Raw genomic sequence first — 144179 nt, 5'->3', positions numbered from 1 at the left:
CCCGTCGATTCGGAGAAGTTTGGATCCAGCTGAAGATCAGTGAGATCCTGTAGACCCGTCGATTCGGAGAAGTTTGGATCCAGCTGAAGATCAGTGAGATCCTGTAGAGCCATCGATTCGGAGAAGTTTGGATCCAGCTGAAGATCAGTGAGATCCTGTAGAGCCATCGTTTCTGAGAAGCTTGGTTCCAGCAGAAGATCAGTGAGATCCTGTAGACCCGTCTATTCAGGGACGTTTGGATCCAGCTGAAGATCAGTGAGATCCTGTAGACCCGTCTATTCAGGGACGTTTGGATCCAGCTGAAGATCAGTGAGATCCTGTAGAGCCGTCGATTCGGGGACGTTTGTATTCAGCTGAAGATCAGTGAGATCCTGTAGAGCCGTCGATTCGGGGACGTTTGTATTCAGCTGAAGATCAGTAAGATCCTGTAGACCCGTCTATTCAGGGACGTTTGGATCCAGCTGAAGATCAGTAAGATCCTGTAGACCCGTCTATTCAGGGACGTTTGGATCCAGCTGAAGATCAGTGAGATCCTGAAGAGCCGTCGACTCAATGACGTTTGGATCCAGCTGAAGATCAGTGAGATCCTGTAGAGCCGTCAACTCGGGGACGTTTGGATCCAGCTGAAGATCAGTGAGATCCTGTAGACCCGTCGATTCGGAGAAGTTTGGATCCAGCTGAAGATCAGTGAGATCCTGTAGAGCCATCGATTCGGAGAAGTTTGGATCCAGCTGAAGATCAGTGAGATCCTGTAGAGCCGTCGACTCAGGGACGTTTGGATCCAGCTGAAGATCAGTGAGATCCTGTAGAGCCGTCAACTCGGGGACGTTTGGATCCAGCTGAAGATCAGTGAGATCCTGTAGACCCGTCGATTCGGAGAAGTTTGGATCCAGCTGAAGATCAGTGAGATCCTGTAGAGCCATCGATTCGGAGAAGTTTGGATCCAGCTGAAGATCAGTGAGATCCTGTAGACCTGTCGATTCGTAGAAGTTTGGATCCAGCTGAAGATCAGTGAGATCCTGTAGAGCCGTCGATTCGGGGATGTATGGATCCAGCTGAAGATCAGTGAGATCCTGTAGAGCCGTCAACTCGGGGACGTTTGGATCCAGCTGAAGATCAGTGAGATCCTGCAGAGCCGTCGGCTCGGGGACGTTTGGATTCAGCTGAAGATCAGTGAGATCCTGCAGAGCATACATTACATCAGGAATGTACGGATCAGGCTGAGGTTCAGCTGAATCTGTATCGGACAAAGGCTGATGAGGTGTCACTTTGTTGCCTCTAGATGGCACTTTCAAAATCTGAAGTTTGTTGTTGGGTTATTCTCCATAGCTGTTATTGCTGCAGAAGAAGACTCTGGGTTTGCTCCTGAAGGGTCGGTGTTTCCTCTAGCTGTCAGTGTATCATCTACTAACACTGAACACAAGAGCTGAGCTCCACTGACTCCTGCGCTTATAATGATGTGCTGGAAAATCAGCAATCGACTTTGAGTGATTAGGTGATAGTTTTTGCTTCTGCTCGGATACTGGCCTAACGCTGGCTGAACTCCCAGTTGTAGAACATAGCATTGTAACATCATGGACCGCTTACACTGGGCGCGCGAAGAACGTAGTAGCCCTCACATCATGCTTCATGTTAAGTTGCCCAATTCCCACTTCTGAAGTCGTAGTTAAAAGCTGTGCTTTGTGCTTTGTGCGAGAAAAAAAGAACACAAGTAGTAGATTAATTTATTATTTCCTGGAGCTCTTTTTAAAGCTAAAATGTATATAAAATATTTAGTCAATATCTGAATAATAAAAAATATTGCTTCTCCATTCTTTGAGAATCTAAGCATTCCTCAAACTAAAGAAAAATACAAAACTTAAGCCTTTTTTCCAGAAACATTTTTAAACAATGGTTTGAAGTTTCTTGACATGCTGATAGCAACCAATGACTAAATATAATAAATATAAAAAATATATATTTTCTGTGTAAGTCCTCTGTGCGGCCAAAATAGCACGAGTTTGGGGCGTGGCTTCAGTAGCAGGCTGAGCCAAATTATATCGTTAAGCTGGTGTGGAAAAGGAACTCAGATTCCTTTACAGAAGTACATGTAAAATTTAAAAACTTGGCAAAATATAGACACAGACAAAGGGGTAAAACAAGTGTAAAGAGTATTTTACGAGATGAAGGAACTGAATGCAATGTTTGTGTTTTAATCAATAAAAAAATTATTTTTGTTTGGATTTAACTTTGATTTAGATTATATTTAGTCTTTTGCCCTTCAAAATTGTTGTACTTTTTGGCAAGAAACATGATTCGCTGTCAAGGCAACCAGTATTGAGAACGCCTACTAGCAACCTCATCATCATCCACTTCTTCGTCTGAAGCCTGCATTCAAAGCATGGCAAGGAGCTAGAGGACGCAGTGTCTCATTTCCTACTCAGGGAACCATGGTTACATAAGTAACCAGAGATGTTCCTTTCGAGGGAACTTTGAACTGCATCCTGCAGTTGTCGCTATCAGGAATGGTATACCTACGCCACCATGCTGAGAGGAGTGCAGGCCAAAACCATTGTGTGAAGTACCAACTCTGTCCGTGACATTATCCCTAACGTCCAAAGTCCTAGGCTACATACCCAAACTTACCTGTTAGGGCCAAACACCTGACCCCTTGATAGAGCTAAAGGCTTGGAATCTTGGAATAGATTCCTTTAAAGGGATACGACCAAGAGCTTAGAATCATACTAAGTCTTGGCCTGTCACACAGGAGCTACTGCTTGCTCTTGCATAAGCTTGCTGAAGGAACTGTCTCAACAGATCCCTAGTAGCAGCACCCTGTTTAAATGGGTATCCTGAGGATACATAGGTGGAGCGGCATATATATCAGCATGCACACTAACCACTTATGTGGATTTCAGAAAGTACACAGAGCTTAGCGTGTTTACTTAAATCTTTACTGTTCACAGATGCCCAGAGGTACTGAACCAAACAGGAGAGGCAAGCTCAAATACAACCCTCTTAGGTGAGGGGAGCACTACGTGAGACAGCATTACACAAGAAGGTTCTTCAAAATGCCACTTATACTTCCCGCTCAATGTCTCAGCAAGAGGGGATATCCTAGTGACCAGGAAGCCCCTTAGGGCGACCTAGCCGGACATCCAGGAAATTTTGCAGTGCCATGTTGGGGGCCTGATGATCAAGAAGGCTCCCACAGAAGCCTATGACCTGGCTGCATGATCCAGGAAGCATGAAGCCAGATCCAGGGCTATCATACTGGCTGGACACAATATCGATGAGTGAAGTAACACTACAAGTCAGGCACCCAGTTTCAGAATCCAGCCAAAGGGGGCGCTCACAGAAGACAGAAACCCACAGGTCCCATAAAAACACTGCAAAGAAATATCATATATATATATATATATATATCTCAGTGATGCATGGGTTGATCCAAAATGAGTTTACGAGTCATCGGTTATGAGTCATCCAAAAATATTTTTAATGATATTCGGGTTGCGGTCGGTCGGGTCCTTTGAAATAAAGATGCCAATTAAACCTTTGTAATTTATATAGTACACGATTTTGAAATATATAGGCCTACACTTTATTGGCTGAATAACTGGCACGAATAGAGTGACAACCTGTCCTGCTTTACGTTTTACAGCAATTTTACCCTTTGTCCCGCCTCAAGCAAATTGAGCATCTGTCCCGCTTTTTCATTTGACCCTGCCTAATAAATACATGGATACGTCCATAGGCATAGTGTTAACTTATGTCCAATAGTTCAGAGGAGAGAAATAAAAGCTTTAGTTGATAGGCTCAGTCGTACATCAATCAAACTGTTGACGCGTGTGCTGTTCGGTCAAGTTAATGCCCTCGAAAAAGAGAAGATGCACTTTTAATAATGAATGGACCGCAGCATACCTTTTATTAAGACCTGTAGATGGCAAAGCATTTCTGTGGGACATGGAGGAGAATACGACGTGAAGCGACATGGTGCATGTGAGTACCACAGAAAAAAAGCACATCATCAAGAAACGTGCAAACCAGTGCAATCGTTTTTCAATAAACCAAATGACCCACAGGCTGACAAAGTTTGGGCAGCAGAAGTGACGAGCATTTATCATGCCGTACATGTCTGCAGTAACAAGTTTGCCCCAGTCATTTTTCCAGATTCTGAAATAGCTAAGAAAATAGCTATAGAAACTTTGGGTGATATTTTGGGTCAGGTAGTGTCTTAATCTTTTAGTCGTTGGGTTTAAAATAAAATATAGGCAATATATTACAGAAAACTTGAAATGTCTACTTAAAATATTCAAACCAAAATAAATAGGCTACTCTCTGATTATGTAATCCATATGAAATGTGCATTTTTCTCTGGCGTTCATGGGGAGTCCGCATCATCAACTTCATCTTAGCAGCGACACAGAAAACACCAGTTTATTACTAAACAATTAAATGTCTCCTTGCTAATTTAGACACATGCATAATCATTACTTTAACCGGTTCTTTGTTGCTAGCCTTATGTGTGGTCATAACGCTTATTATCCTGTAGGCTAAAGCCTAAAGGGGCGACGCATTTACTACTTTTGAAAAATGCGGGTCAGGAAGAAGGTCGGGTAAAATATTTGATTTTCATTTTTTTGCGGCCCGAGTTGCGGGCTGGTTAGTTGAAAACATCTGTCGGGTCCGGGTTGCTTATACATTGACCCGCGCATCACTGGTATATATTTATATATATAGAATGGATCATACTCACCCACCTTGGTTCCCGCGCTGCATCCCTGCTCACGAGGCGACCCAAAGAAGCCTTTAGCATAGGAGACTGTAATGCAGAAAGTTCTGAGAGCTAGTTGTTATAGGGCAATTAGGAAGGGGAAGATAAGGGCAGATGTAAAACCCCTCAAATGGAATGAGTAGATACTAAAGATCCAGTTGATCCAGTTGAAAGTGCTGACACCTTGTCTGGATCACATCCCTTAGGCCTTGCCTACCTTCATTTGACCTGCGATTCCTCCTACCCCTACCCGCAGGTGGGGGAGGAGCACGAGCTGTAACACTAGCCTTTTGTGCCCGTCTCTGATCCTCAGACAGTGATGGACCAGTACCCCTATGTTGTTCGGGCTCAGACCTGGACCTTCATGGAATGAAGGATTTGAAGCCCGCTGAGGGCTTTCACCTCACTGAAGTTCTTGACCAACATCTCAACAAAGGTACCGAAAAGTTCGGAAGATGAAACCGGACCATCGAGAAGAATGCCCCTGTCTAAGATAACATTAATTGAGACGATCTCGCGGCGCCACTTGCTTAGCCCGCTTTCATGATCCAAAACCTCCAAAAGCTTGTCATATCAGGGCAGGAGGATTGGGAAGGCTCAGCCTCAGCTTGTTCGCCGTCTTCAGATATCTCCTACTCTTCCTGGGCTGAACCCAGCAGAGCACTGGCCCTCAGATCAGATGATGTTAGAGAAATATCCTCATCATCCTCAGGGTTTTTCCTGGGTCTAAAGTTGTCTTCGGTGGTGGCTGACCGACATGGTCATCCACACACAGCAAAGAGTACCCTACCCACATGATCCTCAAGCCCAATATTGACAATAAATGTAAAACGATCACTGACATCCTTTCTTGCCCTAGCAAAAAAAGCTGTTTTTTCCACAACTGGTTTTCATAGTTTAGAAAGATAAAATCCTTTTTTGATAGACCTGATAATTATTTTAGTTTAATCATATCAATTAAAAAGTAGCATTAAAAATGTAGCGTTAAAAGGTGTAATGGTGTATTTGGTGTATTGTGGTGTATTATTTTAGTATAATCATATCAATTAAAAAGTAGAATTAAAAACGTATGTAATTGTGTATTTGGTGTATTGTGGTGTATTATTTTAGTATAATCATATCAATTAAAAAGTAGCTTTAAAAACGTAGCGTTAAAAGGTGTAATGGTGTGTTTGGTGTATTGTGGTGTATTATTTTAGTATAATCATATCAATTAAAAAGTAGCTTTAAAAACGTAGCGTTAAAAGGTGTAATGGTGTGTTTGGTGTATTGTGGTGTATTATTTTAGTATAATCATATCAATTAAAAGTAGCATTAAAAACTGTAGCATTAAAAGGTGTAATGGTGTATTTGATGTATTGTGGTGTATTATTTTAGTATAATCATATCAGTTAAAAAGTAGCATTAAAAACGTAGCGTTAAAAGGTGTAATGGTGTATGGTGTATTTTTTACCATATAAAATTAGCAGCTAGCTAGCTACAGCTTGTTTTGTGCTTTGATATACTGTAGTTTCATCTCACTTCAGTATAACTTTAAACTAAATGATTTTATAGGTAATTTACTACACATTGTCATAGGCCTATACATACTGTGGATCATAGGCCTATGCACACTTACTTTCTCATTTCAGATGTGTATGTTCTAAGAAGTAATGATTTGTTATACACCAATTCAGACACTAACGGGCAGACCAATTGCTTTAACCATTCATTATAACGAATCGGCTCAAAGGAGTCATTAGGTCGCGAATCGGACTTTAGCGGACGTGTTGTGTGGGAATCCTGGCTGTTTGGACATCGCTAAAGATTTGTCAACACACACACACATACAAAACACTTCATAACTGGATAGATTTTTTTTTGCGTTTATTTAACGTTATGTCAGCTGCATGTGCAGAATGCTTGTCGCAAGTTGAAAGAGAAGATAAGCCAACTTTTTTTTTTTTTTACTGCAATTCACACCCAGTGGTAATTCAGCAAAAATATTTTCCAAATGCACCACATGAAACATGGATTCGGTCTTCCGACATTTAGGATCAGTTGAATTTGATGCGAGGGAGAGAGCAAAGACCGAACTGAAGACGGAGTGAGAGTGCCCGCGTGGGTGTGGGGCGCTGTGCTCGTTCTCTCCGTCACTCCCGTCAGTAGCCTACTTCACTCACAAAACCCAATTACAGATCAAATAAGGCTTTGGCGGGACAGAAAAAAATTCAATTTAGGAAAAACCTTGATCCTCGAGCGGCGCTCTCTCCTCTACATCCAACGAGCACGAGAGGGAATGCCCCTCTCTAAATTAATCAACCAGATCCACCTGCGATCCCCATGAGTTCATTCGTTAAATTCGAATGAATACAGTTCTAAATACAGAATGATTTATACCGTTTTTAATTAATGTATACACTATTACCTACAGTATATTAGAACTATTGCCAGTGTGTTGCTTTTCGCTTATCTGTCCTGGATTTCCGATAGCCGAAAGATATCTCGTTCCTGTACACTGATGGGGTACTGAAAAGTCACAAAATTTAATAACAAATTCACCAAGATGGCGGCGGCTGATGTGCTACCGAGTGGACAGAGCGAGCTTTGTGTTTACATCAATGACGCGTGGTGCCGCGATACTGTTGTGATCTGCAAACACTGCTCACCCCTGGTGGAGTTTATGATTATTAAGTGCCGGCCGTTCTATCTGCCGAAGGAATATACTGCTATACTACTCATTTCGGTGTACATTCCCCCGTTCAACATCATCAGCAACAGGAACGACGCACTAAATGAACTGTACCAGCACATCAGTGAGCAGCAGACAGCACACCTCGATGCTTTTCTCATCATAGCTGGGGATTTCAACCTTTCCTAAAGAGTGTGTTTCCAAAAATACACCAACACATTAACTTTCCAACACGAGGTAGTAACATCTTTGGACTTTGACAGACCACTCATTAAAGTCGCCAAACCAGTTTACAAACTTCTTCTTAGCTTCTTATCTTATCTTATCTTTTAAGCAGGCTGCCACATGCAATAACAATAAGTCACTGCCTACATCAACAAGTGTATTGATGATGTAACGGTCACAAAAACCATCACTGTCCAGGCCAACCTGTCCCGTGGTATCAAAGAGGCTAAGAGACAGCACTCCAGGAGGATAGCTCATCAATTCAGCAACAGCAGAGACACTAGGAACCTGTGGCAGGGGATACAGAACATTACAGACTACAAGCCCCCATCACGGACCTGTGACAACAACATCTCTCTGCTGAACGAGCTGAACACCTTCTTCACTCACTTTAAGCAACAAAACAGCACCACTGCACAGAAGACTCCACCTCCTCCCGGCAACCAGGTGATGACGCTGACCTCAGACAGCTTGAGGAGATCCTTCAGCAGGATCAATGCATGCAAAGCTCCGGGTCCTGACAACATCTCTGGGCGTGTACTGAAAGACTGTGCAGAACTCACTGATGTCTTCACTGACATTTTCAACATATCACTGAGTCAGGCTGTTGTTCCCACATGTTTCAAAACTACCACCATCATTCCAGTTCCGAAGAAGCCATCTCCATCCTGCTTCAATGACCACCATCCTGTTGCACTTACCCCCATCCTCATGAAGTGCTTTGAACGGCTAGTCATGCACTACATCAAGTCTGCCCCACCCCTCTGGACCCCTTCCAGTTTGCATATCGGTCCAACCGCTCGACCGATGATGCCATCTCCACTACTCAGTACTCACACATCTGGACAAAAAGGACTCTTATGTCAGAATGCTGTTCATAGACTTCAGTTCAGCATTCAACACAATCATCCCTCAACAGCTCATTTACAAACTGATTCAGCTGGGGCTCAACACTTCGCTGTGCAACTGGCTGTTGGACTTTTTGACTGGAAGACCTCAGGCAGTACGGGTTGGCAGCAACACATCCAGCACCATCACACTAAACACTGGGACCCCCCAAGGATGTGTGCTGAGCCCCCTCCTCTTCACTCTGCTGACCCATGACTGCACATATATATATATAAACTGATTTATTCAGTAACACTACTAATGTGTGTTGTTCCGAAACATAAAAGTTGATTCTGCTGTATTTTAAAACTAGTTACCAGAGCAAAAGTAGGCAACACAACCCGCAATATTGTTTCTGAAATGTAAGTTTCTCACTATTAACTTATCAATTGTTAAACTATATATGTACAAACTACAAAAATACCATTTCACTCTCAATCTGTGATTTGGACAGTAAACCAACATTTAAATCAAAACTGTACTGTCAAAAATAATGTAATTATATGTAAAAGATAACATTTTGACCACCTCCGTTACAATGAGTGGATTATTTGTCTTGGAAAGACCTGGGTCAGTCATCTCTAGAGCAGTGGTTTTCAATCTTGTCCCCGGGCACCCACTCCATTTAACACACCTGATGTACATAATCAGTTCATTAGTAGATATTCCGTCAACTGAACTGAGTGAGTCAGATAAAAGAGACATACAAAATGTGCAGAGCAGTGGGACCCCAGGAACAAGATTGAAAACCATTGCTCTAAAGGCCCTGATAAGGACAATTATGAAGTACCAATTAACTAAGATCTATGATCTTTGTATTGACCAGTATGTTTTAAGATTTGATGATACGGTAGAAGAAACCTCAGTCTTGGCTCTAGCACTGCTCACAACATTAGGCAATATGTCTGTGATTCATTGCCATTGACAAATCTGTGCACGCTTTTGCAGGGTTGCAGATACTCCAGGATGAGGATGTAATCCTTTTCCTCTTCAAAGCAATCCACATTGTAGGGGCTCAACGGTGATTGTTTCATCAACAGATTTATAGCCACTGCAGTAAATGCAACCACTGCAAACACTGGCTTTGTGTGTCATCTGTGGATTGTACTTTGGCCAGTACAAAAATAATAATAATAATAATATTTTAACCCTTTTATCTGCTTATGTAGGCTCTACACCAAAATAATTGCTGATGTCTAGTGATGTCTGATTTTTGTAATAGATAATTTGCTGGTAAAGGGTGAGAGATCTGGCCACAACAAATCTACTACAGCAATAACCACAGCAGCAGCCGCACCGTAGAAGATCTGTTCCGCCAAGTCCAAATAGTACATTATCCATTACCATGCTAAAATCTTCAGAGAGTTGTTATGATAGAAATGATGAAAATAGTGATGTGTACTGTATGTTCCTGGAGGAAAACTCAGGACAGCAATTGACACATTTAAGGGAGTTCAGAAGCAGTGCTTAGTACTGATATGGAGAATAGCTCCCATTGGAGTGGTCTTTGCACAATTTAACTTTATAGATCTTTTTCATGCACAAACAACTACATTACGCACTAAAGGAAGTTGAAAATGTAAAAATGCATAATAGGACTGCTTAAATATGTCCTCTATGGAGGTAGCTCACTGGGTTTACAAACGGAAACGATAATGTGTTTATTGAAACAACCTGGTATTTCATTCTGTGATGTATACAGGTGTTTTGTGCATGTATTGTTTACACAGTAGGTTCAGACAGTCACCCTTTCCTCTGCAGAGTGCCGCACCATCAGTCAACATGGCGCTGAAGCCTCGAGCGCCTGCATGATTACATGTTAATTTGACTCTCCGAACCTCCTCCCCGCTCTCTAGTCCACCCTCTATCTCTCTGTCTCACTATCCCTCGTCACGCTAACAAGGACATCTCTCATTTATCTTCATGTCTTGCTGATCTCCATTAAATTCCCCTCATCACCTCTTTGATCTGTCCATCTTCACGTTTTCATCTGTTTTGTTTTAACACAGTGGCTTGATATTGATCAATTACAGGAGATGAAAAAGAGTTTGTAGCTTTGATGAGAATGTGTGCAGTTGAGTGGAGGCTTGTAAGATGGTGTAAAAGTGCTGATGTAAGCAGGAAAAAACAGGGACTGCAGAAAGAGGACTGAGCTAATGATGTATTGATCTGACACAGCCGCAAGGGACACACTTCTCTGACTGGCTGCAATGTGTATTTATATGCAAGGTGTGTTACTTCCACATCAGAATGGAGATAGCAGTATGTCTGAGCATGTGCTCAGTGGAGAGGATGTTAGATTATTTTCCTATTAAGATTGATCTCATTTGTGATTGCGACTGTAATGTTTCCCTCTAGGACCAACACAAACACTTCCTCTGAACTGAGAGGAACTGAGCCCCTGTGGTGGCTGACTACCTGCCTGAATGAAAACTTAATTATACAATCTGTTATTGCAGGAGGCTGGTTGCTCTGCATGGTTGTAAAGTCCTTTCATTTACTACAAATAGTGATCTCTAGACTGCTCCAAATTCCTCCCATTTACACTGACATTCAGATCACTTGCATATCCTGAAGATCCACTGATTCAAATTATGCTTAGTTTGATCCTTAAAGGGTTCATAGAAATAAACACTTTATAATGTTGCCCATTCTTTTAAAACTAAAATGCTGATCTGTAATCTGCTCCAGATTAGTCAAGTCAAGTTACCTTTATTTATATAGCGCTTTAAACAAAATACATTGTGTCAAAGCAACTGAACAACATTCATTAGGAAAACAGTTTATCAATAATGCAAAATGACAGTTAAAGGCAGTTCATCATTGAATTCAGTGACGTCATCTCTGTTCAGTTTAAATAGTGTCTGTGCATTTATTTGCAATCAAGTCAACGCTATCGCTGTAGATGAAGTGACCCCAACTAAGCAAGTCAGAGGCGACAGCGGCAAGGAACCGAAACTCCATCGGTGACAGAATGGAGAAAAAAACCGGCTCAGTTGGGGGGCCAGTTCTCCTCTGACCAGACGAAACCAGTAACAGGCTGCAGCAAAGTCAGATTGTGCAGAAGAATCATCTGTTTCCTGTGGTCTTGTCCTGGTGGTCCTCTGAGACAAGGTATTAACAGGGGATCTGTATCTGTGGCTCTAGTTGTCCTGGTCTCCGCTGTCTTTCAGGGCAGTAGAGGTCCTTTCTAGGTGCTGATCCACCATCTGGTCTGGATACGTACTGGATCCGGGTGACTGCAGTGACCCTCTGATCAGATGACAAACTGGATCTGGTGGATAGATTCTCTCGGAACAAGAGAGAAACAGACAAATATTAGCGTAGATGCCATTCTTCTAATGATGTAGCAAGTACATAGGGTGTTATGTGTAGTGTTTCCGGTTCCGGTTTACCTAATTAATGCAGCCTAAAAATCCTTTAACGGATTTGGATATTAAAAGCATATTAGTATGTTATGTGTAAGCCAGGTTAAAGAGATGGGTCTTTAATCTAGATTTAAACTTCAAGAGTGTGTCTGCCTCCCTAACAATGTTAGGTAGGTTATTCCAGAGTTTAGGCATGAAATAGGAAAAGGATCTGCCGCCCGCAGTTGATTGTGATATTCTAGGTATTATCAAATTGCCTGAGTTTTGAGAATGCAGCAGACTTGGAGGATTATAATGTAAAAGGAGCTCATTCAAATACTGAGGTGCTAAACCATTCAGGGCTTTATAAGTTATAAGCAATATTTAGTTGCCTTTATGAGTCACTGAAAGCAATATTTTAAAATCTATACGATGTTTGATAGGGAGCCAGTGCAGCGATGACAGGACCAGGCTAATATGGTCATACTTCCTGGTTCTAGTAAGAACTCTTCCTGCTGCATTTTGGACTAGCTGTAGTTTGTTTACTAAGCGTGCAGAACAACCACCCAATAAAGCATTACAATAATCTAACCTTGAAGTCATAAATGCATGGATTAACATTGCTGCATTTGACACTGAAAGCATAGGCCGTAATTTTAGATTTATTTTTGAGATGGAAAAATGCAGTTTTACAAATGCTAGAAACATGACTTTCTAAAGAAAGATTGCTATCAAATAGCACACCTAGGTTCCTAACAGATGACGAAGAATTGACAGAGCAACCATCATTGGATTACTGCCATTTACTGTACATTCACTCCAGATTCTAATTACTTGCAAATTCTCTGAATCCACCAGGTTGATCCTTAAAAGGGTTAATAAATAAAACCTTATGTAACTTTGCTCCCTTTAATAAAAACAAAAACAAACAAAAACACTAATCTGTTATCTACTCCAGTTTACTCCTATTCACTCTGGATTTACATCACTTGCATGTCCTGTAGATCCACTGGTTACAATCTGTTGTTGCAGGAGGCTGGTTTAGATCACTTTGCAACTCCTCTAAACCCACTAGTTTGATCCTTAAATGATCCTTCAAAGAGTACAACCACCAGTCTCTTCTCAAAAAGGATGTGTTCATTTTTAACACAATGATTTGTGTTGACTATTAAAAAAAAAAAAAATCATTTTGTGTACATAATGGACACGAATTGTGTAACTCAGTAGTGTGTAGAAATGAGCAGGAATACATGGATGCAAACTCCTCACCTTTCAGTGACAACTCACCTTTTTTTAGATCAAAATAGGTCACCAATAAGATTTGCTTAGATACAAAGAGAAGGTGTTTTCATGAGGGGGAAGGGGTCTTGCAAGGGGGTCTTACTAGAGTAATTGTGATCTAACGAGGGTAAGAGTAAGAGCTGAGATGTATAATTGTATAATCTTAAAAAGTTATTCATCTAGTTTTTTTTTTTTTTTTCTTCAAGACTGGGCATAACTTTTTTAATTCAGTTATGAAACGGTAGATTGGTCTTATTTGTATTGGAAAAGTAAGATTGGATTACCCCTTGGCAACTGATAGTAGGTTAAACTAATTCTTAAGACACAGTCTTAACAAGGTGGCTAAGTTTATCCTGGTTGTTTCAAGTATTGTATAGTATTTTCTTCACTCTTTACTTCTAAAAATATGTCTAAAAGGTGTAATCTTTTATGTATTTGTGGTCTTAGATGTGGGAACAGTGAAGAGACAGAGGGCAAACATTTTGTGTTTTAGGTCTTTATTGCTATCTAATGAGCCAATATTGTCTTAAATAGCCTGCATAGCACTTCATCTTTTATAACATTGGATTTTGACCAAATATATTCAATCTTGATTTTTGTTAAATGTTACGACAATATGTTAATAAATTCCGTCGTGACTGCATCACCACCATGGGTGTGCATTATTTTTCTACTTTTCTACACTTATTTTAGTCTACTTCAGATTTCACATATTCACATTCTCTCTGGATTCATTCTTGATTCAGATCACTTTGTTTAGCTTAAAATCTAACGTGTAAAAAGGGTTATGAATGCTAAATTCAGTAAATCTAACTAGAGTGAAGAAGCTCTGCAGCTCAACTCATTTCTATTCAGATCTTGTCTCATCTGATTTAATTTCATCAACAATACAAGGGCATTAAGGGGACTGAAAATCACTCGCAGAGATTTTTATGAGCAAAGGACTACATTTAATTTGAGAGTGGGATAGTTTTATGTCATCAGTCATATCCAACCAAAATCAAATATTTAAAAAGTGAAAAATTACAACAAGAAAAGTTCTGCTTTACTCCATACTCTTTGAACTGGGTACAGAACATGTGCTACTTATCGGGAATGATCAAGAGTATCCACTGCTCCCATATTGATTTGGATTGAAACAACACGCAGATGTGTAAACGCTAGCCCTAATCTCCATGAAACTGCTTATCAAGAGAGGAGAGGAGGGGCGTTAAGAGGAAAATAAGAGAGAGAGACTTCGGTACCCCTAAGAGTGGTTTGTGCTGTTTGTGTAGAAAAATTACTTGAGGCAGATTTGTCATTAGAATATTGATTGAGTCTGGGTTCTTGAGAGTCGAGAGCAAAACTAGATTACAACAGGGGGAGAAAAACTGCAGCATTTGTGAGAAGTGCTCTGCGTATCTAATAAAAAGCTGTTGACCAGACTATATTGTATACATTTTTCTGGCACATTCATATTTATTTGAAAGCACAAGATAGATTTAATGCTGAGTCTGAGGTGAAATGAAATGGCAGCATCCAAAACATTTGCATGGAAGAAAGAATAAAACTCTGTAAAGACCGCTGTCAGGATTCTGAATTGTCTGTGTCATGTTTTGCCCACGTTTCAGTTTTCCTGTTTGGCCTTATTTGGTCATCTTCCTGTCCTCGTTTAGTTTAATTAGTCATCCCATACACCTGTGTGTTTCCAATTATCCTGTGTTTAGCCCTAGTCTGTGCAGGCTGTTTCTGTTGGGTCTATTAAATTGTGTTTGTGTGTCATTCTTCGTTCCTTGTTCTTGAACTGGATTTAATAAAGATTATATTGTGTATTCCACGGCTCCGTGTTCCTTCCGGCAGTGATCATGACAACAGCATGTTTGCATGTTTCTTAATACCCGTGATTCATTTCTTTATTTTCCTTTAACATTCATTATCTTTCTTATTTTTGTCATTCAGTTCATTCAGCTTTGGCATCTTTAATGCACACAAACACACACACACATACACACACACACACAAACATTTGTTTTTCTCTATATTCTAATTCCAAAGTAAATAGAAAAAGTTGCTTGTAAAATTTAATTAAACAAGGCACGAACATTAAGAATGTTTTGTTCCACAGGTTTTTATTTAAAAAAAATTTGCCACACAATATTGCAAATGTAAAAAACAAAAACAATAAACAATAACACCAAAATATTTAATAGAAATCAATGCATTTATGAAAATATGAGTTTTGCGTCAACTCATAGCCAAACATCCCCAGAAGCACTTGATTTTATATCTGTACCTGAATGTGTCATGTACCTTTCTATGAAATCCCATGCTTCCTCTAGGCTACTTGCCATTATCTATGTAGCATTGCAAGAAATGGCAGTTTTCTGCTCAAGGCAACATACAGTCACAACCTAAACAGATCATACTTCTCACCTAAAGCAGCTTGTCATGTGCTGGACTGTCCTTTGTGAAAAAGAAACACACTTTACCATATACTTTTTAAAATAAACTGTACTACTGACAAACATTTATGATAAACTAAATTATATTTTAATGTCATTTCTATTGAACATTGTTTGTGTATTTAAATATGTGTAATTACACATTAATAATGATGACATTGCACTTTATTACATTTAAAAACTTTAAATGTTATATTCAATAACCCTACAGGGTAACACTTTCTATGAAGCCCCTATTTATAATACATTATAAGGGTATTCTTAAGGCATTATAAGGAATGCATAATGCATTATAAAAAAAACTTTATAATATGTTATATCATAAATAATAATAACAATAATTATAGTACATCATAATGCTTACGTATTTGTGGTTGTATACTTATACTCAAATGACAGCTAGTTGACATGTAGTTGCAGAGTTACTTATCAACAGCTGTCTAATGAGTATGCTCAAGAATGGTCGAATCTAGTATGGTAGAATAAGCTGACGTACTTCCAAAGACACTGCTAGTATGTCAGTTTAACTGTTGGTTGACCATCAAAATAAAGTGTGAGCACATATTTACAGTAGCAGACATACTAATACTCTGATGACCGCTAGTTGACATGTAGTTGCAGAGTTACTTATCAACAGCTGTCTAAAAGGTACCATCAAAATAATCAAACTGATATTCCAATAAAAATACTTCCAAGCAAATGTGTCATATTACACATTCATCTGACCTGTTATCTAATCTTATGGCTGATTGAGTTAAAAAAAATATTATTATTACTTATAAGTGATCTTTGACTGCTTTAAGTGGCATTAGAAAAATGGCAACATATGAGACTTATAACACATTATAAATATGAGAAATATAATATAATAATATATAATAATATAATAATATAATCCATTGAAAAAGTTAATAGTAACAAGGAGGTGTTCGGATCCATGTGCAGAATTTTATTAAGAGAAGGATCATACAGGCAGAAATCAGGAACGGCGTCAGGTGTGTTAGGGATATCCAGAATCATTAATGGTAACAAGCAGAGATCAGGGCAGGCAGCAGAGAATCAGAGTCGGTTTAAATAATCCAAGATAATACAAGGGAAGAACAAACACAAGGGAATACGCTCGGAAATGCTAGACAGGCTAAACAAGAATTCACAGTGAGTGAGAGTGATTGTGCTGTTTTTATGTTTGTTTAAATAAGGTGCAGGTGTGGCAAGGAAATTGGCTGATGAATGAGGTGCAGGTGTGGGAAGGTGATTGTGATGCAGTGACTCATGGGAATGTAGTACGGGTGTGGTGCAACAGTATGAGAGGTGCTAGTGTCCAAGTGACATCTGGTGGTTGATGGGTGGAATGAGTGGAGTGCCCTCTACTGAAGTTCATGGGCACTCCATCTAATGATCGTGACATATTCATTGTGTTATAAATCATCATACTCTTAAAAGCTATAACCACAAAAAGTTAATATAATAATATATTAAAACTGTTCTTATGAATATTCATGAGATGATACAACATATTATAATGTTTTTTTTATAATGCATTATGCATTCATTATAATGCTTTAAGAATACCCTTATAATGTATTATAAATACAGGCTTCATAGAAAGTGTTACCCACTTCGGTTGATAATAAATGATAATCAATAATTTCACATGTGCTTTATGTTTGTAACACATCAAAATAAGTGTTTACACATCATAAGATTATAAAAAATAAAGTTTTAAAATATAAAATAAAATGTTTTACATGACATTTTTATGTCAAAGTGCACTTTTTAAAAGTGTACCTAAGTTTGTTAAGACAGTGATGAAAGCGAATACTCTTTATTGGCCTTTTATTTCATTCATCATGATTTAATTATTGTTTGCAAGTAGAGTTTTAAGATTTGAAGTACAAGTGGACATTCAATACAATTTAGTACACTTCTCTGTTCTCAAGGGGCCTATTTAGGACAGTCAGTGTTGTAGTACAGTACGAAAAATCAAAAACAGATTTTTTTTAAACTACACATAGAGTAATTATTGATTCTTTGTCCCAAAAGATCAAAAATCCATCATGGTAGCTGTCCATCCATCATTTCAATTTTACTAGCTCAAGGTTATCAAGCTGTTTGTTGAAACATGGTAGCTGGCTGACCAGTTAATGACCAGCTGGAAACCAGCTGGAAACCCCCCATCCCTTGGCAAATCATCCAATCATTTATAACCACCTCGCATCTCAGTCCTTCCTTTTATCTATTGGTTGTCGATATTGTTTCCCAGCCCCCACTGGATGTGACTAGTCTCCACCTTCAGCTAGTTATGCAGCATTTCCACCATTAGCCATCAAAGCCTAATCTCACAGCCAATTAACCTCTGCTGACATTGGGCCATCTCTCTTTCTCATTTAACATCATGCCATCCATTCGTTCCCAGTTTGACAAACATACACGTTTGCCCAGTGCATCCTTAGCTCTCTTTGCACCTGGTATTAAAATGCATTTTGATCAATTGGATAACTAGTAGACGAGGGAGACACATTCCCATTCACACCTGGTGTTTTAAACAACCTGGTTTCATAAAAATACTACCTCTGTGTACTTGGTGCAACTCCGTTTTTAAGTAGTATACTGCACGTTTTGCTGCATTCAAAGAGAAATGTCCACTGAGTGGCGTTAAAACATGGGTTAAATTCGTGAACCCTTGCACATTTTAATTACGTTGATGTAGGTACGTATTGCTGTGTTTTTATTATGTTGCTTCTTGTACATATTGCAGCGGTTCAGAATTCAAATACCTATGGACTGTCGCTAAAAGTTAATGCTATATCGTGTTGGAAATATGCCCTACACCAAACCTAACCCTAAACCTAACCGATAGTGTGAAAAAAAAGATGTTGTTGATGCAACCATTGCATTTCAACCTCCTTATATGCAGATTTAAATTGTTTTGTCAAACCATGGTTACACAGGATTCAAACCAGAGTTCCTTGCGTCTCAAGTACATTTTTTCACGTAATTGTGCGAAAATCATGCGTTATTAATTGAAACTCTTTAAATTAAAAAGGATTGTGAAAAGGAATGAAAGGTGTCAGTTTTACTGCCTCTAGTGATAATTTCTTTTGGAAACTGCAGTGATGTGTACTTATTGGAACATATTATGCGTCTTGCTAAAAAAGTGCCCCCAGGTACGTTTATGCCATGAGGACAGGTAGGTTTTAATCTGTGTCTTCTGTCCACTTTCGACCCCTTCTGTCCAGATTTCTTTTGAGGTATGGGTCTATGGGCCAATGGGCTTTTTCTGATCTTGCTATATAAAATAAGCTAGCGCACTTTACATATGTGCCGAATGCTTTGTTTTGTTTGTTTATTTGTTTGTTCCAAAGCTTTTTTTAAAAATGTTTACTGCATGACAAAAAAAATTGTAAATTCAAAAATCTGTCAAAACTGCACTGCGAGAGTCACCTCTAAATTGTCAAAAATCAGTAAATATAAGTATAAATTGTAGTGCCATCAAGCGATTTATACATAAGGTATGTAAACAAAAACTTTTATTTTGGATGCCATTAATCGCGATTAATCATTTGATAGCACTAATAAAATTCTAGAACAATACAAGGCCTTTGTAAAATAAAGGGGGAAAAAATGAATCAATAAGATATTTTTTATTCTAATAACATTCTAATTTTGTTGGTTAATGGATAGGAAATGAGCATAATAATTTTAATGAGCTCAGCTAGCGGAGAGTACGCGGTCTTTAGCTGTTTGAACGCGTTCGACTATATGAGCGTCTACACTACCAGAGCAACATGACTGAATTGTTTTCGACTACCTCCGGAAGTGGTCAAAAGTGAACAAGCTCAAAACGTTTTAGACCCCATTCACACCTGTGTAAACAGGGGCCTTGAGTCGAAGAGAAAGCAGAACATTCTAGAATGATGGAATTATTAATAATACAGTGAAATAAAGTACAAAGCTGTTCCTTGGGGTTGTAACCTTAGGTCCAAAAGGAATACATGTTTGTACCTTATTTACCCCCCAAATGGTTAATATTACAACTTTTCAAGTACATATTAGTCAGCAGCATGTTGACTTTGCCCCCGTAGTAACCATGTTGTGGTGGTGGGAACTAAACTCATAAACTGAATCTTTTTGACATGACTTGAATGCAAATTTGATATAGGAAGCTTGGGCGTATCAAAGTACTTACACTAGAAAGCATTTGATTGGACAAAATCAGTATAGTGCAGGATGAATCATCAATACTTTAGTTGGCTTTTGCAGTTCAAATACATATATATTTGTTAAAATTTCATTTTAGACTTACGGCTAACTCACATGGACTATAAGCAAAAAATACCTGTGATATAAAAATAGGTTCCATGTTTTATTGACATGATCACAGATTTGATATATTCATACTTGAAACAGCACTATATCTAAAATCCAATGGCAACTGAATTGCAAGGTTTGCTAACTTCAAAGTCAAAGTGCTAATTTATCAGTGTTATAGTAGTTATGATAGCATTCTGCTTTCCGTGAGCTCCATCACTGTAAGAAAAATGTCAGAGTTTTCATTTACAGTGTTTGCACACAGTTGCTCCAAACATTCTGTTGTTGTCGACTTCAGTAATGAGGCTCATTAAAGAGATATTCCTCTGAGGAAAGACAGCGAGAGAGACAGAGATGAGGGATGGAAACAGAGGGAGATGTTTGCACATGGCTTGACAAAACCCAAGAGAAATCAATCATTTACTGTTGACCCAACAGATCTGGAGTCATGATAATCTCTCAGCCTGAGGAAAGCTAGGAAACAGATATTATATTACACTCAATAGTCACTCTGTCAGCTGTCTTTCTCTCTCTTAACATGAAAGATAATATACTGAAAACAATTAGGCTAGGCTAATATCATGAAGTTAATATCATTAGCTAAAATAATTGATTATTCTAAATAATATTAATAATACACCACCAGTGAAAAGTTTGAAATAATTAGGATTTTTTTGTGTTTTTGAGAGAAGTCTCTTATGCTGACCAAAGCAGCAATGTTTATTTGATCAAGTTATTTATGTGATAAAGAAATTTGTATGCCCACCTTCAATGATCATAATATGCAGAACAGTGCGATTTAATATTTAATATACATGCACTGGGATTTTGGGCCAATTATATCTTCTGGCTAGCCATTCAGGGTTGGACCAACAGATGCTGAGAGATCAACAAAAACACTCACTGGACAAATCAGTCAGTAATTGGATTGTTTATTCACCATCATGTCATTCCTAATGCAGTTTGATTGTTGGTGACATGCAGATTGAATATTCAGCATGAATATTCAGAATATGATCTGAATATGTATTTCCATGTAAATGTTCTCAGAGAGAAGCAAAGAGACATACTGATGTCCACATGCACACATCTCTGCAGCAGTGTCAGGTGGGTTATTTAATGATTGCCTCATCCCCTCAAGCACTAAATAAATGATGAGAACATTGTTAAAAATTCTGCTCATATTCCTTCTAGCTTTCTCTCGGTCTGTCTGATCTGTTGCACAGACAGGTGCTGCAACTTCACAATCTCGCCACAGAATTTTAACCTTACAAAAGACACTGGGCACTGCCTCATGTTGATGATGTTTTTTTTTTCCTTTTTTCGTTGTAAACACGTTTTTTTTCACTTTTTCAAAACGTTGAGAAATGAAACTCAATGGTTCCCAACCCTGGTCCTGGAGGCACCCCGACACTGCATGTTTTGCATGTCTCCTTAATCAAACACACCTGATTCAGATCATCAGCTTATTAGTAGAGACTCCAAGACCTGAAATGCGAGTGTCAGAGAAAGGAGACATGCAACATGTGCAGTGTTGGGGTGCCTCAAGGACCAAGGTTGGGAACCACTGCTTTAACTGATAGACTGGACTGGTGTGGATTACTCGTGGATTATTGTGATGTTTTTTTAGCTGTTTGGATTCTCATTCTGACGGCACCCATTCACTGCAGAACATCCACTGGTGAACAAGTGATGTAATGTTACATTTCCCAAAAAGAGAAACAAACTCATCTACCTGTGCATCTTGGATGGCCTGAGGGTGACTAAAGGTTTCATTTTTATATTAAGTATTTTTATTAAAAGCTGGTGGAAATAGTCATAAATAAAACAAATGCAATGTCTTAATACCCAATTTCTTTTGGGATTTACAGCCAAAAACATTTATCATCAAACTACAAACTGCATTAATGTCTGGCTGTGAGAAATATGTGCACTTGATATCTCAGTCAGTTCACATTTCCCACAGTGTGTTGATAAATATCACAGTGATGAATCATCCAGCTGTGGGATATGATTATTCCACTGACTGTTCATTGGCTGCCGAATTCAAATTCAAATTCGCCCATTTCCAAAGCACTGAATAAACCAACAACGTTGACCATGGTACTGTACAAACAGTAACACAATGAGCAGGAGACAACATTTAATGGGATCATATCCATGTATCTAAATGAAAGGTATAACAAAGACCTTAAAAAGTAATCTAGATACATCTTAAGTAAGATCAGAAAAAAGCAGAAAGGAGTGGGTGTGGCCTACTTAAGAGATACTCAGTTAAGCACTGGATTACATTACTGCTCATTAGCAGCTCACTCAGGAGCGTACATTTCATCTAACAGCTGGAGGGACAATAAACATAAAATATAGTGTGTTCAGTTCAGACATTATGTGATATTAAGTTACTTTATCACTGATGCCGCGGGGTGTTTTTCATGTCCGCGCTGCAGTTTGAAGCAACCCCAATAATGTGTAATTAGCCCCGGAACATGATTTTTACAGAGGGACCTCCTCGAAACGTGGTTAGTTTGGGCTAGTGTTAAGTAGCAGTTGGGCAGGTTTTGTTGTGAAAACCTGGCAACCTTTTCCGTCAAGCAGGTAATGTTATTATTATTAACATAGTGATTCATCGAAAAATACATTGGCATCATCTGTATTAAAAAGAAAAGAATCACTTTTTCCGAAGTTTAAGTGAATCAAATAGCCTTGACAGCTTTACTTACCGGAGTTCAACAACTATTGACTTTATTCTCTCTCACCAGATTTGAGTGTGTGTGTGTGTGTGTGTGTGTTGTTGTACTACTTACACAAATATTTAAACTGTAAAACATTGTTATTTACAATAAACAGCATGGTTTTTATTAATATTTTTAGGGGGGGCAACCCTCAGATTGGGGGTCCTGTCCACCCCGACCCCCTGGGATTACCACCTATGACCTGACTGACAGCTCACAAAGACTAAATGGACAAGACTTCTCATCCCTCATGAATTATGGATCACCTAAACCTACATACAGAATCAGTACTAACCCTGCTGAAAGAGTTTCATCCTAATATATAACATGTAGTTTACCCTTCCTGGACATGTTTCACTTTAGCAGAGTCATAACTGACTGTTGCTGCTTCTTATCAGTGGAGAGATTTTATATTAGGGTGTCCTGTAGCTGGAGGAAGGGCTATGAATTCAGAATGGAGACTGTTTTGCTTCTGTTTAGGGCATGACATTATATCCTACCTGTTTGAACACAGGGCAGAGCTGCATATTCAAAGTCCATTGTCAAAACAATCCCTCTTCAAATGGTTCCATGAAAATGATTATGTATAAACCATTGTTTGTTTCCCCAAAGAACCATTTTAAATGAACAATTTTTAATTCTTTTTTTTTTCTTTTTTATAATCTGAATCTTTTACAATCAATGGTTCCATGGATATTACAGGTTCTTTAGGGTACCATCAGTGCCAGTAAACAACCTTTATTTTTAACTCACAGCAGAATGGCCATTATATATTGATAAACGTGTACTTCCATAATATCTCCCAAAAAGAGGTTAAATTCATCAATTTCATGTGCTGTTCAATTTCATCTGTGTCTAGCTTTGGTTCCCCCAGGACAGATTGAAGAGTATGAGCGCTCACACACAATCTGCCCAGCTCTAATCCTGTTACAACCCAACACCAAACCACATTACAGTGTGTGTGTGTGTGTGATCTATCATATTTCTCAGAACTTTCTCCAAATTGTGTGTTTCCTCTATATACTGTAAACTGCATTATAAATTTTTATCTCTATGAAGTATTGTAGTCTGAGGACAGGTTGGTGACAATGTCATGTTATTATTTGATAATAAAAGGGAAATAAATGTACAATATTTGCTGCATTTTTGTGGTCCTCTCTAATTAATTTGAGAGGAAATGTTGCTATTTATCTATTTTAAGTAATAGCATGTCAATTTGTGATGTTTTGTGTGTCTCTGGAATCAGTGTTATGTCCATAAATAAGCAGTTCAAGTTTCCCTGCCTTGCCAAAACCCTCTGAGATGCCCTTCACACACACACACACACACACACACACACACACACACACTAATTACATTACAGCTCTTGGCTGTTTCTCAGCTTTCATCACGGTCTCACACCTGTTACCTAGTTTCTCATCTGTGTCTCATGCTTGTCCACTCATTCTCTCATCTTCCTTCTGCTTTCTTTCAGCTGCTCTTTGTTTCCTTCGGCATTAAATAAATAGTCCTTGTGAACTGCATGATGACACCAGCACATCTGAACACAGCCCCAGACATTAAGCGCGGCTCTTTGATGCTTTGATCCACGCAGAAGATAAATGATTCATTTTTCAAAAGATCTCGAACCTGAATCATTCACAATAGAAATGGATCCATGACCTTATGAATATCACATCCATCCATTAGTACACAGGCATTTTAAAAATGCATTATGCAGCAGAAAGGATGAGAAGGAGGTGTGTGTGTGTGGGGGGGGGGTGCATTAAGGGAAGAATGTGAAGGAAAGTAGCCTTATTTAAATTTAAAATAAAATTGGATAGTGTCTGTTTCCTGATTCTTTAAAATGATATGTATTTATTTTAATGATGTTGTTATTTGTATTGCCATTACTAGGAACCGTTTATTATTATTTTTTTATTTTATTTGCATATTGAGGCTTTGCGAACATAGTTTAATGAGGAAATGTAAGTCATTTTACTATGCAGAATTGGTTGTGAATTTAATTGAAATTACACAATTTGAGTCATGCAATTCGTAAATCTTTTAACGTTTTTGCGAACTGGTTACTTATTCTTACAATTTATACAATTTCATTAGCACGCTTTTTGTACGACTGATGGTGAGGTTTAGGAGTGCACTTCCATGCTTAGCTTTATTTTATTACAAAAAAATATCTATGGTAATTGAAAATTCATATAAATATATAATTATTGTTCATTTTTCCCTTTTTAAATACAAACAGACAAACAGAAAAAGCAGAGGGGGGGGGGGGGGATGTGTGTGTGTGTGTGTGTGTGTGTGTGCAAGAGGCTGGAGGATGTAGATTTTTTCTTGCATCCTAAACTATTCCTCCAGTACTAGTGTGTGTGTGTGTGTGTGTGTGTGGCTTCACAGGGCGTTAATGTCTTTGTGTGCCCCTCTCTCTCCCTCCCTCCCTCTCTCTCTCTCCTTCTCTCTCTCTCTCTCTCTCTGTGCTGCAGTGGGGGAGTTTATTCAGCCGCTCACACGAGGGGACGAGACAGCAGCAACCTCCCCTCACCTGCCTGCTCGCCCCTCTCCCATCCTCCTCTCCTCCATCACAGCGATGCTGCTCTGAACAGGACCAGAAATTCATCCCAAAGCTGGAGGAGCTGATCAAGTTTGGTGGCTTTTTTCCATAAACGCTGCTTAAGGATTTTTCAGGAAACGAAACATGCCAGTATGGATTACTCTAATCCTGGCCAAACAAAAGGACGCAGCACTCTTGGGAGGAAGAAGAGAGAGAAAGAGGGATGACACGCCTCTCCCTCATACCTGACTTTCTTTCCTTGAGAGTCTGATGCTCGGTTTTTTCCCCACGTCCCACGGCTTCGACACACTTGTGGCAACTGAAGCGTGTATTTATGTATGATGTTGTCTAGTTGAGGAATACTTTTGAGACTGTTGCATTAATTTTTTTTTCTTGAATCTTCAAGTCTTGCACAAACTCTCTGAGGTTGTTTCAGGTGAAATACGCCAATCTTCTGTGTTTGCATGAGTGTGTGTGGTAACATTTGACCCGTCTGTGTATGTGGGCGTACGAGGGCGACGCCTGGTAGTGTCTCAGAGCGCGCTCAGGCTTTCTTGCACATTACTGCAGCATGAACGGCTAGCCTGCAATCTCAAACAGTGGGGTGCATGCCACGAAACAACACCAGCCCTTTGACATTTTAATGAGGTTAAAGCTGTCAGCTGCCTTAAAGCATGTTCATGTCAGGACATGGTTGGTTTGAGAGCCAACATTAGGACATATAGTTCTGTTAAACAAATAGTAACGTAATAATAAGCAGTGCTTAAGTCAAAGTTTTTTTGGTGATAAAATTTTGGACTTTTTCCTCAGAAACTAAGCAAGAAGTGATGAGACAGTGTGACGTAGACAGAAAGAGGAAAGAAAAAGCTAAGTACAACTAGCCACACACTGTTTCTTTCTTAAAGACTGCTGTCTCAGATCTGAGCCTGCAATTGGACGCAGATTTATACGCACCTTCGGACACCTCAGCTTTCCAACAAAGTGTGCTCGCAGAGCCACAAAGCATTTGTTAAACCGAATGTCTGATAATTACATTTCACAACCCACTGAGGTCCAAAGGCATCCAACTGGTATCTTATTAAGATATTGATTTCTATGTGACAAGCTAGAATTATCACTATTAAGGGCTTGTGTTATTTAATTGAATTTCCTTCATTGATCAGAATTGTAGCTGTTGAGGAATTGGGTTAATAACTGTGATGCACAGAGCTTTATTACTAAATAAATATAAATACATAATAGTTGTTCATTTTCGGAACAAAAGTTCAGTGTAAATGAAGTGTCACAGATGGCGGCCGGTCGAGTGAAGGATGTTTGCTGTTGTCCGCACCTAAGCAGAAGCGTTTAACATGTGTATGTAGGAGTGCGTGGGATTGCATTTTCCTCAAGCGTACTGACTCTCTCACCTCACGCTTTCATGTGCTACCAGTTTTTACCAATTCATCCAGCGTCAAACACGCATGTTTATCTGACTGAATGCGATGCACTCCACACAGTTCGGAGTCTTTGAGAGAGATGAGAAACTGACAAGAAACACCTACATGAATATAGAAACTCAAGCAGAAGTTCAAAGTGAAAAGCTACCAGTGAAGGCGGAACAGGTGGGAAAGCACAAAGCCAAATCGGGGCACTTGAAGTCGTTCTGTATGGATATGTGAAGACGTTAAGCAGTCAAACTCTTTTTCGGTATCCACAGCAGTTGATCGAATCTGGGAGAGAATCATGGATCTCACTGTGAGGAGAATTTCAGTTTCAGGAGTCAAGAATTTAATCTAGAGTCCAGTTCGAAAAGAAAGCACCTGACGTTTACAAAGACTTCTGCAGGAAATAGTTGTGTTTTGATAAAATACACTGTTTTGACCAGTTGTTGGCACATAAGAATTTGGAATTGAACTGACACTTCTTGGAAGCAAAAACCTTTAACAAAGCCACAGATTTTGCCAAATACTGTGAGGCAAAAGTCATTTTTGTTCTTGGAACGCTCCTCCTTGTCGGTGTCTCTTGACCAAACATTCAATCCCTCCAATTATCCTTCCATCGCTTTGGAATAAAACATTGAATGTCGCACAGCCACGTACATGCAGCATTTACTGATTTAGAAGTAATTTGGATGTAGTCCCAGAAAAGCGCTGGTGGAAGTGGCCAAGCACAGAAGCGTCATTTCATGCTGTAGTCCCTGAATTAAGCACATCAATGGGGACAGTGCTTTACTACAAAGTGCTTTACTACAACATTTCACTTCAAGCACAAATTGACTTTTTTTTTACATACTGGAATTCATTTGTTTTTAATGCCCCACAATAGACTTGAGATATGACTGTTTGGACATCTTGAGTTGAGGAAGGACGAAATGGACTGTTTGAAAAGCAGAAAAACTGACAGTTTTTAGAGACATGAGAAAGACTTGTGCATGTGTCTCTGACCCAGAAATGCTTTGAACTCAGCAATTCTCCTGCTGTGAACCTGAGTACGTTCGTAAACTCGCTGGACTGCGAAAGCTAACCGAACTGTCTGTGGGGGTCTGGGATATGCTGCTTGGCTGAAGAAGCACAGCTGTTGCTCTGAGTGGGTGATCTGAGGTGTGTGGGTTCAGACGTCAGGATGGGGTGTAACATGTGTGTGGTGCAGAAGCCCGAGGAGCAGTACAGGGTCATGTTCCAGGTAAGAATCAAACCCAAACCTGTTTCCTATCTGTCCATAATCCTACTGATTGAGGGGCTGAAACTTGCTCTTAATGGTCTGATGCACACATCAACACTTTTTTTGATCGTAGCTTATTACTAATACATGGGGATCTAAGGCTATATTCACACTGCAGGCAACTGTGGCCCAATTTTGTAATTTTTTTGAAACCAACCACACACAATGCATATTTATCGCATTTTCTAGACGGACATCTATCAGCGTTGCACTCATGTTTTGCACATGAGAGCCACATGTTTAGAAAGCCATGTAAAATTAATGTAAGTCCAACATTTAAAAAACATGTCTCAAGACTTTATGATGGTTTTCCCCATCCCACAGCATTTTATGTTTTTAAATGGAAAAGTACACTTTGTGATCAGTTTTAAGTCCTTTGTATTAAACCATAAATACACACTGTACATTATGCTGTTTTGTTTCTATTTGTTCAAGCAAATTAATTAACTATATGGTTTATAAACATAATTTTCAATATTATGCACTTTCTTCAAAGATAGTCGTGTATTTTATTGCTTTGAAGAAACGTGCATTAGTAATACTTTGCTGGATTAGATCTGCTACACTGCTGCTGAATTGCTGTTTTGCGGGAAGTCGTGGCCTAATGGTTAGAGAGTCAGACTCCTAATCGAAAGGTTGTGAGTTCGAGTCTTGGGCCGGCAGGAATTGTGGGTGCGGGAAGTGCATGTACAGTTCTCTCTCCACCTTCAATACCACGACTTAGGTGTCCTTGAGCAAGGCACTGAACCCCCAACTGCTCTCCGGGCGCCGCAGCATAAATGGCTGCCCACTGCTCCGGGTGTGTGCTCACAGTGTGTGTGTGTGTGTTCACTGCTCTGTGTGTGTGCACTTCGGATGGGTTAAATGCAGAGCACGAATTCTGAGTATGGGTCACCATACTTGGCTGAATGTCACGTCACTGTTGGTTATTGCTGCTTGCTGCTGCTGAAAGCAATTATATGAACTGGCTACTGCCAATGCATACAGTGATACAGGGCTGTGAGTATTTACGAAATACTGCAGCTGCACAAATAGCATATGATAATCCATGGCAGATCTATACAGGTGGAGCTGGGGAAGGTTGAGGGTTTCAGAGGAAGTCTGAAAGTGAGCTGCAAAGTTTTGGCTAGTTTTGAGAAGCTTTGGGGAAGATTTTGTTGTAAAAACCTGGCAACCCTGTTCATATCATTCTTTTGCGTTGCACTGATGAGGGTCAGTTCAGAACCATGATCTGTTCACACTGGAAATCTGATATTCTCCACATTTAAAACAAAAATGTGAACAACTAGGGCCCTATTTTATTGATCTAAGCACAAAGTGTAAAGCGTACAGTGCAGGTGCACTCAGGGCGTGTCCAAATCCACTTTTGCTATATATATATATATATATATATATATATATGTATATATAATTAGCGTACAAAAATTCTTATGCATTGTAATCCTTTAATTTGTAATATTTGGCATGTTTGTGTGCTGCAGTGCATCTCTGTGTTTAATAAGCAGCATGTACGCTCTTTAAATAACAAAGAAAAAACATTGCGCCAGACTTTAGACCAGGTTTGAGTTGGTCTATGGTGCAGTCTATTTTCAGCTCCTTTAAATAGCAATGCACCAGCAATGACCAGCACGCCCATGGGCGCACAAATGGGCGCAAATGCATTTGCTAATTAAACAACATGGCACTGAACGGGAAAATGTGATGGCGCCGGATTGAAACTAGCGAACACACTTGCGTTGTGCCTTGCGTCACATTGCACCGGGTGTATGATAGGGCCCCTAAGACTCAGAATAACAGAAATAACTTAGCAACTATATAACAATGACCTGGCAACACAATCAAGTACACTTGATTGTGAAGAAAAAAAAAACATTTTGTGATAATGTCAAACTAAAAGTTACATTTTGAGTTTTTTTTTTTTTTTTTTTTTTTTTTTTTACATAGCACCCAATGTGAACGGGCTTTATTGTGATATTTGCAGTCTCTCGTAATCATGTCCCCACAGGTTTTTTATTCTCTTTCTGTGTCTGTGTTTGTCTCCTGTTTGTTTGTTTGTCTTATTTTAATGTGATTTAATTAGCTTTATTAGCCCAGCTTCCTTCAAGTATCAAAACATCCAAGCCAATCAAAACATTTCATTTTCAGGCAACTTCTTCGAAGAAGCTAAAATTTCTCTGTGGCTTTGACTTACAACTCTTTGGGGCTGTTAAATATTTTATTTGGGTAATAAAAAATACACAACAAGACTAGCAATGAACTACTGAATCATAGCCGGTGCCAGAAACTAGTGTGAAACCATCTAGTTACCAACATCATAACTAATTAAGCATACAGATTATTGATTGATACCAGAGGACAACAAATATCTAGTGTGATATTTACAGAGAGCTAAGTGCTGTTTTCATATAACATGGTTATATACTGTATAAAAAGAAAGAGCTCGTCTAAATCTCCACATGGAAAACTACTTTTTCAAATGCACAAAATACAAAAAAAATTATTAAAATTATTATGTGTGTGATTTATCTGATGAAAACCTTTTATACCAGCAAATGAAACTATTAAAAAGCTATGTGTGTATAAATAGGGAAATAAATCATCATATCTGATGCTGCTATTATTGTGGCTGTTCAGAGCAATATATTGTCTGCAGTACTCGAACCTGCAGCTATTTTTCCTAGGAAAAATTGGCAAAAAGGTCTAAATCCATAATGGACCTGCATCTTAGTTATGCCAGGAGGATGAGTGTTGTGAAAAATACAACAGAATAACACGCATTATTCTCCGAGGTCGGCTGAGTTAAGAAAAGCAGTAGGTCATTTGCTCTGAATGTTTTCCAGCGGTTCTGTGAGAAAAACACAGCCATGTTCAATTCAGATGAGATTGAAATCACAAATTGCATTTGCGAGAGACAAATTTACCTGACCTTCACTGGGGAAACTGGCCCCGTCTGAATAGAGTTTTTCTCCCTAATCACATTCAATACACAGACAAAAAAAAAAAAAAAAAAAAAAATACATTTTGCTGGTGGCAAGTGACCAATTTTAATATCCACATAAAATCTAAATTGACCCTACTGCATAGTTGTGCTCATTTGTCTTGTGGTACAAAAAAAAGAAAAAAGAAAAACCCTCATACCTACAAATGAATCCACAGAAGAAAAAACAAACTTTTACTACTATGTTCTTGCATTAACTAAATTAATAAATAAATGTTAGGTACACTGTACGTAGTGTGTTCATGTTATATTGCAAACTCTTTTGCTGCTGTTGAGGTGGGATACGGGTAAGGTTAGGGCCAGGTTAGTGGATGGGTTAAGGGGTAGTGGTAGGGTAAACAATGAAGTTATAGATAAAATTACGTAAATGTATTACAAAATTAAATACATACAAGTACAAAGTAAAACATGCAATGTACGCAATAAGTAGAGATGTTCCGATACCCTTTTTCTCTTCCCGATACCGATTCCGATACCTGGGCTCAGGGTATCGGCCGATACCGAGTACTGATCCGATACCTGGGTGTATATCTGTATATACAGCTGTATATACTACTAGCCCTGTGTAAATTGCTAGAATTTTTTTATGGTGTGCTTCAGACAGATCCCTCAATAAAACATGAACAAATACATGGTGAACTACTGTATTTATTACAGTATTTTTATTATCTAACATGAATTTGACAGTATTATTTATTTTCTTATGCAAAAAAGAACTTCAAATGCAGCCAAAAATCTAACACCGCAAACTAAAAAAGGTATTTAAGTTTTACAATATAACTGTATAAAAAAACTGCAACAAATAAGTCTAGGAATATAAAAAAAGATCTATTAATCAGATAATCTCTAACAAGTAAAAAACAAGTAAAAAACAAGCAACCATCTAGGCATAATTATTATTATTATAGAGATGTATTATTATTACTGTAGGCTACAACAGTAGCTTTATATATTGTCAATTTACTCATGTAAACCAAACATTTATTTTAATGGGCTGCCATGAAGATCTTTGAGTGTCTGTGTTTATGATATGACAGTATTCTCAAATGAAACGGTAAATTCTCATGAAGTGATGGTTTATGCGTTCCTGTCCTCATGACACACAGCAGAGACTACAAAACAGCGAGCTCTCGCGCATCTGTGCCAGTCACCCACAGAGATGTAGATTTTGCGGGAGTAATATTTAAATAGTATTTTGCAGTTTAATATTCACAGACACTAGTATATATTCGGCTACTGTCTGGAGCCCTGCGTTTTGACTTACACGGAAGCGACTGAACGCAGTTGCCGGTACTGAATATACTCGAGAGTCTGTAACTACCGGTACTACAGAGACATACTGCTAACCACTGATCTATAATATAGTAGCGGCTTCACTGTCTTTTGGCAGTTTAGAATGTGATGAGTGATCCAGTCATATATAGATAAGGGCTGCTAACGCGTTTTCATTTCTTCTTCGCTGCTCTAAACAGGGGTTGCTTGTGGCAACACAGCACAACTTCCTGTGTTTTCAATGCATTTTGAGCAGCGAAGAAGAACCGTGCAGCGGTTAGGCAAAGCTTGCGGTCATAACTAGGTCTTTTTTAAGAAAATGGTATCGGATCGGTATATGGGTTCATGTACTCGCCGATGCCGATGCCAGAATTTGTTGTGGTATCGGAGATATTTCCGATACTAGTATCGGAATCGGAACAACTCTAGCAATAAGTATATTGTATCAAATAATTTGAAGTGGAATAAATAAATCTAAAAAATTATTATTAATATAAATCTGAAAATTTACTTCCTATCTGCAAATACGTTACTAGTGGGATTTCATCAGTCCTTAAAATGACTCTAAATCACTCTTAAATACATGTTTTTAATACATTGGGTCAGATTTACTAAACAGGGCAAATTAGCGTAAGAGCGCAATTCCAAAACAGAACCGACGCGACACCGCATTTCCATAATGACCAACGCAATCTACTGAGCACAGAACGAATAAGCGTAAGGATATGTTCAGATTCAGATAATCTATTCTTCTGACACTCTAAATAAATTAATACATATAGAAAATAAATCCTCTCTGTGGTGCCTCCTCCTAGCTACAACAAATACAGCCATTCAAGCGCAAAATAGTTTAATCAATGCTTTTTATGCCGTTAAATAATTGCGCAAATAACAGTCATTTGACTAGCGCAAATATTAATAACCTGTGTTGTGTGATTTATTTAAATACTCTCCTACCATACATTTTGCGTTTGAAAGGGATACTCCTATAAAAGCAAATTCATTAAAGTCAGATGCAAAAATGACTGTGTCCACGCTTTTTCAGCGTCAATTCTTCACATCTTTGGTGCAGTTAGTTGTGCTGTGTATTCAAGTGAAATGTATTATGGTAAATAATAATAAAATTGTTGATTGGATGGTGATTGGATGGTGTTAAATCTAATCGTGAGCTTGCTGCCAGTTGTGAGAAGTGGGTGTTTGGTTTAAGTGGATTAATTGATTGGAGATGTCATGTATACTTTACCAGAGAGAAGCTCACATATCGATTTACAAAAGAAAAAGACAAAGAAACTTATAGATGGATGAACTGCTCACAATAAGATAATAACCAGCCCAATCTCATGGCAATTCATACATATTTTATGAGGTGGCTAATTTGTACGACCTCACTCATACAAATTCGTAAAATTTTATTTTACGAGTTGCACAATAGTATGAAATTGCACGGATGACCTATGCCTAACCCCACCACTAAACCTCCCCTTCACTGGGGTATAGACAAATCTAGAGGAGAGTGAGGCTGTACGAATTCATACGTACGAATTGGTTGTGAGATAACATGTTTTTAGAAAATAGATAGTGAACTTTAAAAAGTGCAGCAAATGACACATATTCAACGTCACTTACTATTCAGGCTTCTGCTTAAACCAGTGACCCCTAAAAACAGAATGAGTGTGTGAGGCGTGAGGATGATGACAGGATAGGAAGAATGAGAGGAATGCATTACAGCAAAGAGCTGTTTGGACTCCATTACTGCTGGAATCGGATGGAGAGGGGAGCGATAAAAAGGTGAGCTGTAGGATAGAGAGGTGAAGGATGGATAGATAGCTTTTTTTCTTCAGCTGTTTGCCCTTATATGACGACAGTAATTGATTTCTACGCATCACAGAGCAGGGATGAATTGGTGGACCTTAGTGGTTCCTCAGGACCCGGTGGGGCCGTCCAGAGCAGTGCCTGACTGTAACTCTCACAGTCTCTGTCGAGTTCAATCTCAGTTTCATCTAACTACAATTTCCAGATCTATCATTTGTTAGACTTATTACTTGTCATAGAAATGAGACATGATCAAATGTCACACTGTCAACTCTCAGTGTCTCCACAACTCCCAAAATTCAGAAGAGATGTACAGTAACTGCATGGCAGGCGAGATTAATTCAGTTAATGAATGAAATACCAGTGCTTGCAAGACAGCAAAAAATAGTTGTGACACTATTTAGGGCAGCAGTATGCATAAAAAAAGTATTACATACAATGGCATTTCTGATTTTAGTTAAATTATGAATAGTGTTAATGTTAAGTTTTAGTGTGCAAAAGCTAAATTAAATGCAATTTGTAGCAGAGGAAAAAAAAAAGATCATTTTTAATTTAGTGCATCTGTTTATGAACTATAAAAATTATTTAACATGCACACACTCACACACACACACAGAGAGAGAGAGAGAGAGAGAGAGAGAGAGAGATGATTCATATTCTCAGAAATAAAACCATCCAAGCAGTTCACAACAAATCATTCCATCCAAGTCTATTGCTGTGTTCAGTGTCTTTGACGTTCCTGGGGTCCACATTGCTGAAAGATCTTGCTAATTAAGCTTAATTAGGAGATTTTATTCTCTTTAATCCATCCAATTACAGAAACTGAGTTGTGCTGTACATGTGGAGTGGAACAGGAACCATAATGATTTGATCCATTATGCCCTGTGATCTTTTACCTCAACCAAGCTAATGTTAGTTAAGTCACTTACCTTTATTTATTTTGTTTGGCCGTTTTTTTTGCTTTTGTGGTCTGTTGTGTGCAGTATTAAACAAGCTTACCTTGATGAAAGCGTTTGGCCTGGGGTTGGTCATTTCCCTCATATAATTACACTACCGATAAATGAGGACAGTGAGATTTAATATATGAGATACTTTAATTCAGCAAGGATTCATTAAATTGCACAAAATTCAGTTAAGATTGTATTCATATTTTAGAATGATATTAATGTGATTCTTTTGGACTTTTTTTTTTTAAATATATCCGATTCCACAAAAATATGTTGTTAACACTGATACAATAATACATGTTTCTTGAGCTGCAAATCAGCATATCAGAATGATTTCTGAAGGATCATGTGACACTGAAGACTGGAGGAGTGATGCTGAAAATGATTTACATTATAATAAACTAGAAATCAGTTATGTTAAATTGTATTCATTTAGTTTTTTGTTGTTGTTTTTTTACTGGATTTTTAAACAAATATATGCACAGCCTTGGTGTGACTAAAATCCTACAAATCTCTAACTTTTGAAAAGTAATCCAATCACTTTTTAGGGGAAGTTAATTAGTGTCAGAGAAGATGAAACATTGCTATTAATTTTACAAAATTTGTAAAGAAATGCGCTGACGCTGGTTGGTGAAGCTCTCTAATGTGCATATGTCTCGGTTTACACACCAATATTACCCTGTGGTTAACTGAAGCTCATTGAACCAGTTTCTGCTGTCACTGATGATCATTTCATCTGAGGAATACGACAGCTCTTTGAGAAGGTGATAGCACGAGACTAAAAACTGTACGCCCAGCCACCCTTTCCCATTTGTGTATTCTTGTTTGAGTGTGATTTATTCTATTCTCAAAGATGACAATTTATTTATTCTTGATATTACACAGGAGTTGAAGAAATATGAAAAGTGTCATCATTTGCTCACCCTCATGTCATCCTAAACCCATGCCACTTCTTTACTGGAACACAATAGAAGTTTTTAAGAATGTTCACAGTGCCTTTTAAAGACATTAAGACTCCAAGGACTGTCAAGTCCCCGAAAAACAAAAACAAATGCACAAGTATATAAATTAATAAAGACGTACAGGCTGCCTCAAATGGCTTGGATTCTGTACACTTTAGTTAAATAATACTGTAGTTTTGACTGAGAAAAAGAGTACACTTTAATTTACTTTTGGTTTTATGCCAATGTGCACCAATATGATTTAAGATCTATGACCATTTTCATCTCTTTCTCTGTTAGATCTGTCACATGGGGCTTCAGAAGACCAGGGCCCTCATTTATGCACAGATGTGTGCGTAATAAGTGCTTACGAACAGTTTCATGCAAAGTGTGTGATCTCCCAACTTCTACTTATATGTAGGAATGTGTGTAAATATAAGGACAAAATATTGAACCTTTTCTATGCACTTTTGATGACTAACACACATCATATGGAGCACACTTTTATGATGCATTTATGGGTTCTATGTAATTTTTGGATCCTAATAATCACTGATCTCCATTATGCTTTAACTGTTTGGGAAGGAGCAGCATGGACATTCTTAAAAACCTCTTACTAAAAAAAATAAAACAGGTTTGAATTAAATTATTAAATGATGACAGAATATTCAATTCTGGTTGAATTATTTTTTTTAAGAGACCAAATAATTATGGACTATTTAATTTATTTATTTTTTTTACTCTAAATACAAATTATATCTTGGGGCCATCTTGCAAAATCCATTTCGATTCTCTAAACGTGACCTTGCTGTATTTCCAATATGTTCCACAAAGGCATTTCCACATTGCAGACATGATAACATGGAAATGAGCACCAGAGACATCAGAGAAAAGATCCAGGCACAAATCCTCTCAAAGCAGGAGAGTGTGTTTATCTGATGTGGGTGTTCAGTGCTTCAATACACTGAGGCACATGTGTAGCTTCCTTTCCACTGGCAAAACCAACCGCAGAATAAACACCATCAATCTGCCCAGCACACTAGCGCTATCCAGCACCCCATCAATCATTCTGAGCGCCCCTTCCTCTCTCTCTCTCTCTCTCTCTCTCTCTCTCTCTCTCTCTCTCTCTCTCTGTGCTGCATTGCAATGGGATGCTGTAACTATGGCAACCAGACTCATTAAGCAAGCAGAATGAGTCGTCTTACACTGGTTTTTGAATAGTTGCATTAGTATTAATGAACATATGACACAAATAAGTGATCAAAGAATCACTCTGTCTCTATTTACTGTAACACACACACAGCACCACACCTCGACTCGGCCACACCCTTTCTGTCTGTCTGTCTCGTCATGCCAGACGTATCCTCTCATCTTCTGTCTTACTAGGCCTATCAGGCAGGGGTTCTTTAAAGTTACATGAATATTTTATTAGCAAGATGTTCACCTCTAGTTAGAGGTGCTCGATGAAGTGTAGAACAGCAGCAGAAAGCTACCCATTAGCATTCCCATTCTTCTCAGGGGCAGCTGCTGACCCGTTGCAGGACCTAAATCTGCTGTATTTACCCATCACTGGACAAAAACTACCTAATCTGTAAATGCCGTGTGAATAATGATTCTAGAGCCAGAGAAAATCCATACTATGATGAAACATTATATTGTTAAAAAAAAAAAAAAATAATGCTTTTTGCTTGATGCTTTTCAAAACTAGAGTGGTCATGGTATCTACCAGCAGGTGTTAATTGGGTCGTGCTAATTTAATGCTGTTTGCTTAATCAAGCAACAAACTTAATATTGCTCATGCTGAGAGTTAGTAGTTTGAACAAACACCTTTAAAGGCTCTGATATTCTCAAGGTGAATTCGATTTTTGTTCTTTGCTCAGAGGTAAAAGAAAGTTTGAAATACCAGAGGAAAGGTTTCTGTTAGCAAACATCCTGATGATTCCCACAATGCTGAGAGTGGTATTTCGATGAGTAAATAAATATTTTAATAATGAAATAAACATTACAAAAATGACAGTGGTGAGAAAGCAGCAGTTAAGAAAGCAGCAGATCATAGAAATGCGGACAAGTTTGCACCAGATCTGCAATTCGGCACTCTATTAAGGTCCAGTTTGTATTACACTTGAAAAAAAAAAAAACTGTTACTTTCAATTAACTGGAAAAGAGCTGCTCATCGAAGGCAGAGCCCCAGAGCCACACCTGTCTACTGCATAATCGACACGGACCTATGGTAGTACAAATGTGTTTTTCAGCCAGGGAGAACTTTTCCAGGAAGTTTGCTTTGGAAAGCTGTTTTAAAAACTAAAACAAAATCCAAACAAACTTCACTATTTTCTCACTATTTAATTCTTTGACTTTGCTTCTGGGAGGTTTGTGCAGGCGAGCTTGTCTTTCTTCAAATAGCTTGAAGTATATCAGACCTTTAACCTAAGTATTACACTTTCAATAAAACCTCCAATCACACAGCTTCTATGGAGAGATGTAACATTATTTGTCTAAGCGATCATTAAGACTTAATCAAACTTAAGTACAGGTCCATTCTGACATGTGTATGGGCGTATGGGTGCAGTCAAATGGAGTATACTTTAAAACGCCTTTTAAAGTACATTCCATCTGATAGTGTGTGCAAACACAGCCGCTCGACAAATGTCCACTAGAAAATGTCATCCTTGTCGAGTGTCTGCACTATTTCTCTCCAGAAGTTATAAGCAATTAAAATGTCTATGTACTTGTTTAAACTAAGTTTGCGTGTATCTCTGAACTCCTTAAACAAGCGCTCATCAACTTTTGCATCAATTGTGCAGTTGTGGTCTTGAGCAGATCAATGCTTTTATTTTTTACTTATAAATTTATTTTTTGACTGAAATATCAAGATGCATGCACAAGTTAGGCATCCACAAAAAATCTGAGTCCACTTGAACATTATATGGCTACTGTTAAGGGAAATTTACTTTGCACACTATGTGCATACTATAGTGTGCAAGTAAAAAACTACATTTACCATAGTGTTTCAGCCCGGCAACTGATAAAACAACAAAATGACATAGAAAGGCATTTCAGAATATTGGCTCTTTTGATTAGGCCACTAAGCTCCAAGCAAAAGCAGAGAAACATGCTAAAACCATCAGTAGTTCTTAACACTGTATAGCAATCATCCACAACACCCTATAAATGTGGTGTGATTTCTGTTCCACTCATATCTTCCTCAGAAAATGTAAAAGTCAACTTGAAGCTGTTTCATCCTTTTGCATAATTTAGGTGTAAGGGATCTCCCAGACCTCTGAACACACACAGACCCATGTGCAGACGGCACATTTGTAGCAGATTATATCACAGGAGCATGTTAATGAGGGTTCAGCACTATGTGTGTCTAATTAATCCCAGTGGAATTAATCGTCAGGGGAGGGATCAAGATCTACTCAATATGGAAATGAGTGTCAACAGTGAGTTCATCCTTCACCTCATCAGTATGCGCACCAACAGGTATATCAGACATAAGGGTATGTGCAGGATAAATGAAAGGGTCAGAGGTCAAGTCAAAGGACTGCAATACAGATTATCTATGTGTGATAAATTATGAACCTGCTCATGATAATAGCCCTTCTCCAAAACAGAGAGAAAATAATTCAATAAGGTGGGTGCGCATGAATATCACTGTAAATATATTAATTCAATAAGAGTTTATTCGTACAACAGAATCACATTGTTAGTTAAAGAAAAAATAACTTAAGGCAAAAACAAACCCAGACCTATTGAAAACTGTTGCAAAATTTGTGCAAATTGATTGTGCATTGCATTTTTTAACAGCATTTTCCAAATGAAATGTCAAGTGTTTGGTGCTAATAGGACATTCAGTTTTAAATATTTGACATTGGCCGTTGTACGTATTGCACGAGTTAGGAAATAAAATGTCTGATGAGTGGCACTATTCTTTATTATGCTTAAAAACAATGTACAACCCACACTAAACTCTACCCAAAACCTAAACAATAATGTTAACAAAAGCAATCTGGAGATTAAGGAAAAGCATTTCCGGCAGCAACCATGCTATTTAAGTCTTTGAGCTGTTTATTGAGTGTCGTTCCTTCTATTTTAATGAATTGGTACCCCAGTGCTCTACATCCACCTGAACCAGGTGCGCTGCCAAGCAATTTTACTACGTCAGAAAAGCCATACATACGGAGGTCATTATACAATGAAATGTCAAAATGTATTAGTTTACAATTAATGCTGTATGTTTAAAGTGTTTTGAGGTCATATCAATGTGTTGTGCAAGGAACTATGTGAATATGAGTCTTTAAAGGGGTCATATGATGTGTATTTGGTGTAACAGGATATTGTGACATGTTTCAATGTTAAAAAAACACATTATTTTTCAAATACTTTACATTATTGTAGGTCCTCTATGCCCCGTCTCTCTCAAACGCGTCGTTTTCTACAAAGTCCCTCCTTCTGTTAAGCGCAGTCTGCTCTGATTGGCCAACTCATCCAGTGCATTGTGATTGGACAAACACTGCAAACACTCATTGGAAATGTCACGCCCCTTTCCATAATCATGACCTTCATCTTTCAAAATTAATGTAACAACAGTTAATAATGTCTTTATTTTTGCCATCATAAGCTGAAAGAGGAACAGAGTCACGTGACAGACGCAGTGATGAAGCTCATGTGTGTTTGAAGTACACAAGACACCGACGGTTAAGACAGCTGACTCCACTGTGTGACCATCTCTCTCTCTCTCACACACACACACACACACACACACACACAATGCTTAAAACTCTGCATTTGAACAGTCAATAGCAAATTCTTAAACTAATGACAAAACATACTTCCAGTAGCTGATTCAGAAACACCAGATTGTCGTAGCAAAGTCAGAATGACCTCCTCTCCTAGATTCACAAACGGTCGTCCATTAAATGCATTGCAGTTCTGTTGTGAGTAATCTTAAAGATTCCTAAATGCATCTACTTTCTGAAGGCCAAATAACGTGCTTTTTCTTTTTCCTAGATACACACAGCATCTCCCTGACATCAACACTGACTGTCTTTATTTGTGAACATGAACATTTGGGAGCATTACACAGATATTTCCACACAGTGATGTAGACATGAGGGGCATGTTTAAACAAGGCGTTTTAGGGGGGCTTAACTTTGATAAAGAATATCTCTTTGGATTTAAGACTTTAGTCTTTGCAACTTTACAGGTCTACTTCATCCACAAAGAGCTTGTAACACTCCAAAGATAAAGGAAAAACTGAATTTGCCTCATATGACCCCTATAGTAATCAATTATGTGCTCCTGTAATCATAATCATTTTAGAGAACAACAATGAAAGTCTGTACTGGTTCCAGTAGACTCATGGGAAGCATGCCGACATGTAATGTCATTGCACATTGGGCCTCCAGAGTTTGAATCCTGGCTTGCGGACCTTTACTTATCCAAAAAAAAAAAAAAACAATAAAAGTTGTTGGTGTTTTCCTGCCACTATGGAAATATTATTTGCCACTATTTCTTGAATTTAGCAAAAATGCATTGCTTCCGATAAGCCACCAGTAGATTGCCAAACACTATTGGAATCAACTATTTAGTTTAAATCTCCCGGGAGCGCAGTTATCAAGATCATATTTGCTATTGCTAAATTATACAACTCATATTTGCTGCCAACAAAGTTAGGGTTAGGTTTCTGCAACACTCCAAATAAACAGTCACATGAGAATCTCAAGAGACGTCCCACAATGAAGGTTACCATTTAGTCAGGCCCCTATATTTGTCTGATACTCATCAGTGACCGTTAAGATGGTTTCTACATACAGCGTGTATAGAGTACCAAAGCTCATTTGGTTTTCAAACAAAGTAATGTTTTAGATATCAAAGAGAAAGTAATACTGAGAATGTTTAGACTCCCTCATGTGCCGAGAGACCGTGAATCTCTGTTCGTTCAAACAAAAGCTGATTGGACAAACAATGCCTGCTGTAAAATCATCCAATTGGTTTGTTTTTCAAGAGGCTTTCGAACATAACTTTGTATTTCATTTGAATAAATCCATAGCAGCAGGCCCACAGTAGGAAAGGATTGCTCCGCTTCATGGCACTTCAGCAGATATCTATTCCCTTGACAAACTGTCTGCAGGGTATGATATGAGTTCTGCATAGTTAATTCTTACATACAAAACAGCCACAGCTTTCAAGTACATGCTGCACGGGTATTCAAAAAATGAGAGCATTAAATCATTAATCTCAAATAGTTTACCAGCTGCTTTCTCCATTAGAATGGAAGTAAATAAAAGGACTGAAAGCATGCATGTATTTTTAATGTCCTGCTATCTGTAAACTGTCAGGATATGCAGATGATTTGGGACGAATTCTACAGAATGGAAACTAACAAGTGCTCTAGTACTTTCTCTGACTGCAGTCGCAGGTTTAATAATTCAACAGAAGTCTTTAAAGGTGCATGTGAGAATGTACTGTTGTGCCCAGCTCTGAGCGCTTGTATCTAGAGAGCGTTTACTCTGAGCCGCTGTCAGACGGGAGTCCCATGAGAGCGAGCAGTGCATTAGTATGCTTCTCACCGCCTGCACACTCTCAGATGCTGGGTGTGCTGTGCTCCACAAAACAGGTGTCAGTATGCCATAGTAACACACACGAGGTACCATTAGATGCTAAATAAACCCTCTTAGAAACCCTCTGTTGCACACAACACAAGTTTAATCCAAAATGTTGCTCGATATGGCAGCTGTAAGAAAGGAAGTTACGCCTTTCAACTTTAAAAAAACAAAAGTATATTTCAAATATCTCACATCCGGAGCATTTGAGCGATGCACATTAATGTTGTTGCCTACATTAACTAATTATTTTAGTTTGAAGATACTTTAAAGATGTACTATATGGCATTTGTTTTGAAATATGGTCCTCTGGAGCATTATAGAATGGAGTAACACAAACGATGCATTTTCAGGGATTCGCTTTCTGTTCAGTGTAGATGAATTACTGTTTGAATGTAAACTCGATTTCAATTTAAAAACTCGTGATAAGAATTGAAACATTTATAGCTATTACTGAAAGGATACTTTTCTTGAACAATTAGCATATGCATTATAACTGAATTAAGTTAAAGAAACTATGAAAATATTCAGATTGCATTGAACAGCGTAAACCTGGCAAACCATCTTAAATATAGTTTCCGCTGGGCATTACCAAGAAGGCCGCTGTCTGTTTGACACAACAACAGTAAACTTTTTTTTTTTTTTTTGACAAATGAGAATCAAAATGAGAGATTGTAACACTATTTCAGTAAAAACATACTCTTGATTAAAATATCATAAACACTGCAAAACAGCACACTAATGATGCATCTTGACTATTCTTAATGCAATGTAATCTTACTGTAATATTGCAACTTGCGTCTACACAAAATGACAACACAAGTGAACTAATTTTGCACTGGAAAAAAGGCATAAAATCACAATAGTGTATTACAGTAGTCTACACATATAAATGTTAAGATATCTCTTCTTTTTCTTTTTTACAATCAATCAATCAGTCGATAAATAGTAGTATTTGTTTGAGTTTTTCTGTGTTATTTGGTGTAGAGTAGGGATGTACTGTATGTGTCTGGCAAAGGGAGAAGGTTCATTTGATTGTGTTTTGCAGGTAACGGTGTAGATCGCTCTGAAGGGTGCAGCCAATATCTGCATGAAAATGACAAATCTGTCTCCTTGTACCGCTGTGCTCCTGGAGACACACACCAGGGGCAATCTGCACCCAAGACTATTGCTAAAACCCATCCGAATGCAGGATGGAACAAGATAAGAGGCAACTCAGCCATCTCACTGTTATTACTCATCACATGATCTACTTCAGCCTCCGTCTCCCCATTATTTCACTCTGTTACTGAGCACAGTGAGCTGCCTCAATGAGTAGCATTGGCTTCTGATGCAAAGGCAGCATAATTACACCTTGTTTTGGCAAAACAATAAGCACTGTATATATTCATTGTGGAGAAGTTAATCCCAGAATACACAATTTGGCACTACTTATTTCATCTGATATTTGGGTGTTCTGTATATTTTCCCATTTGAAAAAATATGTGCACTTAAATGTATTGGATATGCAATGGTACTTGTAATCATAAAAGTATATTTAAAGAAAAACCTGTATACAGATCAGGGGCGCAACTGCATATTTGCCAAGGGGTATGCAAGATCAGTGTGGGACAATTTGCCATGCTAAATTAAAGATTTCTGCCAAGATATCATCTGGTAGAAAATCAAATGATGACTGCAGAGGATTATTTATTGAATTCACTGTGTAATATAGCTCTTTTCATGTTTTGCTAATGGATTTATATTTAGACAATATAAAATTTAAATTTAAATGTAAAAATTTAAAAATCTCCTTTTTGTCAAAACTCAGCATTATTTTGTATTTAAGTATGAAATAGCAAGAGTTTTCAACTCATCGGGTCTATTTATTCTGAGCTAAAACCACAATTTTCAGTAAAAGGTGGCTATTTGTACCCTTGTTTATAATCTTGTAAATTTCTCTCAAATGTAAATCAAATGCCCATTGACAAACATACTCAGAAATGAACTGATGTTTGCCCTCTTTAGTCAGTGGTGGAGCCAGCGACCAGTCTGTGGTGGCACAGGAATCATCAGTATTTCTACATAGAAATGTATTTGACTACTGGACTGTTTTAGTGCCCAAAACACAACTCAATACAGTTAATTTGTACATATGTTGTGAATTAGACCAGTTAATAGTGAGTGGATATGATCATTTTTGTATTACCTCCAGTTATTTTAATAACAATTATTATTTTAATTTATTGCTCAGTCAGCTGGTTCTGGGTCTTAACACCCCAAAAGCTTGTTCTCCATCATTACACAGGCCTACTCATGAATGAGACATGCAGATAGTTCAAAGTTTGTCAAAATTCACTGTATTTTATATAATCAGTGAAAAAAAAAAAAAAAAAAACGGTCAAAGTTTCACATATTAGTTGTCAAAATGAATTGATTCATTGCAACAATTTTGTCAAACCTAAATCGAGCTCTGTACAAAGCAAAATAATAAAAAATCATTTAAAAAAAGTTATCTTTTGAATCCCCATATAATGTGAAAAAGGACGGAAGTCAACAGCACATAAATGCCAGAATGTAAAATTATTTTAATTTAAGCATTAAATATTGTTTCATTTTCGTACATTACAAATTAACTAAAATTTAGCGCATATTTTCTAGTACAACTGCACTGTGCATTAGATTACAAATAAAAATTACATATCTTGCACCCTATTGTGATTACGATTTGCAGAATATTTCTGTAAGGAAAGCTGAAATGCACGTCTGAAAAAGTCTCCCGTTTGTTGTGGTCGTAAAGGGATGGTGGTTCTGCGTTTTTATTAGTTTATTGTAAATTCATTTTTTAAATCATTAAAAAAGCTAAAAATGTTAAATAAAAATGTTTCATTACATTATTTAAACAACTAAGATTTTGATTCTCTATAACGTTTTATTAAAAGAGATTTTCACATGATGATTTCGGCAAAATGGCGCCCCCTATCCACTGCATTTACCGTACTGAATACCCCGTTTTTTGCGACACTGATACAGATAATATATTACTGAAATGTTAATGAAACAAGATCACTTAAGTGTAATTAAAAGAGTATTCTTTCATGACAAAAAATAAACTTCACTTTGTAGTAATGTCAAATTAAAAGTTTTAATTTAAATCATCATGTTTTAATAATCCGTGTCATGCTCTGTCACACTCATTTTAATGTTAACTAACATACGAGAGTAATTTTTTAATTATATTAAATTAAAGTTCATATATTTTAAACATACTCAATTACATCATCATTACAAATGTGTAATTACATATATATCTATATACATAGATATACATAGTTTCAACATTGAAGTATATTTTAGTTTCCAAATGTTTTTCAGCAATTTCTGCACAAGCATCTTTCAAAGACAATATAAATAATTATAAAATCTTATATAAAGATGCACTTAAGTCCTACTTAAGTGGGTCATAATTACATAAACCATAATACCATAAACAAACATTGCTCGAAGAAACATTGGCCAAATTTTGACAGATGACAAAATTGATTTAGACACACCATAAGAGAGCTATGATGAATATTAATTTTATAGTAAGTCCCTGTTTGGCATGGCATATAATTCCAACCTCTTTAATAAAATAACATCATTAAAATAACATCAACAATAAAGTAACAGTTGCCCCTCATTAAAGCTGCAGGGAAACAAATAAAAGAGGAATTAATATTACAACAAAGTAATTTAATGTAAAATACTAATGCTTTGATATATGAGATATAAATGATGATAGTCAATAATAATAAGAAGACAAATGAATGACAGTTTAATTATCCCCATAGGCTGTATGTAATAACCAGTTTGACCCCTGAGACCCCCTGTGTGGTTAAAATGCTGCTGGTGCATGCAGTAGACGCTGAGACAGTCTCTGTGTATCTCCCTCTTCGCGCTCGCCCTGTTTTGTCTCTCTCTGTCTGTCACCTTCTTTGAACTTCCCCTTGCGTCCCCCTTCTGTTCTGTACACCAGCTTCATGAGGAACACTGAAGAGTGTTGAACCCAGCTCTGTTCCTCTGCACTCATTTATCTGTCTCTGGACGTGTAACCCTGCAGCTACAGGAGCGGACGTGCGGCTGGAGATGTAGTCTGCATTACACCCGTCTGAATTAGTGTCTGGGGACGCGGTTATGCCTCCGTGCTGGAGATGAGGACATCTCCTATGTAATAAATCATCGCTTACTGTTAATTAAACCGTCCGTCCTTGCTACGCTCCAAGTGTGTGTGTGTGTGTGTGTTTATAGCTCTGACTAGGGAAGATGTGTTAAACTGTGTGCATGATTGCGTTTATGAAAGCCAGTGCCCCTGACGGTCGTATCCTTGGAAATGATATGACAACGGAGAAAAGTGGCCTTTACAGCAAGACTATTAAAACTGAGGGACGATGAATCCTCAAACCCAGTGTGGCAAATTTGGGCACAACAGAGCAGCAGGAATATGGTGTTGAAATGGATTTTGGAGGGACAGACTGGTTTGGAAAGAAATCTCCAGACGGCAGACAAGGTCATTTTCAGCGAATGCCCCGCTTTGAGTCTGTGCTAATACAATACTGTAGAAAGAGCCGCAGATTTACACAGTAACGTCAACATGAAGTTACCTTTTAGGACTAGGTGGTACTATCCCAATCCTAAAAAAAACACCTTGTCCTTAAATGTAACTTTATGTTGACTGTAATGTCTGAAAAATCACTAACTTGTGTAATCTAAAGAACATTTAAAGTCTTCAACAAGAAAAAAATGTGTGTAGAACAAGACCAGTGACGATTATTGAAAAGATAGTTCACCCAAAAATGAAAAATGTACATTATTTACATACATTACTTATTCAAGTTATTTCAAACAAAATTTTTTTTTTTTTTTTTTTTTAATCTTTTGTTGAACATATTTTTAGAATATTTTTAGCTGGTAACTAAAATTGATGGTAGCCATTGACTTACTTTATATGTTTTTTCTGCATACTATGGAAGTCAATGGCTACCATTAACCGTTTGGTCACCAACATTCCTCAAAATATGTGTTAAAGGGATAATTCACCCTAAAATTAAAATTTTGTCATTAAAGGGGTAGTTCACCCAAAAAGAAAAATTAGACTTGGTTTTACTTACCCTCTAGGCATCCTAAGTGTATATGACCTTCTTCTTTCAGAAGAATCCAATTGGAGTTATGTTGAAAATTGTCCTGGTGAAAGGGAAAACTGTGCATATTTATAATGCAATTATTTATATATATATTCATTTAACTTTTCCTTTCATCCATAATATACTGTGCCTCCGATTGGATTCGTTTGAAAGAAAAAAGTCATATACACCCAGGATGACTTGAGGGTGAGTGAAACATGGTCTAATTTTCTTTTTTTGGTGAACTACCCCTTCAAGTGTTTAAGGGTTTGAATAGGCATCATGCCAACTTAATGTTAAGGTTAGAAAAACGTAATATTAAACAGCACTTGAGAATCACACGCTACCAGACTTTCAGGTTAGTCAGATTACGATAAATTCACACAGAAACATATGCTTTGTTGCTCGTAGATGCATAACAAATGACTGGACGGACTCGAAGTCTGAAGCGGTGAATCAGGGCAAAAATCCGGACAGAAGTGTATTCCAGCCTCTATTTTGTGATTTTACTTTGTTAAATATCTCTCAGTTACCATATATTTGAAAGGGTAACAGATTTGTAACAGTAAGCTTGGGGTTGTTTGGTTATGCAAAGCCTGCAAGGCACAAATGGAAACTGGCAACTTCCTTTAAAAAAGAGCACTGATTCTGTCCGGCCTATTAATGAATATCCATTACAATTTCAGAAACATGCAGTGTGTGCGTCTGTGAGGAATAACTTCATCCATACTAATTCTTCTACTTGACGCAGTATTTAGAGCAGCAGAATTTAAATGGGAGTCACTGGAGGAGGAAAGCGAGGGAGGAAAAGTGTTTTTGCTCTGGGTTTTCTGGCTGTTGTAGCAACTCGGTGTTCTTTGATGAAGCTGCCCACTCTGACCTGAGCCAGAAACTCAAGCTGTTTCCATCAGAATCCTGCTGAATATTATCACACTAATCCCTAATTACCAATCGCTCTCACTGCAGGGATTACCAGGCTCATCTATACCTCCACACAAACACACAGGAATAACTTAGGGATCAGGTTCATCCAAACACTAGGGCTTGGTAAGCCTGTGGGAAGGGTCAGAGAGGCACAGAGGTCAAAGATGATCTGAAATATGCTCGCTGTAATCTCTTCACAAACTCACAACAGTATAATGCTGAAAGTTAAGATAGGAAGCATTTAAGTGTTTCCCGCTTTTCTCATCCAGGTATTCGTGTGAAAAAGTAGTGCTCTTAAAAATACTTATAACAGCAATTATATACATTTAAATAATATGCTTACATGTTAACTGAATGCAATGTTTTCAGGTTTCAGGTAACTGTAATGAAATTAAAATGTCAAAATAGTTTACATTTTTATTTAATGCAAGCAGTTCAAATTGAGCATGCTTTTTTTTTAACTTAATGGGTTAGTTCACCCGAGAATGAAAACTGGTCCATCTTCTACTCGCCCTCGAAGCATCCTAGATGTATGTGACTTTCTTCTTTCAGAATAATCAAATCAAAGTTGTATAAAAAAATATAGCAGATCAATGCATTTTTGTAAGATAAATACTTAAAATAAACACTTTTTTCTCACTTTTGTTGACTGGAAGCGGAAGACGTATGCGTCGCTCGTGTGCGAGCCTCTGGGAAAACAAAGTTTCCTTATTTAAGCAGAGAAAAATCAGTCTCGGCTTATTTCGAAATGTTTTTCTTGACAAATCCTCGTTTTGTGCTTCTAATTTGTGACCAGCGTTTTTTGTTGTCTCTTCACACTCGTCACTAACCACACAGCTCTGATGAACTACAACTACATCCGTCTGCACGTCTTCCAGTTCCCAACAGTCAGCAGAAGTGAGAAAAAAGTGTTTATTATGTTTGATATCTGATATCTTACAAAAAACGCATTGATTTGCTACAGGGGCCTTTATTCACCCCCCCAGAGCCATGTGAGGGATGTTTTATTACAGATGAGGGCACTTTATTTCACGTCTTCTGAACAGTTGACAACAAACACCCAAGAGCAAGAACAATATTTAATATAACTTCGATTAGATTATTCTGAAAGAAGAAACACCTAGGATGCTTTGAGGGTGAGTAGAAATGGACGAATCTTAATTCTCAGGCGAACTAACCCTTTAAGACTTGAATACATCTTTATTTGTCATTTTGTTTGTTAAAGGGGTGGTTTACTGTTTTTTTTTAGGCTTGATTGTGTTTATGCGATGCAGTCTAACGTGTTAATGCTTAATTTTTTTAAAAACACATTATTTTTCACATAATTTACCTTTATTCCACACCAATCTGTCCCTTCTCTGACAAACGCCCTGATTAATTTCCTGTTATTATGAAGCCCCTCCCTCAGAAACAAGCGATGGGCTGGGATTGGTCAGCTGGCTCAGAGTGTTGTGATTGGCTAAACCGCCTGGAGCGCGTCTGAACATCCTGCCCCCCTCAAGCTCAGCATGCGCTCCGGTTGTATTGTAAACAATGACATCCTCTATATTGCTTATCAATTTGAGCACGATTGAGAAGCAGAGAATATTAATGAAGAGGATCACGCAGAACCTGTGCAAACATGGCTCCTAATGTAATGTTGTTGTCTCATACTTTTAGATAAATGGTTGTTTGTAAATACTACTGCTTCTGTTAGCTTTTAATATACGGTTTATTCTGATTAAAGCTTTAACACTGCTATAGAACATCAATTTTGAAACTTGTGAATCCTTTAGAATCGTTAGAAGACAGAATCGTGATTCTTATATGCACAGATTTTTACATGCACCCCTAGTTTTCACTTCCTCTTCTCTAAAGCAGCACAACATGGCCTCGCCCTCTTGTGTGTTCCCGGGGGCGGGGTTTATCTGGGTCTGTGATGCAACAGACCCGAGAAGAAGCTTGTTGTAGTCCCTTACCAGCCGTTTTTCTAGGCCTTAAACTGTCAGAATTTTATAAGACGATATCTCTATTTGCATTGAACTTTCAGCGCTGCAACTTTGCAGATATTGTTTGTTCAAACAGCATCATTACACACTAACTAATGTTTAAAAAAAGTGAAATCGCAATCAGCCACCTCTTTAATTTATGTGTATTTATATCCATAAAAAATAAACACACTACACTAGCATATTATGTAAGCAAAAACTTTTATTTTGGATGCGATTAGTCGTGATCAGTCGATTGACAGCACAAATATCTGCAAATAGAGGTTTTTAGAAATGTTCTTTTAAGATCTGAAGGACAAGTGCACATTTAACACAATTAAATGTACTTCATCACAAAGGTAAACAAGAATCGTACTGCATTAAAATAGCTGCAATGACATGTGTTAATTAAATATAAATACATCTTAGATGCAGATTCTGTATAAATTAAACAGTGTTTAATACTTTCATACCATAGGGATTCTCTACAACACTACATCTCTTATATTAAACCCTTTTCTCTGCAGATATTTAGTATTGTGGTCATTTATCACCATGAGACTTTATTCTGCTGAGTTGTTTGTAGTTTCCCTTATTGCAGATTCTCGACTGTCTCCTCAGCACTAAATGAGCCAGATTTCTCCTTGGATATGCTTTTTTCCCCTCGTCTTAATTCTTCCTTCTCTTTCTCCCACAGAGGGGGCAGATAAATGGCATGCTGTGCTCTTTTAATGGGGAGGTTGGAACAAAGGTTTAGTGTTTTTTGAGTGTTGTGTAAATGTTGTGTGTTCATTGCGCCTATAGTGACTGTTTTAGATGCGTTTAAATGTTCTTTTGTGTTAAGTGCTCATGTGAAAGGGATAGTTCCCTCAAAAAAACGCTGAAGAACTTCTTTCTTCAGTGGAACAGAAATGAGGATTTATTTTATATAATTATTTTTGTATATAATAACAAAATCAGTGAGGTCCAATGTTTTGGACATCGCTGTATTTCATTACATGGATATTCTTCGTAATATCTTCTTTTGTGTGCCATAGAAGAAAGAAAAACATTGGGGTTTGGAAAATTGCGGATGCAAAATGCAAGTTTTTAGGTGAACTATCCTTTTAACTAACCACATTTGTTACATTGGTGTGTTTATCATATTTTGTTATGTACATTGATGAGCATCCAGCAGCTGTTCCCTGTTAGTCAGACAAATGTCTCTCATACTAACATACATTCAGTCAATGCATATTTATGCTGAATTTATGGAGAATCTCTTTAAGTATTGGTGCAAGATATCATTGTCACTTGATGTAAACTTCATATGTAACAGTATTATTGTCTGGACAACTTATTGTTTTATTAAGTTTATTTAATCAGTGTTACATGCTTGTTAAATTAAGGAAAATAGTAGATATTAAAAGCGCCTGTGTGTGTTTGTTCAGGTGAACGGAGACCTGACTGGGCTCTCTCCGGAGCAGAGCCTGCATGCGCTGCGCTGCCGGAGGAGCGTGAGGTGGGGTCCGAGGAGGAAAGCGGCTGTGTCTGGAGCTGCTGGAGGGACGGCGGTAATGACTGACTGTGTGGACAGCGGGACGCAGACAGATATCAGCTTCCAGCACATGGTGACATTAGGCAGACCCGTCCATCACAACAGACCAGCGTCACCTCCATCCCCTCCGCTGCCGCCCATCCCAGAGCCATACCTCTTCAGCCAGCTGTGAGTACGGCTTTGAGAACAGATTTCGGTCGTCACTGTTAGGAAACATCACTTTTAAAAACAGTGCTATTTAGTTTGTATTTTGTACATGATGCATATAATACAGAAATACCTAATAAGACTCCTGTTCAGCTGTCTGGAGTCGGTAAAAATTTAATTTTTTTTTAAAGGGGTCATATGATGCTTTTTTAAAGATCATTATTTAGTGTATTTGGTGTAGCAGAATATGCTGACATGCTTAAGTGTTCAAAAAACACATTATTTTTCAAATACTGTACATTATTGTAGGTCCTCTATGCCCCGTCTCTCTCAAACCTGTTGTTTTCTACAAAGTCCCTCCTTCTGTTAAGCGCAGTCTGCTCTGATTGGCCAACTGACCCACTGCATTGTGATTGGACGAACACCGCAAGCATTCGTCAGAAATGTCACGCCCCTTTCCATAATCATGACCTTCATCTTTCAAAAAAATGTAAAGACAGTTAATAATGTCCTTAGTTTTAGCCAATAGCAAATACTTAAACTAATAACAAAACATACTTCCAGTATCTGATTCAGAAGCACCAGATTGTCGTAGCAAAGTCAGAATTACCTCCTCTGGTTCACGAAACGGTCCTCTGTAAAATGAGTTGCTGTTCTGTTGTCAGTAATCTTAAAGATTCCTAAATGCATCTACCTTCTGAAGGCCAAATAACGTGCTTTTGTTTTCGTCTAGATACACGCAGCATCTCACAGACATGACTGCTTCAACACTAACTGTGTTACTGAAACCACTCCTCCTTTATTTGTGCGAACATTTGGGAGGCGTTACACAAATATTTCCACATAGTGATGTAGACGTGGGGGGCGTGTTTGAATGAGGCGTTTTAGGGGGTGTGGCTTAACTTTGATAAAGAATATCTTTAATCTTTGCAACTTTACAGATCTTCTTCATGCACCAAGAGCTTGTAACACTCCAAACAGAAAGGAACATTTTTAATTGCATCATATGACCCCTTTAAAAGACGTCTCTTATGCTCATCAAGTTTTCTTTAAAAAAAAAATATATAATAATAATAATAATAATAATAATAATGTGAAATATTATTGCAATTTAAAATAACTGTTTTCTATTTGAATATTCTATAAAATGTAGTTTATTCCTGTGATCACAGCTGTATTTTCAGCATAATTCCTCCAGTCTTCAGTGTCACATGATCTTCAGAAATCACTCTGATATACTGATTTGCTGCTCAAGAAAAAGAAAGAAAAGGGAAATTATGCAAAATGTTAATTATTTATTAATTATTCATTAGAGCCTAGGGTAAAAACCTTTGAACAGAATGGAGATGTGTACATTTTTTTCTTATTTTGCCTAAATATAATTTTTTTTTTATATTTAGTACTACTTTCAGAGGCTACAGAAGATAAGTTACATTCACCCTGATCTTCAAACTCAAAAGTTTTCACCCCCAGCTCTTAATGCATGTTTTTTTCTTCTGGAGAATCAGTGAGCGATTGTAATAGTTGTGTTTGAGTCCCTCAGTTGTCCTCAGTGAAGATTGATCTTAAAATCATACGCTCATTCTTGGAAAGGGTTCAAATACACAAAAATGCTGAAAACAGAAGAATTAGTGGGACCTGAAGGGTTTTTCTGGAGAACAGCAGGCAGTTTAACTGTTCAGGATAAACAAGGGACTCATGAACAACTACAACTAAACAAAAAACACAACTGTATTCAAGTTTCAATTCAATTCAAGTTTATTTGTATAGCGCTTTTTATGATACAAATCAGTGCAAAGCGACTTTACAATAAATTCAGTTTCTACAATATTTAGTAGTATCTTATCAGTGGTGACTGTCAGTTAATGTGCATATGACAGAAATGTACAGAAAAATCAATTAAAGACAATCAAACAGAAGATGAACACTATTAACAGCAATTATTATATGATGCAATCAAACTTAGCAATTCAGGTAACAACACAGTATTAAGGAACAAGGGGATGTAAACTTTTAAACGGGGTCATAAAAAAAAATCCAACTATTATTTTCTCTTATGAAATATATGCAAACAACTTTTATGGGAAACATCTTATTCAGGTCAGTACTAAATAATCAATAACATGATTTATATGGCCCCCCTTATTTTGGTAAAATAATTAACATTTTGCAGACTCTGAAAGGGGTATGTAAACTTTTGACCTCAGTGAATCACAAATGTTTAAATCCTTGTAGATTATTTGTCTATAGATTATATGGAAGTGCTTTATTTCATTATAGGAGTAAAAAGTGTCTTACTACACTCTCCTTTACAGCAAAAACACACAAACGTATTTACACAATAATCTCAATGCTACATTTTTTAGGAAAAATGTAAAAGTTTAAATGCATTGTAAAAATAGTATGCATTATCTTTAAAAACACTACACTTACAATTACAAACACAGATTTTCTGAGACTTTTCATTTCTGTATGTCACTCCAGTGGTTAATTATATAGTCTGATCTTCCACAGTCCTGCTGTTGACCATGTGTACTACGACCCGACGGACTACTTTGACATCAGTCAACACGAGGTGGACAGACAGGACGACCTGGAGTACGAGGTCAGCACTGTCTCCTTAAACCTCCTCTACTTGAAGTTCGTTTCAGAAGCGTCTTATCTCCCTTTAATTCTCTCATTATCTGTTTTTCTTCAGGAGGTGGAGCTGTATAAATCATGTCAGCAAGATAAACTGGGTTTAACGGTGTGTTATCGCACTGATGATGAAGAGGATCTGGGTATCTACGTGGGTGAGGTGAGAAATGGGGAATAATGGGAATCTGCTGACCGATGAATTATGAATGAAGTCTGAGGGAGGACTGTGAGCCTACGCCCTTATGTTTCAGCGTTAGATTAACTATTCATTTAAATAAATCCAAAACGCTGTTTTATCTCTCAAGAATCAGTGCAAACACAAGATAATTCGACTTACAGCATGTTATTTACTACATAGGCGAACAACAAAAGTACACTTTTTTTTATTATTAATGCATTTACAGTGAAAATGTACATGGATATTTAATATGCAATAGAATAAATGTTACAAATGTTACAAAATATGTTACAAATATATAATTTTGACTGTTTGGAAGCAATTGCACAGCAAACCTGAGGGATAAATCTAAATTATATAGAAATACAATACGCTTCAAAAAAAGATATTTACTGTATTTTTTACTATATTAGTGCAAGGAGTATGGCGGATTTCGTCTGTGTTTTTGCCTTATTTCATTTCTGTACACATAATGTTTACGTCATGTCCACGAATAAAGACAAAATAAGATGGAAAGTGCTTAAGGCTACAACGAATGATGATACTCTGCTCCCTGATAATGGATCGTCCACAAGGCAACCATCTAATCACATCACAAAACTATTTCCCAACTGAAGAGTTTCCAAGTAATAAGGAAAGTGGAAGAGCCAGTAATAAATCATGCTTCAGCATCCTGCACAGAGACAGAAACATGTCTGTGTCTATTAATATTGAACTCAATAATGAATCTGGTCTGCTAGTCCTAGCATCACAAAACAATGTTCATCAGAAGACAGAAAGATTTGTTTTTTTTATATACCGAGTATGTTTACACACGCACACGCAATCTTTTTAGTTTAAAGCGCTATATAAATAAAGATGACTTGACTTGACTTAGTTTGTTTGAGACAGTCAGATAATCTGTGTCTTGTCGTCGCAGGTCAACCCTAATAGCATTGCTGCTAAAGATGGCCGAATCCGTGAGGGAGACCGAATACTGCAGGTAACTCATCGACTGCCTTAACTAACACAGATTAAACTGAGTTTAAGGTTAGCGGCTTGAACAGCTTTCTTTTTAATAGTGCGCTGGTAAAGTAGATGTTGATCGTTTGGGGAAAAGCTGGACTTGAAATCTCTGCTATAAATACTCCTTCCAAAATCCGTAAGACGTTTATCAATGTCTTTAAAATAAGAGGGATCATAACCTTCAATTTAATCATTATATAGTACTGCCCTGAGGAACATATTTGACATAACATATATTTAAAAATGAAAATAACATTATCCCGTTCATGAATTTGCATATGATTCTAAATAACATGTTTTACGTCTTCAGGCATCAACTGATGGCAGCTTTTTGTGATTATGAGTAGATTACATTCTGCAGCTTCTTTATGAAACTACAAACTATTTTATGATCTCTTGGGACATTGAAAACATTGGGGTTAGCTTTATAAAGTTTAAATGTGACCCTGAACCACAAAAACATGTCATACGGGTCTTTTTTTTTATATTTATTGTGATTTATACATTATAAATAAGCTTTCCATTGATGTATGGTTTATGATAGGACAATATTTTGCAGAGAAACAACTATTCATAACTAAATCAGGAATCTGAGGGTGCAAACAATTCAAAATATTGAGAAAATTGCCTTTAAAGTTGTCCAAGTGAAGTCTTTAGCAATGCATATTACTAATCAAAAATGAAGTTTTGATATATTTACGGTAGGAAATTTACAAAATATCTTCATGGAGCATGATCTTGTCTTAATACCCTAATGATTTTTGGCATAAAAGAAAAATGGATCATTTTGACCCAAGACAATGTATTGTTGGCTATTGCTACAAACATACCCCAGCGACTTAAGACTGGTTTTGTGCTCCAGGGTCACAAATGTGATGTGAACTGATGCTAATGTGTGTCTGTGCTCAGATCAATGGGATGGATGTGCAGGACAGAGAGGAAGCGGTGGCCATCCTGACCAGAGAGGACAGCACCAACATCTCTCTGCTACTGGCACGACCAGATATTGAGGTGAGAGATCGGAATAAACCACAATAAATACTGCAGCCCTATATTAGCACAGTCCGATATGATCACTTTATTCAATTCTATGAATCGCTACAGAATTGTATGGTTGCCGCAGGGGGGGTGTAATTGAAAGACATGTTGTCGATGTATTGCCTTTGAATAGTTTTGAGGCCCCCAGCCTTTATCTGCATTCAATCCAAAGTGCAAACTCAAAACTGGAGTGAATATAGTTTATTTCACTGTGGATTTGGAAGTGGCCACTGCCAGAAACCCTGCGCTTTCCTGAATGGCAAAGTATTACTGAAGACATTAACAGCACCAGATTTGAGATCCAGACATTACATGAAGTGTTTTACGCTCTGCTTATTCAAGCAGTCACAGACAAATGTGTTTTAGTGTCCAGGTGGACACATGGCTTCATTCTGTTCTCGGTTTACAAATGAAAGCAGACAGGAGAGGTCAGAGTAGGACAGAAACCCCGACGAGGAAATAACCGGAGAGGAGGAAAAAAAACAAAACAAGGAGAGACAAGGACACACAAGGTCGGTTCGGCACGCTTTTGTTCTACTCAAGGTCACGCTTGAGAGAGAAACACACTTAGGACATCCCATAATACACCAGCTCCAACAGCGGGTCACCATGTCCATGTCCTTTCCTTCGACAGATTTCCATGTCAGTCTGAGACTTCGGCTGTGTGCAGAATGGAATAGTAGCTACTACTGATATTACACCATATATATAAAAAATCAATCAATCAATCAATCAAAGTAGCCTTAATTATGCTATAAACAATTCTGACTGTAGTCTGCTAGATTATCACATGACCACATTGCATTGCAGGTTAACTATGTGGAAATTTTCTATTTTAATTTCAATTTTATATAAAATACCTTTAAATTAGCATATTCATTACTGCAAGTACAGTTTAATCCATCACGCTGGAATTGAAGGTCAACTTGAGTGCAGTGCATTGTGGGATATCTAGTATTCCACACAGTGTTCATGAGCGAAAAAAGGCTCATTTTGACCAGGTAGATCAAATCAGATGACAAAACTACAACAGCGCTAACGGAGAGAGAATCAAAATCAACAAATGATGAACAATGTCTTTCTTTGTGACTCTCTTCATTGATTGGTCCCGAACCTCATTTGTCCGTCAGCTTGCTTTAACAGCCAGATTTATCATCTTTAGCTCATGTGGAAGCCATAGCAACAGTGCGTATCCCACTGGTAAATATTTAAATAAAACATAAAGCAAACCCCGGAGGAATGACCCGGTTCATGAATACAAATAGACCAACTCTACATCTGAAGTCTGAGGCATGTTTCTGAAGTTCATTTAGCTTGATGCTATTTGACACAAAGCTGTGCAAGGGAAACAAAGTCATCAAGAAATACATCTTATTTGCATATAATAATCCTGATATGTTAAGTATAGAAAGATGCTGATCGGGAACCAACAAAGACAGATATTTACCTTTATTAAAATGTACAAGTCTAGGTTGTGTCAGTGAAAAGGCTTCATATCGATTCATCGATTGGTCGGAATAAACCTCACACAATCTGTAATCGCATCCAATATCTAAAATACTGTCGTGTTTTTTATGAATATGGTATAAAGTAAAAATCCGATTGATTTTATGAAGAGTTAGTGGAAGACGATTAAAACCAGAGATGAGAATATTTTACAGATTCCACAGTTTTTAGGATTTGGGGTCAGTAGCACACAAGTGTGTGTGTGTCGTGTGTGTGTGTGTTTCCTGGACGCTCCAGATGGTGTGTGAGCCCTAAGGCCAGTATAATCCCCAGCACAGGTGGCTCATTTGAGAAACCTCTCACGTCTAGATGTCTCTACAACAGATGGGAAAAGACCATACAATCATTTACAGTCTCCAGACTTGGGCTTCCTCAGACATACACTGCCCTCTGCAGCGCAAACAAGGACGTGTTGATGTGGTCGCTGCTTTAGTCTAGTAGTGCATGTCTCAACTCTGGTCCTGTCCTGCAGAGTTTAGCTTTTATTATTATTTTTTTAAGCTGGATCAGGTGTTTAATTAGAGTTGGTGCTGAATTCCACAGGACAGTCCTCCAGGAACTGAATCTGACATCCTTGGATCCCAGCCACGTACATGAGAGCAAAGACCAGTCACTCGTCTGGTGGCTACACACCATTTAATCACTGGATTACCAAATAATTTCAGCTTTCAGAAGTGTTTCAACATTACATCAACTGACGAAATTAATTTTATTTGAACTCAGTGGGTTAGATAACCATGTATTACTAAGTCTTTAGAAAGTGTTTTGTCTTTCAGACACATTCAGATCAACAAATTCACGTTATTTCATATTTACATCTAATGTTGGGATTCCCAAACTTTTTTTTGTCATCTGAACCTCTTTCACCTAATAATTGTTATTTTATTAAATAACTATTACGTGAAGTACCACTGAAATGTTAAAATAAATATTTGAATAATGAAGTATCACTTTGTTCATGGTTCTCTGACACTGGTTAATGGTCACATGACATGCAGGTAAACAAATAAATGTGACCTTGGACCAGATAACCAGTCTTTAGTGTCAATTTTCCAAAATTGAGATTTATACATCATCTGAAAGCTGAATAAATATTTCCATTGATGAATGGTGTGTTAGGATCGGATATTTGCCAGAGATACAACTATTTGAAAATCTGGAATTTGAGGGTGCAAAAAGAAATAAAATAAAATAAAATAAAATATTGAGAAAATCTTCTTTAAAGTTGTCCAAATGAATTCTTGGCAATGCTTATTACTAAACAAAAAATAAGTTTTGATATATTTATGGTAGGAAATGTACAAAATATCTTCATGGAACATGATCTTTACTTAATATCCTTATGATTTTTGGCATAAAAGAAGAAACAATAATTTTGACCCATACAGTGCATTTTTGGCTATTGCTACAAATATAACTCAGGGTCACAAATTATATATATATTAAAAAAAAAATATATATTTTTAAACAATTTAATTTAAATTTTACGTTTATGATTTAATTAATTATTAGCTTTTCATTAAACTCACAAACCTCCTGCAGTTCTATGAACCTCAGTTTAGGAAATCTTATAATATAATGTTTAATGCACTTAATGTTGTTAATAGCAATGAATGGAATATTTTCTTACTTTTTGTATTTTTATATCAGTATGGTACAAGTTTATCCTATTTAAATCATTGTGATAAATGAGTTGGCTCAAAAGTTTAAAAGTAGACATATTATATTACCAAAAATGTGTAATCTACCCAGCTCCGAGACTGAGACCTGAAATGCGTGTCAGACAAAAGAGTTATGCAATATTTGCGTTGTTGTGAATCACTGCTTTACACCAATCAGAATGTTGTTGTTTTTCTCAATACACATTTGTCTGCACACAATTCTTAGTATGATTTTAATATTTTACTAATTAGTTATTTTTTTTTTCTTTACAGAATGAGGCTGATGATCTGGATCTGGAGTTGGGCGAGGGACTGGATCTAGAGGACTTGGAAAATGTCTCGAACTCACCCAGTCCTCAGCCCCAAATGAAGACTAGCTCTGTGCTGAGTGACATCAATGGGATCCGAGCTGCTCGGCCCAACTTATGGCACACTGCGCTCAATAACAGCCAGGAGCTGGACAGCGGGGTGGGTCGTACAGATGAAAGTACACGCTGTGAAGAGTCGTCAGAGCTGGCTGATGATGCCACCAGCGCATGCACGACCAATGCCACCAATACACCTGGCAGTTTGCGCAAGTTTCGCGCTGCTCAGCACGGATGGGAATTTAACTACAGCAACGACTCGCTGCTGGGGCCAGATGGGGTGGGAGCGGTGGATCACGGGGCTCCTGAATCACTGGGCTCGGTGACTAGCAGAACTCTGATGCCAGGGCTAACTGAAGAAGAATATGAACGCTACCGAGATCTACTGGAGATCCGCTGCCTTTACGAGAAGAACGGAAATGCACTTTTCCTTTTGGATGGAAGGAACCATGGTGGAGGAGGAGGGGGTGATTTTGCAGGAGCAGGTGTTCCTGTAGACATGAATTGTAACGAGAGCCTGATGCAGCACGAGATTGCTCTTCTCGATGAGGAAATACGTCACCTGGAGTTTAAGTGGCGCAATGTTTTACGGGCTCAAAAGATGCAACAGTTGCGCCAACGCTGCCTGAAGGTCTGGCCAGCGGATGAAGATGATGATGAAGAAAAAGGAGCAAAGGCAAGAGGTGCAGAGGCGATCCACCACGATCTGTCGGATATCAATGAGATCCCAGAAAGGGAACGCTCTGATAAAGAGAGCACAAGTGCTTATAATACCGGCGGGGAAAGTTGCAAAAGCACACCTTTGGCAAGTGAACGACACCCTGGAGACTCCAGCGCCTCTGCAACCATGCGACCTCGGACGCCCCGTCACAGAACAAGTAGGGATAAGAATCTAAACGTACCATCAGATGCCAAGAAAAAGAGTGAAGAAACAGCGGAAAACAAAAACTCTACTCCAGGAAGGCTTCGGTCGTTATCCCGGAATGGCGGGAGTAGTAGAAAGGGCTTGGATGGAGCACGAAGAGGGTCTCATTCAAATGGGACTCTCCCTACAGGGATCGCGAAAGGTGGAAAGAGTGCAGAAAACAGTCCGTACTTGTCCCGTCGCCACTGCAGTACCACGCTGCCTCAACGCTACCAGAGTTGCATGCAGTTGAAGGATATTTCTACAAATGACAGTCCAGAAGTTAGGGACGCCAATGAAGAGGCTCCTTCTCACTCAAATACCTTAACGAGTGCTCCTCCCATGACTTCTTTGATTATACCTCCTCCACTGGCTCCATCTTCACCTCGAATGGAGTGGAAGGTAAAGATCCGCAGCGACGGCTCACGTTATGTCGCTAAACGTCCAGTAAGAGACCGTTTGCTAAAGGCTCGTGCCATGAAGATTCGTGAGGAGCGCAGTGGGATGACCACGGACGATGACGCGGTCAGTGAAATGAAGATGGGGCGCTATTGGAGCAAGGAGGAGCGTAAGCAGCAGCTGCTGAGAGCTCGCGAGCAACGGCGACGCCGTGAGTTCATGATGCAGAGCCGACTGGACTTCATGCGGGAGAAAGAGAAGGATCAAGACTCTGGACCACAAGGACAGGCTTCTATACTTGAGCTGAGCCAGAAAAAGAGTATGAAGAAACGCAGCCGACGCATCCTGGACAACTGGATCACCATTCAGGAGCTGCTGGCACATGGGACCCGCTCTTTAGATGGGAAGAAAGTGTACAACCCTTTGCTATCCGTGACCACGGTTTAATAATTGGTGTGAAATGAGACCTTTTAACAAGGAAATAGTAAAGATATTTGGTTTACAGAGTTTACCGATTATTTGCAACTGTCTGACAAAGATGTCGATGAATATACACGTACAAGACAGAAAGGCTAAAGGCAAATGAATGTAAATTTTTCATAACTAACGAACTCTGGGAGCATCTCTCTATTCCTATACATTGATCTGATGCTCGATTTTCAGAGTCACTCTCAGACTGTTACAATGCAGTGGTCGTCTTGAGCATTTTCCAAACCTGATCAAAACATTCATTTCTTTCGTAAACACTTGAGAACATTTCATGATAAGAGAAAAACGTTCAGGGGCCTATTGCTTGAACTGACTAGTAGTCATCTCTTTTTTTCAAGACTAGTCGCACTGAAACTTTTAAAGTCATAACATGTTGGCAGTGTTTATGCAACTGGCCCCAGATCTAATGTCTTTTGAGGAAGTTAACCCGGTGATTGGTTGACGAAGTCGCTGCTGTTGTTTTGGCTCAATATGTGTGGTTTTCTTTGCTGGTAAATGTAAAAACTTTGCAAATGAACAAGAAAAGAATGAGCCATTACTTAACTTTTGACTTATTGAGTTCACAATTTAAGAAGCACATGAATCCATTTAACAAATGAACCAAAAAGCACATTGACAAAAAGTACAAAAGCAGGAAACTTTCAGCACACAAATTTAGGCACATCGAAAGGTAATGTCGATTGTCAAACACCGACATTGTCCAAAGAAAAATACATTTGATTGTATATTTTTTGTGGTACATATGTCAGCATTCAAGGATCAAAGCAGACATTATCACTTAAAATTATTTAGTTGTTGGCTTGCAACTCCACATTTCAAACTGATTCTTTGATATTGTAAAAAAATAAATAAATTGCATGTTCTTGTCTGGGAAATGTTTAAATTATGTTGTGTGAAACTGTCAAGTGACGTTTTTTGCTGTCTTCTGTAATTACTTGTCAAAAGGACATTAATATATTGTGTCCAAATGTTCATTTAACATCTTGCAGGTCTAAAATGAAGGAATTTCTGCTCCTAAATGTTTTTGAATAAAACTTTTGCAACTTCATCGAGTTTCACCCATTATTTGCAAAAAGCTTCAATACAGAAATCAAATGTATATCAAAACACTTCACCACACAATGGCTTTAGCACATTCATGTTTACACACACACACAAAAAAAGAGCGGAAGACGTTTTGTAAATCAAAAAAAAAAAAAAAATACATTTATATGCATTTATTTAACTATAAATCTTTTAACACTTAAAGTTTTGGATTAAATGAAAAAACGACAAGACACTGGATACCATCTCTTCATTTATTGGATGTACAGTTATGAAAAATAATAATCATAAAAAAGACTGGAAGCCCAAGATTATTTACAATCGTTCTTTGATCTCTCAGAGAATCCACTGTCAGTCTCATGCTCACTTACACCATGATATGTTGAGCTTTAAAAAGACTTTCCTCTCTACATATGACAAAAACATGACCAAAAATATAAAGAAAAAAAAAATACATACAGTCCATACATATACATATATAGAGAGAGAGATCTATAAAAGCAGAATCATTCAAGTATCAAAAGACAGACCACCCAAGATTACTTTACAATACAATAGTTTATATATTTTAATCATTTAGCCAAGAATATGATCCGAACTGTCACTGTTGTATTTGCTAACATGATTAGTTGTGCAAACACTGCGGCTGTTACAGGTGCTAGCATTAGCATCTGCTTGTATCTAGCACTATACCCATTTTTAACGTACCGTGTTAAAAATGAAGAACAAACTAAAAAATCTAAATAAAAAGTACCAGACTTAAAATCCTTGTAAGATAGGGCTAAATGCATACAGGAATATTTCCCATCTACACCTCATATTTACGTATTATTATCTACACAAAACATAAGCGCAGGTTCGTCCATAACAGATGTGTTATTTAATTTTTTTAGACATACCCTGCTTTCTGCAACTTAATCACTAAAGGAAAGACACAAAACTCTACACATAAAAACAACTCGCTGTTGTTTGTAGTGTCACATTAACGCCATTGTTTTGTATAAGAAATCACAGTATACGTGTAAGAGTGACTACAAGTACCAGGATCTGGACTGTACCATTCTCATGCCATCATAAACATATTAACTTTTCATAATAGTGTACCATAAGACGTCACAACACAGAATATCTCCTACTAATCTGGCACTGAGTTTCTGTCTGTGATCTTCAAAGGCCATTCCTTTCCTATTGAAACTCGCACCATAGTCACAAATCTCATGTTTAAATGGTCTGGCCCATATTGTTTATCATGATAAAACATTTGTACTAAAGCCTGTTGGTCACCTGACTTAAAATACTGTCGGTAAGACTCAAAGGTACGGATGGATTGATCTTAACTGGACATCGAAAGACAAGACTGTTCTCTCTAATCAGTGTTTTGCTGAACTGAATCAGTGTTTCTAACTTACTGGATTTATTTTCGAAGTTATCAGACAAAATAAAAGCATGTACACTTTGTGAGATGAAAGACCAAAATCACAGACAAAACAGGAGCGTGTCGACTATCGCTCAAAGAAATCAAAGCAAGAGCAACGTCAACACTGGCTCTTGTTATTGCGGTAGAATACAGCGACTGCTGCGTTTCCAGTGTTAGTCCTTGAATGTGTCAGAAATCTGATGAAACGAGATGTTTTTCAGAGGGGGCGGGGTTTTGATAAGTGTGTTGAACTGGACGGGACACGTTTTGTTTGTCTTTGGCTCGTGTTCGAGGTGAAAACCTGCTGATGGATGTGAGCAGACTTCTGACACAGATGTATATATAAACACACACACACACACACACACACACACACAATACAAGTGATGTTTCATCCATGCTGTCACTGGCATCCCAACTTTCCTTTCTGTTTGGCATCGGTCACAGCGGTCAGCTACAGGGAGACATACACACCGAGATTAAAACAAATCAAACCAATGAATGTGGGACACCATTTACAACGGATATGACGAAAGATTAAAATGAAGCAGTTGTGCCAATCATTTTTCCCTAAAACCTTCTCCCCCTTGGACCCCAAAGACTCCACTGGCTGAGTGATTACATATGATATGATATTATTTTGAGATAAACAGACATACAGCAGACTATTGACTGTCTGCTGTGGAGTGCTGGTTAAATCATGACTAATGTGATCTGCTACTAAAGGATGATCCCACATTGTTTTTTGGGCTAGCCTTCGGGGTGCAAGGGAACAGGATTTTGAGGAAAGAACTGGATATCACAACAACAGAAGAAGCTGATTGTTAAGGGGAAATGAGAAAAAACTTTGAGGATGGAGACACTAAAGAAACGTTAGTCTGCATGAGATGCTGATTACAGGTCACCAACACAACTTCATCCATATTTGACCTTTGACACTGAACTAACGCTGTAATCTTTTTGTAATAGTCCTTGCCTTAATGGTAGTGTGTTGTTATATGGAAGACCATTTCCACAACAGAATTAAAAAAAAAAAAAAAAATTAAAACCATGCTTTGGTAAATCATTATTATGACAAAATGATTGTGAAATGATGAGATACTTTAAATGTGAGATATATATGAGATACTAAATCATATTTCTAAGATAAAAAGTCAATGAGATTAAAGGTTGAAATTGAGAAAAACAGGCATAATTATAATATTAAGAAGGGAACAGTCATTATTACATTTTTTTTCTCAACTCTGACTTGTCTGTTTCAATTCATGTCCCTTATATGTGTCATAATTTTGCCTTTTCATCTCATACTTAAATTTTTTTATATCAGATTTGTTTCATGCCAACTTCCACAAATCTCAAACTGACATAATTCCATCTTTTTATATAATGTTTATGACTTTTCTTAAGTCATAATTATGACACAAAAATAAATTATATCATATTTATGACTGTCCAAAGCATGCTTTTACCAAACCTATTACCAAAGCACGCTTTTTTTTCTTCTTCAGTGGCTGAAATGGCTTCCATATCATCATGACAGATGCTGTGAGTTTTTCAATAAATGCTATGAATCTGTAAATGCATAAGCACCCATAATTCACAAGATCGCATGAGCATTTTTAAGGCTTATGAAGATTATATGCATACAATTTACAATTCCACCTTTAAATCCCAAATAAAACCCAAACTGATTTTCACTACAACACTGATTATAGTCTGATTACTGGACATGTGTCACCTGATCAAGCCTAAAATAAGCAGACAAAATTACTTTTTACTTTGCTTCCTTGACATCAGACACATTTTGAGCAGGCGGTCTGTTCACACACCTCTTTGTGGTTTGGTTCAGACGTTTAGGCCCAGCCTAGTTGCCAACTCAGACTTAAGACAACACATAATATCACAGTGCTCAGCGCAGATCCATAAACTGGCAGCGTATTAAATTTACAGTGAGGTACTTTTGATTCCAATTCAATTAACTTCTGATGCACTCGAGCAAGCTTCTGCCAGCGGTCTAATGTCTCATCTGAACGTGAGGGAAGAACTGAACGTGTATCATCTATTAGATGTGCATAGTAACAAAACAGGACTAAATAAAATCCATCTAGTCCTCACAGCCCATAATAAAAGGTTTAGATGCCAGAAGAAGCTGAAAGAAGCCCAACAAATGCAAACAAAGCTTGACATCTGACAGTCTGCTGGCACTTTCCACAAAAAGGGTACAAAATGGGGCTTAAAACCTGTAAAAGTCATTTGTTTTCTTCATAGCAAAGTGAAAAGTGGTGCTTAACCTTTAGAAAACGTTGTCCATCAGCCAAATACTAATACTGTGCAGTTATTATGAGTTGATTATACAAATATTACTTTTATATGTATTCCTGTTTAAATGCAGGTTAAAAAACATTTGTGAGTTTTAAAGAAATAAACCAAACACAAAACTTAAAAAAACAAAAAAATCAATAAACATAAATTATAATTGCATTCACTAAAAATTAACAAAAACACTGGCGTTAAAACTTGATATAAAAATGTTAAATAAAATAAAATAAAATAAAATAAAATAAAATAAAGTGATACTAAAAAAAGTATATAAAAAATAATAAAATACTGATTCAGCCTAAAATATGCTATTGATAAATTTACCATAAGTTAGAGAAATGTATTTGGCGCATATTTTTTTTTTTTCGTTACAATAACTTTGGATCAAATCGTTGAAGTTGACAAAAATAATTTGTGTAATAAATCTAAAATGGAATAAGTGGGACATAGTATGTTTTTTTTAGTACGTTATACTTAAATATGTAATTAAAGTCAATTAAACATTAATTTGGTAATTTATGTTTGAGGTTAATTAAAACATTGCTGTATTCTTTCAATAGTTGGTCATAGTCAGAAAGCCAAGTCCTCTTTCCATGCGGTTATTTTTAGGCTACACAACGGTTCATCAAACATTTTAATTAGTTTCAGCTCTAAAAATGCAATTTGTGCCTTTATGGTTAAAAAATGACAGGACGCCAAAATGTACCGTATTCTATTCATGGAAAGTGCCTTGTATCGCAATCCTCTGCGGTTCGATCTGATGCTACATGTTTACTGGAGTCCAGGTGTTTGGAGGAAGAGGAAGTCTTCATCAGTGTCTCACAGCACCACAGAAGAGGAGAAGAAAGAAGAACGAGTTAAGAGATAAACCGTCAGTGTGGAGGACGGAGGGAGGGAGGGAGGGTCCTTTGAGCAGAACGAGAAGGACATGTTAGTTTCTTCACGTTTGAAACAGGAAGGTTAGATGACGAGATGTTCTGTCCTCAGCAGAGCTTTAGTTCGGTTTCAGGCCAGCTACAGGTGAGAGGGTGAGTCCTAAACTGGGCCGCATAGCTAAACCAACTTAGAGGACCGGGAGGAAGTGTGTTTGTGGAGGAAGCGTGGAGGTTTGGGACAGCGAGAGCAGAACTAGGCTTCAGGACTGTGTGAGACAGACGGAGGAGAAAGAGGTGAGGGAGGAGAGCGAGGGGGGAGGAGTTCGGCCCTGTCGGTGAGCCGAGGAGAGGTCAGAGTCTGTCTAGAGAGTGAAGGCACAGAGCGAGAGGAAAGGGTGCGAGGGGGCGGTCCGGTCAGAATATGGTGGTCTCGTACTTGGTGCTGACGGTGCGTTTGGGATCTGTGGAGTCCAGGATCCAGGTGGCACTGCTCTGAGCGTCCACATCCATCGCTTCCACCTGAAACAGCAGAGGAGACACGATGGATGTACAGCTTTAGTCTAGTTCCTCTCACCAGGAGAGCTTTTAAATGAGAACCGAAGCTTTCAAAGAAATATTCATGGTTAAAAATGCTTGGATTAGACAAAAATCCTTTTGTGTTAACAGAAAAGTCTCTAAAACTGGGAATATCCAAAGAAAAAAACATTCGGTGACCTCAAAACTGCTATACATTACTGTTCAAAAGTTTGGGATCTTTTATCTTACGATCAAAAAGGCTGTTTATATTTGATAAAAACACAGTAAAAGCAGTAATATTGTGAAACATTATTACAAATAAATTAACTGTTTTCTATTTGGAAATATTGTTAAATGTCGTTTATTCCTGTGATGCGCAGCTGTATTTTCAGCATCTTTACTCCAGTCTTCAGTGTCACATGATCCTTCAGAAATCACTCTGATATACTGATTTACTGCTCAATAATTTATTTTTTATTTTTATTATCAGTGTTGGAAACAGTTGCTGTTTAATATACTTTGGTGAACAGCTGAAAACATTTTACACAATTCTTTAACGAATAGAAAGTTCAAAAGAACAGCAAATATTTGAAATTGATATATCTTTAATGTTTATTTTCACTTTTGACCAAATTAATACAACTTGCTTGTTGGTAATTTCTAAAAATAAAAATAAAACTCTTACAGACCCCAAAGATTCATTTACTGTATATACTGTACGCTGTAGGCCCATCTGAATGTGTGATTCTTCACAGAGCCAGCAGGGGGCTCCACAGGACTGGACAAAAAGACACTAAGTCATAGAAAGAGAGGAACCAGGGCAGCTGTGTGAGCTACTGAAGTGACAAGTGAATAGAAGAGGAGCTGGAAAAAGGACAAATGGAAAGAGAGCGGTGGAAAGAGTCAGAAATTAGAAGAAGAGAGCAAGCTGAAGCTGAATTGAGAGGATAAACTAAATGAACATCTAAACAGAGCAGTGTCTGGGCTACAAATTCAGACACAGACTGATGCATTTTGGCAATTTTCATCAATTTGGCAGAGAAACCTAACTTGCGAACAAATAAGCAAAATGAGTTTTCCTGTGAACATAAGTGTATGTTTACTGTATGCAGCATATTGAGGCTAACCACTGACATTTAAAACCAGGGTTCCTATACATTCTCCATTTCAATACTCCATACGGTGCAGGAAACCTTAATTAATACTTTAATAACTGGCAAGGATACATTAATCTGATTAAAAGTGGAAAAATACATTTATAAGATAACGAAACAGTTCTATTTCAAATGAATGCTGCTCTTTTGAACTACCTCTACAAAGAATCCTGAATAATAATGATAATAATACTATTAATAATAATTTCCCCACAAAAATATGCAGCAGCACAACGGTTTTCAACATTAATGATATTCAGACATGTTTCTTGAGCAGTATATCAGAGTGATTTCTGAAAGATCATGTGACACTGAAGACTGGAGTAATGATGCTGAAAATACAGCTTTGGCCACAGGAATAAATTACATTTTAAATACATATTACAATATAAATTAGTTATTTTAAATTGTACAAATATTTGACAATATTCCTTTTTTTTTTTTTTTACTGTTTTTGAAAAAACAGCATTGGTGTGAAGAGGAGACTTATCTTTAAAACATTTTAAAAATCTTATGGACCCCAAACAGTAGTGTACTTCTGATTAAGTGTCTAAACAAAACTCTGGAATATTTTTGTAGGACTCGATGTTCAAGACTTCCAACACAGTGTCTAAATCCTTCTTGGAAGGCCACCTCTTTTTAAAAAGGCAAAAACAAAGTGTAATCTGACCATACTATATGAATGTGTGTGTGTGTGTGCGCTCTCACCCCTGACTTGCGCATGCTCCCCCGTGGTTTGGGGACAGGTCTGCTGCTCTTGGTCTGGATGATCTCGGTGGCTCCGGCTGCGCTCTGCTGCTGTCTGGTCCTCTGGGCCTGCAGGGCCAGCTGATAGGCCACTTCAAACGCCTGTCCCAGCGTCAGGATGATCTCATAGGTCAGGTTCTGTCGGGATTAACAATCAGGATCAAGTTCTCAAACCGCTATATTCAAATGTCATCAATCCATCTTCAGAAGTCTCTTTAATAGCCTCATCAACAGCATCGTACATCAATACATCCGTACAGGCCTCCAACATTATTCTGCACTTAAAGAGGCATTTAAGCTCATAAAGTATGTAATAACAAGCTTAGCTTTGTCATATAATAAAGAGCAGCTTTTTATATAATTACACATCAGTGAGTCTCTGTAAAGGGACGCCGGGACAGCTGAGGTACTGTAATGTCTAGCAAACACCACAATATTGAACATTAACTCTCAGGTCCTCCACAAAATAATCAGGGCTTGTAACTTCAGACTGTGTTTGCTTTCGAAGATACAGATTTGCATATCTAATGTGGTATACATTTGACAAACTTTGCTACAAGGGAGCAAAACTCACATCTTCGAGCATCTAAAAGTAATTCTCTTTTTGGCCCTGGCCCTTTTTATGCTTTTATATGCAGTGAATTATTCATTAAATCTAAATTAATAAAGCAGCAGGCTGTGCAAATAAACAAGATCTCTCAGCACAGTCGAGATGCATTTAATCTCAATTTTGATCAAAACTGAACTGAACTTTTTTTAAATTACAAATAAAATTCAGATGCATTTTTAAAAGATTGTTTCACTTTCTAATATAACCTCTTAACACAAAGAAAAAGATATTTATTAATTGTTGTGACTGTCACCTGTTCCACTAATCGCTTGATTTGTGAATTATCAAATGAACTGCACTTTTAGTTTTTTTGTTGCAACTCTACTAGAGTCTAGCATGTGTGTGTGTGTGTGTGTGTGTATCATTCAGGCAGCTGTATGATCAATGTAATTTGAATGGGCTGCTGCTCACAAGCGCTCCTATAAAACTCTGTGTGATACTTTCAGAGACCTGGCAATCTGCCCACGACGCAGAAAGAGAGAAAGAGACTCTCAATGCCCAGAAACATGAGTGTTTCAGAGCAGTAGTCCTCACCTGGTGGGTCATTAAACAGGTCTGTTATGAATACCACAGACAGACATGACGTGAAATGCAAATTTGGTGGTTTTCGATCCAATTTACATCTGCAAAAAAGCAATTTGCAGTTTGCAGTTTCTCAGAATACTGTAAACAGCATCCAGAGCTGAAGCGGAGCAGCTGAGACCCACTGATGGAGAAAGAGCAGTAATAAAGATGGTGTTCGTCTCACCACATCCACGGTGCTGAACACATGGCAGTAATGATGGCTGCTCTGCAGATCTTTAGTGATGTAAGCAAATGTGCAGAGGTCCTCTGGGTCCTGAGCCACACACGAGATGTTCCTGATCTCATGTTCTGCAATGATGTTCTGCACACACAACCCAACATCACATTAGCAAACAGATCCCAGAACTTCAACAAGAACAAACTTAAACAAGTCCTTACAGGAGTAGTTAAAACCAGAGATGGTCACAAGTCTTTAACATGGAGTCTGAGTCAAGTCTCGAGTCTTTGGACACAAGTCTGAGTCGAGTCTCAAGTCCTTTAATTGCTCGCAAAAAAAATCCCATTCAGAATATTTATGGATTGAAATTGATGGATTGAATCTATTTGAAAGAGGTTTTAAGAGGTTTTTAAGCTTAATGTACATCCAGCCTGTTGCTAATGTTTTAATCCATTACCATGTACAAAACACTTTTCTGTAATCAAATTCTATAATAAGAGTACCAAATAATAATAAGATCTACCAAAAAACAATGTACAGTCAAACCAAAAATTCAGACACCAGATAGTTCATTTGTGTAAAGTGAGGATAATAAAATAACTTTTTAAAACTTTAACCAAAAATTCTTCATACAGTGGATTACCAGTAAAATTGATACAAATTTGGGACCAAAAATGATTGAGCCATTTGGACCTGACGATATTTTCTTTAATTGCTAATGCAACCTTTTAACACTACAGACTGAACAAAATCTGGTTTGAACAGTCAGAGTCATTCTGTAGGTTACAGACAGATAAATATAGAATGAAAAATACCTGTATTTGCAGCGTTGTTGTTTTCTGCTGTTTTAGTGAAAGTGAAAATCTATAATTTTGCTGCTCATAGCGTTTCTATTGTTGTTAAAATAATCGCATCATCCGCAGCTCTTGAACTTGGCGCCAGCGTGTGTCCAGAGTAAAAGAGAAAGCACATGGAGCTGAAAGGGCTTGAATAAAGTGTGTAAAAACACTAGAGGATATAGTGCTGAAACATATTTACTTAAATGACCCTAAACGCCTGTTATGTGATTCGCTCCGCTGTTTTGATGCGCTGCTCCCTTAAAATGGTGCTGTGTTACTGCTCGCGGTCCGGATGGATGCCAGGGTGCGTATGCGGTCTGCCTTCTGAATATCACTTATAGAAGTATTTAAGGATAAAAGACTTAAAATATTGACGAGTCCTTTTCCTCGACTCCAGACTTGATTAACTCGAGTGTCCATCTCTGGTTAAAACAATCAATATCAGACGATACTGAACAATACAATTAGATAGATGTGAAAGATTGGGGGGATAATGGGATGAAAAGATAAATGGGAAGGAAGGATGAATGGATGGAGGGATGGGATGGGATGGGATGGATGGATGGGTTGGGTTAGGGGGCTGGGATGGAGGAATGGCATGGGATGGCACAGGATAGAGATTGGGCAAGATGGACTGGGTGGAAAGATGGATGGGGGGGGGAGTAAGGGAGGGATGATTGTGAAATGGACAGATAAAATGGATTGAGTGGATGGAATGAAATGGCATGGCATTGGATGGACAGATTGGAAGGATTGGATAGATTGAGAGAGAGATGGATGGATTAGATGAAGGGTGTCAGACTCAGTTCCTGGAGGGCTGCAGCCCTGAAGAGTTTAGTTCCAACCCTGCTCCAACACACAAACCTGCTAGTTTTCAAATAAGTCTGAAGGACGTGATTTGATGGATCAGGTGTGATTAATTAGGTCTGAAGCTAAACTCTGACTGAGTGCGATACCCTTGGATTAGATGGACGGATGAAGACTGGGATGAAAGGATGGACTGGGAGGATGGATGGGATGGACTGGTATGAGAGATGGATGAAAAGAAGGGATGATTGATGGGATGGACAGATAAGATGAATTGGGGAGGATGGAAAGAAATGGCATGGCATTGGATGGATGGATTGAATGGGTTGGACTGGAAGAATGGGATGGAGGGATGGCATGGGATGGATTGGATGGACCGATATATAGGATGTATAGGATGAATGAGTTGGATTTGGAGGCTGGGATGAAATAGGATAGATTGGGTGAGTAGATGGATGGGATGCACTGTTTGGAGAGATGGAGAAAGGGAAGGAGGAATGATGGCTGGAGGGATGGCATGAAATAGCAGATGGATGGATGATGAAACAGACAGGCAGACAATCTCATTGCTGAAATCAGTTTCTCATTACTACCCAAAATATTTTATAATGTTGTTTTTTAGAATAACAATTAACAATTAATGCCTGTAATTTATTTATCTTCCTGCTTGGGGAGAACGACAGAGGAGGAGGATGTCATCACCTTGTTGGCAGCGTCAATGAATTTCACACCCTTGTACGTGATGGAGAGGACGATGGTGGGGATCTTCCTCATCTGTTCTGTCGACCTCTGAGAGAGAAAGAGAGAGAGTATTATAGGATGTTTGTCAATGTGTTTTACATCATATAGGGTTCATTTAATGTCTGGAATATTTAAATACAAATGGATTAATTGATTGACTGACTGATTGACTCTGTGACACATTTTGTCCCAAAAGTTTCATTTCTGTAAAAGAGGGCACACTGGTGGTCCTCGCCAATCATCAAAAATAGGCACAGGTAAACTTAAAAGTATTTAAATGAATGCTAATTAATACTATCAATATACTAAATAGTACTGCAACTTAATTAAAATGTAAAAAAAAAAAATAATAATAATAATAATAAAATCAACAATATTCTGTTTTCACATAGCTTCAAAACTTCTGGAATTACAAAATGAATAGTTAATTAACTTAATTTATCAACCCTTCCAGTGTCTGTTAAAAAACAAGTATGAAAACAAGCAGCTTTGTCACAGTTACAGGGGAAAAATATCTAGAAAATATATTTTTATTCATATATTGACACCTTCAAATATTATGTCGGATATGGACAGCTTTGAAGAAAATTAAAAAATAAACTAAACTGTAAACATAATATTTAAAAATAGTATTAGGCACCATGACAGTATTATTTGTACTAAATTTTAATTTAAAATTGTTATTATTATTACTCGTTTATAATTAAATATTAATTTAAACAAATAATGAACTAGTATGTTACATCATGGTAATGAGGAATTGAGGGGAAAGGGAGTACTTCATTATCATGACAATAAATGTCATCATGCTAGAAGCCTTAATGGTCCTTAAAATGCTGTATTATTATCATTATCATTAATATTTAAGGGTTTAGAGATGTGGCCAGTTTCATTGTGAGATTCACCAATAGCCAATGCTAATGTTTAAGGGACAGATTTCTTATGCCCTTTTTTAATCATTTACTCAAAGAAAACATTTGTTAGTTCTGACTGTTTATGCTTTGGTCTTTTGATTGAGTGCCTGGCCCGACTGACTAGACAGCTTCTTGTGACTGCATCTCTGCACGGTCCGGCTGAGCAAACACTTCTGCTTGATTATTTAACCATTTAAACCCCAACATGAACGCCTGTGTATCAGAACAGCCCTTGAAGTGCAAATCTGCAGTCTGTTTCTCACACACAGGACAGTGCGATGAAGCGGAAGCCCATTTTACACTTTCTGGACAGACCTTGTTAGTCATATATTATGAAACTGTCCTTTTCGTGCGCTAGTGCCCCGTAGAGGACTCGCATGGGTGGCATTTTCCCTGACAGCGCTGCTTGCTGCCCGTTCCAGAATATAATACTAATGTCAGTGTCCTGGCGTGACTCCTCACAGGAGACCTTGAGCTCTTATTGGTCAAAGACTCTGTGAACACCTACCCTCATTTTAGCACAGGCGTCCTGCGTTGACTCTGTTCCTCTTAGTTCTTTAATGAGCATCGAGCCCAGATACTGCAGAACGAGCGAGTGGGGACAAACCAGTACAGACAGAGAGAGAGAATTCAGCTGAATCACATTATCTAAACACAACCAAGGGTTCGGATGATTTCATAACATATCACCTAAATATGAATTATGACTTTATTATTATATAAAGGTGCTGTTTTATGATAGAAAAATGATTACGTTGGCCTCGTAGCCGCATGATTCGAAGATGAGCTTCTCGGGCTGATGGTGCCAGTTCTGGACCGGTGTGTACGGCGCCGCCTGACTCGGGGGTCGTAAGGTCAAGCGTGGCTCCTGTTGACGTTCCTCAAATCTCTCCTTTAGAGAGGAAGAACAATTTCAGGATAAACTGAACCTAATGTGCATGATTTGAGCAGAAACAGAAGGATCGGTGGAGTGTGACTCACCTGCGGCTGTGGTCTGTCGTTGGGCCGCTGTCGAACAGCCAGGTCATATTCGGAGTCGGGACCCCTCCTCCTCCCAGAATCAGCAGCAGGTAACAGGGGATCCATGGAGCGCGTGTAGGAGTCTGAGTGACTGAGAGGAGACGAGGTCTGGGACATGAGATCCTGACACTGCAAAAGAGGGAGATCAGCCAACCTGAAAGATGTCCTCGCTCAGAATGAGAGAGAGAGTTTACAGTAGACTGAACTTTGTTCTCGACTGTAATCAGGCCTGATGCCAGATTTCATTTGTTGTGAATAAAAATAAGGCAGTGAGGGACAGAAGTGCAGTCTGTTCAGTAAGAGAAACTGTTTTTATCTGGGGAGACTGAGCAGAGGAAGAGACAGAAAACACCTCAAACTTCCTCTAAATCTCTAGTGGACAAAGAGAATTGAATTAAAATTGAATTTCACTTAACAGATCTTTTTTTTTTTTTAACAAAAATACGTTCATGTTGTTTCATTTTGAATTCTAGTAATGAAAGTTTTTACTATTATGCCAGCTTCCTTTGATATTTGTATGACGAATAGCATGTTTATGTGTGAAGTTTATGTTTTTTTTTTTTTTTTAATAAAAACTCTTTAAAGGTTAACATTTCTTTGAAAGCATTTGCAGAGAAATATAATTCACTAAGAGACCTTAAACCAGCATAATTGAGGAAATATTAGTTTAATATTTAAGAAATCCTGGACTCTGGAATGTCCTGTTTGGCATCATGTACTGGATCTCATCTCGGCTCTTACCGTATTTTTCAGACTATAAGTCGCATCAGTCCAAAAATACGTCATGACGAGGAAAAAAAACATATATAAGTCTTCATGTCTTTATGTCTTCAGTGTAGACTACAGGAGAACTGAACAGAATCTCTGGCAGTAAAGAGTGCCCTCTGGCGGCTGGAGACGCTAATGTTTTCTCTTGGTTCATGTCAAATTAATTTTGATAAATAAGTCGCACCTGACTATAAGTCGCAGGACCAGCCAAACTTTGAAAAAAAGTGTGACTTATAGTCCGGAAAATACGGTACTGAAAATATTTTTACCCACAGTTCGGTTAACTTCATTTATTTTTTCCATTTGTTGACGACATAAGATGCTACGGTAGTTTTAAGATGTGAGGGTGGTATGGAACATTTTAATATCTGTGGAAACTACTTCCTTTGCAGCAGAGTAAGCTTGTTCAAAACTATAAGGGAAAAATGAAGGAAATGCAACCTTAAAATGTGTTTCTCTTCATACAAAATAGAATTAATTCTCAGATTTTGTTTTCTTCAAATAGTATTATTTTGGTGTGAGATATGAACAGTTTCACTGTGAGATTCATCCAATACCCTTCGGTGAAAGACAGAAATGTGACAGAAAAACAGCGTTTTGTACCTGGATGATTGAGTACAGGAAACAGAAAATACATCTTCCACATTTCCAGTAAACTAAAACTCTGAAAGGCATGGTTTGATAATTCAAAAGATTTACAATTGTGTCATGTCTTATTTTCGCAAACACAACTTTTGAATTGTTTAAACAATTAATCCACATTTACAGATCAAATATCTGGTCTATTATAGTTTGACTTTTTCCCCCTCATTTTACAAATTATTATAGTAAACTAAAAATACATATGCCATTTCAGCTAAATTAATACATTTGCCATGCCAAAGTATTGATCATATTTTCATAAAGAAACCAAACCACAAAAAAAAAACACTAAGTTTTGAACAAACTGATTCTACCCTCAGTCTTGTTTTCGTTCACTCCTAGTGGTCTACTTGAAGCCTCAAATCTATTCTAGAATGTGTAATATCATAAAATATCATGATATTACTCTGATCTGAGAGAGGCGGGGTGGTTTGACCGGAGGCTCCTCATACGGCCGTTCAGCTAATGACGCAATAATCCTTTTCCTGTGGCCCAACAGCGTGATCTTCAGCACCTAAAAACACACGCAAACGCAAAAGTGACACAATGTCTACTGAGCAACATAAAAACCCTGCTCTCAAACAAATAATTCAGAGTCAAGAAATTTAATTTTGTAAACCAACTATGTAAATACTTCATATAATACTCGATATGAAACAACAGTGTACAGTGTAAATGTTTGAGTGCATCAGGTTCTCACATTGACGATCTCCAGCTCCCACAGACTCTTCACACATTCTAGCGTGCGATAGCCGCTGGACAGGAAGTTCTGCAGGTATTCCTGAAGACCCAGGATGTCCAGCCACGCAGAGAGAGACGTGCTGCCGTCACAGCCCAACGCTTTCACCTGCACAGATCACAACAACACACAACGAACTTCAGACCCAGATACACTACCAGCCGACAAGCAATGCATATCATTATAATGATAAATATCTTACAAAATAATACTGTTAAGGGCATAAGTGACTATTAGCATCATGTGACAATCCTCTGCAAAGCATTTTAGTCCGAAACAGACCTTTGGTAGAGAACGTGCAGCACTGAGGATCTTCCTGCGATGAGCCGGATCCGTGATGCCAATCTCTCTCAGGTCTCGCTCTTCCATTACGTCATTTCCCTACACAAACATACACACACACACACCTATCAGGTGAAAAACAAGACAAAAATACAATATACACACCGCTACAATACACATCCTAAATCAATAAGCCCATATCAATAGTGTGTGGCAATAATGCACCATTTGGTAAATGCATTTTTTGTCTGAAAAAGCAAGGTTTAATTCAATGTACTGCAAAGCACCATAAAAATATCTCTAAACCAGCTCTACTTTAATCAATAAACACACAGAAGGTCTCCACTTTATGGATTGAGGACATAATACATTTGAGGTAGGACAGAGGCTTACATCTCACATTGTTTGTGCGCTTGAGTGTGTGTGGTTCATGTTTCTTCATTGATCAATGCCATATACTCTAAACACAGTGTGTCTACCACAGCAGCATCTGAGCGATCGATGTAAGACAGCGCAGAGAGCAATCTGAGGTACTGATCTCACATCGAGACACACACACACACACACACACTCAATCCCTTTATACACTCCATTCATTTAACAGGAAACACTGTGCATGACCCCTTCATGCACCTGAAGTGTCTATCAATCAAATGACGTCTAGAATATAATAATCTTGATTCGGACAGAAAGTGCATGACAGGGATTTACAGAAAGTGAGTGCTGTGTTTTGAGATGTGATTTACAGTTCCCGACAAACTGTGCTTCTCTACACATTTGATGAACCACAAACTGTGTGCTGTGGAGAAAATAATCCCTCCTTTGAGCGCTAGCTGTCATTATGTGGCGACTGTGAGAGAGAGTCCATTCAAACAAAGACACACACTGAAACTAAATCTCCACTTCACCAAGAGCATTTCACTGCAAAACCAAAAATAAATCATAACCATACCAAAACTAGCACTACAAAAACAATCCACAAACCAATATAAGCCCAATAATAATAATAATATAAGGCAAACCATAAAAAACTGAGCTAAATAAAAAGAAACACAAAATAAAACCAATAAAACACAAAAGCAGACAACAAAAGAAAACCAACACAAGCAACAAAAAACAAAGCAAAACTTAAAACTCTAACACTAATAAAAAAAAAGCAAATCACAAAACCAACACAAGCAAAACAAAAACAATAAAACACTGAAAACAGAGAAAACCACAAAAAATCTTTAAAAATACTGACAAGAAAACCCCCCCACAAAAAAATCCATTAAATAGCAAAACACATTACACAAGGCCAAAAATACAACACAAACAAAAAGCAAACCACAAAACCAATAATAACTAGCAAAAAGCCAACCACAAAACCAACATAAGCATTAAAAAAAAAAAAACTCAAACACAAAACAAAACCAATAAAAATCACACACACACACACACAAAAAAAAAACAATACAGAGCCAACCAAACAAGAAAAAATCCAATCACACCAATAAACAAAACCAATATCATGAGCAACAAAAAAGGCTACAGCTACTAAAACAAATACAACAAAATGCAAACAAAAGGCTAAAAAACCCAAATATTGAAAACAAAAACAATAAAAAAGAACAGATAATAATTAAAAGCTCATCACAGCGTGATAGAGATATAAGTGACCACGTCATCTGTTAATCGACTGTCAGTGTTAAGAGTTCTTGTCCGAACTAGCCTACAGTAAAATCCTGCTCCCCTCAACTCCGAATTAAACATCAAATACATTTTGTTCGCCTGTGATTTTCTCTTTGCACAGCACTTCGGTGGACAGGCAGAACTGTAAGTCATACGGTTTTGACTGGTTCAAGAAAACTGTGCCATGAGTAATAATCATAACACTTTCTGATCCAAGACAGACACTGAAGGTGTAGATCTACTCCAAATCAACTAAGAGACATCTAATGCACAGATGAATAGATCTACACCGACACAGAAAGATCACGTCACTGTCCGTCATCCTTCACTCCGCTCAAACATGAGCGATCTGAAGCACTTCAAGTCTCATCTGCTCATTCTGTGATAAAGTGAGGAGGGAGGCAGATGGGGAATAAGCTGGAGTAAAACTGCCCAAATCATTTAGAGTGAGGAAACGGCAGCTGAATGCAGAAGAGGCCAGGTGGATCAATCTGTCTCTGTCCACTTTTTATCTCTCGCCTGCTCTCTTTCCAATCCACTTAACTCTTCTTTTCTCATTACCAGCCTTCAGTACAGACTGAAATCAGATCTCTGAGAACATCACACGTAGATGGTTTATTCTTGTACGGATGGGATAATGTGACAATGAAACAAATGGAGGTTGTAGTGATCTGGACACTACACCAAGCTGCATCATCAGACTTTCTTTAGCTAACTAGTGTGTCATATTTCTACATATTTCCCAACACAAGCAAAGCAAAATTCAGTATACTTTGCTTTTAAATCCCAAACCGCTAGCATGTTTCTGCGACGTTTGTCTTAGCAAACAGCAGTAATAAAAGCTTACATGACTCACAGCTCCAGAGACTTCGGAGACTTTGCAAAGAAATAATGTTTTTTAGAACTATCCAATTTCACCAAGACATCTGAGAATAAAACTTTGATTCCAAACAACAGCAGTGTACGAGCAATCAAAAGAAATCCGTGCACATTCGGAGCCGTGGAGATACTCTGTGGAAATTCATCATTTCGTTTTTTGTACCTTTAAGACATCTGTATGTAAATGACATTGTTCTGATTGGCTAATCTTTCTGTATGTGAACATATGAATGTAATTTACACTGTATATCATCAATAGGATTAAAAATACTGAGAAACAATTCTTCAAACAGACGCATCTCATGTATTTAAACTTCTGTGTCGCTCCCTTTCCAAAAACACTAAACAAACTAGGTTGTTCTCCAATGTATGACACAAAAAGCAGTACAGTGCTCTGCCAAAACAAATGGATGTAATAAACACACTTAATTAACCTGTTTAAATGAATATTATGCCTCTAACTTTCACATCTGACATCCGCAAATTACAATTCCCATAATGCACCTCTTGAAATCCACTGTGTCCTCAGATTTTCATTTAATTTTAAATGCCTTTTAATACTCAAGCATGAGTAAAAATAGCTACATATTAAAGTCAAATTGGACGCGGAGACCTAAAAACATGGCAGACGAGCTCTTCTCAATTATTGATCAAATGTCTCACGCATGATCAAAGGCGATCGCCTGCTTTGGGGTGACTCTAAGAGAAGGGGAATGCAGGGACGATAACACGATGTGAAGAATATGGGAGCTAATGCATTTCTGGAGAGATGTGAGACGACCTCTCCACAGGTATCCAAATGAAAGCGGGACCTCAGAGTCTTACTCCCACACTCCATCTCCATGCAAATGCATTTGGGATTAGTTGGGAAAGGAGGGTAATGGGGAAACCACCATGCCTTGGTGAACACACAGACGTGTCTCCTTCTAGCACAGCAAGTATATTACTTCAGATTTGACTTTAAGAAAGTCTTTAATATGCATGATACCACATTGGGTAGAGAAGAGATGAGAATCTTTTCCAAATGTATGTTCTCCAAATAAATGAACACAAATTCCAAAGTATTTTCCGAAGTAGTGTTAATGGATATGTAAATAGCTATTTGGCAAATACACCAGCATTCGAAGGTTTGGGGGTTTTAAATGTTTAATATTTTTGAAATTCTCTTTTGCTCACAAAGGCTGCATTTACCTGATTAAAAATACAATAAAATTTGTAAAATTTGGAATTTAAAATAAACGTTTTCTATTTGAATATACTTTAAAATGCAATTTATTCCTGTGATCAAAGTCTTCACATGATCCTTCAGAAATCAATCTAATATACTCATTCTGATTCGGCTCATAACACAAGTTGGTAACACATTTTATTATCAATACTGGATATAGATTTGTTGGTCAATATGATTATGGAAACGGCAACATTTTTTTTCCCAAGATTGTTGGAAAAAGTACAAAATAACAACATTTATTTGAAATTGATTATATTTTCTAACAATGTAAAGACTTAATTTAATGCATCCGTGGTGAATAAATGTAGCAATTTCTTATACATAACTTTAGATAGAAGTGCAGACAACAGTCATTACGTTTAGATGATGTATAAATATTAATATTAAAATCAACATGCAATGCTTTTTCAGGGGGAATAAAAAAATAAAAAAAGGTTAAATAAAAAAAAGAAAATGATGAAAAAGAAAATGATTTTTTTTGAACTAACAAATAACGTTATATGAATAAGTTAGTGAATAAACTGTTGCAAGCCTCACAATCCTAAAACATATATAGGAAATGGTTCCTAGCTCATTTTAAACAATTAAAAAATTGGATGACAGTCCGATTCAAACTGACCTGGGCATTAAATGCATTAAATGAGCTAGGCTCATGAGAGTAATTGTTAATCAGTTTGCCAAAGTCGGCAGCTAATGGCAGCCTACAAGATGATTTCTGAGAAAAAATATAAAACCATCCAGACTGTCATCGAAGTTAGCTAGATGTTCAATTATTGCCATAAACATTATGATGCATTAGCAACCATTAAAGTCACCACCTGGAGCCCAGTCTTATTTTAATATAGAGAAGAAAATTCTGGAAGACTAAGAGGAAAGAGAGGAGAGCGGAAAAAATACAAAAAGAAATAAACCATGTTTGTGCATGTAAAAAAGCTTCATGCAGCAGTAATATCAGAGAAAACTATACTCAATCCTCCACTCTGACATGAAAAACCGAGTCAGAGCACAGAAAGATGAAGTCTTCATCTCCAAAAAGCACTGGGGAGGAAGTGGAAAAAAGACACAAAGATGGGAAGAAGCTTTACAGTGATGTTCAAAGCATCCTGCGGCTATTAAACACATCGACAGCTCAAGATGCTAAACCCGCTGAGCTATTAAAATAGTCCTGTGAAAAACGCCTGCCTCTCTCTTTCCAATCAGCTCACTGTAAGAAAGACTGACCTTTTTTTTTAATTTCAAATGCATGGAGATGAAATTGAGGCTTTTGCTTACGAAGCTGAATGCGGCTGGGCTACAGTGTGATAGGTACAGACCAGCATATAAACAAATCTAAGCTGAATTCAATCCTCACTACACTCTACTAAGACATTCAGAGTTAAGTATGTAAGAGTACAGCAGTACGGTCCAGCCGAGATTTATTCATCCTGCATATATAAATCAGAACAAGTCCACAAATGCATTCAGGCAAGACCATCTGAATGCAGCAGAGAGACTGGACTCCTGTATCAGGAGAAATGTTATTGTGGAGTTGTGCTAAAAACTCAAATCCTAAAGACTTACTATGCGATTATGTGACCGCATCATGCCACGGCACTGATTTTGAGCACAGCGTCACATCATGAGCTACCTGAATAAAAATAAATGAAACGGCATATATATTAATATTAACTCCATATTGAGGTCGGTAAGATTTTTCTAAATATTTTTTTGTGTCTTCTGTTTGCCAATAAAAAATACAATAATAACTGCAGCATTTTACTACATTTAAATTTATTTTACATTTCTTTTTAAATTTAAAGTGTGGCTGGGCTTCAGAGTCATTACAAATAGCTAACCACAAGTATTAATGGATTGGAGCCTCATATTGTATTTTCTATCTGTGTAAGAACATCTAGAGTGATGTTTTGAAGGATCTGCAGAGATGGATGATGCATCAGGATAATGCACACACACACACACACACACACACACACACACACACACACACACACACACACACACACCTGACCAGCTTGGCTATAAAACCTTCATTACTCCTGCAATGAGGTGGCGCTCGGCGTGGAACATAGGCCAACAAGGGACCCGTCTGTATCTCTGATTTACAGCACACACATAACCTCCCTCGACCAGCTGAGGCTTTCAACCGCATCACCATCAATTCTCATTACTTCACATAGTAAAAACAACACAGCCCCTTCTAAGACATCAGACGTCTTTCATAAAGCCTCAAGGGCTTCTCAATCTGGTGAAGAACCTGTTTGTGGGCCATGTCCCAATATATGAATCCTCAAAAACATGTGGATCAATAGCCAAAAAGAGAAGAGCTTATTTAGTGTAACCAATTGCAACTGTATTTATACACTATTTAAGAAAAGACTGTTATAAACTGCTTGTGAAAATAGTTCAAGGTTGCCCTAGTCTCGAGAGATCTTAATGCCAGTCTATGATATCCTACTTCCTAAACATGACCTTTCAGAGAAGACTTTCAGCCTGTTGTATCTTCCACCAGGTGGAATTCATCAAAAGAGCCACTTAGAAAAATATTAACTCACCTTTACTCAAAAAACAAAACAAAGGTATCATTTTTGGTGATGAAACTTGGGGCATAAGCAGACACCAATAAAACTAATTCTTTATTGAGAGTCAAAGCCTATTTTCCAGAGGCTAGTGTTTATATACTGTAAACTTCTGTGGTCTATAGTGTGCACTTATCGGAAGTGATTGAGCGCTGTCTAAATCAAACTTCCGCTAAGCATCCAATCTCATAACAACGTCCTAATTAGGTTGTTAATGATTGATCATATAGAGCCTGGATAAAGACCAGGACATCCGACTTGATTAAGTGCCTATTTTTGCTATGGCAAATCAAGTCAAGACCAAAGAACGCTCACGGTTCATTTGACCTACCAGTTTTCCAGTTTTAAGAAGAATGCTGACAGTTCTGTTGCTATTTCAGAAGTTTGCTTGGCTGCAGATTCGCTCTGGTACGGCTACATACTTGTAAACACAATTTATTCAAGGTACTAGAAAACTCTCTTGCTTAGTATTTGCATGAAGGCATTATCAAAGTAACTGGCCATGATCCAGCACCAGAATCAAAGCTGGCATGCAAAACATAAAAAAGCTCTTTGATGACAAGTAATGTGTGGTCATTTTCTTAAAGGCAATCAGATTTGATAAAAAAAGATAAGGCATAGAAAACTTTTAGGTAGCACGGTACAGTAGGTACAGGTAGAGTAGCAAAGTGAAATGCTTTTATTTGTAATAGACAACTAGTTAGGAATTACTCACCATGTACCGCAGGTCGTCAAAGCCGTTGAGCAGTAGCTTGCTCTCATACTGTGGAAGGCCTATATGCTCCAACCAATCCCCGACCGGCTGTTCAAGAAGCCTCCCGGATCCACCTGCAGACAGAGGAAGGCGCTTGAGCAGCGAGAAACCATTGAGACGGTAGCATCGGCAGTCGGAGGAAGAGACGTGGCACTGCCACATCATCCTCGGCCAACAGTGCCGAGAGCACAAACACCAAGACGGCAGAGGCGACAGGATCCCGGCCGAGAGGTGTGGCCGCTCCCACAGCAGGGGCGAAACCACGCTGGCTAAGAATGAAGTTTGTTGTTGTCGAATCTGGGAAGAAGATGGGCCCAAGGCTGGGACTGATCACAGATTTAGACTCCACATTATGTTGAATCGATTTACATTTGAGAGGTTACTATTGAAGTACTACTGGGCTCCAATACCAGCAATTATCAAAGTTTCCATTTGAGCCCAGAAATCATCCTATGAATCAAAGTTTTGATTTCACAACCCAAAAAGTCACAGAAGACGATGTGCACCATTATAATCAATCCAGTTTCCTTATAATCCCAAACAGGCTAGCTTCCTGAAATGTGAGTTTGCAGATCCACCATTGCAAGTCCTAATTGACTGTGATGTTTAATGAGGAAGAGCATAACAAACAGATGATTGAAAGTTGGTATTCTCTCATGGGTGTCCATGTGCAGATAGATGCACAAGTAAACTTCTCAAACAGTCATTACTTCCAAGCGATGTCAAACGATCTTCACAATCTCCTGATCTCCTAAGAGTGACTAAAAATTGCTATGGGACTCTACCGTAAGCCTGGAATCTCTTAACTTATGAACTTCTAATCCAATCCCTATGATAGCGCTACTTAAAAGCCAGGCAGGATTGCACGACTTGCATTGCACAAAGTCTGTGATTCTCAGGATCAAAGGAACATGAGATGTGGGCAAAAGCAAAAAAGCTTCGGAGTCTTTGCTCAAATAAAAGTTTTGATTCCAACTTTATTCCAAAACAAGAATGTCTGAGTTTGATTAAATTTAGCTGCAGGAGACGGCGCCAAATGTAAGCCTTACCAAAAAATGTTGGTGGAATCAAAACCGAATTAAAAGCAAAAGCGAATGGAAAAACCAATGAGATGTAGTATCCACCCGAGTCATTCAACTTAATCAGAGACACCCAACTGCAAAAGTACAAGACTTGCTTTTCCAACACGACAAAGTCTCCCAGAGTCCTACAGAGGTTCAAACAGAGAAAGTGTGTCCCTGTCCCACATCAGTCAATCCTCAGAGTATGTTGCAGACATCTCGTTATCATCTAGTTCCTCGAGACTTCGTGGCTGCTGGTGAATTAGCAATGCAAGGTCAGTTGGGTGTTTGCCTGCTCCAAAAAAATGCCTGTAAAACTTGACACACTTGCATTGCGAACGAGTCTGGATGTGGTAAGAAATGCAGAAGCAATCCGAAGGTGCGGTCTCCTTGTTCAACCGGACGCTGTCAATTCTGCTCTGCAGCGCTCCTGCTCCGTCTCCTCTCTCTCTCTCTCCCTCACTCCTGCTCCCCCTCCCTCTCCCAGTCTCCTCCCCTCCCTGCTTTGCTCTCTCTTCCCCTATAAGAGAATGCGGGCCTGATGTCCATTATCTAAGGACTCAACAAACCTTTGTCCGGTTCATTGACCCAACTGGCACCATTGCTCTTACATCAGAATATTGTTGACTATGGTAAAAATATTAGAGGCATTGATTAAAGAAACAAAACTTAACAGTGTGTATCCAGAAAGCAAAGAATAAACACAGAGGCATATGCAGAGCTTCTAGGCTGGAGGACATAGCTCTGGGTTTACTGCCAAGCTGCAGGGCAGTTCTTCTTCTAATTCCCCTGACACTCATGCATGTTAATATTTTAGAACCTTTATCCACATGGACAGAGAAACCCTGCCTACTATCCTGTTGCAGGAGTTTATTAATGAAATACTGTTTTGATGATGCGTCAAATACCTTATAAATGAATTGCAAAAACACCAGTTACAGAGATCTCCAGTGGAATCAGAAGAGGCAAGCAAAGTCAAAGTTCTGTAGTGCTCAAATGATGATACGTTATCACACTTCAGATTCCAAAAAAGCATTATGACTAGCTAAATAGAACAAAATAAGTATGTACCCAGATAAGTATGCTAGAGCATTATCTGAGGTATTTAGATGGTGGTTTGCTGGCTTTTAACAAAACCTCCCCAGATTTATTTTCCCATTTTATTGCTTATCCAAAAATTAGAATGAGTTCTTAGAATAAAAGCACCATTCCTCAACAAGCCACGATGTATGCTATCATTTATATCGAAAGCACAGGACCGTCGCAGAATAATACTTTGTTTACAGTTTTGTTCAAATGTCTAACATCAGTGAGAGTGTAAGTAATAAATGTTGGTTTAGTAAGCACCACGAATAAAATTAAAAACCAAGAGTCATGTTCAAGTAGGAATGCCTGCAGGAAACAGGAAATGAGGTCAGAGGCAGAGCAATGTGACCAAGGACAGATGAAGAACTGATCCTCTAGCTAGGCTTTGCACTTATATGGGCCAATGAACCCAGTTGGAACACAAAGGCCCCTTGCAGAGAGACACACAATTTGAAAAGGTTTTTACAGGTTTTAAGATGAAGGGTGCTTCATTAGAGGCTTACAGAAGTGTTCCCATCCATTTTTGCAGGAGTTGCCAAACGGGAGCGAATGGTACAGCAAGCATGACGGCCCCTCTGTTCTCGATTGCTGTAGTTCGGTTAAATCCAGAGGAAGGTCATCCATACAAAACAAGGTCATGCATCACCAAGGTGGAATCATCAAGTGTCTCAGCATCCATTGATTTAACTCTCAAGTGTCCCCTTGTCCTTCAACGGCACACTGGGATTTCTCATTCTCCATTTAAAGGACCAGCCAACCTCATTTCCTCTGTTTACTAATGTAACTCTTCTGGACTTGGCCTTCGTCTTTCTCTTGCCCATCAATAGGTTATTGAGTTTCATTGCTGGATTGCTTGGTCAGGTCTCATTTCATAGGGGAACCGATGCAAAGGCAGATCCTCATTTAGAAACATACAATCCAGGAAGACACGTGATGGTCAGCTACAACTAGGAGGCCAAAGCTTCGAGTACAATGAGAAGTAACAGAACAAAAACAAAACATTGTTTCTTCTCTTCTCAATTAAAGACAATCCACTTTCTGGGTCCAAGTTTCTACTCCGTTTCAAGCGAGAGTGCCATCTCAACAGCCATTTATAAGCACAATTCATTTATAGCACACCTTTAAGCTAAGCTTTCGGGGGTTATGATTTTTCAGTAGTATTTACAGAACACCGTAAGTGCATCCTTGTACTGTTGGCTGTTTGCCTTTGGTACCTGAATGAGCATTTGGAATTGGTAATGACAGCACATGATGTCATCCAGATATTTATTAAATGGCTTTCTGGAATAGGCTACTTAACTCTGATTGGTCAGTCGTGACAGTCTGATGTGTGTTATAGGGCTGTCAAAATGGCTGAAAAACTAAATTAGGCCCCGATCAAACAGAATGCAATTTTTTTTTGCATTTTAGTGTAAGCTTTCTTAAATTGTTTTCATTTGGCAGTGAGCATTCTACAAGCGGTTTATGTGCCCTGTTCACCTCGCGTTTTTGCTGAGCACCTGACGTTGAAAAAAAATCAACTGAGCAGAAAAAGTGCCCAATGTCATTCACATTTTTTTTTTTTTTTACATTTACAATCAAATGAACAGCGAGGCTGGCCTTCCGTTGTGATGATGAAAGTTTACCGTTGCTTAGAAAGTCTGGAGACTGCTATGAAGGAGGATAAACTTTTAGTGTCTGTAACGGATTACCCGAAGCAGTATTTTTTTATGATTTCTGTTAATATTACAGTTTACTGTGGGTTCAGTGGGATAGTGGGTTCAGCTGGATAAGATATGAAAAACATTAAAATACAACGACACTTGCATCGTCATCGCATATTGTGTGCCACTGATGAGGCAGCCTAACGCATTTTTACTTTAAATTCAACAAACATTGAAAATAAAAAAAGTTATTTTTTGACAGCCCTAGTGTGTTATTCCATGACAACAACTGTTGGCATCAGCATTACTGGATAACACACCGCTCATCCAGGTATTTGAGGCTGGTGCTTCTATCACATCTCTTACGTATATCACACCACTGCGATCTCTCGCATTTCATTCAAATGCACCCGCTATCCTCTTGCGCCTTAGTTATTGACTCTACTTACTGTAAAATGAAACTAGATGACTTAACTATTAATAGAAGGCAAACAGTAATATTGTTAAAGCGTTCTCCTTTAACAATATTACAATTCAGAATGATTGTTTTCTACACTAATGGATGTAGGATAATAAATAGGGATGCGCCAAATACTTATATTGGATATCGGCTCCGATAATTACTTTTTCTGTCAGATCGGTTAGATGGGCCGATCCAAATCCAATATTGTGCATACTACTCAGTTACTGTTAATATGCAAAAAAGGCACATTATAAAGCACAATAAGGTTTTTGTGCACCTGTAGTTATAAGCTAACAATTATTTCCATATTTTTGCCGATATTAAATCTAAAAAACAAACTAACTACATTTTACGGCATCTCTACATAATAATGTACAATGAGAATTTTATATTTTGAGATTTTCTAAAGATCAGATTTAAAAAGTGATATTTTTGGTTTATTTATTAAAAAAAAAAAATACCTGTGACAGGGCATTCCTGGTCTTTGGAAAAGTCGATGCCGGCTCCAATTAGGTTCATTATCTTCTCAATCTGTAAGCAAAAAACAAACACAGTGAAACCAAATGAAGACACTAACCATAGTGCAGTGTGAAAAAAGCAGCGGCGATTCATGTTAAAACTTTGCATTCATGATTTCCCAGCAGAGCAGACAAAGCAGTAGTGCACCAACAAATCTGACTGAGAAAACACCATCTATCATCCCAAGGTTATAAGAATCATGCATAATGCAAATAGGAAACAGTGAAATATTTGGTTGCACCAGCCCTGACCAATACTTAGTCACAGGTGAACTGAGTGTCAGTCAACTACCCAAGCTTAAACATGTAATACAATCTAGAGTCCAAGCACTCCAAGACAAACAGCTTAACTTGTAAACATGCAGGAGAACAAGAGAACAACATGTCCAGGATGTCATTTCATATATTCACCATCATCAATCAGCAGTCCAACCAGTTAAATGTCAGACTACACGACACTGTCTGAAAAGATATTAGGGTAAAAGTAGGAATTCTGCCTTGCATCTGAATTAGGGATGTCAACGATTAATCGATGATCGATTAATTGTCGATAAGAGATGCAATCGATTAAGGCTATGGATGGTCGGTTAACCGATTCAATGTTGGGCTGCGTGCGGCTCATGCGCACTCAACACGTGCGAGCGGCTGTGAGTGACGGTGACGATATATAAAAGCATCATCATTCATTCACAATGTACAAATTAAGCTTTTAATGTAATTTAAACTTTAAAGTACATTAAAATAGAAACAACATAAAAGTTCTTCAACATTAAATGCAATAGAAATGTAGTTACTAATCATTTCATCAGATAACTGTTTTATATCGTGCGCTTTGCAGGGCTGCGGGACACAGTGACAGGACAGGTAGTCTATTCATTCCTACAACTTGTTAATTCATTCCTACGAATTATAAATGTGGCAATTGTCCATGTTTCATTAATTTTGTTCCCTAAATAACCCATGATTTAAGTGAAATAAGGGAACAAATTAATAAATCGAACGAATTCTTAATTCATGAAATCTTTAATTTCCCTTCCCATGTTTACCACAGTAAGAGATGCGAAAACAGTTATTAAAAGCGAAAGATAATAAAATAAACCTGGGAAATTAGAGGGTTAGACTATGAAGATTTAGGAAAAGAAACAATGCCTAAATATACTGAATTTGTGGAAATTCGTGACCAACCGGCAAACCAGAACAAAGCCGCGTAAATGAAGACTATGGGGTCCAAAAGCATGGTCTAACATTTTCCAGTTAACCTATTATTCCTCTAATAAACAAAGCTTTTATACCACACTTGTCATAATCAGATCTTATCATTTCTAAATAAATAATTGCTGGATTCAAAACAGCGATTAATAGGCGCTGTGACCGACACATTCCTGGAGCATTCACTGCTGTCACTAAACGGTGACGCCGAGCATCGTTCACAAGTTTCTGCATGGACCTGACTAGGGCACAGGTTCTAAGCCCTGGGACAAAATGGGATGCTTTAAGGAAAATTTATAGCCTACTAAGTAATAGGCCCAACATAAAAATAACAATTTGTTTTCATGTTTTTTTTTTTTTTTTTTTTAAATAGGCTATGCGAAATATATCCGACTTAAATAATTAAGATTAACGGATTTAAAACAGAAGTGTGGGCGCTCCATAAGTTCACAAAAAAAAAAAAAAAAAAAAAAAAAAAAAAAAGGATGACAACGCATTCTGTTTGTTTGCTTTATTTTACAAGAGCACAAATCTTCTGTTTTTATTGTGAGTGTGCACAAATGAAAGTAAACACTTTTGCGGAAAATATATATATTTTTCTTCTGTCTCAGCTGTTTCGATCGCCCCGGAGCCTGCTGCACACGTATATTCTAGCGATTCAAACTTACATCGCAGTCTGTTCATTATCAAAATAAAATAGTCAAATAAACATTTAAAAGGTTACACTGGTCAGTTTAAATAGACCGTAGTATACCGGTCCTCTCTGCTGTTCCAAGGACGTTTTTGCTCATAGGATGATCTTTTCCGTCTATATGCGAATGCGTGTTAAGTACAGCCTAGTTTACATTATAAATAATAGTTTAACATTCAAATACATTGCGAATATGGAAACATTTCGATTTGTGCCGAATGAGACATGAGCAATAACCTCCAAATAAATCTAGCCAAAGTCGCGCTCGCTCATCCTCGTGTGCACGCATGCACTGTCACGATCTAATGCGCTGTATGCCGGATTTTTAAAAATCTGACATTTTCTAGGACAGAATCCAGCAGGATCAAATTAATGTGAGCAACAGTGTGTTTTGGTGCAGCAGCGCCGATGTAGTTCACTTAATGTGCAGCGCAGTCACACGCGCTCCACATTTCGGATAATTTTATTTTAAATACAATAATATCAGTTGAAAACATTGCAATTGTGCTTTAAAATACAACAACGAGCACCACAAAACCATTTCAAGAGGCGCGTTCAGCGTTCTCCGTGCGGGATTGGAAACTGTCAACAAAGTAAAATGACCTCAAAAGTATGGCGCGCTCTCTTCATTTTATCAAATGATCATAATCGCATCTATTCATTTTATAATCCTGCTACTAGCATTTTATTCAGACTAAAACCTCTTTAATTCAAGTGAGAAAGCGTTTTGTGTGTGGCTTTTGCACATCCTGTCATAGCGCTGACTGCGTGCCTGCAATAGACGCATTTTGCAGTATTATGGTTAACGATTAATCGATTAATTGATCGTTAATTTAAACGACGATCGATCATGGAAATAATCGAAATTTGACATCCCTAATCTGAATATATCAATGCAATTTAGCCAAGCAGGATATTTCTGAAAGTTAGCAAAGTCTAATGACATGTAAGCAAGTCTTTAGTTGGAGTAAGCATTCATTGATCATGTCATCCACACCTTTCAGTGATTGACAGACTGCTGCGGTAACTGAAAGGCCACTGATTACATTAGCACAGTCTGGGTTGTCATTTTAATGTGGAAATGCATTAATTCAAATCACAAAAAATGAACTCATAACATCAAAAACAAGTTGTATCCCAGTCAATGGGATTAAGATCTGTCCTTAACAGTTAATGAATCTACTGATGTGTGGAAGCAGCTCCTAATTCTTCAGTACAACAGTGGAGTTATGTAATATGAAGACAATGGAGGAGGTGACGAGGCATTTGAAATTCTTTTAACTCTGGGATAATGAGTCTGTGTGGCTGATTCTAAACACTGGCAGAAATGGAAAAAATAATGAACTATGAGTTAGTTAAAGAAAGCGATTCATTTTAACTGACAGCAAAGCTGCCGAGCAATAGCTTATCCAAAGTAGCGAGGTCAAAAAAGACAGCGGTAGACAGAAAAAGGAGATTTGAATCCTGCCACCATTGCCAAGAAAAGCTGAGGGAGAGCTGCGAGAAGACACTGACATAGTTTAAAAAAATGTAGTGACAAATATTTTACCTAAAATAAAATAAAATATAATACAATAAAATAAATAAAAAGTTTGCAGTGGAACACAAAAGAAGATATTTTGAAGAACATTCAAGCTGCTCTCTTCCATTGCATGAAAGCATCTGCATGATGGTTTAGTTTTACTTGAAGTAAAGATTCCTTACTTTAATTCCGATCTGTTTTTCATACAAAACTATTATAATAAATCTCTTCAGAAGACTGTATGGGCTTTTTTTTTTTTTTTTATATGAAAAAGAACAGCATGAACATTCTGAAAATTATCTCCTTTTTCCTCACACAGAAGAAAGAGACATGCTGGTTTGGAACATCACAACCATTTATTAACATTTCGAATTAGCTTTTATTTTTCTATTTTTATTTTCATATCAGGTTTTAGTAATTCTAAAGAGCTTTTTTATTTTATTAGTTTTTTTATTTATTTTTATATTTCAATATACCTTGCTTTATGTATTTATTTAATTAAATTTTTATTTTTACAGCATTATTTAAATTAACAAAAGTGATTTTTAATAGTTTTAGTTAAAGTGATAGTTCACCAGAGGAGTTGGAAGAACGTTGGTAACCAAACTGTTTTTGGTTCCCATTGACTTCCACTGCATGGACAAAAAATATAAAGGAAGTCAATAGGAACCAAAATTGATCACCATTATTCAACATTTCTTCTACATTAACAGAAGAAAGTCATACAGGTTTGAAAAGCCATGGTGGTGAGTAAAAGATAACAGAATGTGTATCTGTTGGTGAACTACCACTTTAACAAAAAAGTTCTATGTAAACCATTCATTTGCAAAACATGTAAATCACAAGAACAGCTCCATTTAACTTTGCTATAAGTAATATTGGTTCTGCAGAATCTGTAAAAACCGGCGAGCAGCAGCACAGAGCAGAGGAACAGCAGATGTGGACGGCAAGCCAGAGGGACGTGTGAAGGGTCTTACTCTTTGGGACGGCCGCTGTCTCCATGGAATAGAGAGGGAATGCCTCTGTCTCTGCAGGGAGAAAACCAACTTCTGTTCAATTGCTATTTTTTGCATAAAAGGAGAACAAAGTTTGACCCTTGACAATGGCACAGCTGAGAAACTCTTTAATACAGTTAATGGGAACTAAATATAACCGTGACCCACAGGTTGGTTTGACACCTCAGTGACCGTGTTTCCAGAAATAAACCCTTTGAAGACACACAAACTCTTGAATGGCTGTCAAAAAAAAAAGAATAGAAAAGAAAAGTAGACTGGGAAAGTGGGAGCGCTTTGATCCCAGCGCTCCGGCTCCATCTTCAACAGAAGGGTTTTTTGATTTAAGGATAAGCTGAGTGAAGGTTTTTCATTCCGGTCTCATCCAGAATCCATCAGAAGGCAGACGAGTCATCAGTTCTGTCTGACATCTCTCTGTCCCACAGCACAGTTTTCTCATTTACAATATCCAGTGCATCTGCTACAGCGCTCACCGCACCTCATCGACTACTCACTTCCTGTCTTTTACAAATCTTCACACAGTTATAGTTAGTGATCAAATGATACGAGTCAAAGATGGCTAAAAGAATAAATGTAGTAAAAAAGCTGAAATAAAGCATCAGTATTAATTATTGATTCCACCTTGACCGATAAAGAGAAATTGACTGACTTAAAATGGTATTTATTGACACAGGGAATCTTATTTGCTTCTATTTTTGTATTTTTCTGTCCTGAATAATGCAAAATTCAATGCACTGGGTTTTTAAATATAACACATCTTTCTGCTAGCGGAAAACATCAAAATATGAAATAAACAAGCATTGGAAGTGTAGAACCTGTGAATGACGACTGCAGATGCAACGGTTAAATAAAGCTCTGACTTTTAACCAGATTTCAGCAGCAAACCCCAGCCCAAACTCCTCTTTGCCACAATTGCTTTCCTCTTGTCTGAAAATGCAAAGGCTCTCATATTTATCTAGATCAGTATTCTTCAATTTAATCAGTGTGTCTGCTGACCTTATCACACAATTGAAATGAAGATGAGTAACGAACTGACGTCTATGTGAGCTAGGGATATATTTCACTGCAGATAAATGCTTAAGTAGAATTAGCCTGGGACACTTACATAACTGGGTGAATCAAGAACATATCCAGGTCATATTTCACCCCAAAATTTAAAGAAGGACATCCATTTGATTTAGCATTTTTTGGGATGATTAAGTTTTTGCATCATGACACTGAAAACTAAGCACATTTAACCCATCTCTAAATCTTATTCGATGTATGGTATGTATGTTTTTACTGTTTATTAATGAAATTGTCTCATTTCTGCTCCACTAAACGTAAGTCATACTATAAGCTGTGATTAAGAAAACAAAAAAAGAAAACTAACATGGATTACATAGAGCCATCTAGAGGCAATTCAACACCAACGCCGGTCCAAATGTGATAAGAGCGCTTCCTAAAATCAGAAAAATATCTCTCTTCCTAGGTGTATTTTCAGAAAACGAACCTGATCTTGCTTGGGCTTCCTCAAGCATGTCTTCCTGTCATCATCTGTGACTCTCTAAACAGAGCCGGAGAGCTCCAGAGGCTGACAGGTTCGAACTCAGTCCAGATGAACTGTGCTGCATGCAAATAAGGCAAGGCGAGTTATAATCACACGCGCGTTATGCACGGCTCAATTAATGAACCAAAGTGAGAAATACTGCATGCAAAGGAAATAAATGAGTGAATAAATGCTAAATAATTAAATGTTTTCTGCATCAGCAAGAGAGCTTGCATCATACAGTATACTGCTTGTGTTTGTAAAACAGATCACACACCAACCCCACACACACACACACACACAACTAAACAATGTTATTGATTCTCAGGGCCTGTAGTCAGTTTCTTGAGATAATGTAGAGAGCGGTTCATTGTGAGGGGCCGGTAAGGGCCTCTTCATGGTAAACAGCTCAAACAATAGCAGAGTCAAAGGCTGCTCTGGAGTCACAGGTCGACAGCTGAAGTATAGTCGAGCCGTGGGGACGATTGTGTGTCTGTGGCCCTCTTCAGAATAGATAACCGCTGTGCCACTACAAAGACTCCAGGCATCTGGCAAGGCTGACATGGGCAAACAAAAGGCAAAAGGAGTAAGACCGAGTGGCAAGAACCAGTCACAAAAGATCCAAGCTGCCGTCCGTTCAACAAGAGCAGACTCCTGCCAAGACAGGTGCCAGTCGAGCCAGAGCCGTGCAGAAGAGCCTCTCTGTCATCAGTGTTACATCACAAACGCTGTGTCACGCGCTAATCGCTTAAATTCAGCTAATTGGTCAGTTTAGGGCAATTAAAATTGTAGCAAGCAATGGCAAATCTTACAGAAGTTGTATTCTGAACTGTTGAAACTTTTCAAAGTTTAGAGAAATATATTAAAAGCAAACACTAGAGGAATTTTTTTTCAGGCACAACAAATGAAAATATATTTATGTTATATTTTTTAATATAGGGCAATCTTTGAAGCATGCAAAATTTGTTTTACAATTTGAAATGCAAATTGAAAATCACAGAAATGCTGGTGTAAAAGTGTTCAGTGAAAACAAATGGAAACCCTAAATCTTTAAAGTATGTGACAAACTCGAAAGTTTCAAAACTGTAGCAAACACCGGCAAAAACATTTTGGCAAAGCAAACTTGACAAGTCATTTTTTATGCTAATTGATGAAGCATGTAAAATTGGTCTTACGATTCGTAGCAAGTTTACAAATATGAAAGCAAATCACTGCAAATTGAAAAATAATATCCTTATTTACAAACTATTTTTGCACGCTACGTCAAAATATGCATTTATATGCATATATATAGGGGAAACATATCACAGCAAATGGAAAATCTAATTTACACAAAACAATATTTATACTAATTAAGTCCTGGTAAAAGTCTGGGGATTTAAATTATGACAAACAAAACGGACAAAAAAAATTAAAAACTGTTCATGCACAACAACAACAACAATCGGTAATCATGTTTGGTAATCGTGTTTAAATTAATCTTACAGGTTTACAGAAATAAATTAAATGGCCAAAAACGGTTTTGTCGGAAAGAAACATTCATTAATAAAAGGCACTAATTGCAGAAATGTGACATTGGTTTTAGTAAAAAAAAAAAAAATTGGTGAGGGAAGATCTAAATGATAGCAAACAGTGTTCGGCAACAACGAAACATTTTATAAAAAAATAAAAAGAAAGAAAGAAAAATAAAAAAACTAATCACTATCATGCAATTTTAATGTAAAATTAAAACAAACAACCAACGAAAATACATAAAAAAAGAAAAGATTTTTTGAGGATTTAAAATTAGTGTCAACTTGAGTAAACTCTCCCAGTAAAAGCAAACAGAGCAAAACAACTGCTGGAATCATTCTTTCTACGTTTTCTAATAAATCCATCTCTCCAGAGCCAAATATATTCCTGGATCCTCCCAAGACATTCACCACTGAGAATTTGTGGACATCAATCTCATGTACACGACAACGTTTTTAAAACAACAACGTCGTCATCTATCAAAGGCAGCTGATAGGAAGAGAACAATCACACTCACAAATGCTGGTCGGGGGGCAGCCATTGGGCCGGGACGGGACGGGACGGCAGAGGGAGAGGAGACTCACTGGTTTAACTCCCTCGGGCTGGCTGCATCTCCACATCCAGAGCAAACCTCCCCTTCCTAAACTTGCTGGCCCATACAGACAGCTTCCCACACAGTCTAATCCTGGGACGGCCCAACCCCAACACACACACACCCTCATGCAAGTCAAAATCTCCTTTCAATGAAAAATTAGACTTCGTGTGAGACTCTGTGTCTGTGTGGAATGAGGACACACAGAGACAGACAGAGAGAGAGACAGACAGAGGGAAAGTGATGGGTGTTGTGCGTTCCTGCACCCACACGCTGTCACTCAGGGCAGCGAAGTGTCCCGGACCAGCCAGCCGTGACCGCTGGGGGAGGAGAGAGACAGAAACAGACAAGAGAAATGATGACAGACTGCTGTTTGGACATTAGGCACTGCAGGACTGACGGTCCACACACACAGACAACAGACGGAGAGAAACTCTGCTGCGACGACGCTTCTGTTGATTCAAAGTCAACATTTACAATCATTTCACATCTGAGATCTGACGCATTTCAGAGTTGAATGACACATTATTAAAGTAGAGAGAGATTTGTTTTTACCCATCTGTAATTAATTGGATGATAAAAAAAATAAAGTTTCTCCTAGAAAGTAAAGCCTTTTGGATAAATAATTGGGGGGAAAGTTAAGCATTTAAATTATATACTTTTGATAGGTGGCAAAAAAAAGTACCGTTTTATTTTTCTTGAATTCCATTACCCTCCTTTTTTTTTTTTTCTTTTTTTTTTTACAATTTAATGATTGAATTCAATGTTTGTATTTTATTTTTATTTTTTTCCAAAAAGGATCTCTAATTTATTCAAATTATGAAACTTCCATAGCTTAACAACAGAGGTTAATAACATTTGTAATTTTCTGAATTCTGTATTAATGGTTTAATTAGAATGTACCAATCAAAGATCATGTCTAATCAATTGAATTCTATGGAATGTCTTTTTTTTCAGAAATTGTGCATTGCCTGTTTTATATGATCGATTATTTATTAATTTATTTTTGGATTTATTATTTAATACAAATCTATTAAAAACAGCAGTAATGAAATAAATATTTAAAATTTAAGGAATCTTCAAATTAAGTCCCTCTAAATTGAGCAAACACAAGTACATGTGATGCACAACACATGGAATTAACAATTAGCAATTTTCCTTTTATAATATATATATTATCATTTAAATTCATAAGCATATGATAATGTTACTTTCAGGTTTACATTTAACTTTGAATCCAATGATTTTGATTTCATGACGACTCCATCAGTTGATTCCATCACTGACTGCCATGAATCAAGCAATCGCTAAGGCTAGTCAATAAAAGCGTGTTCATTAAGAGCACAAATCCACTGGGAGCAAAGTGAATTAAGCTTCATGATTCACTCTGGGTGCTTCGTTTGCTGCTGCGACTCACTGAAGCGGCAAACAGACAGCTCTGCACATGAACCGCTGCGGCTCTCACACACACCAGACTCACAAGCTGCAGCTGCTACAGTTTACCTTTACAAGAAAACAATCGATCACTGGCATCACAAAACACTACTGCTGTTTCTTCACAAGCTCCTGTTTCTAAATAAAATGCTGAAATGATATGCAGACAGATGAGATACGGTGGATGGATGGATGGATGGATGCATCCCAGCAGAGGGCAGGAGAGAGTAACAAACATGGACAGGGAGTATGAACTGAAAATCTCTTTTTTAACTGTTACACTGCGACAAAAGACACTTTCTATAAAAAGGCTACAAAACAGGGATTAAAAAAGACTGTTCTTTTCAAACAAATAGTTAGTGAAAGGAGGTAAATTCATTTTATAGATCTTATGCTGAGTCAATAATTAAAACACGGTTCTTCCTAATATCAACAGAATATCAATGGAATTGAATCATTTCAACAGATTACGCCAAAGACATTTGATGGGTTTCAACTAGCTACTTTTTACGTTAAGTCCATTGTGTGCGTTAGAAAAGAGTCAAACATATGGGAGCCCATTTCTGAAGCCCAACTTTATCTCGCAATTCTGAATTTCTTTCTCGCGATTCTGACAAACTCGCAATTACGGGAAATAAAGTCAGACTTACAACATGAAAACAAAAAAAAAGAGAGATCAAAATTTGCAGTTACCTTGTTTTATTGATTATTTAGTGGCGGAAATGGGCTTTCATACAAACATGTCTAATAAGACGAAAACAAAAATGGCGTTTCAGCCCCCGATGCTTCTCAGTAATTCATCCGTGCACTTGAGTGTGTTGGGCAAGTCTCTCATTACCTGCGAGCGTCTCGCCTGTAAGAGTGTAAGACCCAGGGTGATGGAAACTGTGCGCCAGTCCCTCTGGGTTTGTATCCAGTGTCTAGATCTTCAGATTGAAGCTAAAGTAATGGTAATACAGGACACTTAACTCTGACTGGATTACAGACATTTCCTCTCATTTTCCGCTCAGACATTTTTCTCAAAGAAATGGACATATGTCATTTTTAAAGGAATGTCCCAAGCCGAGTTAAGCTTAATCAACAGCATAAACTGCATTTAGGGTTAAAAACTTACAATGGAAGCATCCAGAAATGTGAAGCTCATAATTTATTAAAAAACATTCATTCTTCTGTTAAAAAAGTGTGTTATTAACCAAACTATCACTTTTTGTGGTGGGACTACAGTTTCAAGCATATGAGGCTTGTCACGCACCTAAACGTAGCAGATGGTGTTTGTTTAGACTGTTTCTGGCCATTTTACATCATCTGACATCATGAACATATGCAGACAACAGAAAGAAGACAAGTTTATGTTCTTCTGGAGATTCAAGACATCAGTCTGGCAGATTACCTGCTCAGCTCCATGTAAGCAAGGAAATTATAGCACCTCCTTTCTCGGAAGCATCCATGCTTGGACACTGTGTGAGACTTACCTCATTTACAGGCGCTAATAACAATGATGTCACAACAATGTTTTAAAGACTGGATATAACGTAAATAACAAAGACCAGGTCTATTGAGGACCAAGCATTCATTTAACTCCCCAGAAATGAACAGCTGTGTGGTCTATGGAAAAAATTCCTGTTTCAAATTCCAGAAAAACTATCGGATAACATCAGACCTTAAACTAGAGAAGAGGATGCTTGTATGAACCTGCTTTTGCATGCACATTTCCCATTAAGTCACTACACGATGAGAAATGACAGACTGAATGGTCACCATTTATCATTCATTTCCTGCATCTCATACATTTTCCCAATGGACTGTGCAATTACTAACAGATTCCTACATTTTTACTTTCAGTGATGCACCCAAATGAAAAATTACATTGATTATATTACATTTTTAAATGCGATGTAAAAATAAACGACTTTAGAATATTGTATATTTTATAATGTAGGCTGAAACATTTTTTTTAACTATTGAATATTATTTTAATTACAGCTTTGGGAACCCAAAAGTTCCTCAAATGCAATTCTGACACCAACCAACTTATTTTTCAAAACAAATGATCATAAACTATGAATAATTAATTATTATAGAATAATAATCTTTCAATAAACCTCAAACTGACTTTAGTCTAAATGTAAACTCTCCAGTACGCTACAACAAAAAAGTGCTAAAGAATACACAACAAATGACAAAATGGTTCAGGAACGGTACATCCAGGCCACAAGGCGGAGCTCTTACCTCGTCCCATTCTGAAGTGAACGAAGGTGATTTTTCCAGTCTTCTCTTGGTGGTGCTACAGTTGGACACGGACTCACTTCGGCCGCCCAACCCTGTCTCTTCCTCACCGGGTGGAGACACCAGCAGGTCGGAGTCAGACTTCGAAAGGCTACGTGCTAGTTTGAGATCACCTGGCGGAGGCATCCTTCTCGTCTGTGGAGAATCGCGTGCCGGTGAGTTGTTTCTCGATGAATCCCGCGGCTCTTTGTTGACCGTGGCATAGATAGCTTTGGGGTCAGTGTCCTGGAGAATGGTTTCCATGGTGGCTGCCGATTTGCGATGGGGAAGGGGGGCGGAGCTGGCAGATGTCGAAGTGCTGGAAGCCTCACCGGACTTCACTCCAGAGGACGGCAGACTGAACGCTTCCTCCTGACAGTCGACCACCGGCGAGGAACCGTGAAGCAGACCAGTGAACTGCTCAGGAACAGCAGCGCTTGTATCCTCACCGTGCGAGGAGCTCTCTGTCAAGAGAACAGAGGAGAGAGTGAGAGAGTTACAGGCGGACTGTGGAGCCGTATCTAGACCAAATAACATGAAACCGCCCACTCCACTACTGTCCAGTGCCTGGAACAGATCTGGGGTTGTTTTCTGACTGGAAAAGGGAGGGAGAAAAAATGCAGAAAGAAAGAAAAATGTAAGTAAGTTGGGCTAACCAATTCCAGAGTGCCTGTGTTAGTAAATTCCAAGCGCAGGCTATGAGCAGCTGACTTTTCTCCATAGAGATCTGTTTGTGTTCAATTCCCTGTCTCTCTCTCTCTCTGATGCACTGCTAACACGCACACAGCTTTATAAGGCTTGCTTCCAGAGAAGTTATGCCTCACTAAGGATTCCCTTCATTATGAGTGGCAAGCTTGAAACAGGATACCACAGAGATGACTGTGAAAGAAACACACTCGCTCTCTTTTTCTTACAAAGACCACTTTGCCACGCCGTTAGGAGTCGGGTTCTTAAAAATTAAATCCCTGTTTTGTGATTATTAGAAATCCTTCTCCCAGAACAGCACACTAACAGATCTCTTCTTACACTCTGAAACATACCATAGGCACGTACATTAATACTTCTATGCAAGCTTGATTTCAAAGAGAGTTGCCTCCTCAGCATCGCCACAGGGGGCGCTACAGTGTGCATTAGCGGAAACATTTCTGCGCTCACTTTTCACTTTTAGGACAACTAATAAATGTTTATACAGAATCTTGGTGAACAGTTATTTTTATATATACATTTTATATATATATTATATATATATATATATTATATAAGAAAATAACCTTCAATACTTCCATAATATACAGCAGATGAAAACATCTGAATTCATAGTTAAATAAACACTCTGAAAAAAATGTTCAGTTATTTTACCTTTAGGGGTAAAACAGCTCGTCACTGGGGCAATACCCTCAAAGTGACACCTATGTACCGTTTTTACCCATAAAGGGTGCATACTAGCACCTTAGAGTAGTAATATATACTATTAAGGTAGTAGTATATACTCTTATAGTACTATAATGATCCATTCAAGGATAAATAAGTTACAAAGGTGACATTTTGAGTGTCCTGCCCCACTGACAAGATGTTTTTTTTTTCAGAATTTTTTTTCTGAAAGTGAACAGTAGGCGACAATTAACCTATTAAACTATATAAGTAACTGTTGCGAAATGATGGCGTATCCATTATTTTTAAACGAAGGTCAAAGGAGAGCCACTTCTGAAACAAGCCACAGCACAGCTGGTATAAACAAGCATTGACTAGAACTGCTGAAATCAGCATTCAGTGGCTGTGTAGGAGCTGTAACGCACCACAGACATGCGCAGTGTAAATAAGGAGTTATCCAAGCATTACTGACCAGGAAAGCCCCTTACAGTTGAGAGTGGCCATGTATGAAGTGTTTATTGGATGTTATAGTGCATTAAAAAATAATCATGTGATTTTTAAGTATGGCATGTGACCTGTAAATAATAATAATACAAAAAAAAAAAACTGTTTCCATTGTATAAAATATTTTTAAATTTGGCTGAAATTTTTGAACTGCTCTTCTTACGAAGTTTTTGCAAAATGCACAAGTTTTCATTGCCCATATTTTTTTTTTTCGCAACTTCAGTTTGCACAATTTGAAGGGTAATGGAATCGCAGTTAATAACAACATAGTCTCAGACATCACACCCACAGATTGTTGGCTGAACGTCTGATGCACACGGCACACAAAAGTGGAAACACTTGAGGAGTGTCGAAGACGTCATCTGATTGGTTGAATTATACAGGATTTCTGGGAGACGTGTGTCACGTTATTTAATGTTCTACCTAGAATAAAAGATACCGTGGCACCAAGCTCCCTCATGAAAGAAGAAAGCCATAGTGTTTACAACTGTGGCAACGAGTGCTTAAAGGGATCAACTAAACACTGGATTCTCAAAAGTATGTCACATATTTAAAGTTCCCGGCACAGAAGCCTTAAAATATGTCAGAGTCTTACACACTGATCTTTTATTGTGTCGACATTTCCACGCTCCGAAACGTGCCACTGAACGAAACGAACTGTGATTGGTTGTTTGACATGTCGGTCAATCGGCCTAATGAACAGGTCTCGGCCAAAGAAAGCTGCCAGTCTGAAGGACTCGATACGCGAGACTAATGACAACATGGCGGATGTAGTATGTCCAATTTCATTTATGCTATTCGTATTCAAACCATCGAGAACATTTTTTTTTTAAAGCACAAAGTTCTTCATTAAATGTAGGAGCTATTCAGACAATGTGTGATTTTGCAGTTAGACAGACATTTAGGAAACTCTATTGCCTTCTATTGTCCCCTTCTGTCAAAATGAATGAAGAAATAGCGAAAATGTTAATATTTCACCCCACTTTCACAGTGATTAGGCTGTGATCTGAAAGAGCACACATCCTTGAAAAGAATGAACAAAACTACATACAGAAAAACAAATATGCCTTTGGCTTTTAAGCACTTTTAAGTCCAAAGCAAAATTTGGATCTTGAAGCAAAATCAGAGCATTGGGACCTTTGTGGCAATGTGAGTTTCTGCATAAGTGAACTCAACTCTAATATTTGATTTACGATAAACTACAATGCAGTAACACTCTCCTCTGAACTTCATCTCTTAAGTTTTCTGAGGCATTGGGACTGAATAAACCACCCACTCCATGAGGCACTGACGTGTGTGATGGAGGAACATACAGAGCCATGGGTCCAATCACTTCCTCATGTAACCGACACACCTAAAAACATACACACAACAGGCAGCTCGGGACTCAAGTCTTTGTTTGCGTTTGTGACCCAAAGCCTAACCTGTGACGTCAATTTAAATCAACAAGGCCCTCTGGAGAAGATGAAGTCAGTGCTGTTCTCCACCCAAACAAAAGGCTTTAGCCAGCATTTCTCCTAGAGAAAGTCAGGTGTTTATTCAAGCAACATGTCCGTTTCCAGTAACAACAAGCATGCACTGGTTAAATCATTCAATGTTCAATGACATAAAAGCAGTGTGAGCATGTTCCAAACCAAAAAAAACACATAGCTCTGTTTCTAACTATTCTAACTATAAATGGGTCTGCTATCTTGGTCAGACTTTTCTGTTGGCTGGTTTTAGAGAAGTTTGGGGTAATTTCAACCAATCAGGCTGGAAAATAATTTTGAACCAATCAAGATCTCCTTAAAGGGGGGGTGAAATGCTCGTTTTCACTCAATATCCTGTTAATCTTGAGTACCTATAGAGTAGTACTGCATCCTTCATAACTCCAAAAAGTCTTTAGTTTTATTATATTTATTAGAGAAAGATAGTCTGTACCGATTTTTCCCGGAAAAACACGACCGGCTGGAGGCGTGACGTGTGGGCGGAGCTAAAGAATCACTAGCGCGAGTAGGATTTTGCTTTGAGAGCGGTTGGAAGCTGTGACATTACCGTGAGGAAAAAACCAACCAAAACAAACCATGGCTAACAGTCAGATTCAGCGTATATTTATGACCCAGAATCAGATCCAGAGGCTGAAATTTAACAAGAGCAGCAGCAACGACGTCTCTATATGGTATGTACTGAAACTGTATATATTTGCTTAGCGGTTTTGGAAAAGTTCCACTTTATGTCGTCTTTTTTTTTTTTTTTAGGTGTACATGTGGAAAGTGCAGTTTGATGACAACATCGCATGTTGTTTACTTGATGTGTGTGGTGAGTGGGGCGGGGCCGAGAGGCGTGGGAACGAGGAGTGAGGCCAGGTGTAGTGATTGAAGATGAGCTGCACCTGCACCCCACCGCCGGTCTCGAGTCCCACGTAGGAGATGGAAGGATATAAAACTGGAGCGACTATAGTGAAGGACGAGAGAGGACCAGGCCTGGACATTATTTTATGTGTTTGCTTTTTATTTATGCACACCAGTCATCCGTGAGGGGCTGGTGCGCCGTTTTGTGTTTATTTTGAATAATTAAAGTTTCATTTTGATTGTGTGCCGGTTCCCGCCTCCTTCTTCCGGATGATTAGGAAGTTTTCATCAGTACAATGTGCTAACGCGCCGATAGCTAAGTTAACAACACAGAGATATTTGAAGCAGTTTTACTCACCGCCTGCGGTTCCAACACACGATCGTGACCCTTGTACATTGCGTTGCGTGTGTTTTGTCTGTCTATATCAGCAGATATCAATGGTATATTGATAGTATATTATCTATGCGTTTAATTCGTTCACAGTATTCTATGGTATTAACACTGTGATACCTACACAGAACAAATACTTATAATAAATACGTATTTTTGGACTATAAGTCACACCTAAGTATAAGTCGCATCAGTCCAAAAATACGTCATGATGAGGAAAAAAACATAAGTCGCACTGACTTGTAGATTAAACAAGTATGTACATGACATACACAAATATACCAAACGTAAACAAATCAGTGCTTGCTTACCATTTTGAATATCAGGAACGTTGATAACTTTAGCGGCTCATGTTGTTGTGAAAATGGTCACATTAGAAACATTAGAACAGCCTTCTGTCCGTGCAGACTTCATACACTTGCCTGTTTCCATCACTTTCGCTTCAATTTTCCTGCACTGACTCATTCACTAAACTGAACGTCCAATCAGAGCTCTCACTTGTAGGTGCCCACACAGAAACAACATGTTGAAATGGGTAAACTACTGCCAATGTGAGCCCAACGAGTCGTACACACCAAACAGACAATAGCCCGACTGTTGGCATGGTGCGTCCCAAGCTTCAGGCTTGTTTGAGCAATTCTTTCAAGAGGAATGCACAGTATTTTGGCAATCTGTCTTGCAAAATCTAGAACATCCTTTGGGTTGGAAGTGCACCTATAATACCTTGATGAATTGGCATGACATCAATAGCTACTATTACTAGGACTGTCTACTATTTCACTAACTATTTTTTAAATAGCAGGCAGAATACAGTGAGTATACAGTGTTGTACTGATTAAGCTGCATGCTTTCGAACACAGCCAAGCACAGTTGAGTAGTGCTAACATCTGAGGAACTGAAGTAATGTCACCCCTCAGATTGTTCTAGAGTAACAGGGCTGACTTCATCGTTCAGCTGGTGCGATCCCCTCGGCTAAGTGCTAAGAGCTTTCTAAGCGCCTGCCAACAGTGAGCAGCATTTATTAAAAGAGTGAAGGGATGTCTAAAACACACAACATGATTTTGCACTTAGGGTGAAGCTTTCATCTCCACAGCACTAAGGTCAGACCATTAATACATCAACACATGGAGCCTGCTGTGAGACCCTGACATAGGAAATATGACGAGCTCACACCCTGTTATTTGGGTGTGTGGTAGTGTGTGTCTACAGGCCGATTTCCTGCAGCATAATTGACAGATGATGAGCGCAGCATGGCTTTGGAGGTGGCAGCTGAGGCCTATGAAGCTTGGCAAGGAGACGAAGACAGACATTCTGCTGTTTGCTTTGAAACACGAGGAGAGTATGGGGCATATAATATATAAATTACACTGACATTTATCAAACATCGATATTATGAAAATGCAACCATATTAAAACATTTTGTAACGTCCTACGATAAAATGGCTTTATATGTCTGTTCTCCTCATTATTTTATAAGACTCACCTTTATAGTAGCAAGAAGAGTGGCAATGGCCTTCTGTTGATAATGCTAACTAGTGTCGTGTTATATGGAGTAAACATTGTCCCAACTTAAACAAAGATTGACTTTAGGAGGATCAGGGAGGAACACAGCGAGAAATCAGGACAAATGAACAGAGACATAACAAATGCATTATTATCCTAGCAATAATCTTGCTCCAAAACGGATTACAAATGCAGATATTTCGAAAAAGCACATCCAAAAATGAACATCTGGACATCTTTTGTGGTACTTCAGCTATTTATTTATTATTATATATATATATATATATATATATATTTTTTTTTTTTTTTTTTTTTTTTTCTTTGGAGCTTGCATGGAAAGGAAAATTTTTTATTTAACTTAAAAAGGGGATATAGCAATTAACAAAATATGGCATATGAATATAATAGTAGATATTAGTAATAATATATAAAGCAATTAAATATATTGAAATCTAAAAAAAACTTATTTTTATCACAAACGTTTTGCAAGAGAACGCAAAAGTTCAGTCTGCTCAAACAAACGCTTAACGAGCAAAAATAAAACTTTGGTGAACAAAAATTTAAGTTTAGTGAACAAAACCAAAAGTTTAGTGAGCAAAAATAAAGGTTTAATAATCAAATTCAAACGTTTAGAGAGCAAATTCAAATGTTAATTTGAGTAATAAAAAAGTTTAACAAGCAAACAAGTTTAATGAAAAAAAAACAATTTTAACGAACAAACAAAAGTTTAGCAAGTGCAGCTCAATTTTCTTGGAGGAAAGCAAAGTTTAACAAGTGAATTCAGTTTAATAATTAAACATCTTTAATGAGCAATCAAAAGTTTAGTGTGCAAACATAATTTTTTGGTAATGCGAAAGTTTATCAGGCAAATGCAAATGTTTTGTGAGAGAATGTACTGCAATGTAACATAGGGCTGGGCGATATGACGAAATATCGTCTGGACGATAGAAAATGTCTATTGTTTTATATAAGGCTCTATCGTTTACGCCACGATAAGGCGTTTACGGCAGAATTTTACGTCAAGATGCACCTCACGCAACAGCATGCCCATGCACGCTGCAATACATAAACAAACATGGAGGAAGACGGTAGTAGATGCGGTTCAGACCAGGGTAATTCTCAACAAGATGACCAGCCAACCCAAACCGAGGAGCTTGTACCTAAAAAAGAGGGGTGACTTCTGTTGCATGGACGCCTAAAACGGATGAAAAAGTTGAAATGTTTTTAACTCGATGCGTCGCACCGCGCTTCCATTATTACCGCGAGCCTACATTGGAAATAACGAACTTGAGCGTGCAAAATACTCAATATGTGAACGGCTCCACAGGCTTTTACCCGTGGCACACCATATAGCCATAGCTCCCGCAGATGGAAGGAGATCACTTCTGCTGTTGCCAAGCATATCTACACGGTCAATAATAGCGGGTTGAAATATTTTAATGGCAGGTGTTAACATGACCAACAGTCTTGCTTGAAAAAAAGTTCTAAATAAAATAAATATTTAGTCCATACTACCTTTATTTGTTTTGTATATCATTTCAAACTGCATTTCCACATTGCAATTTTATTTAGACTATTCATAAACTGAATTAACAGAAAAATTTCTATATCGTTATGTATATTGTTATCGGGATATCAAATGAGCTATATCTGAAATTTTGGCCATATCGCCCATCCCTAATGTAACATTTTGCAAATGATTGCAAAAGTTTCTCTGAGAAGCACCAAAGTCTATCAAGTGTATGCAGATGTTTTGTGGGCAACCACAGAAGTTTTAGGAGCGAATGCAATAGTTTTAATGGGGGCTTGCAAAGGTTTAATGAGTGAACACGGTTAACAAGTAAATGTGAAGTTTCTCGCCTACATGCTAAGGGAACTCAAAGGTTTCGTTAAACAACACAAGAGCATTGAATAATAATTTTCCTCCCATATCTCATTCCTCCATATAAACGACATGAGGGTGAGTAAGTAATATTTAATGAGCTATTCCTTTAAAGACAGCCCGAAAGTCTAAGTCTAAAACAGATGGCAAGCATTTTTCAGTGTTGAGAACATGTTGACTTCATTTGCTTGATTCATTTTTGACTGCTAAACAGTATTTGTCACTCAAATGATTATTGTTATTCAACCATGGCAATAACACTGTAATGAATAATTACAGCGTCATTAGCAAGTGAGCTCCTTAAGCATTCACACAAGCACACACTCACCTCCAGACGTCTGTCCTGTGCTAAAATGAGGTGCAGGCGGCTGCAGAGTGTTTGTGTTGGACCCTGAAGGTCGTAGGTCATTGTGTGCAGTGGTCTTTCGCTGAAAAAAATAACACCAATATCTGCATGTTAAGGAATGTCTGGCTTTTCAGATGCACAATCTCACACACACACACACACACACACACACAAAACAGATGCTGCTAGTGAGATAATTAACTGTCTACTGCACACTAGACAGTGTTCGGACAGCGTGACAGATGTGAGACTGAAAAAAATAACCCTGTTAGAAACCCTTAGAGCTTTTTTTTTTTAGACAAATTCTAAGGCAGCATAACATTCATCTTTTGCAAAGGTGGAAATCCAAAATTTTATCAAAAAAAAAAATGCAAGATGGCAAACAAGTGAAATGTTGATTATAAATAAGCTTATTCCTTTCAATACAGAAAATTAATCGCCAAATACTTGCGCGCGCAGTTTACTTTGTTTTGTTAGCTATTAAGCTATTAGCTTAGCAACATGCTAATATAAATTTCTACTGGGATGGAGTGTGTATCTCGAACCTTGTGTGAAGCAATATGTGTTGCTGCTGCTGCCTAAAACGTTAGAAATCGCTCACTTGCGAGGCGTCATAGTAAATAGCGTGTTGCCTTATAAGACAGCTGCCTATGTATTCTCACCTGAGGTAGGACACTGTTGGAAGACTTGACGGAGACGTCCACATCTGGAGATCAAGAATTAAAGTTATTTAATAGAAAAATACCTTAGTTACATACAAAGTGTAAAAGACAGCAAATAAAGGGCTAATTTATGACAACTGGTAACTGTTCAACTTTAAACATTTATTTCAGTGGCATCATTTATGAAAAGAGTGAACTAGTTTTAGTTTGCAATAACAAAACTTATTTGTCATCACTGTTTGGTTATTTTAAAGAAAGACCAGAAATCAGAAACATCTGTTCTAGCATGATATAATGTGGCAGTGGTTATTTTCCTTGATGACACATGTGGAAAGGCATAGTTGAATTAGCTCATCATGTCTGACAAACAAAGAAGTGAGGCAAGTCTATGAGGTTTGTGTGGGGTCTCATGGAAAATGAGTGTGTACCTGCTTTGCTTTGAGTGTTGTTGGGGATTTTGGTCTGTGCAGTGACTAAGAGTTCATATGTGGGCTCTTCCTCTTCCAGAGGCTCAGCGCGTTCATCCACACTGCTGTTAGTGTAAACCGCCTACAGAGAGAAAGAGCGAGAGAGACAGAGAGAAAGAGAGAGAGAGAGAGAGAGAGAGAGAGAGAGAGAGAGAGAGAGACGTTGACTACGCCATCAAAGACATGGACCCCTCCTCCTTCAGTGCATTCACTGTCAAACAGCAAACTCCACTTTCTGACCATAACAAAACTAACGTTTATATTAAAACCAATCTTACACATGCACAATGTTTCAGGTCTAGCAGAGATACAGATGGACTTCAGACAGCGCAGAGAAATTCATCCATGCCCTGAATTCTGAAGAACTGAAGAATCAAATCACTATATTTATGAATAAACAATTTGAAACCACTAAAGATGGTGTTAATTTGGCTACAAATGAAATCAATAACATATTTAAAAAAGCAGCATATATAAGTGAATTGAAAAAGGCAAAAAATACATTAAAAAACACCAAAAGATGAAAAATGGTTTGACTCAGACTGCAAAACATTAAGAAAACAACAAATAATCACATCTGAAACAAAGAACCATATGACACCGACATAAGAACTGAATACTGTTCAAAACTAAAACAATACAAAGACACAATTAAATAAAAACAAAAGTTTAGAAGAAATAGAACATTCAATAAATCAAAATCAGTTCTGGGATATGTGGAATAATCTGAGCACAACTAAACCACAAGATCTACCAATACAAGACGGAAACATTTGGACACAACACTTTGAAAAGTTATATCAAGACATCCCACCAAAACAACTCAATGACAATTATGATCTGATCAAACAAAACCTACAAACTTATGAAGACACTATTAAAAATAATCAAAATCTTCCCAATTACATTTAAAGAAAAGCCAAAAATGTAAGCATTCTAGGTGAAAACTTAATAACTTTGATAAATGCTGAAACACCTCAGACAGCTGTGCTCAAAACTATTCAACCATGTACTTAGTTCAGGCTGCTTTCCTGACATCTGGAGCCGAGGACTCATTACTCCTATTCACAAGAGTGGAGACAGATTGGACCCGAATAATTTCAGAGGCATCTGTGTGAGCAGTAATCTGGGGAAGTTATTTAGCAGTATTTTAAACCATTGAATGGTAAACTTCCTTAACGAGCACAATGTCCTGAGCCCGAGTCAGATTGGCTTCCTTCCAAATCACAGAACGACTGACCACATTTACACCCTAATCAACAACAAATGTGCGATCCGAATTGGCAACAAACATACAGAGATCTTCACCCAGAAAAGAGGAGTGCAGCAGGGCTGTAGTCTGAGTCCAACTCTGTTCAACATTTACATCAATGAGTTAGCGGTGCAGCTGGAACAGTCTACAGCCCCTGGACTCTCTCTACAAGACAAGAACATCAAGCTATTGCTGTACGCAGATGATCTGGTGCTGCTGTCCTCCACCACATCCAACAGAAGCCCTACACACAGAATTCACAGAACACCAAATAACGCATGTAGGGCAGAATTAGGCAGATTCCCATTGATTATAAACATGCAAAAAAGATTCCTCAAATTCTGGATGCATCTTAAATCAAGTCCCACAGAATCGCTACATTTTAAAGCGCAGAACTGAACCCTGAAAAGAGTCCACTCAGTCAGCTAGTTCTGAGACTAACTCTTACACTAACCAGTATCAGACCAGCACTGCTTCTCATCCAAACATCAAAATCAATCAAATTATCAAACAATCTAAAAATACATATCTGGAACATTGGGATCAAGAAACTAAAACACAAAGAAAATTACAATTCTATCGAACTCTAAAATCTGATTATAAATATGAAAAGTGTCAGAGACACAAAGCAGAGATGGATCCTGACCAAGTACAGGCTCAGTGAGCACAGTCTAGCCATCGAGACGGGCAGACACCGAAAGAGCTGAGTGTGTGTGTGTGTGTGTGTGTGTGTGTGAGAGAGAGAGAGAGAGAGAGAGTGAGCACAGTCTAGCCATCGAGACGGGCAGACACCGAAAGAGCTGAGTGTGTGTGTGTGTGTGTGTGTGTGTGTGTGTGAGAGAGAGAGAGAGAGAGAGAGTGAGCACAGTCTAGCCATCGAGACGGGCAGACACCGAAAGAGCTGAGTGTGTGTGTGTGTGTGTGTGTGTGAGAGAGAGAGAGAGTGAACACAGTCTAGCTATCGAGACGGGCAGACACAGAAAGAGCTGGTTACCCAGAGAGAGAAGAGTGTGTGCTCACTGTCAGACAGGAGAGATCGAGACAGAGACACACTTCCTCCTGCACTGTCAGAAATACACCTCCATAAGAGACCTATACTACAAATTCACCAACTTAATACAGAACTTTACAGCAATTAGTGAAACAGAAAAAATAAAGATATTATTAGGAGAGGGACACACAGCAGCACTGGCTGCGAGATACGTGTGGACGTGCCACAGCCTCAGAGACAGCAGGTGAACGTGTGTGTGTGAACGTGTGTGTGTGTGAGAGAGACCTCAGTGTGTCTGACCCTACTGTGCACCACAGTGATCCTTAATGTGTTTGTGTATTTATGTAAGTTAAAGACTGTGATATCAAATGTTCACACAAATGTTATAATTTGTTACAGTTTAAAGGGGGGATGAAACGCTCGTTTTCACTCAATATCTTGTTAATCTTGAGTACCTATAGAGTAGTACTGCATCCTTCATAACTCCAAAAAGTCTTTAGTTTTATTATATTTATAAGAGAAAGATAGTCTGTACCGATTTTTCCCGGAAAAACACGAGCGCCTGGAGGCGTGACGTGTGGGTGGAGCTAAAGAATCACGAGCGCGAGTAGGCTTTTGCGTTGAGAGCGTTTGGAAGCTGTGACACAGATCCAGAGGCTGAAATTTAACAAGAGCAGCATCAGCAAAGGCGGTATGCTATGTGGTATGTACTGAAACTGTATATATTTGCTTAGTGGTTTTGGAAAATGACTAAGTTCCACTTTGTCTCTTTTTTTAAGCTGTACATGTGGAAAGTGCAGTTTGAAGACAACATCGCATGTTGTTTACTTGATGTGCTTACGCGCCGATAGCTAAGTTAACAACACAGAGATATCTGAAGCAGTTTTACTCACCGCCTGCGGTTCCAACACACGATCGTGACCCTTTTTCGTTGGGACTGCATTATCCTTAAGAAATAAACGACGTGCAATCCCTCGTCAAACTGGGCCTTGTTTGTAAAACAAGCATCTTCCAAATGCAGGGAACAAACAAAAACACTTGCACAACTCCGTTGATGCTCTGTAGAAATAAACTCCATCCACTGGTCCCTTAATGCTGTTTTTCTTCCGGCAGAAGTGCCCTTAGGACCCATATAAGGAAATTCCGCTCCATCTAACGACACACAGACCCATCCTCGAAAAAAACTTTCCGAAACTTGTGACAAACCGGAAGAGGTTTTTTTGGAACAAAAATACTCCTTCAAACGTACAACTTAATTTTTGAAACTTTGTCCATGTTTAGTATGGGAATCCAACTCTTTAACAGTGTAAAAAATCTCAGTATGCATGAAATAGCATTTCACCCCCCCCCTTTAATATTATAAGATGTTATTATAATCAGTTCCATTACTGTGATGTTCATTTTTTTGTTATAATTTATTTTATTTTTTCTATATATGCACACTAAGCTTTGGCAATATTGTATCATTGAATTGAGAGAGAGAGAGAGAGAGAGAGACAGAGAGAGACAGAGAGAGAGAGTACGAGAAAGAGAGAGAGAGAGAGACAGAGAGAGAGAGTACGAGAAAGAGAGAGAGAGAGAGACAGAGAGAGAAAGAGAGAGAGAGAGCGAGAGGGAGAGAGAGAGAAAGAGAGAGGGAGAGGGAGAGAGAGCGAGAGAGAGAGACAGACAGAGAGAGAGAGCGAGAGGGAGAGAGAGAGAGCGAGAGAGAGAGCGAGAGCGAGAGACTCAGTGGTGTAGAAAACACTGGTATAAAACCAGTCGCTTATTTCACAGTCCCTACCACTTTATGAGCAGCAGTACAGTGAAAATGATGACCGTTTTAAACACAGTGGATAACAGTATTAAGTTTGAATGGCTGACATTAATATGACACAGTCCAGTGAGTGATGTTTTGCTGACACTGCATGAATGACAGAAAAGTCTGGCCTACTACCTCAGCTCAGAGCGGCTCACAACACTAAGTGAAGTGTTCAGAAGTTGTGCAGCTCTGTATCCAGCCGCAGTGTTTATGTATTGGCCATGTGCTCCCGAGTCTTTCAGACAGAAGGTTTGCTGTGTGACCCAGGGATCCACAGCATTAATATTCATGAGGAGGCTGTTTGATTTGGGTAGACGTGCGGAAAGACACACATATTCACTGTTCTGCTCTCGAGAATGTGTGCTGCTGCAAATCAATGTCTGTTCATTACACGCCACAACACTCGTGTCAAATAGAAACAGAGAGAGTAAGAAACACTAACAAAAAACGGTGGAGGTACATTGAGGTACCATGTCCTGTATCATGATATTCGTTCACTATATACCAAGGTAGTACCACCGTGACACCTCCCCAGAACGAATGAGTTATTGAATTCCAGAGCTATTCATTAAGGATTCCAGACTGAAATGTGAATCAAACAATGGGTCTTTTACCTCCGAGCTGAGATCCTCGTCCTGTGCAGACTGATTCTGTGGAGGATGACGCTCTTTCTGTAGGAAAAATTCAACTAATTCACTATCAAACATGCTGAAAATGTCTTTTTTTGAAGAAAGAAAACACAATGCAAAGTCTCCATCTAGTGGAGGAAGCTGTCCTACACCAACACATAGACAGCTCGATCAAAGAACTGCTTTATTCATTTTCATAAAAAAGGTGAAACAATGTCCAAATACAGCAAAGGTCAATAAACGGTTAAAATGCATTATTTAATATAAACGCTAACTTCTTCCGCCAAGCAATATAATTCTTAACTGGATGTTTATGGTTGCCAATGATTGTATTAGCTTTACATTAATAAATAACGTGCAGCCCCATCAGCATGTAGACGTTACTTTATGAAGGCTTTGAGACCAGGCTAATACATTCAGAGTCAAAACTATCATTTTATAAATAAATAGCAGTTACACTTCCTCATATGGATGGCCCCATTTTCAAAATAATACCATTAATAAGAAAACAATTGCAAACAATAGAAAGGACAACTTGTTCCCTGTGAAAACTAATGTTGATTTCAACCAACAAATGTTTAAAATACAAATAAATAAATGAGATATGTGGCACACACACCTTCCCGGCTTCGCTGTCGGGTCGTCCCGAGTCTCTGTCTGATGACTTTCCGCTGGCCAGACTGTCCAGGGAGACGCACGAGGACGCCTCAAACAGAGCTTCATACGGACTCTCTTCCACAGACAAACCGCACATGAGCTCACTGACCTGCTGCTCCATGTCTCCTGTCCAAACACAAAGCGCACGCATTACAACATCTGCACAACATCTGCACAACATCTGCACAACATCTGGCGCACGGACACCACGAGCAGCAGCTCCTCTCACATCCGGCCTGCTGGACATCAAAACAAAAGCTACTTACATTGCTTATATATACATATTATGAAGTGTGACAAATGTTCTTGTTTCAGGGGATTCATAAGTTCATATTTCTCATAAATAATGTTCTTTTTTTCTTAATCTGATACTGTACCTCAGATTTGAGTTGCCCTAACCCACTAGGTTTCTGACCTTTTCTCTTGGGGCTCTCTTGGCTCTTCTCTTGAGGAGGTGGCACTGGTGGAGGAGGGAGGCTTGTTTCTGACGGACGGCCGCTCATATGAGCTTTAGAGAGGAGACGGGTGTGAAAACCATGTTGTTCAGATTCAGAGATGTGTGTGAGATCAGGTCCAGACGTACCTTGTATGAGCGCAGCGATCTGCCGGCTCTTTTGAGAGGGCATGTCTCTAACAGTGTCCAGCGCTGTTAGACTCTTACCGTCCACGATATTCACATCGATCCCTGGCAAAGATACACACAGAGCATCCAGAGTACAATTTCAGTAGTCAAACCCCTTGTTATTTGTGGATCTGAGTTTATATTTACCTGCGTTGAGTAGTTTTTGTACTACTTCTGTCTTTCCATATAGAGCTGCTTCATGAAGGGCGCTGCCTTTCTCCGTCTGTTAGCAAATAAAACATTCATCATAAGATAACAGAGGCACATACAGCGACCCCAGAACATTTTAGACACTTGGACAGAAGTAGTGGAGGTTGGAAGATCTTGTACATTTGTTTTAGGTCAGTTAACTGCAGTAACTGAGACATATCAGAACCCAACGGAGACGACAAACTCATTTTCACACTGCAGCGGCTTTCTCAGCATGTTAGCAGACGAAGCAGAGTCTGTGAATGTGGGCCGCTGCTCTGAGGACGTACGGAGCGAGGGACAGATGGCAGGCTGTTGGTGTTAAGTGTGCGAGCAGGTTTCTCAGGTAGAGATGGGAGAGATCTGGCAACGTGCTAAAGAGCAGCTACTTTAAACCACAGAGAGATCAAACCCCTGCTCTGATACACGCTTGAACTCCTTCAAGTCAAAATTAAACCGACTTCAGACCCATTTTGATTGGATCATACCATTTTTATAAAGAATTTAATACTTTTATGTTAAGAAATTAATTATTCTAATACTTTTTATGCATTACGATGCTTTTTAACATAAATAATATTAATTCATGCAGCAAATGAGCACATTAGAATGATTTCTGAAGGATCATGGGACACTAAAAACACTGGAGAGGTGATGCTGGAAAATCACATTAATTACATTTTAAAATATATTCAAAATAGAAGGCACTTATATAAAATTGTAAATTCTATTTTAAAATATTACTGTTTTTGTTGTATTTTTTTTTTTTATCAAATAATTGCAGCCTTTGCTGAACATAAGAGACTTTTTTCAAAACATGAAAAAATCTGACCAATATTTTGCTATGTGAAACAGGAAGGAAAGAAAAAAAGTAGGGCATTATACAAATAAATGACATTATACCAAATATTGCAGTGCAACAATTACAACCAATCAGAACACACTGGATGATTAAATTTTGTGGAGTACATTTTTAAACCAATGAGATTTTGCTGTGGGCGGAGCTAACCAAAATAACATGACAAAAACATGAAACCTAGACTATAACCGTGTCCCAAATGATTCACTATGCACTTATGCACTCAAACAAGTAGCAGGTTAATTAAATAAGGTTATTTTGTCAATCATAAACAATATCTTCACGACGTAAATTAAGCTGTGACAGTTGAGTGCACGAAGTGTTCAACATTCCACACTTAAGGCTGGTTCACACGGCAGGATAATTGGGCCGATTTTAGCCCCGATTCACCCCTTCCGACAATCTTAGGATGCTCCGATTATCGTAAAATAATCTGATCAAATATTCCTGCCGTGTGTGGTGTGTTAAGACCGCTCTCCTCTGCTCGGAAGAATGTCGGGACCGCTCCGATCTCAAATCGGGGATATCCAACATGTTGGATTTATTTTGCCCGATTTCTTCTCGTGTGTGGTGTCCCCCGAGGACAAACAATCACGCAGCCTGTGGACTGTGGCGTGTAGCCAATCAGAAAGCGAGGTGACGAGGCAGTGATAGTACCGGGAAACAAAATCAAAACAGCCGGCGTATATAATATAACAAATACAAATAAAGTCGATGGGCATAACTACATCCACAACTGCAGTCCACCAGAGTACATGGAAACTAATATATGAACGTTTATTTCAACGGTTATTAATCTGTGTAGTACGTAACAACATTTCTATGAGATAAAACAACAACTTATCTCCATATCATGATATAGCAAGTATAGTCCATGCTCGCGTCGTCTCCACCTCTTTGACCATCGCCTTTTCTTATTTTTCTTATGTTTTTTTCCCCGTTAAAAACAAAGCACAAACTATGGCCACTGCATCCTCTTTGTCCGCAATGATTGTTTACTCTAAAGTCACGTTTGATCTCGAGGGATTTTGCGAGATTTCCCGTCTGACCTGGGAATGCTCGGGAGTCAAATCGGTTCGTGTGTGATGTGTTGATATTGCCGTGTGGCTGCACACCACACACGGAGCGACCAAAACTGTTAGACCCGTGATTTTTTATCGCCGTGTGTGGGGTCTCTCAGGTTTGGAAAATCTGCCGACAATTTTAAAATCGTCCCGTGTGAACCAGGCCTTAGCTATTTCGGTTATTTACCTGCAACATCCAGGTATTTAGAGTGCACTTTCTTTTTGGAATTTTCAAAAACTTCAGAATGGAACACTAGCACACTGCACAATAACCACTGAATATTATTATCTTATAACAAATACGCGCAGTTTTAATCAAATTTCTCAAGTGTTTGAATGTGAATCATTGCTCTATTCCTGTTTAGGGCTGAATGAGAGATGGACCTGAACAGTGTGTTGAAGGTTCCTCACCGTGTAGTTGATGTCCACGCCGGCAGCCAGCAGCACCTCCACCACCGGCAGGTGTCCGTTGCGGGAGGCCAGGTGGAGGGGGGTGTGTTTCTTGGTGTTGGAGCTGAGCAGGTTGGGATGAGCGCTGAGCAGAAGTTTGACCACGTCCAGCCGGCCGTAGAGCGCTGCCAGGTCCAGCGGCGTCTCAAACTTGTTGTTGCGCATGGTGGGGTCGGTCAGCTCCTCCAGCAGCAGCTGCACCACCTGAGTGTGTCCGTACTGAGCCGCACAGTGCAGCGGCGTCTCGTTGTCATTGTTCTGAGGAGGAGGACAGGAGAGTGAGATGTTGACGGACAGAAAGGGGGACTGCTTAAGGACCGTGCTTAAAAGTTCCCTGATGAAACCAAGGCAGACTCCAGAAGGTCGTAAAGCTATGTGACTCTTTGGCATAGCTTTGCAATGAAGCCAGTGAATCAAAAACAGAGCAGAACTGGGAAAGATTCCTAACTTTTGGGACAAACCACAGCAGACAAACACCTGACTGAATTGTAAGAATTTACATGAAACACTGACACCCTTATTAATCCAACGATATTAATGGAGAAAGACACACAGAGCAGTGAAGAACATGCAAGCTCGACCGCATGCAGACAACGTGACAAGATCTGCATTCACACAAATCAGTGTTTGCTTCTGAATTCTGAACGCTGCTGAATTATACTGGTTGGGGAATAGATATTTGTATCCAATTCATTGATATTCATACATAGTTTTAGATCAATATGACATTTATCTTCTGCTCATCAAGGCTGCATTTTTTTTTTAATCAGAAAAATACAGTAAAAACAGTAATAATGTGAAATATTAAAATATTTGATCAATTCATTGTGTCCTTGCCAGAAAATGTAGACTGAAATAAGATGCTTAAAAGACGATTCAACAAAACGGCTCACTGTACTGAACACCCAGCTTGACCAGCTAAGCATCTAGCTTTACATTGACCAACTGTACTGTAAGAAACTGCACTGAAACCCTGAGCACTAGAGGGCGCTCTTATATCTGCTCTGTGTGCTAACTGAATTAGTGAACTCTTCAGTGTATAAATCTGGAGTTACACACTAAACACCCTGCAGCACTAAAACACTCTGACTAGAGCTCTGATGGTGCACACTAGGGGAATGACTTCATACTGTTTGATTGGATGAATGTGAATGTCCTCTCAGAGATCTGTGTGTGTGTGTGTGTGTGTGTGTGTGTGTTTGAACGGAGATGGGGGCATAAATGAAAATGAGTCAAGTGCTGGTTTGGCGACCGCACCCCAGAACCAAATAATCAGAGAAGGTAAAGCATGCTGTAACACACACACACACACACACACAGAGAGAAAGAAAGAGGTCACAGTAAGAGCCAATGGGACACAGAGGAGAACAAAACTACACCTGCTCTTTCCAACAGAAGAGAAAACCAAAACACAGCAAGCCCTTTATTGTTCAGACTGAAAAAAGGAAAACCACAACACACACACACACACTAGAATCAGATCCTGTAATATGGGCTCTCACATCTTTAGAGCGACTGTGAGGTGAGCGCAGCAACACAAACAGATCCTGAGAGGCTGATGCAGCTCAAACACATCCGTCTCACACAGCTCTCCTCAAGAGAAGCAGCCGCGCGTCAGCAACTTTCCATTTCTCTGCAGAGGAACCGGACACCACAGAGAGCGCCAGCGTCTTTCAACATAAAACCGGCACCGAAACACATTCATTTTCATGTTGATCCCCGTCCAGCGCTGACAGAAGTGAGCCTTCACCGTTTCAGACAGAAAGTGTGACATTTAAAAACAACACGTGTGCACATGCGCTCAGGAGCCCAGGAAGAAACTACCTCTAAAATACTAATAGACTAGCTTAATTAAGAGAAAAATGACATAAAAGAGGTTTTAATTTAAAACTGTTTTGAGTCACCATCAGATGGATGTCTGTCTTCTTTTCTCCCTCTTCTTCCCATCTACTGCTAGATCAATGAAAGTGGTACAAAACAACAACTGGACTACATTCTCTTCACCTCTTTTGAATAAAAGTGTCAGCTGAATGAAAGCAGCTCCTGGGTATAAGCAGTTTTGGTAACTTTTTCCAGATTTAGCTGCTAAATGAAACTGAGAAGAAAAGAGAATAAAAGAAAGAAGAATGAATTGAACGCTGCACTCCTCTCATTAACAGCATGAATAGGACCAAACATTGAGTCTGTTCCAGCGTAGTTACTGCCAAATGAAAATCATTTTAGTTAATGGAAATAAAATATACATATTAGATAAAAAACCCTTTTAAGTTTGAACTTTTATTCTTATAACTTTCATTATAATAGTAATAACTATTACATTGCAGATGGTGTATACATCATAATCGTAATAATAATAATAATAATAATAATAATAATAATAATAAGTATTAGTACAGGTGCTGGTCATATAATTAGAATATCATCAAAAAGTTTATTTATTTCACTAATTCCATTCTAACAGTGAAACTTGTATATTATATTAAATCATTACACACAGACTGATATATTTCAAATGTTTATTTCTTTTATTGTGAAAAGGTTCATTATTGAAGACACCTGGTGCCACACTCTCATCAGCTAATTAACTCAAAACACCTGCAAAGGCCTTTAATTGGTCTCTTAGTCTAGTTCTGTGGGATACACAATCATGGGGAAGACTGCTGACCTGACAGTTGTCCAAAAGACGACCATTGACACCTTGCACAAAGAGGGCAAGACACAAAAGTTCATTGCAAAAGAGGCTGACTGTTCACAGAGCTCTGTGTCCAAGCACATTAATAGAGAGGTGAAGGGAAGGGAAAGATGTGGTAGAGAAAAAGTGTACAAGCAATAGGGATAACCGCACCCTGGAGAGGATTGTGAAACAAACCCAATTCAAAAATGTGGGGGAGATTCACAAAGAGTGGACTGCAGCTGGAGTCAGTGCTTCAAGAACCACTACACACAGATGTATGCAAGACATGGGTTTCAGCTGTCACATTCCTTGTGTCAAGCCACTCTTGAGCAACAGACAGCGTCAGAAGCGTATCACTTCAAAAAGGACTGGACTGCTGCTGAGTGGTCCAAAGTTATGTTCTCTGATGAAAGTAAATTTTGCATTTCCTTTGGAAATCAGGGTCCCAGAGTCTGGAGGAAGAGAGGAGAGGCACACAATCCACTTTGCTTGAGGTCCAGTGTAAAGTTTCCACAGTCAGTGATGGTTTGGGGTGCCATGTCATCTGCTGGTGTTGGTCCACTGTGTTTTCTGAGGTCCAAGGTCAACGCAGCCGTGTACCAGGAAGTTTTAGTGCACTTCATGATTCCTGCTGCTGACCAACTTTATGGAGATGCAGATTTCATTTTCCAACAGTACTTGGCACCTGCACACAGTGCCAAAGCTACCAGTACCTGGTTTAAGGACCATGGTATCCCTGTTCTTAATTGGACAGCAAACTCGCCTGAACTTAACCCCACAGAAAATCTATGGGGTATTGTGAAGAGGATGATGTGATATGCCAGACCCAAGAATGCAGAAGAGCTGAAGGCCACTATCAGAGACACCTGGGCTCTCATAACACCTGAGCAGTGCCACAGACTGATCGACTCCATGCCACGCCGCATTGCTGCAGTCATTCAGACAGAAGGAGACACAACTAAGTATTGAGTGCTGTACATGCTCATACTTTTCATATTTATACATTTTAGTTAGCCAAGATTTCTAAAAATCCTTTCTTTGTATTGGTCTTAAGTAATATTCTAATTTTCTGAGATAATGAATTTGTGATTTTCCTTAGTTGTCTGTTATAATCATCAAAATTAAAAGAGATAAACATTTGAAATATATCAGTCTGTGTGTAATGAATGAATATAATATACAAGTTTCACTTTTTGAATGGAATTAGTGAAATAAATCACCTTTTTGATGATATTCTAATTATATGACCAGCACATGTATGTACAAAAATATTACATTCTTAATACTTAAAATAATTAATATTAAATTAAAATTCTGCATAATTACCAATGCAATTACAATTAAAACGATTAAAAATAAATCTGAAACAATAAAGCTAGAGCACATTTAAAACATAAAATTTAAGATGAAAACTTAAACTTACTTAACTTAAGCTTGCGTCAAACACTTAAATATTTAGACTTAATAGGCAATTTTTCTTTCAAATTTTTTTACATTTTAAGGGGCCGTTCACATATCGCGCCTAAAACATGAGGAAAACGCTAGGCGTGCCGCTTTCTATTTCTTTTCCAAAGCGCTCGGGCAGTTGCGCCCCTGAGGCGTCTGCCTTTGCTAAGCAACCATGACGTGTTCGCTCCATGAAGACGCGGACATTTCAGCAAATGATAAATGGATTTGCGCAACTAAAAATCGCTCGTAGTAGCTCTGCTACTAAATTTATTTCAAAATGGCAATCCATATACAACTATGAACAGATGTTTCTTCATCTTGGCTCAGTTTTCAACGTTGTTATGGGAAAGGATGAAGCTGATTGGTTAGTTCTTGTCACATGACCCGCGGTGTGCTTGCGGCTCTCTGAAAAGTTGAGATATTTTTAACTCGATGCGGTGCGGACGGGCCTGGAAAAAACCGGCGCGTCGTGACCGTGTCGCTTCCATTATGAGCGCGCATGCCACGCGCCTACATTGGAAATAACTAACTTGCGCGCGCAAAAGACGCGATATGTGAACAGCCCCTAATCTAGACTTCAAACACTGATCAGAATAAATAGATCACTGACTTCAACACACCCTGGATATTGTTTGTCAGTGCTTTGATTATTGTTCGGTCTAGGGCTTCATTAGTTAAACTGCCAATGAAAAACTCTTCTAAACATTCATTAATCTCAGATGATTCCAATATAGAATCAAAAGTTGCATTGGTGTTATTTAATGTGCCTAACATGAACAGAGTTGTATTTTTTTTAACAAAGATTAATAACTTCTGTAGCGAATGTAACGCACATAAAAGCTTTCAGAGCAAAAACAAAAAGTGTTCTCACTACACAGCTTTTAAACAATTAATGTCACGAAAAGGCCATGTGTCTTCAAGCTGAACGCGGGTCCTAACAATTATTTACAGTACAAAAAAAAAAAAAAAAAAAAGGAAGACTGATCTGATTAAACACCTATAGTGATCATTTTTGTCTTAAGAGTAATATTTTTTTTCAGCAATGATGCATGACCTGACATTTTACACGGTTACACAATTTCTTTAAAAAAAAAACAAATGCTGTTCTATTAAACTTTCTATTCATTAAATAATCCAAAGAGAAATATACAGTATTGTTCAAAATAATAGCAGTACAATGTGACTAACCAGAATAATCAAGGTTTCTCGTATATTTTTTTATTGCTACGTGGCAAACAAGTTACCAGTAGGTTCAGTAGATTCTCAGAAAACAAATGAGACCCAGCATTCATGATATGCACGCTCTTAAGGCTGTGCAATTGGGCAATTAGTTGAATTAGTTGAAAGGGGTGTGTTCAAAAAAATAGCAGTGTGGCATTCAATCACTGAGGTCATCAATTTTGTGAAGAAACAGGTGTGAATCAGGTGGCCCCTATTTAAGGATGAAGCCAACACTTGTTGAACATGCATTTGAAAGCTGAGGAAAATGGGTCGTTCAAGACATTGTTCAGAAGAACAGCGTACTTTGATTAAAAAGTTGATTAGAGAGGGGAAAACCTATAAAGAGGTGCAAAAAATGATAGGCTGTTCAGCTAAAATGATCTCCAATGCCTTAAAATGGAGAGCAAAACCAGAGAGACGTGGAAGAAAACGGAAGACAACCATCAAAATGGATAGAAGAATAACCAGAATGGCAAAGGCTCAGCCAATGATCACCTCCAGGATGATCAAAGACAGTCTGGAGTTACCTGTAAGTACTGTGACAGTTAGAAGACGTCTGTGTGAAGCTAATCTATTTTCAAGAATCCCCCGCAAAGTCCCTCTGTTAAAAAAAAGGCATGTGCAGAAGAGGTTACAATTTGCCAAAGAACACATCAACTGGCCTAAAGAGAAATGGAGGAACATTTTGTGGACTGATGAGAGTAAAATTGTTCTTTTTGGGTCCAAGGGCCACAGGCAGTTTGTGAGACGACCCCCAAACTCTGAATTCAAGCCACAGTACACAGTGAAGACAGTGAAGCATGGAGGTGCAAGCATCATGATATGGGCATGTTTCTCCTACTATGGTGTTGGGCCTATTTATCGCATACCAGGGATCATGGATCAGTTTGCATATGTTAAAATACTTGAAGAGGTCATGTTGCCCTATGCTGAAGAGGACATGCCCTTCGAAATGGTTGTTTCAACAAGACAATGACCCAAAACACACTAGTAAACGGGCAAAGTCTTGGTTCCAAACCAACAAAATTAATGTTATGGAGTGGCCAGCCCAATATCCAGACCTTAATCCAATTGAGAACTTGTGGGGTGATATCAAAAATGCTGTTTCTGAAGCAAAACCAAGAAATGTGAATGAATTGTGGAATGTTGTTAAAGAATCATGGAGTGGAATAACAGCTGAGAGGTGCCACAAGTTGGTTGACTCCATGCCACACAGATGTCAAGCAGTTTTAAAAAACTGTGGTCATACAACTAAATATTAGTTTAGTGATTCACAGGATTGCTAAATCCCAGAAAAAAAAAAAATGTTTGTACAAAATAGTTTTGAGTTTGTACAGTCAAAGGTAGACACTGCTATTTTTTTGAACACACCCCTTTCAACTAATTGCCCAATTGCACAGCCTTAAGAGCGTGCCTATCATGAATGCTGGGTCTTGTTTGTTTTCTGACAATCTACTGAACCTACTGGTAACTTGTTTGCCACGTAGCAATAAAAAATATACTAAAAACCTTGATTATTCTGGTTAGTCACATTGTACTGCTATTATTTTGAACAATACTGTATTATGGTATTATGGTTTCCATACTGGAGTAATGATGCTGAAAATTCAGCTTTTAATGACAGGAATAAATTACATTTTACAATGCGTTACAACAGAAAACAGTTCTTTTAAATTCTAATAACATTTCACATTATTACTGTATTTCGAACCACGTGACTGTAGGAGAAAGCATGAATTCAATCACATGAAAATAAATCTGATCCGTCTAAACACCACACACTTCCAGGTTTAATCAACACAGATACTGCAAACTTACAGCCGTCTGAGATCTGATTCAAATTACAGACAAAAGAAACGAATGACTAACATGAACATGACAGCAGTGCTGATAATAATAATAATAATAATAATAATACACAAATACATCCTATACATTGAAATCCTGCTTGATTGTTTTTCTTCAGACTATGGAAATGTAATAAATCACTAAGTGTATGCTCATTATCATTATTATTATTATTATTATTATTATAGAGCTGCAGAAGGTGGCTCTGGTTTGTCCTGCTCTGTTGTGTGATGTGTCCTCGGTTATCCAGCTCTCTCCAGCTCATGATCTCACTCCTCACACACTTCCTGACACTGATGCAAGCCAACGGCTCACAGAGAAGCTTCTTGACTCTGTGTGTGTGTGTGTGTGTGTGTGTGTGTGTGGTTTAACAATCACTAAACACCCTGAGCGACACACACTTCCTGTTTGCTCATGAATTATTCATTTTGACTTCAGTCAGTTCAGTTGTAACCCAGCTGTAAATTCACTGACAATCATTTTCATGGCAAACATCTGTTTGTCTGTCATTGATTCAGTTTGGGAAACCTTTTGGAAATCCTTCATTATTTAGCAGAAAAATAACAATTCAGTTTTAACTGCTTAAAATGCTCTCACACACACAAACAAGACTACAGCGAGACTCGCAGCAGTCTGTCAGCACTCAGACGTCTTTATAAACACATACACACACACACACACACACACACAGCATGTGTGTGTGCTTCTATAACCCATCATTCAATCATTCACAAACATGAGGAAAGAGTGAAGCGACACACCGTCCCGAAACCCAGGCGTGCAGGTCAGAGGTCATGGGTACACACCTTGGCATTAATATAGGGGTCAAATGGGCCACAGCGTTTGAACTCAGTGTGGTCTAGATCGCTCTGGGAGAGGGGAGAGAACAGGAAGGAGACGTGTTCAGCCTCACACACACACACACACACACACACAGTTAATGAATGACATGATCAAACAGGCAAAAGAAACCACAGGCTGGCTTACAGTCCGTCCAATGATGAACGTCACATGAACGACACTGTAATTCATCAATATGAAAAAAGCATTTGAAAATTTATTTGACCCATCGAACGAAGGAGAATAAACCAACCTTATGAAATGAAAAAAAAAAAAAGAATGAAATGAAACAAATGATGCCATCAATCCAATCCAGTCCAAAAACTATGAAATTAATTCAGAATAAATCATTTCTGGCTGCGGTTTCATTTCATTCTGTTACATTTCGTGCAATAATAAGTCAAGCAAAAACAGAGATGTTAAATGAAGACTGTGATTGTTAATACTGAATAACACTGTGTGCAGCACTGCAGAATAATGAATGCATTAAAGCCTCTTGGCATTATGCAAAACCAGAGTGTTAGCAGACAGGCCGTCCTGCTCTTCTCTCTGGGGACGTTTCAGACAATACAAACCAGCCCTGTATAATAACAGGCAATACAGGTGCACATGAATATTCAGCTTCATTTGCTGAAGGATGTCACAGTGTTGGAAATAAACAGCCAACAGCTTCAGAACAGAACAGCAAGTGAGAGCAGAAGAGCCTTTCCTAAGCTGATCCGGAGACAATAAACCTCAGCATTACTCTGGGACTCTCTCAATGTTCCTACAGCTAAATACTGTGTACATTAACACTTGTTTAAATGCATAATAATTGAAACTTTGTACGGAGGGAAATACAGATCATCAACCAGTGCCTATGTTTGCCATTGAATACTAGCATAGCACTAACGTAGCCCTGTGCGAAATAAAAGAGCAATTATTACAGAAACAACATACTTAAATGAAAATTACTCCATGATTTATTCACTCTCAAGCCTTCCTAGGTGTATATGACTTGCTTCTTTCAGACAAATTCAATCGGAGTTATATTGAAATAAATGTCCTAGCTCTTCCAAGATTTATAATGGTAGTGAATGGCTGTTGAGATTTTGAAGGCCAAAAAAAGTGCACTCATCCATCATAAAAAGTGCTTCAAGCGGCTCAGAGGGCTTAATAAAGGCATTCTGAAGGCATTTGTGCACAAAAATATATATACATTTAAAACTTTATACACCATAATCTCTAGCTAGGATGTAAGAAAGTTATGTACACTTAGGATGGCTTGAGGGTAATGAATGTTTGAAATGAATGTAATGTTTTTGGACACTTCATTTTATGTCAACAGCATTTAAATGAAAATTAAATAAAATATAAATGTACATTAAATACATTAAATACAATTTCTGGGGCTTTAGTTGTGCTTTTCTTACCCACTTAAGTAGGACTTCAGAACATTATTCCAAAAAGATAATGTGCTGGCCCAATAAATAAATATATAGCACACAACTGCTCGCCATCTTTTTGAGTTATGACAACTTATAAGTTAAAGGAATTTATTTTAGCATGCACAATATAATTCAAAGTTGATTACTCAATACATAAATAATAAAAATGACGTTTCTCCTGTTGTGTGCCTGGAATCATTTGACCTTAGTTTCTGGTAAAGTCAGCAGCTAGAACAGGAGATATGAAATATAACGCATGCTATGTGTGTATTCTGCATGTAAATTGAATGAACATGTAAATATAGTTCATATCTTCAAATGAGCACTTACCTACATGAGTCTCTATGTTCAACATAAGAAAGAAACTTATATTTTCTATATTATACTATACTACTAAAGTACTATTATACTATTATACGACTATGCTATAAACACAATATGCATGAGAGTACTATAAACATTTTAAACCGTGCTCTACACTATACTGTCACATGAACTGTACATTAAATTTAGCATGTGCTGTCAAATCATCAACTCAACCAAAAACAAAATACAAATTTGCATTGGGACTAGCACTCGATAGGAACGGCAGTGTTTATATTCAGATATTGGTAGTTATTGATCCTGCACTTGAACGTGGTTAATCTGCAACTATAGTGTCCTAAAGTTCACTGACATTGTATTGATTCAAACTTTAGCAGCGGATGCAAAGTAAAAAGATCATACTCTGTCATCTTCATCTTCACACCTACAAAAAAAATTAAACAGCTACTATTTTTACTCCTAACACGTTTGGGTGAGTTTCAAATCTTTTTTAGACTTGTATTAAGGGTGAGATGTCACTGAACTCATGTTTAGCTTTATCTTTACACACACACACACACACACTCAAAGTGTAAATGAGAGCAGTGTGAAGAAGCTGCAAGAGGAAGTGACAGTCTTTCAGATAAACTGCAGCTATTCCTGAGTCGTGTCAAATAAAGTCTTGAAACTACTGAATTCACAGAGTTAACAAAAAATGTGTCCATTTCCAGCACAATTTATCGGCTACAGGCAGCATTTCTTCAGTTTGATAACCATGTCTTCCTCTTTACTACTAGTCATAGCACAGAATAAAGATGAACATCATCAGAACGCTGCTCTGTGTTGGTGCTCAGACCTGTTCGTTGAGTTTGGGGTGAGATGGACCCTGGTGGATGAGGAGTTTGACGATTCGCTGGTCCCCCTTCCACGCCGCCAGGTGCAGAGGGTAACAGCCCTTGTTATCAGCGATGTTCGTCAGAGCCTCGTTCCTCAGGAGTGCCTCCACCACCTCACTGAAAAAGAGAGAGGGATGCATCACCATCTCATGGAAGTGAATCCATGGGGTCGAAGGTCAACAGGAAACAGGAAACTCACCTGTGTCCATTTAAAGCAGCGTGGTGTAGAGGTGTGTATCCAGTGCTGTCCACACAGTTCACATTTGGGCCCCTCCAGATGCTGTCAAAAAATAAGAGCAGACACCGATTACAAGAAAGTTATGTTGCCTGCTAATGTCAACAATGCAGTTTTTCATAGACTATCAGAATTGAAGAATGATCGGGATCATGTGACCCTGGAGAGTCAAGTAACGATGCTGGAAATTCAGCTTTGCATCACAGAAATAAATTACATTTGAAGATAAATTCAAATAGAAAACAGTTATTTAAAACTGTAACAATATTTCACAATTGTACTGCTTTTTACTTGGACTTTGTGATCATAAATACAGCCCTGGTGAGCAAAACACACTTCACAAAAACATTAAAAGAAATAGTTTCTTTATTCCAGAGAATCCATATTCCAATCTTTTGACCAACAGTGTATTGAGCGACTGTAAAACGACCAGTTCATAGCAGTGCTCCCACTCTTTCTGATCAATGAATCTTAATATTTTGTGAATACAAAAATATTTCATCATTTTCCCACTCAATTTTTTTCTCCTCAATAATTATGATAATGATTATGTTATAGATGTGTGATTTTTACACCTGGCAAAATCATGTAAATGATGCAACTCCATGTGTATTTCAATTTCATGTGTATTTTGTGCACATATGAATATACATTTTTTCTAGTAATGCCAAGTCATTGTAATTGTTGATAAAAAAAAAAAAAAATCTTACTCAAATTAAACAACCAAAAAGTCCTGGGACTGTTTAATGTTGTTGTGGGCAATGTGTGGCTTCGATTCATTTCAAACTGAATAAGAATGATACAATTATTTGCCGAAGAGAATGTGCATTTGTCAGCTACTTAATGTAAATAATCTTACTTGTATAGAAGACAAAAGAAAACTTGAATATGGCTCGGTAAAAGATTCAGCATTCAGAACTGAAATGACAGAAAAATGTGAATCCTCTGATTCATCCATTATTGAAGCGAGTCTGTTAACTGCTTTACACAGACAGAAATGTCAACTCAAGGCTGCTCAGAAGAGATTGGATTGTGGTGCGGTCCCTTGATGACCTTGTGAGGGTTTGGACTGTGAATGCTGGTGTAATGTTTGATAGGCCACGGGAACGAACATCACACAACATCTCTGCGTCATCCTGAAGTCCTGAAGCGATCTGCTCTAGACAAATCCACTGGTCAACACAACATACTTCACAACTCTGTGAGTCATACGTGAGGTGAATCAGTTCTGCTGATGACTTAATGAGGTGCAGGTGAAGCTGAGTGTTTCAGATAATAACATTTCCTTTTTACTGGAGCACAGGGTGTGGGTTGTGGCAGTCCATATAGGAGGAATACAGATCCAGATAAGATACATAAAATACTGCAAAGACTATACAATAATAATAATAATAATAAAAAATTATTATAATATTTATATTTATATATATATATATATAAGACTTAAAATATGCATTCTAATATTTTTATTATTAGTAGTAGTAAAATAAACAAATAAATAAAACAATGTATTTATTTTGAACTAGGTATCAACTGAGGCTTTATAAAAAAAAATTGTAATCTGTTTTTGCTGTATTTTTTTCTTTCCCATCTTTTCCATCCAATAATGAAGATATATTTAAGCAAAATGATTTGTATTAAACATTGCAGAGTCATTTTGATATGGTTTGATATTGCTTTGTTAGAAAATGACCATGAAGGTGTCAAAGTTTTAAGCTCAAAATAATTTAATTCTAATGTAATTTTTTCATTTAATTGTGAGCTAATTCTCCGATCATATTTGTTCTGATTTTATAATGATGTCAAATATAATATCTTTCTCATGAATACTGCCTTTTTCTTTACTTTACTTTTACATGACAATTTTTATTAACAGTTCATGTACAATTTAAAGTTTTTTTTTATATAAAAATAAATACATATTAAAAGGGGTTATAAGTAGTAATAACTTGACAGTTTTTTTTTTAGCAGTTAATGTACAATTTTTTTTGTTATTAAATAATAATAAAAATTTTTTTTAAAAGGAGTACATGCATAACTTGGTAACTTCGATCAATTGAAATGTTTGCACACTCTCTAATTAATGGGAAGTTACTGATCAGATTTTGAATGCATTATTCAAGGAATTCAAATTCCCCTGAACAGCTCCAGCTCCTGTATCACTTTTGACTGAAGATGGAAAGCCACTTACATTCATTCAGAGGATTATTATTTTAATTAATTAATTGTCTTCAGCCACATTCAAACTAATTTAATTTCAACATGACCATCCAAAATTCCCTCAGCACTGCTGAACTAAAAAGGACCAAGTCCTGGTCTGGAGCTCTGTGATAGAGACTGGAGTCATCTCTCTGGCTGTAGTGTACACATCAGGAGCTGTGAGGAGAAGAGGCCCTGCTTGAGCACAGCGATCACGTGATGTGCTGCATGCACTCGCTCGCTGCCAAGACAAAGAAGCACAAATGAAGACACAAAGCACACAGACAAAAGAGGAAGAGGAAGAGAGAAGCCGGTGGCACAGAGGCTCCACCTCTCTGGGTTTAATCTTGACTGAAGACCGAATCATCCAACATCCTCTGACCCGCATTCAGCGATAACTCATTTGATCAAATGATAATTTGACCAAAAAAATAAAATAAATAAAATAAATATATATATATATATATATATATATATATATATATATAGAAAAATTATAAATTATTAACTGAATTACACTTTAATATATGATCAAATAGCAGAAGGTTATTTTAATATACATTTAAAAAATATTACTATTTTACTGTTTGATCAAATAAATGCAGCCTTGGTGAACATAAAATCTTCCAAAATATTACCATTTTCTTTATTAAACACACACACACACACACACACACACACACACACACACACACATATGTATATTTAATTTAAAAAAACTTGACCTACAATGTTCACTAAATGTAAAAGACATTTGTTGTGTGTCATGATCAGATAGGAAGTAACAGACCAGTGTGGTTGATAAAAGTCTGCTCTTGTTTCTCATGATAGTCAGGCTGAATTCATAAGGTAGTATTAGTAACATCCTATAGAAACACAAAACTGCAAAACAAGAGCCATATGACAAACACTGTGTGAATGAAACATTACCCATGTTGGGAAGTATTTTACTTCTCTGAAAACAAGCAGGCAAAATGATTGCATTACCATTGCAAAAAAGGGCAAACCCCTGAAACAAACTGCCAACCAATGCTTGCAGCAAAGAAGAAAAAAAAACGGCATTACACACTAGCTTGTATTGATTTTTGTACTGAGTGTTTGATATATGCAAAAAGGTCATACTTCTGAAGACAGTTGACTCGTATTGTTATGAATGGGAGAAACGGGCAGTAATGGAAGTCCCGCCTTCTGAATAAAAGAGCCAATCAGCAGCTGATGAGGTCATGACATCACAAGCTCTGGGGCAGTCTCTGACTGCATGTGACTTCCTCTAACAACTCCCTCTACATGCCTTCAATAAACCACTCTCCAGCCAAACGTCCTGTGAAAAATCATATTTCTATCATACTAAGAGTCGACCACAGGCAATAATGATATAATAAACATTATCACCTGTAGTAAAATAACATTATCATATCCTATTAAACCATAACTTAGCACTAAGTCCCAGAAGCTTTAAATGCCTTGATTATAAAGATGGATCACATCAGTATTGCTTTGTCCCGTCATGTTACACTGCCTCAAAATCTCATTTTGTGAGATTTTAATCACAATTTCCTTACACTGTATGGAATACAGAACATAAAAATGATTGAGTCCATTGTCAGTTCAAAACTAAACTAATATATAAAATTAAATAATTTGAACATTATTCCATAAAATCTCAATTGTAACTTGGTGTTGGAGTTGTAACAGCTTCCCCTCACAATAGAGCACATGATGATAATGAAAGAGAAAGAAACATGGTTCCAGCAGAACAGAACGGGTCTCTCCGGCCCACAAGTGTGGTTTAGCACCATGACAACTGGAGAGCAGAAAGGGTCCGGCTGGTGAATGGATGGACCCCGTGAAGACCATTCTCTACCCCACAAACAGTACAAACCCCATAATCGTAAGTCCACAAAATGGCACGTAAAAATCAGCAGCTCTGATGCTCTGCTTCAACAACAAAGCTTCTCCCACACTAGACTGAGGAGGGAGAAAGAGAGATGTCTACCCAGCATGCTGTGCGGCAAAATTGAATTCTTGGAGTGGTTCTAGCACACTTTGGAAACGGTGGGAAACGCTGAAGGGCAGGAGAAAGAGAAAGAGATTCCACAGAAGAAAGAATTTCTCACATTAAGCTACCAAAATAACAATTATGAAAGCAAACATGTTGGACAATACTAAACACGTTAACAAAAATAACGCCAAATACAGATCGATGGCCAGTAAGCATTGCCGTCCCCTTTCAACAACCCAGAAGACTACACTTCATGATGCTTTCCCCGCACAGACATCTGTGTGAAAAGATCAGCCCATGAGAATAGATCAGGAGACGGAGCGACGTCGAAGGAGAGGAAGGTTGAGCTGGCATACACGCCCCGAGCTCTGCCCGCAGCCAGCTTCAGCCCCACTGAACACATCCATTCAGGACTCGGATTAAAATAATGAACACAGAGAGAGAGAGGGGCATCTTATATAACAGCCCTCATAATGTCAACATTTAAGCCATTACAGAAAAAAGCTCTGCATGTGGGAAAACCACATATGATGTGCTGAGAAGAGTTTAAAACTGCAGCTTGTCAAGCAACTTTACTCAGAATTGAAAGAAGCCTAGTTTCGCTGCAGTCAAGAAAGCCTTTTTTTAACCACAAGATATTTATTAAAGAGCCACACAGATGTGAACTCAAAAATTACCTCTATTACAGTGTATGATGTAGCTGTCCATCTGTGTAAACAATGTGCAAAGTAATTAAACCAAAAAGTACACGATTTATAAAGTTATTGGCTTCTAAAGTAAGGAGTCGACTCTGAATCACTGAAACGAGTCGTTATAGATCTCAAATCTTTTGCCCATCTCCATATACGTCACTAGGAACACTTTGCATAATAATCTCCGCCTACCGTCTTGAGAGAAACGAACTCTGACCTGCCCCCACCCATACACACACAGACGCTCTGGTTGGTGTGATAGCATCATGTCGAGGAGACCGTGTGTTTTTAATTGTAAAGGCAAGTTTGTTTTATTTTCACTGCCAAATAATGAAGATCAGAAGAACCAATGGCTAAAATTCATTTTCACCACAATACCAGAGCAGTACAACAAATCCCTTTTGTATGTGTGCTGTCTGCAGCCTGTCTGCGCTGATCGTCATGTACAAACACGTCATTAAAATGAAGTGTAACTCCGTGAATACTCAACGAAGAGACATGAGAGAGATATCTATAGAAAGCTTGACAAGTCTTCTTTAAAACTAAACAAGTGCTGCCGAAAATATTCTGTGATAATCCATATGAAAACAACGCGATGTCTGTTTTTCATATCTCCGCTCAGTATATCTAATGTGACCACGCCCCCACGCTGAACGCGCTATTCAGATTCAAACTGAAGCACGCGGTTTGAATACACACACAGAAGAAAAAGCAGCGAGACTGTTCAAGTTTTTTTATTTTACTGTTTGCTTCGTGATGAGAGGAATAAGACATAATTCACCCCAAACAGATGCTAACGCATTGTTTACCATGAAGTTGTGTGCGGAACAACCAATCAAAACTGACTATGTTAGTTGACCAATCAGAACACAGTATGCTACCGAAAGGTGGGGTTTAAGGAAACTGAATCTTTTGAACAGCTTCGCGCGAACCGTTTGGGGATCTCTGAGAATTGAGGTAATTTTAAAATTTTATTTTGACAAAATGACAATGTTTTTAACCTTGGATGGATTTAAACCTGTTGTACAGGACTTATAAACAGTGATAGGAAGCTTAGAATTATCATCTTACTGGCTCTTTAAGTTGTTTTAGGAGATACAAATGATGTATTTTATTATAAATTTATATATTTAAGCAATATCATTGCATGCATGTGATGCAAGTGCTCTTGTTAAACTTACCGGTAACACTTTATAGGATAGGTAACACCTATTAGTTGCTTATTAGCATGCATATTACTAGAATATAAGCCATGTATTTGTGCTAGTTAAGAACATATTAATGCCTTATTCTACATCCCTAATCTTACCCAATACCTAAACCTAACAACTTCCTCACTAACTATTAATAAGCAGCAAATTAAGAATTTATTGAGAGAAATGTCATAGTTAACAGTTAACAAGTGTTACCTATTCTAAAGTGTTACCAACTTACCCTTTAAATACAATATTGCACTAACCATATCTGTTTTCACTTGAAAAATGAAAAAAGTCCCTAATGTAGAAATGAACTGCTGCACGTCTCCAACACACAGGCGGTGTCTGAAATCACTCTACAGCATTATATTATAGTGCATTTGAGGGAGCAGCCATTTGTAGTGGTGTCCGAAACCATAGTGGACACTATCATTCAATCCCATAATGCACTGCTATAAAAGTGTACAGCTCAATAACAAAATAACTACTAAAATGCATTATTAAAATAATGCTGAATAGTGTAATCATACATGTGCAGTTTTTAATTGAATACCAAATTTTTTAAGTGCAAATTTTACTAGTTTCCATGACTGTTTTTGAGATGAATAGAGTTAAGATAAAGTTTAATTAGCTATACCGGAGCTCATATAGTCAAATGACTCTTAACACAGCCAGAACAAACTATGCAAAACCATTCGCTCACTCATTTTCATTCACTCCTTCAAGTATAATAAGTATAATAAGTATAATAGTGAATTATTGAAGTGAACAGTGAATGATTTTATAGGGGGGTGATTCTGTAGAGTTTACTTTCTGAATGAATCAGCATTTTTTTTTTTCACTTAGTCACTTGGATGATTCAGTGATTCTCTCATAATGACAGTCACTTGTTAAAGAGTCACTATAAAACCCCTCTTTTACTGTCAGCACTCTTGGAACGCTGCTCAGATTCGAGGACCAGAAATAACCTCTGTATTTAATTATGATAAAAAATTATATTTATAGCATCTGGCACAACAAGGACCTCAATTAGGCTGACAGCACTGAACAAATACAACCAAACGTTAAATGTAATATAACTAATAGCAATACAACTCTATAACCTACATAGGGTAAAAACATTTTGATGAAAAGACAAAAAAAAATATTCTGGTACAAAAAGCTAAAATGTTAAAGTGACCTTAAATGAATCAGTGAAACAGACTTCTAACTCTGAGATACAAGACATCAAACACTAGACCAGTCTGGAAGACCTTAATAAACCCTCATAACAAGTCTCAAGTCAAGGGCATGAGTCACCAGCACTAGAGGATCATCTCCATCCTCTTATATTTCTGCAAAGATGAACTGAACACAACACAAGCCAAATAGAGGATAAAGAAAGTGAGCACCCCGTTAAGGGAATGGTGGTGGAGGAGCAGTAGTCCGTGTATATGACCAGCTTTAACATCCTGGCGGTAAACAGAAAAGCTAATCCCTAATTTCCCAGAGGGGGTATTTGATGGAACATCTGAAAAAAAAAAATAGTTTTCTGTAATTTGGTATCACTTAAAGCAATGAAGAATCAAAAATAGCAAAGAGAAAATACACATCTGATGCTACTTGCATGGTAAAGAAAGCTCTAGATATGATCTGGTTTAAAGGAGTGGAATAAATGAGAAAACAGAGAAAATCCAAAAGCATACTCTCTAAAATTCTCATTGGTCACTGAAAACTTGCTACAAGAAAAAAAAAAAAAAAGTAACTTTACCCAACTACTGTTCGCCTGATGATGTATATTCCATTACATCCACCCAATGTGATCTAATAGCTAGCAGATAAAAGACAGGGAAACGGGTGAGGACATGTCTAACGCAGTCACGGGCATCTTCTTGAGCCAATTATTGGGTGCTGGACACTCTGCTGGGGATTAGCCGTATCCCACGGCACAATGCCAAGAGGAGCCTGATACACGGTGCCCACTGCCAGGCCATTGGAGTTTAATGAAGTGTGCTGAACCAGATGCATCACTGGCACGCGCTGATCAGACTACCCTTCATCCACTCCCTGTGCCATACAGGCAGCCTGGATCGCCACAGTGTGAAGATCAGATCTATACTGAAGAGCACTGGTTTAACAGGCTTGGAGCATGGTGAGATGGGATGGGTTAAGATGACAGCACCGCTTCTTATGTTAAAGGTGTTGTAGAATAATACTTTTCAATCACATTTCTACACACACTAGTGTTCGAAAGTTGGAGTCATTAAGATGTTATTTTTATTTTTTTATTTTTTTTTACTGTGGGTGATAAAGTAAATCACTGTACACGGGTGATGTGGAGATTCAACCCATGTTTCGGTGATGGGCATCACGCTCCTGTGTCAACACAGACACACCGTAGCTCTGTCAGTTTCAATCAGTTCTTCACACAGAGCAGAACAAATCAGATAATGTCAAACTGTGTTAAAAACACTCAAAGTGCACACACAGAGAGCCACATTTCAGACCGCGCACAAACAATTCATTTTAGTAGTTAGACTAGTGGTTTTTGCTGTGGTATCAAATTTGGATTTAAAGTGTTATGCAAGTCAGAAATGCAAAGCAAAGTTAGATTTGTAATTTTGCGGTCATGAAATATGACCTGATCTGTAACATATTATGATCAAAATGATGAGTTTAGGAATTTATTGAACCTCAAATAATTAGACATTTTGATTCTGTGAAAACCAATTGCAACTTCATGCCATTTAACACCAAACCTCTTACTGAAAACCAAACACAAAAAGTTATTTGAAAAAAGATGATCAACATCACCAGGTGTAATTCTGTAGCAAATGTTCACAACAAGCAGGAAAGTTTTAGTAGGCACTAGTTCGGTGCTAGTCCGGTGGATTAAATGAATGAACTGACAATCTGGGGCAGGCCTGCAAACACAAGTCCAGTAATAATCAAAGTATCAGAAGCACTGACGAGTCATTGTGAGTTTCACTAGTGACACTTTTACTAGCACTCATACCAAGCAGAAAGCACATGGAGTGACAACGTTAATTCCAGACAGAGGTCAAAACAGCCAATTCAGATACCACAATGGTATCTTCTTGGAAAACCCACACCAGATTCAGTGAAGAGACCTCAGACCACCTCCTAACTAAGTGTAGTTGCTCAAAAACTTGAGACCATTTTAAATTCTCATGGTCTTGCCCTTATGGACTCGCTCTTGCTTTGGATTAGACCCTATTCTGGTCTTGGTCATGACTTGAATGAGCCCCTCTCAACTATAACATTGATTTTGTAAGGGTAACCCTCAGATAATAACAGAAGTTCTTTATTTTAGACTGACCACAGGTGAGAGTATGATGGACATCATTTTTGGAGAAGGAAACGACCCACTTCTCTCCTCTGGAAATAGAACACCTCTGTTCCAGTTTGGCTGCAGCTAGACCAAGTTTCGTCTTGCCGTGCTGAGAGACTTGAACAAAGTGTAACACACATACTCAGGTTGACCTCGTAGTCCTCACTCAAGCACTGACACCATTCAGTGTGCAACAAATCAAGGGTATGAAAGGCAAGAGACAAAAGCGTTCTCTTAAAGGAACCAAATATGACATTTATTTCAGAAAATATCAACCTCTTTTTATAAACCACAACCTCTGTTGAAAAGAGAACATTGTTTCTGAAACATGAAACCACAACATCCGTGAGAGGGACAGAGAAAAAAAGTCATCTTGAAGATACAAACCTGAATTAAACATGTTACATGTTTTCCCAAAACTGTGACGTTCTGCAGACACTAAAGAAAAATAAAGCAACTCAGGGTCTACTAAACTAGAACAAGTAATCAAAATGTCTAGACAAGACTAACTGGTGTCCAAAAAGGACATTACAGCGGCTTACTCCTCTGTGTCCAAATAAAACGGTGTCTGAAGTTGGTAAATAATAGTAGGAGGTGCTCACAGCAGGTGGGTTACAGCCTGCCAGGAACCAGAGGAAGTGAAGGGAAAATAACATCATGACGGATGAAGAATGAAACGAGCTGTTCTTTTAGGGAGTTGCACAAAACTCTTGTTCAAACAGAAAGTATGCATGCAGATTTTCTGAGAATCTGACCACCATTCATTTATTTATGAAGTTCCCCATGTTTGAATACTTTCAGAATTCTGCCAAATTCGCCCAAAGGATGAGTGGGGAAGATGTGAAAATTGGTTTTCAATGACTAATCATGATTTTACACAGAATAAGGGGACATTTGTCCCAAAACCTAAGCTCCATTGCTGTCTACTACCTACATAAGCAGCATTACAAATGAAACAGAACCTCATAAGTGCTTCAACATTGATAATAAATCAAAAAGGTTTCTTGAGCAGCAGATCAGAATGATTTCAATGTGACATTGAAAACGGGTAATAATGCAAAAAAAATCTACTTTGGGCTCATTTTTTTGGTTTGATGTGCCGCGTTAAAAACTGGAAGACCAATGAGATTGGTGCTTTTGTTCACGTGCCTGGAGCTGCTGAAGTTACAGTAAAACACTGCTTGGTGGTGCTCTAGCACAAAAGGGTCTTGCCTAGCACACTTCATACCAAACGACGAAGAGGAAGTAAGTAGACCAAAAAGATGCATCGAGGCAAGATGAATGTAGAACTGCTGGTCTCATTGGTGTCTGAACACAGAGGGCTTTATGGAAAACATTACAGCAACTACAAAAATCTCGATAAGAGGGAGTTATGGAGAGGAATTGCAGATCACATAGGATTCGAGGTGAACAACATGGGTATTTCTGTTTTTTATTAAGCACCATGTAATGTCAGGGGGTGAATTTGCCCATTCACTCAGATCATCACCAGCAAAAATATCTTGGGTATGAACACAAAGATGCATCAAAAAAACATTGGCGATAAGTGTGCGAGATTGTGTATGTATGAGGCTTAAGAAACTTCTTTTAAAAACACTTCTTACTGACTTCTGAACCTTGATTTTAAAGAGTTGTACTGATAGGAATATACTCGATTAGAATTTGATGAGTTTGACATTAGCTAACATCCTCTACTAACAACAAGAATACACACAAAGACCGTTGAGGAGGTCAATTGAGGAGGGCCAGATCAACAAAACACAGGAGAAGTTAATGGAAGGCAATGTTCATTCCCTTAGCTCAAGAGACCCCATTTGTGTTTATACTGAAACCAAAAAAGGGAACGTAACTCATGTACTGAGTAAGACTTCCATGACTTCTTATTAACTAGTGTGTCAACACTTTACTCAAAATTAGCCTGCTGGGTTTCACATTTGTTTTCTGTCAGAACATAAAGTAAAAGTTTTTGCGAGTTACCAAATGTTCTGTTTTTTTTTTTTTTTTTTGAGAAATGGCTGTTCTGTTTTTGCACTCCTAGAAAGAAAAAGAGGATCTTCACATCCAGTTGAGTTCCTGGAATGCCATCCTAATGGTGTCAGATTCCTCATAGCCCATTAGTTTGGAGAGATACATACTGCAATAACCACCTCAAATTCTTGAGTAATACGATTGAAAACTCCTAACAAACAACTTTCCTGCAGTAAATGCATTTCCAAGTGAACAACTAAGGTATCAAAGTATTTGTTTAGCCACTCACAGCAGCACAGTTTTAGTTACCAGTCATTGCACTCCAAACTCAACCGGATAAAGATCTCCTAAATTCAGTTCAAACACAGGTAAGCTGATTTAGCAATAAATTATGACAGTTACAGGAACAGCCAATAGCAAGCTCTAATTTTAATGTTCAGGTCCTGAAAAACCACATTCCAGCAAGCCGCGTGTGCGCGCGCGTGTGGAGACAAACGAGGTCAAAATATTTCAATTGAAGGATTCTCCAAGTCACTCCCAGTGCATTCTGGTTCATGACCGACAATCAACACAGAACACTTCCTACTGATCTAATCCTGATGCTTTAATACACATTTGAACACACACACACACACACAAATGCACAACAGAAAATACTTGTGTGTATGGAAATAGGGTGGAAGAGTTTCAAGGGTTGAGAGTGGGAACTGTTAAATGTACAATCTGAATTCACCCTCGCTTAGTCAAGCCAAGTCATTTTAATATATGTGACCAATGTAAAATGAAGCATGGTATAAAGGCGTGGGCGATATGAACATAATCTTAAAGGGGAGGTAAAATGCTCATTTTCACTCAATATCCTGTTAATCTTGAGTACCTATAGAGTAGTACTGCATCCTTCATAACTCCAAAAAGTCTTTAGTTTTATTATATTCATAAGAGAAAGATAGTCTGTACCGATTTTTCCCGGAAAAACACGACCAGCTGGAGGCGTGACGTGTGGGCGGAGCTAAAGAATCACAAGCGCAAGTAGGCTTTTGCGTTGAGAGCGTTTGGAAGCTGTGACATTACCGTGAGGAAAAAAAACCATCAGCCAAAACAAACCATGGCTGACAGTCAGATTCAGCGTATATTTATGATCCAGAATCAGATCCAGAGGCTGAAACTGAACGAGAGCAGCAGCAGCAACGACTCGCTCCGAGCTCGAACCGGGGTCTCCGATGGGAGGGGACGCACTAACAGTTTTACTCACCGCATGCGGTTCCAACACACGATTGTGACCCTTTTTCGTTGGGACTGCATTATCCTTAAGAAATAAATGATGTGCAAATCCGTCGTCAAACTGGGCCTTGTTTGTAAAACAAGCATCTTCGAAATGCAGGGGAACAAACAAAAACACTTGCACAACTCCGTTGATGCTCTGTAAAAATAAACTCCATCCACTGGTCCCTTAATGCTGTTTTTTTTTTGGTAATCTGTGCAGGGTTGTCTTGCCCTGGCAACCAGAAACACACTTCTTTTGTGACATTTCGCGACGCTCTCTCTCTGATCAGTGAAGTCTGTTGTGCTCTCAGTGCTCTGCTATACGGGAGCGCGCGCTCTTCCGGCAGAAGTGCCTCAGGACCCATATAAGGAAATTCCACTCCATCTAACGTCACACAGAGCCATACTCGAAAAAAACTTTCCGAAACAAACTTTTGTTCCCAAAATACTCCTTCAAACGTACAACTT

The 144179-nt window shown here is 38.2% G+C and overlaps 2 protein-coding genes across 9 annotated transcripts; one reads left to right on the top strand and one right to left on the bottom strand.

Moving 5' to 3' along the window:
• The first annotated feature begins 25052 nt into the window (after window positions 1-25052).
• LOC113040909 (PDZ domain-containing protein 4) lies at window positions 25053-63413 on the top strand. 3 transcript variants are annotated; one of them, XM_026199108.1, is made up of 8 exons: window positions 25053-27861; window positions 51205-51246; window positions 51938-52212; window positions 54706-54796; window positions 54890-54988; window positions 55926-55988; window positions 56921-57022; window positions 60490-63413. In XM_026199108.1, the coding sequence occupies exons 1-8, from the start codon at window positions 27802-27804 to the stop codon at window positions 62329-62331; spliced, it is 2574 nt and encodes an 857-aa protein (XP_026054893.1). In that variant the 5' UTR covers window positions 25053-27801; the 3' UTR covers window positions 62332-63413. The 3 variants fall into 3 exon arrangements, with proteins under 3 accessions (XP_026054893.1, XP_026054892.1, XP_026054894.1); XM_026199107.1 differs by having other exon boundaries at window positions 51205-51258; XM_026199109.1 differs by lacking the exon at window positions 51205-51246.
• A 244-nt stretch (window positions 63414-63657) lies between these two features.
• LOC113040908 (ankyrin repeat and SAM domain-containing protein 1A-like) lies at window positions 63658-131049 on the bottom strand. 6 transcript variants are annotated; one of them, XM_026199102.1, is made up of 26 exons: window positions 131025-131049; window positions 130786-130942; window positions 120129-120425; window positions 117753-117828; window positions 117567-117668; window positions 117399-117491; window positions 116946-117109; window positions 116312-116368; window positions 111615-111735; window positions 111187-111230; window positions 110507-110606; window positions 102162-102661; window positions 94831-94881; window positions 90375-90444; window positions 85622-85734; window positions 78550-78648; window positions 78229-78375; window positions 77935-78042; window positions 76080-76247; window positions 75853-75990; window positions 75607-75678; window positions 74146-74232; window positions 71804-71941; window positions 70407-70583; window positions 68465-68547; window positions 63658-65288 (listed from the first exon to the last, which is right to left on the bottom strand). In XM_026199102.1, exons 3-26 carry the CDS (start codon window positions 120330-120332, stop codon window positions 65285-65287), a joined length of 2916 nt encoding a protein of 971 aa, XP_026054887.1. In that variant the 5' UTR covers window positions 120333-120425; window positions 130786-130942; window positions 131025-131049; the 3' UTR covers window positions 63658-65284. The 6 variants fall into 6 exon arrangements, with proteins under 6 accessions (XP_026054887.1, XP_026054889.1, XP_026054886.1 ...); XM_026199101.1 differs by lacking the exon at window positions 63658-65288 and having other exon boundaries at window positions 67948-68547; XM_026199104.1 differs by lacking the exons at window positions 63658-65288; window positions 116312-116368 and having other exon boundaries at window positions 67944-68547.
• Between the last annotated feature and the right edge of the window lie 13130 nt (window positions 131050-144179).

The sequence above is a fragment of the Carassius auratus genome, chromosome 23 (assembly GCF_003368295.1).
Source record: "Carassius auratus strain Wakin chromosome 23, ASM336829v1, whole genome shotgun sequence".
Taxonomy (NCBI): Eukaryota; Metazoa; Chordata; class Actinopteri; order Cypriniformes; family Cyprinidae; genus Carassius; species Carassius auratus.
The sequence above is the reverse complement of the archived record's forward strand: the minus strand, read 5'-3'. Positions and strand labels throughout refer to the sequence as shown.

What these genes read in the sequence shown, in the direction of transcription:
- LOC113040909 (XM_026199107.1), top strand. Translation starts at nt 27,802, where the DNA reads ATGGGGTGTAACATGTGTGTGGTGCAGAAGCCCGAGGAGCAGTACAGG. An exon ending in ATGGGGAGGTTGGAACAAAG is followed by an intron (nt 51,259 to 51,937) that starts GTTTAGTGTTTT and finishes GTGTTTGTTCAG; the next exon opens with GTGAACGGAGACCTGACTGG. An exon ending in AGGACGACCTGGAGTACGAG is followed by an intron (nt 54,797 to 54,889) that starts GTCAGCACTGTC and finishes GTTTTTCTTCAG; the next exon opens with GAGGTGGAGCTGTATAAATC.
- LOC113040908 (XM_026199101.1), bottom strand. Translation starts at nt 120,332, where the DNA reads ATGCGCAACAACAAGTTTGAGACGCCGCTGGACCTGGCAGCGCTCTAC. An exon ending in ACGCCTGTGCTAAAATGAGG is followed by an intron (nt 74,233 to 75,606) that starts GTAGGTGTTCAC and finishes TTTCTCTCTCAG; the next exon opens with AGGTCGACAGAACAGATGAG. An exon ending in GGAGCATGCGCAAGTCAGGG is followed by an intron (nt 68,548 to 70,406) that starts GTGAGAGCGCAC and finishes CTGCTGTTTCAG; the next exon opens with GTGGAAGCGATGGATGTGGA.